Below are 144179 nucleotides of genomic sequence, written 5' to 3'. Positions count from 1 at the left end.
GGCTTTGCCCTCCGGTCTTCTTCACCCATTACCAGTTCCAGAGGCTCCCTGGCAGCAAATCGCTATGGATTTTGTGACTGATTTACCCCGCTCAGCTGGATGTACCACCATCTTAGTCGTAGCAGATCGTTTTTCCAAGATGGCCCACTTTGTTCCCTTACCGGGACTGCCGTCCGCCCCGAAGTTGGCCGAGATCTTCATCCACCAGATCTTCAGGCTACATGGTCTTCCTCAGCGGATTGTGTCGGATCGGGGGGTCCAGTTCACCTCTCGCTTCTGGAGGGCTCTCTGCCGGCTTATGGGTACATCTCTCGACTTCTCCTCTGCATACCATCCTCAGACCAACGGGCAAGTGGAGCGAACTAATCAGGTGTTAACTACCTTCTTACGTCACTTCTCCAACGCCCATCAGGACAATTGGGTCGCGCTCCTACCTTGGGCTGAATTCTCGAACAATAACCATCCCAGCGAATCTACCGCCAAGTCACCGTTCTTTGTGGTAACCGGTCAAAATCCAGGTATTCCGCTACCCTTTTCCACGTCTACGGGAGTGCCCGCAGCTGATTCACTCGCAATGGAATTCTCGCAGATTTGGAGGGAGACCAGGGAAGCGCTCAAGAGTGCCAATAACCGAATCAAGAAACATGCGGACAAAAGACGAAAGGACGTGCCTCCATACCATCCAGGTGACAAAGTCTGGCTTTCAACTCGACATATCCGTCTGAGAGTTCCCTCTTACAAGTTGAGCCCTCGGTACATTGGGCCGTTTGAAGTGATCGGACGCATTAATGAAGTGGCTTATAAGCTGAGGTTGCCTGCTTCGCTCCGGGTTCCCAACGCTTTCCATGTCTCGCTCTTGAAACCCGTAGTCCTGAATCGGTTCCAACCAGTTTCCATCGCCCCTCCTTCACCAGTTGCCTCGGACAACGTCTTTGAGGTCAAAGACATCTTGGCTATGAAAAGAGTCAAGGGAAAGACCCTTTTTCTTATCGATTGGAGGGGTTTTGGCCCCGAGGAAAGGTCCTGGGAGCCTCGAGAGAATATCAATGCTCCCCGGATTCTGAAAAAGTTCTTGGCCAATCTCAGTAGGGGAGGACGTAAGGAGGGGGGTACTGTGACATCGGCGGCTATGCCCGCCGATGTCACAGTACCCCCAGCAGCAGCGCACGCCGCAGCGTCCTCTTACCTGCGCGCCCCCGTCCTGAGTTCTTCCTCACAGCGGCTCCTGGCACCCGCTCCCTGTCGCGCGCACGCCCCCTCCCGCTCTCTCCCTCCAGCGGTGGGCGGCGCTGAGGGGCAGGACAGGGGGACGCCCTTCCGGGTGTTAGGATACTTCAGGCGTCCTCGCTGTGAGGAGGACGCCTGATGACCGTGTAGTCTCCTGCACCCTCTGGCCTCTACAGTCCTCTGTAGTTCCTATTGTCCACGCCCTGTCTCACTGCCTCCCTGCCGTGCCCTGTGTTACAGTCCTTGCAGTTCCTATTGTCCATGCCCTGCCTCTCTGCCGTGCCCAGTGTTACATGCCTCTGTAGTTCCTCTTGTCCATGCTCTCTCCCTGCCTTGCCCTGTTACATGCCCCTGTAGTTCCCCTTGTCCATGCTTTCTCCCTGCCGTGCCCTGTGTTACATGCCTCTGTAGTTCCCCTTGTCCATGCTCTGCCTCCCTGCCGTGCCCTGTGTCTCATTCCTCTGTCCGTCAGTCCTGGGTCCGTATCTAAGCCATCCTTCTCCCTAGTCCTTATTTGTCCGTGGAGCCGTCCCTCTTGGTTCCGGCTGTTGCGCTTCCGTCCCCTGTGGTCCTGCCCCACACAATCCCTGTATAGGGGTCGGTCTTCACCTGGAGTGCTCGGCCCAGGAGCTCCGGATCCGCGATCCAGAGGGTCCACTCTCCGACGTAGCTTTGACCTAAAACGTCACAGAAATATTCTTCAAAACATAGATTAAAAGCCGGCAAATCATCTGCCGCATACAGTATAATCACAGAGTGATAAGTTAGAATAGATGTATATATAGATGTCAGTGACACACACACACACATATGTATTTATATGGCATAGAGAGATCGAATAATAGCCAGTAATTCATGTGCCGGGTTCTGTAAAATCACTGCAGGAGCCGACAGGATAGAAGAGATGGATCACGTACAGTAAAACTGATAGAATAGGTAGATATGTACGTGTCAGTGACAAATACGATTAGTACACTGTGTGCGCGCAAATTACTGTACATGTATTTACTTAATAAAAGATTATTTATCAGAAAAACTGGTTCGTGCGGCTTGCCACTGCGGGGGCTCTGCCGACATTTTGTGAAAGGCCAGAGCCCCCGTAGTTGCATGCGGTGGACTCCGAGAAAATAGCTGCCTGGGGCGGCGGCGCATGCGCAGATGGAGATCTCAGCACCAAGATCTTGGGAGATGAGATCTCTGCGCTGAGATCCGAACACCCCCCTCATCCCAGCCTGCGGCCTGCAGCGACCCTGCTCCACCGTGGCCGGTAAGGTATATTTGCATTTTAAAGACGCACCCCCATTTTCCCCCCAAATTAGGGAGGGGGGGAGTGCGTTTTATAATCCGAAATTCATTATGCAAACTAGGGGGCAGGTCAGCGAGGGATCAGTGACCTGGCAGCAGGCTGCATTATGAATACCTAGTCGGAGCACAAATGCATGAACCCTGCCTTAGGGAGTCTCATTAACTAAAAATAAGGATTAAAAAAGAAGCACACGGCGGGTTTTATCGAACAAGGTATCACTGTAACCAGTATAATGGCGCCGACCTGACACTGTGTGAAGGTTACTGTGCACAATCCTGCCGACAGGTTCCCTTTAAATGTCCATTTATTATACCGTGCCTCTTTTTATTTGTGCATATATTTGTTTCTTCAGATACTCTGCAAATATCCGAGGAAGGGACCTAAGAAGTCTCGAAAGCTGCTGTGTAGCATTTATTTTATAATTGTTTGTAATTAAAAGTTATCATATCTACAAGATTATATTGTTTTTTTCCACTGAGAGCAATTTTTTTTTTAACAGGCTATGGCTAGTTTCACACTAGCATATGGCAGAACTGCGGACTTCCTCCGTAAAGCTCCGCCCACTGCTCCGCCTCCTCCATTCAGCTCCGCCTATGTCGGCATGCGGCCTGCATACCCTATCTTTAGCATCGGATACACAGGCCATGCTTATGTATGCAGATGCCTCCACATGCGTCGTTTTGACGGTGCAGCGACCTGCGCCGAACGCAACGTGTTGGATTTTGTTGCGGTCGCACTTAGATCATACATCAATATCGGCCTACAGTGGAAATGTAAAGTCAGCCATATTAAAATCGCAGGTTTTTGTAATGAAAACAATTTTTATCAAAAAGAATCATTTTAAAACTTTTTCCACCTTTAATGTCAACCATAATCCATTGGGAAATAAACTGAAATCAGTTTGAGAGGGAAAGAAAAAAAGCAAAACTAAAATATTGTGGCTGCATAAGTGTGACCCAAAACTTGGGGTCGTGTTTGTGTCCAGAATCAGCCAATCACATCTACCCTCATGTTACATGGTAATCAGGCGGCCGCCGTCATTTACAGGGATTCTGAGTAACTCTTTATCGTCACCGTTTTAGTAGGATTTTCCTGATATATTCTCATTTAATTTTTGTAGCCAGGCCTGGACTGATAATCTGGTGAGCCGGGCAGATTCCCGGTGGGCCGGCGGCTCTGAACTACAACATGGGCCGCCAGCCCTTTAAAACTTCTGACTAGGCCCTGTGTGCGCTCGCGCTCGGTTGGTGCATGCGCTGATAAGGGTCACAGCAGCCCACATCAGTGTGTGAGCGCGACCGCGGCCTTCGTCAGTGCAGGCAAGCAGGAGAGTGCGCTCACACAGGGCCCAGGTCAGAAATTTGAAAAGGCCGCCTGGGCGCGCACAGGACGCCTATCTGCTCTCCTCCAGGGGCATCGCTAACATGACAGCTCCGGAGCTCTTGTCCTCCTGTGCAGCTCTGAGGGAGGGAGCCAGCGCAGCAATCAAGATGAAACGTCAGCATAGGTGGCTGCTCCCAGGGAGAGATAAGACGAGGCTGTGTGTATGTGTGAGGCTGTGTGTATGTGTGACACGGCTGTGTGTGTGACGAGGCTGTGTGTATGTGTGACACGGCTGTGTGTGTGACGAGGCTGTGTGTATGTGTGAGGCTGTGTGTATGTGTGACACGGCTGTGTGTGTGACGAGGCTGTGTGTATGTGTGACACGGCTGTGTGTATGTGTGACACGGCTGTGTGTATGTGTGAGGCTGTGTGTATGTGTGACACGGCTGTGTGTATGTGTGACACGGCTGTGTGTATGTGTGACGAGGCTGTATGTATGTGTGACGAGGCTGTGTGTATGTGTGACATGGCTGTATGTGTGACGAGGCTGTGTGTATGTGTGACACGGCTGTGTGTATGTGTGAGGCTGTGTGTATGTGTGACACGGCTGTGTGTATGTGTGACACGGCTGTGTGTATGTGTGACGAGGCTGTATGTATGTGTGACGAGGCTGTATGTATGTGTGACGAGGCTGTGTGTATGTGTGACACGGCTGTGTGTATGTGTGAGGCTGTGTGTATGTGTGACGAGGCTGTGTGTATGTGTGACACGGCTGTATGTGTGACGAGGCTGTGTATGTGTGACACGGCTGTGTGTATGTGTGACGAGGCTGTATGTATGTGTGACGAGGCTGTGTGTATGTGTGACACGGCTGTATGTGTGACGAGGCTGTATGTATGTGTGACACAGCTATGTGTATGTGTGAGGAGGCTGTATGTATGTGTGACGAGGCTGTGTGTATGTGTGACACGGCTGTATGTGTGACGAGGCTGTGTGTATGTGTGACACGGCTATGTGTATGTGTGACGAGGCTGTATGTATGTGTGACACGGCTGTGTGTATGTGTGACGAGGCTGTGTGTATGTGTGACACGGCTGTATGTGTGACGAGGCTGTGTGTATGTGTGACACGGCTGTATGTGTGACGAGGCTGTGTGTATGTGTGACAGGGCTGTGTATATGTGTGACGAGGCTGTGTGTATGTGTGACACGGCTGTGTGTATGTGTGACGAGGCTGTATGTATGTGTGACGAGGCTGTGTGTATGTGTGACACGGCTGTATGTGTGACGAGGCTGTGTATGTGTGACACGGCTGTGTGTATGTGTGACGAGGCTGTATGTATGTGTGACGAGGCTGTGTGTATGTGTGACACGGCTGTATGTGTGACGAGGCTGTATGTATGTGTGACACAGCTATGTGTATGTGTGACGAGGCTGTATGTATGTGTGACACGGCTGTGTGTATGTGTGACGAGGCTGTGTGTATGTGTGACACGGCTGTATGTGTGACGAGGCTGTGTGTATGTGTGACACGGCTGTATGTGTGACGAGGCTGTGTGTATGTGTGACGAGGCTGTGTGTATGTGTGACACGGCTGTATGTGTGACGAGGCTGTGTGTATGTGTGACACGGCTGTATGTGTGACGAGGCTGTGTGTATGTGTGAGGCTGTGTGTATGTGTGACACGGCTGTATGTGTGACGAGGCTGTGTGTATGTGTGACACGGCTGTATGTGTGACGAGGCTGTGTATATGTGTGAGGCTGTGTGTATGTGTGACGAGGCTGTATGTATGTGTGACACAGCTATGTGTATGTGTGACGAGGCTGTATGTATGTGTGACACAGCTATGTGTATGTGTGACGAGGCTGTGTGTATGTGTGACGAGGCTGTATGTATGTGTGACGAGGCTGTGTGTATGTGTGACACGGCTGTATGTGTGACGAGGCTGTGTATATGTGTGAGGCTGTGTGTATGTGTGATGAGGCTGTATGTATGTGTGACACAGCTATGTGTATGTGTGACGAGGCTGTGTGTATGTGTGACACAGCTATGTGTATGTGTGACGAGGCTGTGTGTATGTGTGACGAGGCTGTGTGTATGTGTGACGAGGCTGTGTGTATGTGTGACACAGCTATGTGTATGTGTGACGAGGCTGTGTGTATGTGTGACACGGCTGTGTGTATGTATGGGTGAGGCTGTGTGTATGTGTGACAGGGCTGTGTATATGTGTGACGAGGCTGTGTGTATGTGTGACGAGGCTGTGTGTATGTGTGATGAGGCTGTGTGTATTTATGTGTGACGAGGCTGTGTGTATGTGTGACAGGGCTGTGTATATGTGTGACGAGGCTGTGTATGTGTGACACGGCTGTGTGTATGTGTGAGGCTGTGTGTAATGTAAAATGTCTGCAAGATCTGTATGTTAAAGTAAAGTATGATGCTTCTAGAACCTTCTGGAAATGTCCCATTGATACACACTGAGGAGACGAGCCTGTCATGTAGCTGCAACCCCCCCTCCTTATCAGCTCTGTGCTTGCTGGTAACATGAAACCGTCCAATTCCTCTCGCAGCCATCCCCCCTGCAAGGGAAAGCATTGCTTTGTTCTGAAACCATGAAGCTTGAATACAGGTATAGGAAATATTAAAAGAAGCCTAGCGCGCACTTCGCTTGTGACAGAGATATGAAACTCAACATTTCTGCAAAGGGCACAAAGCCAGCTTTCTAAACCCCTAAATTTCACGATTCTCGGACTTCCAGAAATTGAGATATGGATTGCTCCCAAATGGAGTGTCCTATCTAGTGCATTCTTGATGTTTTCTTGTTGGGTTTGTTACACTGGGAAACATGATACACTGGGAAACATGATACCCTTGGTGAGTTCATACGAGCTTCCCTCATTAAGATATGGTTATCATAACCTTTTTAGTTATAACAGAGAGAAGGGGGGTTGGACCTCACCAGACCGCCCATTTCGTAAGGTCACAGACCCTAGGCTATAGGTATTCCCTACCAAATTCCAGTCAGTCCAGCTGGAGTCCTCTTGCCAGAGAGACGTGCTGATGAGTGGGGACGTTTGGTTAAGTGCCCCTCCCCCAGCCACATGGTCTGCCTAATACCAACTATGCACATGTGTTACTTTCTGTTCTTTCATCCACTTTGTTTTATATTTGTATTGGTACATATGTAATGTCTCAACTTTATAGCAACTTTTATCTATGTACTCACTGCCCGCATTCTTTTGGGAATAAATGATAAAATCTATTAGCTCTGTCTCCATGCTCTAAGAAACGAACTATGCACCTTTTTTAGATAATCGCTACTAATTTCAGGGCTGTGTGTATGTGTGACACGGCTATGTGTATGTGTGACGAGGCTGGGTGTATGTGTGACGAGGCTGGGTGTGACAGGGCTGTGTGTATGTGTGACAGGGCTGTGTGTATGTGTGACAGGGCTGTGTGTATGTGTGACAGGGCTGTGTGTATGTGTGACGAGGCTGTGTGTATGTGTGACGAGGCTGTGTGTATGTGTGACACGGCTGTATGTGTGACGAGGCTGTGTGTATGTGTGACACGGCTGTGTGTATGTGTGACACGGCTGTGTGTATGTGTGACACGGCTGTGTGTAGGTGTGAGGTTGTGTGTGACAGCTGTGTGTATGTATGCATGAGGCTGTGTGTATGTGTGACAAGGCTGTGTGTATGTGTGACAAGGCTGTATGTGTGACGAGGCTGTGTGTATGTGTGACGAGGCTGTGTGTATGTGTGACGAGGCTGTATGTATGTGTGACACGGCTGTGTGTATGTGTGACATGGCTGTGTGTAGGTGTGAGGTTGTGTGTGACAGCTGTGTGTATGTATGCATGAGGCTGTGTGTGTGACGAGGCGGTGTGTATGTGTGACACGGCTATGTGTATGTGTGACGAGGCTGGGTGTATGTGTGACGAGGCTGGGTGTATGTGTGACAGGGCTGTGTATGTGTGACAGGGCTGTGTGTATGTGTGACAGGGCTGTGTGTATGTGTGACAGGGCTGTGTGTATGTGTGACGAGGCTGTGTGTATGTGTGACATGGCTGTATGTGTGACGAGGCTGTGTGTATGTGTGACATGGCTGTGTGTATGTGTGACACGGCTGTGTGTATGTGTGACACGGCTGTGTGTAGGTGTGAGGTTGTGTGTGACAGCTGTGTGTATGTATGCATGAGGCTGTGTGTATGTGTGACAAGGCTGTGTGTATGTGTGACAAGGCTGTGTGTATGTGTGACGAGGCTGTGTGTATGTGTGACGAGGCTGTGTGTATGTGTGACGAGGCTGTGTGTATGTGTGACGAGGCTGTGTGTATGTGTGACGAGGCTGTGTGTGTGTGACACGGCTGTGTGTATGTGTGACATGGCTGTGTGTAGGTGTGAGGTTGTGTGTGACAGCTGTGTGTATGTATGCATGAGGCTGTGTGTATGTGTGACGAGGCGGTGTGTATGTGTGACACGGCTGTGTGACACGGCTGTGTGTATGTGTGACGAGGCTGTATGTGTGACGAGGCTTTGTGTATGTGTGACACGGCTGTATGTGTGACACGGCTGTGTGTATGTATGTGTGAGGCTGTGTGTGTGTGTGACACGGCTGTGTGTATGTATGTGTGAGGCTGTGTGTGTGTGACACGGCTGTGTGTATGTGTGAGGCTGTATGTGTGACACGGCTGTATGTGTGAGGCTGTGTGTATGTGTGACAGGACTGTGTGTATGTGTGACGAGGCTGTGTGTATGTGTGACACAGCTGTGTGAGGCTGTGTATGTGTGACACGGCTGTGTGTATGTGTGACGAGGCTGTGTGTATGTGTGAGGCTGTGTGTATGTGTGACGAGACTGTGTATGTGTGACACAGCTGTGTGTATGTGAGGCTGTGTGTATGTGTGACGAGACTGTGTATGTGTGACACAGCTGTGTGTCTGTGTGAGGCTGTGTATGTGTGACGAGGCGGTGTGTATGTGTGACACGGCTGTGTGTGTATGTGTGAGGCTATGTGTGACGAGGCTTTGTGTGACGAGGCTGTGTGTATGTGTGACACGGCTGTGTATATGTGTGACACGGCTGTGTGTATGTATGTGTGACGAGGCTCTGTGTATGTGTGACACGGCTGTGTATGTGTGAGGCTGTGTGTATGTATGTGTGAGGCTGTGTGTATGTGTGACACGGCTGTGTGTATGTGTGACGAGGCTGTGTGTATGTATGGGTGAGGCTGTGTGTATGTGTGAGGCTGTATGTATGTGACACTGCTGTGTGTGTGATGAGGCTGTGTGTATGTGTGAGGCTTTGTCTATGTGTGACGAGGCTGTGTATGTATGTGTGAGGCTGTGTGTATGTGTGACGAGGCTGTGTATGTCTGAGCCTTTGTATGTGTGAAGTTATGTGTGACACAGCTGTGTGTATGTATGCATGAGGCTGTGTGTATGTGTGACAAGGCTGTGTGTATGTGTGACAAGGCTGTGTGTCTGTGTGACAAGGCTGTGTGTCTGTGTGAGGCTGTGTGTATGTGTGACGAGGCTGTATGTGTGACACGGCTGTGTGTGTGTGACACGGCTGTGTGTATGTGTGACATGGCTGTGTGTAGGTGTGAGGTTGTGTGTGACAGCTGTGTGTATGTATGCATGAGGCTGTATGTGTGACGAGGCGGTGTGTATGTGTGACACGGCTGTATGTGTGACACGGCTGTGTGTATGTGTGACACGGCTGTATGTGTGACGAGGCTTTGTGTATGTGTGACACGGCTGTATGTGTGACACGGCTGTGTGTATGTATGTGTGAGGCTGTGTGTGTGTGACACGGCTGTGTATGTATGTGTGAGGCTGTGTGTGTGTGACACGGCTGTGTGTATGTGTGAGGCTGTATGTGTGACACGGCTGTATGTATGTGTGAGGCTGTGTGTATGTGTGACAGGACTGTGTGTATGTGTGACGAGGCTGTGTGTATGTGTGACACAGCTGTGTGTCTGTGTGAGGCTGTGTATGTGTGACGAGGCGGTGTGTGTGTGTGACACGGATGTGTGACAAGGCTGTGTGTATGTGTGAGGCTGTGTGTATGTGTGACGAGGCTGTGTATGTGTGACGAGGCTGTGTGTATGTGTGACACAGCTGTGTGTATGTGTGACACAGCTGTGTGAGGCTGTGTATGTGTGACGAGGCGGTGTGTATGTGTGACACAGCTGTGTGTATGTGTGAGGCTATGTGTGACACGGCTGTGTGTATGTGTGACGAGGCTTTGTGTGACGAGGCTGTGTGTATGTGTGACACGGCTGTGTATATGTGTGACACGGCTGTGTGTATGTATGTGTGACGAGGCTCTGTGTATGTGTGACACGGCTGTGTATGTGTGAGGCTGTGTGTATGTATGTGTGAGGCTGTATGTGTGAGGCTGTATGTGTGACACTGCTGTGTGTGTGACGAGGCTGTGTGTATGTGTGAGGCTGTGTCTATGTGTGACGAGGCTGTGTGTATGTATGTGTGAGGCTGTGTGTATGTGTGATGAGGCTGTGTGTATGTATGTGTGAGGCTGTGTGTATGTGTGAGGCTTTGTATGTGTGAAGTTATGTGTGACACAGCTGTGTGTATGTATGCATGAGGCTGTGTGCATGTGTGAGGCTGTGTGTGTGACGAGGCTGTTTCTGTGTGAGGCGGTGTGTATGTGTGACACGGCTGTGTGCATGTGTGACACGCCTGTGTGTGTGTGACACGGCTGTATGTGTGAGGCTGTGTGTATGTGTGAGACTGTGTGTTTGTGTGACACGGCTGTGTGTATGTATGACACGGCTATGTGTATGTGTGACGAGGCTGTGTGTGTGTGAGACGAGGCTTTGTGTATGTGAGACGAGGCTTTGTGTATGTGACACGGCTGTGTGTATGTGTGACACGGCTGTGTGTATGTGTGACGAGGCTGTGTATGTGAGGCTGTGTGTATGTGTGACACGGCTTTGTGTATGTGTGAGGCTGTGTGTATGTGTGACACGGCTATGTATGTGTGACGAGGCTGTGTGTATGTATGTGTGAGGCTGTGTGCATGTGTGACACGGCTGGCTGTATGTGTGACGAGGCTGTGTGTATGTATGTGTGAGGCTGTATGTGTGACACGGCTGGCTTTATGTGTGACGAGGCTGTGTGTAGGTGTGAGGCTATGTGTGACACAGCTGTGTGTATGTATGAGGCTGTGTGCATGTGTGAGGCTGTATGTGTATCGAGGCTGTGTGTGACGAGGCGGTGTGTATGTGTGACACGGCTGTGTGTATATGTGTGGCTATGTGTATGTGTGACACGGCTGTGTGTATGTGAGGCTGTATGTGTGACGAGTAACTCTTTATCGTCACCGTTTTAGTAGGATTTTCCTGATATATTCTCATTTAATTTTTGTAGCCAGGCCTGGACTGATAATCTGGTGAGCCGGGCAGATTCCCGGTGGGCCGGCGGCTCTGAACTACAACATGGGCCGCCAGCCCTTTAAAACTTCTGACTAGGCCCTGTGTGCGCTCGCGCTCGGTTGGTGCATGCGCTGATAAGGGTCACAGCAGCCCACATCAGTGTGTGAGCGCGACCGCGGCCTTCGTCAGTGCAGGCAAGCAGGAGAGTGCGCTCACACAGGGCCCAGGTCAGAAATTTGAAAAGGCCGCCTGGGCGCGCACAGGACGCCTCTCTGCTCTCCTCCAGGGGCATCGCTAACATGACAGCTCCGGAGCTCTTGTCCTCCTGTGCAGCTCTGAGGGAGAGAGCCAGCGCAGCAATCAAGATGAAACGTCAGCATTGGTGGCTGCTCCCAGGGAGAGATAAGACGAGGCTGTGTGTATGTGTGAGGCTGTGTGTATGTGTGACGAGGCTGTGTGTATGTGTGACACGGCTGTGTGTGTGACGAGGCTGTGTGTATGTGTGAGGCTGTGTGTATGTGTGACACGGCTGTGTGTATGTGTGAGGCTGTGTGTATGTGTGACACGGCTGTGTGTATGTGTGACACGGCTGTGTGTATGTGTGACGAGGCTGTATGTATGTGTGACGAGGCTGTGTGTATGTGTGACATGGCTGTATGTGTGACGAGGCTGTGTGTATGTGTGACACGGCTTGTGACGAACAGCCCACCGCCGTTCGTCCACTTACGGGCGACACTAACGGGAGTCCCGCTGCCACCAAAACGCGACGGACAGCGGACCCTGTGTCACCACTATGTCACAGTCCCACCACTGACACGGGTGTATCAGCGGACGGAGGGGCGTGACACAATGCCGGCACACGGCTATCACAGGCGCAGTGGGGCTTATCTTAGTTATCCCAACACTGGCACCATGTGACCAAAAATATCCAGCAAGCTAATCTCGCTCTACAATTTGCCACAGGGGGAGTTTAATTTGGATGCCCCACCACTGCTATCAATCTTCCAAGTACTGCGGGGATTTATGTATATCCCACTTTCTCAGTTCCACTTTGGAACTCGCAGCTCTCCGGCGCCCCCCTTACCCTCAGGTCAGTCAGGGAACTGCACCTAGGATAATTAGTCGCCGGACGGGCTGCCTGTTGTGAACCGGCAATTAGGCTTCTGCAGTAAGGGAATTATCAATGCTGTGGCTGAAGCCCCTTACTCAGCAATATAAGACCCTTCTAGACTGCCAGCAAGCCGTAATAGCCGTACACAACGCGCTGCCACCAGTCACGGTTACTTAATTCACAGTGTTAAATTAAGAGGGTCCGTGGCAAACCCCTTGAATTAGTAGCGATTATCTATCAAAGGCGTATAGTTCGATTCTTAGAGCATGGAGACAGATCTAAATAATTTCATTTATTTTCCGAAAGAGGACAGTGATTACAGATAAAAGTTGCTATAAAATTGAGACATAAAATATGTACAGTACAGGTATAAAATAAAAGTGGAGAAAACAAAGAGATTACACTCACAGTTCCATATTGTTCCTTAGGCAGACCATGCGGCTAAGGTGGGTGGAGGCGGAGCTGCACTTCTCCGCTCATTGGGGTCCTTCTAGCACGACGACTTGAGCTGTTCTGAGCTGGTTTGCCCAGGAAATGCCTTATAGACTTTCCTATGTGACATCACAGAGAGGTGCATTCTGGGTTGATCCCACCTCTCTTATCCAAGTTATGTTTTGGCTACAAAACTTAGATTAGCTATAACTTTATGGGAGAAGCTGGTATGGACTCATCAGTGGTATCATGTTTCCCAGCGTAATGAGCCCATCAAGAAAACATCAAACATCTATGCGATATGACCGTCCATTTGGGCGCAAATCCTATCTCATGTTCTGGACAGGGTAGAACTTCGAAACATACGCGGTCTCGAAGCTGGGACCGCTCAGGTTACAAAAATATGATTTTCATATCTCTAGGGTATTTGGTTCTTATGGTATAGTCTCTCATAGTTTTATTCGTTTCAAACAAAGAAGTTTTTCCCGCTCTGAAGAGGAGAGAAGGCAAATGGTGTGAGGAAGATGGTCTAGCTAATTAACATTCCTGCTCTTCCAGAGGAAGTGGCAGGGTTGATAAAACCTGGGGGGAAGGAATTCCTACTACTGAGAGTTTACAATGTCCTAGGATGGAGGATTTGTTAGCACATTGCAACAGAAAACATATCTTGCAGACATGGTACATCACACCTCCCCCCTTAAGAGGGCGCTAAGGAGGCATTACCTCTCGGTAATCGGCCATGCGCACCTCAGCGGGTTCGCCCCGGCGGGACAACCCATCGGCATTGCCGTTTTCACTGCCCTTCCTGTGTTTTACAGTAAAATCGTACTGTTGAAGGGCAAGGCTCCAGCGGAGCAATCTTCCATTGGTTCCCGACACGGTGTGCAACCAGCTCAGTGGGTTGTGGTCGGTTACCACCGTGAAGGCGCGCCCATACAGGTAGGGCTGCAAACGCTGCAGTGCCCACACCATGGCCAGACACTCCTTCTCGATGGTCGAGTATGCCACTTCCCTCGGCAAAAGTTTCCGGCTCAGGTACAACACGGGGTGCTCTTGGTCCCCCGAGTCGACCTGGCTAAGCACAGCACCGAGGCCAAACTCGCTGGCGTCGGTCTGTACCAGAAACGGGCGACTGCTGTCGACTGCTCTCAACACTGGAGAGTTGCACAGGGCTGCTTTCAAAGCTTGGAAAGCCGCCTCACAGTCATCTGTCCAGTTGACTGTTTGGGGTAGCCTCTGCTTGGTGAGGTCAGTCAAGGGTTTGGCAAGGGCGCTATAGTCCTGTACGAACCGCCTATAGTACCCTGCAGTGCCCAAGAAGGACTTCACCTGTTTCTTGGTCCTGGGGGTGGGCCAGGACACGATTGCGTCCACTTTTTCTGGCTCCGGACTCATGGAACCCCCGCCTACCCGGTGCCCCAGGTAGTGGACCTCGCGCATGCCTATCTGGCACTTCCCCGGCTTGATGGTCAGGCCTGCCTGGTGAAGACGCTTGAGCACCTCCTGGAGGTGCTGAAGGTGTTCCTCCCAGGTGGAACTGAAGACGGCAATATCGTCTAAGTACGCCACTGCGTACTCCTCCAGTCCCCGAAGCAGGTGGTTGACCATCCGCTGGAAAGTGGCAGGGGCATTCTTCATGCCGAAGGGCATGACCGTGGACTCGTACAGTCCAAAGGGGGTGATAAAGGCGGATTTCTCCTGCGCCTCAGGGCTCAGGGGAATCTGCCAGTATCCCCGACTCAAATCCATGATGGATATGTAGTTGGCGTTTGTCAACCGCTCGAGCAGATCCTCGATGCGCGGCATCGGGTGGGCATCAGAGGTTGTGATGGCGTTGAGCCCCCTGTAGTCCACGCAGAACCGGGTGGTTCGATCCTTTTTAGGCACGAGGACTACAGGTGAAGCCCACGCACCTTTTGACCGTCGAATCACTCCCAGCCTTAACATCTCATCGACCTCTTGGCGCATGACTTGTTGCACCGTTTCAGAGATCCGATAAGGTGTTCGCCGTAATGGGGCATGATTCCCGGTGTCCACCTCATGAACCGCTAACTCCGTCCTCCCAGGACGGTTGGTGAACACGGGCCGGAAGAGTTCCAGGGTGGCCATCAACTGCAACCGCTGGGACACGGTGAGCGAACCACTTATCTCCATGTCCTCAATGGACCCATTGGCCTTGGCCTGGGCCAGCATGTCCAGGAGGGAATCTTCCTCCCCATCCTCTGGCAGATTGCAGACCGGTAGGATGCAAGCTTCACGTTCGTAGTGCGACTTCAGCATGTTGACGTGAAAGGCCTTGCGCCTACCCCGAGCATGGTCAAGCGTGACCACGTAGGTGACCGGGTTGAGCTGTTGGTGGACGACGTACGGGCCTTCCCAGGCTGCCTGAAGCTTATCCGTTGGTACCGGGACCAACACCCACACCTTTTGACCCACCTGGTAGGTCCGCTCCCGGGCGTTCTGGTCGTACCAGCGCTTCTGGTCAGCCTGAGCCTGCGTCATGTTGTCATGCACCAACTGCGTCAAGGTCTGCATCTTGTCACGGAAGCGCATGACATAATCCACGATGGACACTTCTGTGGGGTTTGGCTCATCTTCCCAGGATTCTCTTATCAACCCAAGGGGTCCCCGGACTCGCTTGCCATACAGGAGCTCGAAGGGGGAGAACCCGGTCGAAGCCTGCGGAACTTCTCTGTAAGCGAACAGCAGGTGTGGGAGGTACCGCTCCCAGTCGCGCCCTTGGGTCTCAACCAGTATGCGGAGCATCTGTTTGAGGGTACCGTTGAAACGTTCACACAAACCGTTAGTCTGTGGGTGATACGGACTCGATACCAGCTGCGTCACCTGCATTTTCTCACAGAGAGCCTCCATTAGGCGAGACATGAATTGGGGCCCTTGATCGGTAAGCATCTCCCTGGGAAATCCTACTCTCGAAAAGATGGTCACCAGTGCGTCAGCCACCTTATCTGCCCTGGTTGAAGACAGAGCTACTGCCTCTGGGTACCGGGTAGCGTAGTCTACCACGGTGAGAATGTATCGCTTTCCGGAGCTGCTGGGGACGGACAGCGGTCCTACAATGTCCACCGCGATTCTCTGGAAAGGCTCCTCTATCACCGGCAAAGGAATAAGGGGAGCCTTAAGAGCAGGCCCCGCCTTACCCACTTTTTGACAGGTGGCACAGGAGCGGCAGTAGTGTGTTACATCTGTCCCCATCTTGGGCCAATAGAAGTGTTGAGACAGCCGTGCCTTTGTTTTGCTGATCCCCAAGTGTCCAGCGAGTGGAATCTCATGGGCAATCCGCAACAACTCAGTTCTGAACTGATAGGGGACGACCAGCTGTCTTTCCCTCAACCACTCCTTTTTAGGATCTCCGGGTACTGTCTCCCGGTACAACCTTCCTCGTTCCCAGAACACCCTCTCCTTATCAGACTTGGAGGTGGGCGTCTCGGCGAGACCTCTCAATTTCTCCAGGCTGGCATCTGAGTGCAGAGCAGCCTGGAACTCCATGCTGGAGGCTGCCAGAAGTGACGTCAGGGTCCCCTCTTTACTGGGACCCTCTGGAACCGGCTCTGGGTTCACCTCTGGTTCAGTCTCTCCTGTAGCAGCAGAGGGTCCAGAAGACAGTGCGTTACCTGCGATCTGGGCACTCTGACTGCGTGTGACAGCTGCTATGTATGCTGTCTCCCTGGGGATTTCTGCAGACCCACCAGCTGGTGCTGCCCTGGGCTCTACCTCCCCATCCACCCCCAACACTTCAGGAGCAGTGCTACTTATGGGCCAGTTACCTTCCTCGGTGGCACTGGTCAGCTGCATGGCATTACCTTCCTCATGGTCCCCATGCACCTCCCCATTTCCTTGAGCACCGTTGCTTACTCCTGCCAGGGGTTCCTCAGCCGTCTCACTCCGCAGAGTGACGGGGCTGAGCACTTCGGTACCTGTGGACACATCTACCGCTTCAAAGAAAGGGTTAACGGGTTCAGTCGGCACAGATACATCAACATCATCATCATCCTTCCTAGGAGAAGAATGGTTATCAGTTTGCTTTGGTACATTCACATCAGCATCAGCATCGTACCTGGGGAAAGAATGGTTGTTAGTTGCATCATTACTCATCAAGGCATTAGCAGGTAACACATTCAGTTTCCCATCATCAACATCATCAGGGTTAACGTTACCCTTATTATCAGTTTGGGGAAGGGTGTCAGGGACATAGTATGCAACCATCCTCCCCAAGTCAGTCCCCAATAAAACATCAGTGGGCAAATTTTCAGACACTCCCACCTCCCTCAACCCGCTCCCGGCACCCCAGTCAAGAAAAACTCGTGCCACTGGCAAGGGACAACGGGTGCCTCCAATCCCGGTGACAGTCAGGGTTTTCCCCTCAACAAACTCTTCAGGGGCCGCCAGTCCAGGACGGATGAGGGTTCGTTCAGCCCCGGTGTCCTTGAGGCCTGTAGCAAGACGGGCCCCCACCTGAACAGGTTGAACGTTGTCGTCAGCCCTCCCAACCACACCTCCCACCAAAAGAACAGAGGCATTGGGCCCGGGGGCCTTGGCTGGGGGGTTCTTCGGCCTGTTCGGACAGGTGTAAAAGAAGTGACCAGGCCGCTGGCAGTGGTGACACAGGCGACTGTCAGTAGCCGGCCTGTTGTTGGCAACAGGGACAGGGCCTCCGGAGGGACGGCTAGCTGGGGCATTGGGGTTGGTTGCTGGCTTACCCCCTTTCCAGCTGGTGGCGACTGGCCTCCGCGTCTCGGGCTTCCGGTTGGCCTCGTGGTTGTCGGCGATCTGCGCCGCTTTGTCCGCGTTCGTTGGTTCGCGGTCCAGGATGAACTGTCGGACCTCAGCTGGGCAGAGATGCAGGAACTGGTCTTTGATCATCAGGTCCCGTAGCTGCTCAAAGGTTTCAACGGACAGTCCATGGATCCACTGGTCAAAGTGGGTCCTGAGTCCTTGCACCACATCACTGTAGCTATCGTGTGGGCCACGTTGGAGGTGTCGGAACTTCTTTCGGTATACCTCAGGTGTCAGCCGGTATTTGGCGATCAGCGCCTGCTTTATGGCGTCATAGTCATCATCGGCTTCTGGCGGAAGAGAAGCAAATGCCTCCAGGGCTTTGCCTTTTAGCCCTGGGGTCAAGTACCTTGCCCATTGGTCTCTAGGCAGCTGGTACTGTCTGCAGGCTTTCTCAAAGGCTCGCAGAAATGTGTCCAAGTCCCCGTCCTTTTCCATCACGGGAAAATGCTCTGGCCGGGGTTTAGGAGTCTGGACGCTGCTGGGCTCACGGCTTCGGGCTGTGAGGGCATTCCCACCCCGCTGGAGTACCTCCAGTTCATGGGCCCTCTGCGCCTGGCGCTCGGCTCTCTCAGCCTCAGCTTGGCGCTCAGCTCTCTCCGCCTGGCGCTCGGCTCGCTGCTCTGCTCTCTCTCGAGCTTGCTGGATCAGCCTCACCCGCCCATCACTGTCTTCGGCGGGGAGTTCGTCCAAGGCCATTTGCAGATAGGGGTCCACCCCGTTCTGGTTGAATGTGGGGCCAGCGCTCAGGAGTGGAGCCTCTGCTGCAGCCCCATTGCAACTTGGGCCAACTTCTGCGCTCGCTGGATTCTGGTCGTTGTCCAGCTGCACTAGAGCCGCGATCATTTGAGCTCTGTTTTTGTTCGTGGCGTCAAGGCCTTGGTACGTGCATAACGCAGCAAGAACTTCCTTTGTCTGCCGGGTGTACCAAGGTTCTCCTTTTGCCGCCATGGTTGCCAAATAAAAGATAGAAAAAGAAAAACGAAGAAACGGGAGGGGGATACTTGCAAGTACACACTAATGTCTCAGGACTAGTAACCACTGAGTCTGTTCTCCAAAACCTATGATGCAGGATTCCCGCAGGAACCGTGCAGGTTTTTAGTGAGAGGAATGATTGCTCAAACCAAATCACTAATGCTCTAGGATTATCCCACCGCGCTGCCACCAATATGTGACGAACAGCCCACCGCCGTTCGTCCACTTACGGGCGACACTAACGGGAGTCCCGCTGCCACCAAAACGCGACGGACAGCGGACCCTGTGTCACCACTATGTCACAGTCCCACCACTGACACGGGTGTATCAGCGGACGGAGGGGCGTGACACAATGCCGGCACACGGCTATCACAGGCGCAGTGGGGCTTATCTTAGTTATCCCAACACTGGCACCATGTGACCAAAAATATCCAGCAAGCTAATCTCGCTCTACAATTTGCCGCAGGGGGAGTTTAATTTGGATGCCCCACCACTGCTATCAATCTTCCAAGTACTGCGGGGATTTATGTATATCCCACTTTCTCAGTTCCACTTTGGAACTCGCAGCTCTCCGGCGCCCCCCTTACCCTCAGGTCAGTCAGGGAACTGCACCTAGGATAATTAGTCGCCGGACGGGCTGCCTGTTGTGAACCGGCAATTAGGCTTCTGCAGTAAGGGAATTATCAATGCTGTGGCTGAAGCCCCTTACTCAGCAATATAAGACCCTTCTAGACTGCCAGCAAGCCGTAATAGCCGTACACAACGCGCTGCCACCAGTCACGGTTACTTAATTCACAGTGTTAAATTAAGAGGGTCCGTGGCAAACCCCTTGAATTAGTAGCGATTATCTATCAAAGGCGTATAGTTCGATTCTTAGAGCATGGAGACAGATCTAAATAATTTCATTTATTTTCCGAAAGAGGACAGTGATTACAGATAAAAGTTGCTATAAAATTGAGACATAAAATATGTACAGTACAGGTATAAAATAAAAGTGGAGAAAACAAAGAGATTACACTCACAGTTCCATATTGTTCCTTAGGCAGACCATGCGGCTAAGGTGGGTGGAGGCGGAGCTGCACTTCTCCGCTCATTGGGGTCCTTCTAGCACGACGACTTGAGCTGTTCTGAGCTGGTTTGCCCAGGAAATGCCTTATAGACTTTCCTATGTGACATCACAGAGAGGTGCATTCTGGGTTGATCCCACCTCTCTTATCCAAGTTATGTTTTGGCTACAAAACTTAGATTAGCTATAACTTTATGGGAGAAGCTGGTATGGACTCATCAGTGGTATCATGTTTCCCAGCGTAATGAGCCCATCAAGAAAACATCAAACATCTATGCGATATGACCGTCCATTTGGGCGCAAATCCTATCTCATGTTCTGGACAGGGTAGAACTTCGAAACATACGCGGTCTCGAAGCTGGGACCGCTCAGGTTACAAAAATATGATTTTCATATCTCTAGGGTATTTGGTTCTTATGGTATAGTCTCTCATAGTTTTATTCGTTTCAAACAAAGAAGTTTTTCCCGCTCTGAAGAGGAGAGAAGGCAAATGGTGTGAGGAAGATGGTCTAGCTAATTAACATTCCTGCTCTTCCAGAGGAAGTGGCAGGGTTGATAAAACCTGGGGGGAAGGAATTCCTACTACTGAGAGTTTACAATGTCCTAGGATGGAGGATTTGTTAGCACATTGCAACAGAAAACATATCTTGCAGACATGGTACATCACACGGCTGTGTGTATGTGTGAGGCTGTGTGTATGTGTGACACGGCTGTGTGTATGTGTGACACGGCTGTGTGTATGTGTGACGAGGCTGTATGTATGTGTGACGAGGCTGTGTGTATGTGTGACACGGCTGTGTGTATGTGTGAGGCTGTGTGTATGTGTGACGAGGCTGTGTGTATGTGTGACACGGCTGTATGTGTGACGAGGCTGTGTATGTGTGACACGGCTGTGTGTATGTGTGACGAGGCTGTATGTATGTGTGACGAGGCTGTGTGTATGTGTGACACGGCTGTATGTGTGACGAGGCTGTATGTATGTGTGACACAGCTATGTGTATGTGTGACGAGGCTGTATGTATGTGTGACGAGGCTGTGTGTATGTGTGACACGGCTGTATGTGTGACGAGGCTGTGTGTATGTGTGACACGGCTATGTGTATGTGTGACGAGGCTGTATGTATGTGTGACACGGCTGTGTGTATGTGTGACGAGGCTGTGTGTATGTGTGACACGGCTGTATGTGTGACGAGGCTGTGTGTATGTGTGACACGGCTGTATGTGTGACGAGGCTGTGTGTATGTGTGACAGGGCTGTGTATATGTGTGACGAGGCTGTGTGTATGTGTGACACGGCTGTGTGTATGTGTGACGAGGCTGTATGTATGTGTGACGAGGCTGTGTGTATGTGTGACACGGCTGTATGTGTGACGAGGCTGTGTATGTGTGACACGGCTGTGTGTATGTGTGACGAGGCTGTATGTATGTGTGACGAGGCTGTGTGTATGTGTGACACGGCTGTATGTGTGACGAGGCTGTATGTATGTGTGACACAGCTATGTGTATGTGTGACGAGGCTGTATGTATGTGTGACACGGCTGTGTGTATGTGTGACGAGGCTGTGTGTATGTGTGACACGGCTGTATGTGTGACGAGGCTGTGTGTATGTGTGACACGGCTGTATGTGTGACGAGGCTGTGTGTATGTGTGACACGGCTGTATGTGTGACGAGGCTGTGTGTATGAATCATAGAATCATAGAATCGTAGAGTTGGAAGGGACCTCCTGGGCCATCTGGTCCAACCCCCTGCTCAAAGCAGGATTCGCTAAATCATCCCAGTCAGATGTCTGTCCAGCCTCTGTTTGAAGACTTCCATTGAAGGAGAACTCACCACTTCTCGTGGCAGCCTGTTCCACTCATTGATCACTCTAACTGTCAAAAAGTTTTTTCTAATATCTAATCTGTGTCTCTTCCCATTCAGTTTCATCCCATTGCTTCTAGTCTTTCCTTGTGCAAATGAGAATAAAGTTGATCCTTCTACAATGTGACAGCCCTTTAGATATTTGTAGACAGCTATTAAGTCTCCTCTCAGTCTTCTCTTTTGCAAACTAAACATTCCCAAATCCTGCAACCTTTCCTCATAAGACAGGGTTTGCAGACCGGTCACCATTCTGGTCGCTCTTTTCTGAACTTGCTCCAGTTTGTTGATGTCTTTTTTAAAATGTGGTGCCCAAAACTGGACACAATATTCCAGATGAGGTCTGACCAAAGAGGAGTAGAGGGAAATAATGACTTCACGTGATCTAGACTGTATGCTTCTGTTAATACATCCTAGAATTGCATTTGCCTTTTTTGCTGCTGCATCACACTGTTGACTCATATTCAGTCTGTGATCTATTAGTATACCCAAGTCTTTTTCACATGTGCTGTCACTTAGCCCTATTCCTCCCATTCTATATATGCTTTTTTCATTTTTATTGCCCAGATGTAGTACTTTGCATTTCTCCCTGTTAAAAACCATTCTGTTAGTTGCTGCCCACTTCTCCAGTTTATTTAAATCTTTTTGAATCCTCTCTCTCTCTTCTCTAGTATTAGCTATCCCTCCTAGCTTTGTGTCATCAGCAAATTTAATCAGTTTACCCTCAATTCCTTCATCTAAATCGTTGATAAAGATGTTGAACAATACAGGGCCCAGGACAGAGCCCTGTGGTACCCCACTTGAGACATTCTTCCAACTGGATGTGCAGCCATTTACGACCACTCTTTGGGTCCGATCACTAAGCCAGTTATGAATCCACCTAACAGTTGCCTTGTCCATTCCATACTTAGTCATTTTTTTTTTTTTTTTTTTTTGAGGCTGTGTGTATGTGTGACACGGCTGTATGTGTGACGAGGCTGTGTGTATGTGTGACACGGCTGTATGTGTGACGAGGCTGTGTATATGTGTGAGGCTGTGTGTATGTGTGACGAGGCTGTATGTATGTGACACAGCTATGTGTATGTGTGACGAGGCTGTATGTATGTGTGACACAGCTATGTGTATGTGTGACGAGGCTGTGTGTATGTGTGACGAGGCTGTATGTATGTGTGACGAGGCTGTGTGTATGTGTGACACGGCTGTATGTGTGACGAGGCTGTGTATATGTGTGAGGCTGTGTGTATGTGTGACGAGGCTGTATGTATGTGTGACACAGCTATGTGTATGTGTGACGAGGCTGTGTGTATGTGTGACACAGCTATGTGTATGTGTGACGAGGCTGTGTGTATGTGTGACGAGGCTGTGTGTATGTGTGACGAGGCTGTGTGTATGTGTGACACAGCTATGTGTATGTGTGACGAGGCTGTGTGTATGTGTGACACGGCTGTGTGTATGTATGGGTGAGGCTGTGTGTATGTGTGACAGGGCTGTGTATATGTGTGACGAGGCTGTGTGTATGTGTGACGAGGCTGTGTGTATGTGTGATGAGGCTGTGTGTATTTATGTGTGACGAGGCTGTGTGTATGTGTGACAGGGCTGTGTATATGTGTGACGAGGCTGTGTATGTGTGACACGGCTGTGTGTATGTGTGAGGCTGTGTGTAATGTAAAATGTCTGCAAGATCTGTATGTTAAAGTAAAGTATGATGCTTCTAGAACCTTCTGGAAATGTCCCATTGATACACACTGAGGAGACGAGCCTGTCATGTAGCTGCAACCCCCCCTCCTTATCAGCTCTGTGCTTGCTGGTAACATGAAACCGTCCAATTCCTCTCGCAGCCATCCCCCCTGCAAGGGAAAGCATTGCTTTGTTCTGAAACCATGAAGCTTGAATACAGGTATAGGAAATATTAAAAGAAGCCTAGCGCGCACTTCGCTTGTGACAGAGATATGAAACTCAACATTTCTGCAAAGGGCACAAAGCCAGCTTTCTAAACCCCTAAATTTCACGATTCTCGGACTTCCAGAAATTGAGATATGGATTGCTCCCAAATGGAGTGTCCTATCTAGTGCATTCTTGATGTTTTCTTGTTGGGTTTGTTACACTGGGAAACATGATACACTGGGAAACATGATACCCTTGGTGAGTTCATACGAGCTTCCCTCATTAAGATATGGTTATCATAACCTTTTTAGTTATAACAGAGAGAAGGGGGGTTGGACCTCACCAGACCGCCCATTTCGTAAGGTCACAGACCCTAGGCTATAGGTATTCCCTACCAAATTCCAGTCAGTCCAGCTGGAGTCCTCTTGCCAGAGAGACGTGCTGATGAGTGGGGACGTTTGGTTAAGCGCCCCTCCCCCAGCCACATGGTCTGCCTAATACCAACTATGCACATGTGTTACTTTCTGTTCTTTCATCCACTTTGTTTTATATTTGTATTGGTACATATGTAATGTCTCAACTTTATAGCAACTGTTATCTATGTACTCACTGCCCGCATTCTTTTGGGAATAAATGATAAAATCTATTAGCTCTGTCTCCATGCTCTAAGAAACGAACTATGCACCTTTTTTAGATAATCGCTACTAATTTCAGGGCTGTGTGTATGTGTGACACGGCTATGTGTATGTGTGACGAGGCTGGGTGTATGTGTGACGAGGCTGGGTGTGACAGGGCTGTGTGTATGTGTGACAGGGCTGTGTGTATGTGTGACAGGGCTGTGTGTATGTGTGACGAGGCTGTGTGTATGTGTGACGAGGCTGTGTGTATGTGTGACACGGCTGTATGTGTGACGAGGCTGTGTGTATGTGTGACACGGCTGTGTGTATGTGTGACACGGCTGTGTGTATGTGTGACACGGCTGTGTGTAGGTGTGAGGTTGTGTGTGACAGCTGTGTGTATGTATGCATGAGGCTGTGTGTATGTGTGACAAGGCTGTGTGTATGTGTGACAAGGCTGTATGTGTGACGAGGCTGTGTGTATGTGTGACGAGGCTGTGTGTATGTGTGACGAGGCTGTGTGTATGTGTGACACGGCTGTGTGTATGTGTGACATGGCTGTGTGTAGGTGTGAGGTTGTGTGACAGCTGTGTGTATGTATGCATGAGGCTGTGTGTGTGACGAGGCGGTGTGTATGTGTGACACGGCTATGTGTATGTGTGACGAGGCTGGGTGTATGTGTGACGAGGCTGGGTGTATGTGTGACAGGGCTGTGTGTATGTGTGACAGGGCTGTGTGTATGTGTGACAGGGCTGTGTGTATGTGTGACAGGGCTGTGTGTATGTGTGACAGGGCTGTGTGTATGTGTGACGAGGCTGTGTGTATGTGTGACATGGCTGTATGTGACGAGGCTGTGTGTATGTGTGACACGGCTGTGTGTAGGTGTGAGGTTGTGTGTGACAGCTGTGTGTATGTATGCATGAGGCTGTGTGTATGTGTGACAAGGCTGTGTGTATGGGTGACAAGGCTGTGTGTATGTGTGACGAGGCTGTGTGTATGTGTGACGAGGCTGTGTGTGTGTGACACGGCTGTGTGTATGTGTGACATGGCTGTGTGTAGGTGTGAGGTTGTGTGTGACAGCTGTGTGTATGTATGCATGAGGCTGTGTGTATGTGTGACGAGGCGGTGTGTATGTGTGACACGGCTGTGTGTATGTGTGACGAGGCTGTATGTGTGACGAGGCTTTGTGTATGTGTGACACGGCTGTATGTATGTGTGAGGCTGTGTGTGTGTGTGACACGGCTGTATGTATGTGTGAGGCTGTGTGTGTGTAACACGGCTGTGTGTATGTGTGAGGCTGTATGTGTGACACGGCTGTATGTGTGAGGCTGTGTGTATGTGTGACAGGACTGTGTGTATGTGTGACGAGGCTGTGTGTATGTGTGACACAGCTGTGTGAGGCTGTGTATGTGTGACACGGCTGTGTGTATGTGTGACGAGGCTGTGTGTATGTGTGACACGGCTGTGTGTATGTGTGACGAGACTGTGTATGTGTGACACAGCTGTGTGTATGTGAGGCTGTGTGTATGTGTGACGAGACTGTGTATGTGTGACACAGCTGTGTGTCTGTGTGAGGCTGTGTATGTGTGACGAGGCGGTGTGTATGTGTGACACGGCTGTGTGTGTATGTGTGAGGCTATGTGTGACGAGGCTTTGTGTGACGAGGCTGTGTGTATGTGTGACACGGCTGTGTGTATGTATGTGTGACGAGGCTCTGTGTATGTGTGACACGGCTGTGTATGTGTGAGGCTGTGTGTATGTATGTGTGAGGCTGTGTGTATGTGTGACACGGCTGTGTGTATGTGTGACGAGGCTGTGTGTATGTATGGGTGAGGCTGTGTGTATGTGTGAGGCTGTATGTATGTGACACTGCTGTGTGTGTGATGAGGCTGTGTGTATGTGTGAGGCTGTGTCTATGTGTGACGAGGCTGTGTATGTATGTGTGAGGCTGTGTGTATGTGTGACGAGGCTGTGTATGTCTGAGCCTTTGTATGTGTGAAGTTATGTGACACAGCTGTGTGTATGTATGCATGAGGCTGTGTGTATGTGTGACAAGGCTGTGTGTATGTGTGACAAGGCTGTGTGTCTGTGTGACAAGGCTGTGTGTCTGTGTGACAAGGCTGTGTGTATGTGTGACGAGGCTGTATGTGTGACACGGCTGTGTGTGTGTGACACGGCTGTGTGTATGTGTGAGGCTGTATGTGTGACACGGCTGTATGTATGTGTGACAGGACTGTGTGTATGTGTGACGAGGCTGTGTGTATGTGTGACACAGCTGTGTGTCTGTGTGAGGCTGTGTATGTGTGACGAGGCGGTGTGTGTGTGTGACACGGATGTGTGACAAGGCTGTATGTGTGAGGCTGTGTGTATGTGTGACGAGGCTGTGTATGTGTGACGAGGCTGTGTGTATGTGTGACACAGCTGTGTGTATGTGTGACACAGCTGTATGAGGCTGTGTATGTGTGACGAGGCGGTGTGTATGTGTGACACGGCTGTGTGTATGTGTGAGGCTATGTGTGACACGGCTGTGTGTATGTGTGACGAGGCTTTGTGTGACGAGGCTGTGTGTATGTGTGACACGGCTGTGTATATGTGTGACACGGCTGTGTGTATGTATGTGTGACGAGGCTCTGTGTATGTGTGACACGGCTGTGTATGTGTGAGGCTGTGTGTATGTATGTGTGAGGCTGTATGTGTGAGGCTGTATGTGTGACACTGCTGTGTGTGTGACGAGGCTGTGTGTATGTGTGAGGCTGTGTCTATGTGTGACGAGGCTGTGTGTATGTATGTGTGAGGCTGTGTGTATGTGTGACGAGGCTGTGTGTATGTATGTGTGAGGCTGTGTGTATGTGTGAGGCTTTGTATGTGTGAAGTTATGTGTGACAGCTGTGTGTATGTATGCATGAGGCTGTGTGCATGTGTGAGGCTGTGTGTGTGTGACGAGGCTGTTTCTGTGTGAGGCGGTGTGTATGTGTGACACGGCTGTGTGCATGTGTGACACGCCTGTGTGTGACACGGCTGTATGTGTGACGAGGCTTTGTGTTTGTGTGACACGGCTGTGTGTATGTATGACACGGCTATGTGTATGTGTGACGAGGCTGTGTGTGTGTGAGACGAGGCTTTGTGTATGTGAGACAAGGCTTTGTGTATGTGACACGGCTGTGTGTATGTGTGACACGGCTGTGTGTATGTGTGACGAGGCTGTGTATGTGAGGCTGTGTGTATGTGTGACACGGCTTTGTGTATGTGTGAGGCTGTGTGTATGTGTGACACGGCTATGTATGTGTGACGAGGCTGTGTGTATGTATGTGTGAGGCTGTGTGTATGTATGTGTGAGGCTGTGTGCATGTGTGACACGGCTGGCTGTATGTGTGACGAGGCTGTGTGTATGTATGTGTGAGGCTGTATGTGTGACACGGCTGGCTTTATGTGTGACGAGGCTGTGTGTAGGTGTGAGGCTATGTGTGACACAGCTGTGTGTATGTATGAGGCTGTGTGCATGTGTGAGGCTGTATGTGTATCGAGGCTGTGTGTGACGAGGCGGTGTGTATGTGTGACACGGCTGTGTGTATATGTGTGGCTATGTGTATGTGTGACACGGCTGTGTGTATGTGAGGCTGTATGTGTGACGAGGCTTTGTGTATGTGTGACACGGCTGTGTGAGGCTGTGTGTGTGACACGGCTGTGTGTATGTGTGACACGTGTGTGAGCTGTGCGTGTGTGACCTGTACGCGTGTGATACGTGTGAGCGTGAGCTACTTGTGTGTGAGCTATGTGTGTGTGAGCCGTGTGATACATGCATATGTGGATGTGAGCTGTGTGATACGTGTGTGAGATAAATGTGAGCTGTGTGATACGTGTGTGATATGTGTGTGTGAGCTGTGTGATACATGAGCTGTGTGTTACTTGTCTGAGTTACTTGTGTGTGAGCTGTGATACATGCATGTGAGCTGTGTGTGTGAGCTGTGCGATACATGCGTGTGTGAGCCTGAGCTACTTGTGCGTGTGAGCTGTGTGATACATGCATGTGTGTGAGCTGCTTGTGTGTGAGCTGTGTGTGAGCGTGAGCTGTGTGATACATGCTTGTGTGTGCATGAGCTGTGTGTGAGCTACATGTGTGTGAGGTGTGTGTGCGTGAGCTGTGTGATACGTGTGTGTGTGGGCTACTTGTGTGTGTGAGTTGTGTGATACATGTATGTGAGCTGTGTGATACGTGTGTGTGAGCTATGTGATATATACGTGAGTTGTGTGTGTGTGAGCTACTTGTGTGAGCTGTGTGATACGTGTGTGAGCTGTGTGATACGTGTGTGAGCTGTGTGATACATGCGTGTGTGAGCATGAGCTGTGTGTGAGCTACTTGTGTGTGTGATACATGCGTGAGAGCTGTGATACATGTGTGTGTGAGATAAGTGTGAGCTGTGTGTGTGAGCTACTTGTGTGCGTGTAAGCGTGAGCTGTGATACATGCGTGTGTGAGCTACTTGTGTGTGTGAGCATGAGCTGTGTGTGTGAGCTGTGTGTGCGTGAGCTGTGTGATACATGCATGTGTGATGCGTGAGCTGTGTGTGAGCTACTTGTGTGTGTGAGCTGTGATACGTGTGTGATATGTGTGAGTGTGAGCTGTGATAGTGTGTGTGATACGTGTGAGCGTGAGCTGTGTGATACGTGTGTGTGTGTGAGCTAAAGCAAAAGTTGGCACAACCTGCCAGTGTTCTACAAGTTGGGTGAGGACATTCATTGTATGTGGGCTGGTGATTTTTTTTTGGGCCAGGGCTGCTTTTTGGTCTCAGTCCGGCCCTGTTTACAGCAAAAGCAAAACAGCTGACAACACAGCAAAGGGATCTCGCTTTTAATTAAAAGTTATCAGTCATGGAGCATTGTGTATACGTTCATCAAGACGTGGCTTAAATTTGACACAACAGTGACATTAACTAGAACGGGACGTCCCTCAAAAATTGCTTAAAATAAAAAATAAAATTGCTCCAGGAGGCTGCCAAGAGGCAGACAGCAACAATAACCCCTTCACAAATTATGACATAAAGGTACGTCATAGGTGGTGTCCCCGCACTCCATGCGGGCTCCGGCGCTGAGCTCGCGTGTTTTCAGGCACATGACAGCTGATCTGAAATCGCCATCCAGCTGCGGCTGTTAACATGTTACATGCCGCTGTCACTCGGCCGCGGCATTTAACATGGCCGTGCCAGAAGCACGTCATAAGACCTGCCCATCGGTGCCCCTGTCGCATGTTTGCAGGGCGCCAATGGGTTGGCATAACTCAAAGTCCGCAGGAGACCCCTGTGGTTGTCATTGCCAATCTGGTATGAGCACAGCCCAGTCATCATAGCAGATGAGCTTATGTGTTAGGCTGGAGTCACACACAACGTATAAAATTAGGTCTGTTTTTTACGGCCGAGAATCGCATCAATGTTTCATGAACAGTGATCCGTATGTAATCCGTTTTTGATGCAAGGATGCGATTTCCTCGCATCAAAATATCCATGTGACATCCGTACGGCAAGATTTTCTCGCCGGCTTGCAAAATGGACATATAATGGATCCATGGCCTCAAATATTTGTGAAAACATATATATATATATATATATATATACACACACACACAGTACAGACCAAAACTTTGGACACACCTTCTCATTCAAAGCGTTTTCTTTATTTTCATGACTATGAAAATTGTAGATTCACTCTGAAGGCATCAAAACTAAGAATTACCACATGTGGAATTATATAATTAACAAAAAAGTGTGAAACAACTGAAAATATGTCTTATATTCTAGGTTCTTCAAAGTAGCCACCTTTTGCTTTGATTACTGCTTTGCACACTCTTGGCATTCTCTTGATGAGCTTCAAGAGGTAGTCACCGGAAATGGTTTTCACTTCACAGGTGTGCCCTGTCAGGTTTAATAAGTGGGATTTCTTGACTTATAAATGGGGTTGGGACCATCAGTTGTGTTGTGCAGAAGTCTGGTGGATGCACAGCTGATAGTCCTACTGAATAGACTGTTAGAATTTGTATTATGGCAAGAAAAAAGCAGCTAAGAAAAACGAGGGGCCATCATTACTTTAAGAAATGAAGGTCAGTCAGTCCGAAAAATTGAGAAAACTTTGAAAGTGTCCCCAAGTGCAGTGGCAAAAACCATTAAGCGCTACAAAGAAACTGGCTCACATGGGGACCGCCCCAGGAAAGGAAGACCAAGAGTCACCTCTGCTGCGAAGGATAAGTTCATCCGAGTCACCAGCCTCAGAAATCGCAGGTTAACAGAAGCTCAGATTAGAGACCAGGTCAATGCCACACAGAGTTCTAGCAGCAGACACATCTCTACACCTGTTAAGAGGAGATTTTGTGCAGCAGGCCTTCATGGTAAAATAGCTGCTAGGAAACCACTGCTAAGGACAGGCCACAAGCAGAAGAGACTTGTTTGGGCTAAAGAACACAAGGAATGGACATTAGACCAGTGGAAATCTGTGCTTTGGTCTGAGGAGTCCAAATTTGAGATGTTTGGTTCCAACCACCGTGTCTTTGTGCGACGCATAAAAGGTGAACGGATGGACTCTACATGCCTGGTTCCCACCGTGAAGCATGGAGGAGGTGTGATGGTGTGCGGGTGCTTTGCTGGTGACAATGTTGGGGATTTATTCAAAATTGAAGGCATACTGAGCCAGCATGGCTACCACAGCATCTTGCAGCAGCATGCTATTCCATCCGGTTTGCGTTTAGTTGGACCATCATTTATTTTTCAACAGGACAATGACCCCAAACACACCTCCAGGCTGTGTAAGGGCTATCTGACCAAGAAGGAGAGTGATGAGGTGCTACACCAGATGACCTGGCCTCCACAGTCACCAGACCTGAACCCAATCGAGATGGTTTGGGTGAGCTGGACCACAGAGTGAAGGCAAAAGGGCCCACAAGTGCCAAGCATCTCTGGGAACTTCTTCAAGACTGTTGGAAGACCATATCCAGTGACTACCTCTTGAAGCTCATCGAGAATGCCAAGAGTGTGCAGAGCAGTAATCAAAGCAAAAGGTGGCTACTTTGAAGAACCTACAATATAAGACATATTTTCAGTTATTTCACACTTTTTTGCTAATTATATAATTCCGCATGTGTTAATTCATAGTTTTGATGCCTTCAGAGTGAATCTACAATTTTCATAGTCATGAAAATAAAGAAAACTCTTTGAATGAGGTGTGTCCAAACTTTTGGTCTGTACTGTATATATATCAGTGAGACATATATATTTATATTTCATAGAGACACAGATAGCAGAATGTGAAAAATCAATTATCGGCATCTGTAAAATCATTACAGAACCCGACAGGATATGAGACATGGGATACATACAGTAAACCATTGCATATCCGATAGATTTATATATGTCCCTCACTAATAATGTTAGTAGTGTGTTTGTGTAAAATTTTGGAGCTGTAGGTGTTAAAGGATTAATTCACGGAAAAAACTGGCATGGGCTCCCGCCCAATTTTCTCTGCCTGAGAGGGCAAGCCAGTGACTGACGGCAGATAATAATAGCCTAGAGAGAGACCATTGTTTTTGGGACCCCCCTGGCTAAAAAATCTGCCCCCAGCCACCCCAGAAAAGGCGCTGTAAAATGCACCAATTCTGGCACTTACCCACTCTCTTCCCATTGCCCTGTAGCGGATGGCATATGGGGTAATAAGGGGTTAATGTCACCTTGCTATTGTAAGGGAACATTAAGCGTGGTTAATAATGGAGAGGTGTCAATAAGACACCTATTCATTAGTAATCCACTAATCAGAAAGGGGTTAAAAAAAACACACATTAAGAAAAAAGACTTAATGAAATAAATAAACACAAAGTGCAGTCCAGTACCACAACACAATCCATCTGAAGGGCTTAAATAGTTTACAACCGGTAGTATATACACACATAAATAGTGTGTATATACACTGCTCAAAAAAATAAAGGGGACACTTAAACAACAGAATATAACTCCAAGTAAATCAAACTTCTGTGAAATCACACTGTCCACTTAGGAAGTAACACTGATTGACAATCAATTTCACATGCTGTTGTGCAAATGGAATAGACAACAGATGGAAATTATTGGCAATTATCAAGACACCCTCAATAAAGGAGTGGCTCTGCAGGTGGGGACCACAGACCACATCTCAGTACCAATGCTTTCTGGCTGATGTTTTGGTCACTTTTGAATGTTGGTTGTGCTTTCACACTCGTGGTAGCATGAGACGGACTCTACAACCCACACAAGTGGCTCAGGTAGTGCAGCTCATCAAGGATGGCACATCAATGCGAGCTGTGGCAAGAAGGTTTGCTGTGTCTGTGAGCGTAGTGTCTAGAGGATGGAGGCACTACCAGAAGACAGGCCAGCAGCTAAACCTGGGACATTAGTCAAAGTGGAGGAAATCCTGAACAGTTCCAAGTATCGGTCAATTTTGCAACAAAATCTTCAGACCTCAGCTAAAAATGAAGATGAAGTTCAGCTTTCAGCACTGTGAACCTAAGTGACCTCCAAATCAAGCCAGAGAACAGACCTGAACCCAAGTGACAATCTGTAGGTGACCTGTACACAGAAGATGCCCTTGCATTCCAGCAGATTTGGATCTTTCATCAAGCCTCCTTTACACTTTTTGGGATATCTGTAAGAATGATTAACACATTTTCCACATAGGTTCCACAAAGATGGCTTCTACCTTGAATGAATTGTCAGATGTCTAATAAGGACTGATTTTTGGGTAAAGCGTTTTCCACACTCTGAACAAGAAAACGGCTTCTCCCCTGTGTGATTTTTTTGATGTTTAACAAGATAGGATATGTGGTTAAAACATTTTTCACATTGTGGACACGGAAATTTTTTTTCTGTGTGCGTTCTTTGATGTGTATTTAAAACTGACTTTTGGTTAAAACACTTTCCACAAAGACTACATGAGAATGGCTTCTCCCCCGTGTGAATTATTTGATGCCTAACAAGAACTGATTTTTGCGTAAAGCATTTGCCACATTCTGAACAAGGAAATGGCTTCTCCCCTGTGTGAGTCTTTTGATGTTTAAAAAGATTTGACTGAATCTTAAAACATTTCCCACAGTCTGGACATGAAAATGTTTTTCTTTCATGAGTTTTTTGATGTTCAATAAGAAGTGACCTTTCGTTAAAACGCTCCGCACACACGGTACATGAAAACGTCCTCTCCCCTGGGTGAATTTTTTGATGTCTAACAAGATCTGATCTATGGTTAAAACATTTCTCACATTCAGAACATGAGAATGGCTTCTCCCCTGTGTGAGTTCGTAAATGTATAACAAGTCTGGATTTCCAAGTAAAACATTTTCCACACTCTGGACATGAATATGACTTCTCTCCTGTGTGAATTGCTTCATGCTGAACACCTCTGAACTGACTTTTATTTTGCTGGGGTGAATCAGGAGATTGAAGCTGTTTAAAGGGATTAGATGGCAGCTCTTGGATGTGAAGGGCTGAAGGCACATCTGTGATAAAGCCACATTCTTCATTTGTATGATGTATCGTACCATGATCATCTGGTTTAAAACCTGAAGATAGTTGTCCCTCTGAGGTTCGAGAACAGTAATCTGCCAAAAAATAAAATAAAAACAAAATTTTAAGCTTTTATTCTTAGAGTTTATATATAATACAAAATAACAGTTAACAGATCACGTGCTCAAGATTAATTTAGAAACTCATATTATAAAACCACATTGATACTCAGGATGCTGCCAAAGATAATACGATAAGACAAGACCTTCTGACATTTGCAATTGTGCATCATTAAAGGGATATTCTCAAGTTTGGAAGTTATCCCCTATCCACAGAATAGGGAATAACTTCCTGGCAGCTTGAAGTCTGACTCCTGGGACCCCCACTCATCCCAATAACCGGGGCTACGATGAGCACAGTGTGAATGGACTGTAAATCGATTATGAGTACTGACGCTTCATTCATTTTTAATGGGACCACTGGAGATAGCTGACTGCACCGTTTTGCTGCTCTTCGGCACTTCCGTAAGAATTAATGTAGAGGCAGTGTGCATGATCGACCACTGCTACTGTATATTAACATGGGGGAGTCCCAGCGATCGGGAAGTTATCTCTTATCCCAAGGGTACGGAATAACTTCCAAACTTAAGATGACAGGAGGTGAATAAATTTTATTTATTTTAAGGATGTGGGAGAACATAGGGATTAAGACGTGGTTGTCCAAGTAGTGGACAACCCTATTAAGACCCAGTAACTTCCAAATAAACTTGATGAGAGGGTGCAACGTAGAACATGACTAACCCAAATTGAAAAAAGATCCAATCTTGACCTTGTATCAAAAACCCCAATTGTATCAAGATGCACAATCTTCTTTACGATGAGTGCACACAGTGCGGATTCATCTGCGGATTTTTACGCGCGGATTTGCAGGTAAAGTGACCTGCGGTTTACCTGCAGATTTGCCTGTGGTTTTCCCCTGCGGTTTGACACCTGGACAATGGAACAGGTGTCAAACCGCTACAGAATCAGCAGAAAGAACTGACATGCTGCAGATTTCAAACCGCACCAAATCCGCACAGAAAAATCTTCAGCATGTGCACTGCGGTTTTGAAATCTCATTGATTTGCATTGTACTGTACAATGCCTGCAGATCCGCAGCAACATCCGCAACAACATCCGCAACGTGTGCACATACCCTAAGCCAGCTTTATGTCTGTGATAGTCAACACACACCACTCACCTGGGCGGTTATCTGTAGGGGTCTCTTCTTTACACCGCTGATCGCCCCTCGCATTAGGGGTCTCCTCTTTACACTGTTGATCGCCCATCACATTAGGGGTCTCCTCTTTACACCGCTGATCGCTTCTCACATTAGGGGTCTCCTCTTCACACCGCTGATCGCCCATCACATTAGGGGTCTCCTCTTCACACCGCTGATCGCCTCTCACATTTCTCTCTGGACCATTAATATTCTTCAGATCTTTATCTGGATCAAAAAACTGCAAAACAAATATTGTAAAAGTCCCCGATGATCAGAGAAATCCCCGGGAATAATGGTAAGAAGATTCGGACATGTGATGTCTGTGGTCAGCTGTGATCCTGCCGTCTCCACCGCTCTCAATACACAAGTACCGGGTGAGTCATAAAGGACGGACGTTTTTAAATTAATCATAAAATCGTTAAATATAAAGGACGGATGTATTTGAAGTGGCTATAACTCACCACCAGGTGGAGGTAGAGATGTGCGGGAGGCGGGGTTATGTTTGTGAGGTGAAAGCATTGTTTTTATTTTAGTTTCAGTTTAAGCTATGGTGCCGTGGACGATAGAACATCGCGTTTTTGCGTACGACAGTTTTGTCAAGAATAATGAGTGTATCACAGCCGTTCAGCGTGAGTTTCGGCGTCATTTCAATATTCACAGAAATCAAGCTGTTCCCGCTCGTAACAAACACTATCCTACGTTGGGTTGAAGCACTCCGTACACGAGGTACACTAATGAACAAACGACCACCCGGGGCTCCACGAACGGCACGTACCCCTGAAAATGTGGAACGCGTCAGGCAAGCCATGCTGCGCAGTCCGAGTCGATCTGCTCGGAAACATTCTTTAGAACTTGCCCTCAGTAATCGTACAGTAAGGCGTATTTTGCATTTAGACCTGCATTTCCACCCCTATAAATTGGCCATTGTGCAACAGTTGGAGCGCGGGGATTACGCAGCGCGACTGAAGTTCGCACATGAGATGGAAGCAATTATTGAGCAAAACGACAACCTTATTTTATTCATGAGTGATGAAGCTCATTTCCATGTCAATGGCATGGTTAATCAGCAGAACTGCCGTTATTGGGCCTATGAAAATCCGAAAGAATTACATGAACGACCGCTGCACAGCCCTAAGGTAACGGTGTGGTGCGCTATGGGCAAATATGGCGTGATCGGTCCGTACTTTTTCGAAGGCGATAATGGCAATACTGTTACCGTGAACTCACAACGTTATATCGCCATGATAAATAACTTCTTTGTTCCTGAGTTACGACGGCAACATATCCCCATCTCTAGTGTGTGGTTTCAACAAGATGGGGCAACGGCCCACACAGCCGGAGCAACAATGAACGTTCTTCGCCCTCTCTTCCCTGGTCGCATCATTTCCAGGTTTGGCGATATTAATTGGCCTCCTAGGTCCCCAGACCTGTCCATGTGCGATTATTACTTATGGGGTCACCTGAAATCACGTGTATACAAGCTTAAGCCTCGATCATTACAAGAACTGAAGGAAGCTATTCGAGTGGAAGTTGCCCAATTCGACAGAGTTGTGTTGGAACGTGTTGATGCCAACTTCCAAGAACGCCTTTGGAAATGCATCACTGATAATGGCCACCACATGGCAGATGTTGTTTTCCACACTTGAATTTGTCAAATGCTATTAGTATACGTAACCAAATCTGTGAATACATTTATATTTAATGAATATTTAACGATTTTATGATTAGTTTAAAAACGTCCGTCCTTTATGACTCACCCGGTATAAAACATATAATACTGGAGGAGAAAACAAGACTTAACACAAGGACGTCACAGTCGTCTACACATCATAGGGAGATCTCCATCTACCTGATGGTCCTGTGGAGGAGGAGGAGGAGGAGCGGGACATCTCTCTGGGGTTGTCCTCATACTGGAGAGAACTGAGGAGACACAGACAGGACTGACATCATTATTACATACAGAGAATTATAGGCCGTGTGTATTTAGTCCTGTCTATTACCTGGTGATGTGCAGGGCCGGTGCTCCTCCATCATCACCTCCTGGTACCGATCCTTGTGTCCTTCTAGATACTCCCACTCCTCCATGGAGAAATAGACTGTGACATCCTGACACCTTACAGGAACCTGACACACACAATGATATCGTCATCACGCAGAATCCTCCAGTGCCGTCCTGTATAATGTCCCAGCATTCCCATCAGCGTCACCTCTCCAGTCAGCAGCTCAATCATCTTGTTGGCGAGTTCTAGGATCTTCTGGTCATTGATGTCCTCATGTATCTGGTGGTGAGGTGGAGGCCCCGGGATTGGGCTCAGGGTTCCTCCCCGTCCTTCAGACATAGGGGCCTGACAGCGATCACTAGAGGTCTTCACTATTGTGTAATCCTGAGTGTGGAGACATTAATAATATCACTACAGACATCTCCAGAGTCCATCACCTCTCCGGTCATATCCCCTGTTATTCCCATAGATAATGAGGTCATGTGATGACATCAGAACCTCTCACCCCTCCGGTCATATCCCCTGTTATTCCCATAGATAATGGATGACATCAGAGCCTCTCACCTCTCCGGTCATATCCCCTGTTATTCCCATAGATAATGAGGTGATGTGATGACATCAGAGCCTCTCACCTCTCCGGTCACATCCCCTGTTATTCCCATAGATAATGAGGTCATGTGATGACATCAGAGCCTCTCACCTCTCCGCTCATATCCCGTTATTCCCATAGATAATGAGGTCATGTGATGACATCAGAGCCTCTCACCTCTCCGCTCATATCCCCTGTTATTCCCATAGATAATGAGGTCATGTGATGACATCAGAGCCTCTCACCTCTCCGGTCATATCCCCTGTTATTCCCATAGATAATGAGGTCATGTGATGACATCAGAGCCTCTCACCTCTCCGGTCATATCCCGTTATTCCCATAGATAATGAGGTCATGTGATGACATCAGAACCTCTCACCTCTCCGGTCATATCCCCTGTTATTCCCATAGATAATGAGGTCATGTGATAACATCAGAGCCTCTCACCTCTCCGGTCATATCCCCTGTTATTCCCATAGATAATGAGGTCATGTGATGACATCAGAGCCTCTCACCTCTCCGGTCATATCCCCTGTTATTCCCATAGATAATGAGGTCATGTGATGACATCAGAGCCTCTCACCTCTCCGGTCATATCCCCTGTTATTCCCATAGATAATGAGGTCATGTGATGACATCAGAGCCTCTCACCTCTCCGGTAAGATGGAAGATTATATCCAGGGTGAGGTTTATTATCCTCTCGGCCATTTTGCCTCTGTCCTTACTCATCCTCGATGGGTGAATCAGGAAAAATCTCCTATTTAGAAAAGAATAACAAAAGATCATTTATTAAATGTTGTTAAAAAAATATCAAAACGAGATAAACAATGAGATAATATATGGACATATTTTAGAGGATGTAAAGTGAAGATGTTTTGTTATCTGCTTGGATGCATGAGGTTAATAACTTGTCAGGCTGCTCCTCCATGATGGCAGTTAAAGCAGTGTCACATCTTCATGTCACTACAGCCAATCAGTTGAGGGATTTACAGAGGATTTTCTTTACTTTAACCCCTTGCTGACATCATGCGTAATAATACCTCCCGGTGCCCTGGGCCTATTTGACCGAGAACGGATTATTACGTCTGCACGATCGCCTGCGCGCACACGGGGGGTGTGAAGGCAACACCACCAGGTGTCAGCTGATTCTGACAGCTGACACCCGGCACCAAGTACCACAAGCGGTCACAGACCGCTCTCGGCAATTTAACCCTCGAAATGCTGCGATCGAATATGATTACAGCATTCCGGGTTCCGGCAGAGGGCTGACAGCCCCTCTGCCTTTGGATCGGAGACCCTGCGGCATGTCGCGGGGTCCCAATTGTTGCCATGGTGACCTGATGTCCAGGCCACTAGACCTAGCAAACTTGCTGATCATGCCCAGTGCATGATGAGCAAGTTTGTCTTGTTAGTGCAGAGCTGACTGTTTCTACAGCATGGGGATGTAGCTGCATCCCCATGCTATACAAGCAATCAGCCTGCAAAAAAATGATGTCCCATAGTGGGACAAAGTAAAAAAAAAATTGTAAATAATTGTACAAATTTTTTTTTTTTTTTTTTAAAAATCAAAAGATATTGTACCTACAAATAAATATTTGAATGAATAAAATATAAACAATAAATGTACACACATTTGCTTCCCAAAGATCGCAGTAAGGCTTGGTGCACATCTACATTGCGCTCTGTGCTGAGCACTTACACCGGGGTTTCCGGGTAAATCTCTGAAATATGTGATTCAGACGGAACCTCTGGCGAAAATTCCCTATAATGAGGCAGATGAAGGGGCTATGGACACCCTAAGACCTGTGATCCGGTGGTGTCCATCTTTTTAGGATTGCATAAAGGTGCCGTCGGCCACAGTTTTGTGCACTTCTGAAAAGAAGGACACTGCTGAACAGAGGCCAGACAGTGTCCAGAGTAACTCTGCTGCCTCATTATAGTGAATTGGTCCCTCAGGGGGGGTTTCATCTGAATCACGTCACTTAGATGGAAACCGCAAAGTCAGTGCTCAGGATAGAGTGCCGGATAAATGTGATCCCAAACATCATGTAAAATGTTCCCAATAAAAGCTTCCACTCAATTCACATAAAATGTAAGTGCCCACTCAGGCCTGTCATCTGTTAATGGAAATATAGGGGGCTTGCACGTTACTGGTAGCACAAAGGCTCTGGAAAAGTGAAATGGCTCCTCGCCCGCCAAAAGAACTTCAGCAAATTATGCTCTCCCAAATCCAAATGCCCCCTCCCTTCTGAGCTCCAGTGTGCCTAAACCATATACAGCGGCCACATTTGGCATTTCTGAAGCGATGAGAGACCCCCTAAATTAGAGGTGCATACCTCCAGAAGTACGGGCTGGGCATAACGTAGTGGTCACTACAACGTACTGGTCACTACAACGTACTGGTCACTACAACGTACTGGTCACTACAACGTACTGGTCACTGCAGCGGCAGTTTGAAATTTTTACTTCACATTCATTGCTGCCTGTTTCTGGAAGATACCCATGGAGTCAAAATCGTCACTACACCAGTAGATAAATTCTCAAAGGGGTATAATTTCCAAAACGGGGTCACTTGAGGGGGAATGCTGCTCTTCTAGCACTTAGGAGCTCTGTATATGGAGTCCTCAAACTGTTCTAGGAAAATCTGCGCTGCAGGAGGCAAATAGCGCTCTGTGCCTCCCGAGTCTCTCCGTATGGCAAAGAAGTACTGTACAGCCACATATGGGATGTTGCCACATTCTGTAGAAATTGTGGGACAAATCTTGGTGGCATTTTTACCCACTTCTTCTGTGACAATGTAAAATCTGGGGCTAAAACTAAATTTGATGGTAAAAATGTAGTCTATTCTGTGACCCACCTGTGGTGTCAATATGATCGCTGCACCCCTAGATGAATGCATTGAGAGTAGTTTGTAAATTGTGGTCACTTATGGGGGTTACGCTGTTCTGGCACCTCATGGGCTCTCCCAGTGGGTCATGGCACCTGCAAACCATAAGGGTATGTTTTCACGGTAAGTATTTGCTGCGGATTGGACATAGCGTCCAGATGTTACCGCATAGTGGTGGGGATTTTATGAAATCCCATTTCCACTATGCGTTCAAAGACGCAGGTGGCAGACCCGTGTATACGCACATGTGGCGCATCTTTCTAGACTGCAGCGTGTCTATTTAATTTGTGGAGACGCTCAGTCTACGCAACATAAATAGCACCCCTCTATGTATAGGGTGTGGTGATTCCGCTGCCGGTACGGAACGTGGAGACATACCCTACCAGTAAAATCTGGCGCTCCTTGCCTTCTGAGCTTTGCACTGTGCCTGAAAAATATTTCCCGATTACATGTAGGGTATTGGTGCACTCAGGAAAAAATGGACCTCAGTTGTAAAAAAAGAAAAATCCCACTAGCCCTTAGAAAAATTAAAAACATGGGGCTAAAACAACATTTAGGTGAGGAAAATGTAATTATTAGTTTCACAGTTCAACGTTATAAACCTCTGTGAAGCACCTGGAGGTTCAAGGGGCTTACCATTAACCTAAATAATTTCTTGAGGGGTCTAGTTTACAAAATGGGGTCACGTGGGTTTTTATTTCACTGATTAGGCACATCAGGGGCTCTGCAAATGGGACATGACGTCCGCTAAGGATTCCAGGAAATTTTACATTCAAAAAGCCAAACGGTGCTCCTTCCCTTCCGAGCGCTGCCGTGCGCCCAAACAGTAGTTTTCACCCTAATGTGGGGTATCTGCGTACTCAGGAGAAATTGCACAACAAATTATATAGTACAATTTCTTCTGTTACCCTTATGGAAATGCAATATTTTGTGCTGAAAACATATTTGTTGTCAAAATTTGATTTTTTTTTTTTTTTTAATTTTTATGGTCAACGCTATAAACTTCTGTGAAACATCTAAGGGTTAAGTGTGCTCACCACACATCTAGATAAGTTCCTTGCGGGTCTAGTTTAAAAAATGTCACTTGTTGGGGGTTTTCACTGTTCAGACACATCAGGGGCTCTCCAAACGCGACATGGCGTCTGCCAATTGTTCCAGCAAATTCTGCATTCAAAAAGTCAAACGGCGCTCCTTCTCTTCCGATCTCTGTCGTGCGCCCAAATAGTGGTTTACCCCCCACATATGGGGTATCGGCGTACTCATGAGAAATTACTCATCAAATTTTGGGGTCCATTTTCTCCTGTTACCCTAAAAAAAAAAAAAAAATTGGATCTGAAGTAAAATTTTTTGGTGAAAGAAAGTTAATTTGTTTTCAAAAATTTCCTGTGAAGCATCTGAAGGGTTAATAAACTTCTTGATTGTGGTTTTGAGCACCTTGAGGGGTGCAGTTTTTAGAATGGTGTCACTTTTGGGTATTTTCTATCATATAGACCCCTCAAAGTGGCTTCAAATGTGATGTGGTCCCTAAAAATAAAATGGTGTTGTAAAAATGAGAAATCGCTGGTCAACTTTTAACCCTTATATCTTCCTAACAAAAAAAAATTTTGGTTCCCAAATTGTGCTGATGTAAAGTAAACATGTGGGAAATGTTACTTATCACGTTTTTTGTGTGCCGTATCTCTGCGATTTAAGGGCATAAAAATTCAAACCACCGTCGGGGGCAAAGGGGTTAATAATCAATCATCTCACAGATAGATTCAAACAAAACAAAAGAAAAAACCCCAATCAGATAATAATAAAGAGGGAGAGAGGAAGCGGGAGAGCGGCGCTGTGACGGCCGGTAACACGTCTGACGCAGAGTCACCCAGCAAAGGGCTCACCGCCCAAGGGACCGGAGCTGCGTCCTGCCTGCTGATTACTGGGAGTCACTGCTGCAGCGGCACGTACGCGCTCCCCCATACACAGTGCAGGGTGACCAGCTAGGGCTACCCCTGTAGTTCGGGGTGAGGAGACAGGAACACACACATACCTCCCCCTGCAGAGCGGCCCCGCCGTGTGCGGACAGGACCTGCGTGACGTCACAGTCATGTGATCAGTCACATGGGAGCAGTCACATGATCGGGGGCGGAGCTCCAGGTGTCTCAGTGTCTGCAGGACTCTGCTGTGCTGGATGATGTATAGTATTATAGAGGAGGATGGAGCGGAGCTGTGTGTGTAATGTGTGCGGAGCGGAGCCGCGTGTGTAATGTGTGCGGAGCAGAGCTGTGTGTGTAATGTGTGCGGAGCGGAGCCGCGTGTGTAATGTGTGCGGAGCGGAGCCGCGTGTGTAATGTGTGCGGAGCGGAGCCGCGTGTGTAATGTGTGCGGAGCGGAGCCGCGTGTGTAATGTGCGCGGAGCGGAGCCGCGTGTGTAATGTGTGCGGAGCCGCGTGTGTAATGTGTGCGGAGCGGAGCCGCGTGTGTAATGTGCGCGGAGCGGAGCCGCGTGTGTAATGTGTGCGGAGCGGAGCCGCGTGTGTAATGTGTGCGGAGCCGCGTGTGTAATGTGTGCGGAGCGGAGCCGCGTGTGTAATGTGCGCGGAGCGGAGCCGCGTGTGTAATGTGTGCGGAGCGGAGCCGCGTGTGTAATGTGTGCGGAGCGGAGCCTCGTGTGTAATGTGTGCAGAGCGGAGCCTCGTGTGTAATGTGTGCAGAGCGGAGCCGCGTGTGTAATGTGTGCAGAGCGGAGCCGCGTGTGTAATGTGTGCGGAGCGGAGCCGCGTGTGTAATGTGCGCGGAGCGGAGCCGCGTGGGTAATGTGTGCGGAGCGGAGCCGCGTGTGTAATGTGTGCGGAGCGGAGCCGCGTGTGTAATGTGTGCGGAGCGGAGCCGCGTGTGTAATGTGTGCGGAGCGGAGCCGCGTGTGTAATGTGTGCGGAGCGGAGCCGCGTGTGTAATGTGTGCGGAGCGGAGCCGCGTGTGTAATGTGCGCGGAGCGGAGCCGCGTGTGTAATGTGCGCGGAGCGGAGCCGGGTGTGTAATGTGCGCGGAGCGGAGCCGCGTGTGTAATGTGTGCGGAGCGGAGCCGCGTGTGTAATGTGTGCGGAGCGGAGCCGCGTGTGTAATGTGTGCGGAGCGGAGCCGCGTGTGTAATGTGCGCGGAGCGGAGCCGCGTGTGTAATGTGCGCGGAGCGGAGCCGCGTGTGTAATGTGCGCGGAGCGGAGCCGCGTGTGTAATGTGCGCGGAGCGGAGCCGCGTGTGTAATGTGTGCGGAGCGGAGCCGCGTGTGTAATGTGTGCGGAGCGGAGCCGCGTGTGTAATGTGTGCGGAGCGGAGCCGCGTGTGTAATGTGCGCGGAGCGGAGCCGCGTGTGTAATGTGTGCGGAGCGGAGCCTCGTGTGTAATGTGCGCGGAGCGGAGCCGCGTGTGTAATGTGCGCGGAGCGGAGCCTCGTGTGTAATGTGTGCGGAGCGGAGCCGCGTGTGTAATGTGCGCGGAGCGGAGCCGCGTGTGTAATGTGTGCGGAGCGGAGCCGCGTGTGTAATGTGCGCGGAGCAGAGCCGCGTGTGTAATGTGCGCGGAGCGGAGCCGCGTGTGTAATGTGCGCGGAGCGGAGCCGCGTGTGTAATGTGCGCGGAGCGGAGCCGCGTGTGTAATGTGTGCGGAGCGGAGCCGCGTGTGTAATGTGTGCGGAGCGGAGCCGCGTGTGTAATGTGTGCGGAGCGGAGCCGCGTGTGTAATGTGCGCGGAGCGGAGCCGCGTGTGTAATGTGTGCGGAGCGGAGCCTCGTGTGTAATGTGCGCGGAGCGGAGCCGCGTGTGTAATGTGCGCGGAGCGGAGCCTCGTGTGTAATGTGTGCGGAGCGGAGCCGCGTGTGTAATGTGCGCGGAGCGGAGCCGGGTGTGTAATGTGTGCGGAGCGGAGCCGCGTGTGTAATATGTGCGGAGCGGAGCCGGGTGTGTAATGTGCGCGGAGCGGAGCCGGGTGTGTAATGTGCGCGGAGCGGAGCCTCGTGTGTAATGTGCGCGGAGCGGAGCCGCGTGTGTAATGTGCGCGGAGCGGAGCCGGGTGTGTAATGTGTGCGGAGCGGAGCCGCGTGTGTAATGTGTGCGGAGCGGAGCCGCGTGTGTAATGTGTGCGGAGCGGAGCCGCGTGTGTAATGTGCGCGGAGCGGAGCCGCGTGTGTAATGTGCGCGGAGCGGAGCCGCGTGTGTAATGTGCGCGGAGCGGAGCCTCGTGTGTAATGTGTGCGGAGCGGAGCCGCGTGTGTAATGTGTGCGGAGCGGAGCCTCGTGTGTAATGTGTGCGGAGCGGAGCCGCGTGTGTAATGTGTGCGGAGCGGAGCCGCGGGTGTAATGTGTGCGGAGCGGAGCCGCGGGTGTAATGTGTGCGGAGCCGCGTGTGTAATGTGTGCGGAGCGGAGCCGCGTGTGTAATGTGTGCGGAGCGGAGCCGCGTGTGTAATGTGCGCGGAGCGGAGCCGCGTGTGTAATGTGTGCGGAGCGGAGCCGCGTGTGTAATGTGCGCGGAGCGGAGCCGCGTGTGTGATGTGTGCGGAGCGGAGCCGCGTGTGTAATGTGTGCGGAGCGGAGCCGCGTGTGTAATGTGTGCGGAGCGGAGCCGCGTGTGTAATGTGTGCGGAGCGGAGCCGCGTGTGTAATGTGTGCGGAGCGGAGCCGCGTGTGTAATGTGTGCGGAGCGGAGCCGCGTGTGTAATGTGTGCGGAGCGGAGCCGCGTGTGTAATGTGTGCGGAGCGGAGCCGCGTGTGTAATGTGTGCGGAGCGGAGCCGCGGGTGTAATGTGTGCGGAGCCGCGTGTGTGTAATGTGTGCGTAATGTGTGCGGAGCGGAGCCGCGTATGTAATGTGTGCGGAGCGGAGCCGCGTGTGTAATGTGCGCGGAGCGGAGCCGCGTGTGTAATGTGCGCGGAGCGGAGCCGCGTGTGTAATGTGTGCGGAGCGGAGCCGCGTGTGTAATGTGTGCGGAGCGGAGCCGCGGGTGTAATGTGTGCGGAGCCGCGTGTGTAATGTGTGCGGAGCGGAGCCGCGTGTGTAATGTGTGCGGAGCGGAGCCGCGTGTGTAATGTGCGCGGAGCGGAGCCGCGTGTGTAATGTGTGCGGAGCGGAGCCGCGTGTGTAATGTGCGCGGAGCGGAGCCTCGTGTGTAATGTGTGCGGAGCCGCGTGTGTAATGTGTGTGTAATGTGTGTGGAGCGGAGCCTCGTGTGTAATGTGTGCGGAGCCGCGTGTGTAATGTGTGTGTAATGTGTGTGGAGCGGAGCCGCGTGTGTAATGTGCGCGGAGCGGAGCCGCGTGTGTAATGTGTGCGGAGCGGAGCCGCGTGTGTAATGTGCGCGAAGCGGAGCCGCGTGTGTGATGTTCGCGGACCGGAGCCGCGTGTGTAATGTGCGCGGAGCAGAGCCGCGTGTGTAATGTGCGCGGAGCGGAGCCGCGTGCGTAATGTGTGCGGAGCGGAGCCGCGTGTGTAATGTGCGTAGAGCGGAGCCGCGTGTGTAATGTGCGCGGAGCCGTGTGTGTAATGTGTGCGGAGCGGAGCCGCGTGTGTAATGTGCGGAGCGGAGCCGCGTGTGTAATGTGTGCGGAGCCGCGTGTGTAGTTTGCGTGGAGCGGAGCCGCGCGTCTAATGTGCGTTGAGCAGAGCCGCGTGTGTAATGTGTGTGAAGTGGAGCCGCGCGTGTAATGTGCCCTGAGCGGAGCCGCGTGTGTAATGTGTGCGGAGCGGAGCCACGTGTGTAATGTGCGCGGAGCTGAGCCGCGTGTGTAATGTGCGCGGAGCGGAGCTGCGTGTGTAATGTGTGCGGAGCGGAGCCACGTGTGTAATGGGCGTGTTGCAGAGCTGTGTGTGTAATGGGCGTGTTGCAGAGCTGTGTGTGTAATGGGCGTGTTGCAGAGCTGTGTGTGTAATGGGCGTGTTGCAGAGCTGTGTGTAATGGGCGTGTTGCAGAGCTGTGTGCGTAATGGGCGTGTTGCAGAGCTGTGTGCATAATGGGCGTGTTGCAGAGCTGTGTGCGTAATGGGCGTGTTGCAGAGTTGTGTGCGTAATGGGCGTGTTGCAGAGCTGTGTGCGTAATGGGCGTGTTGCAGAGCTGTGTGCGTAATGGGCGTGTTGCAGAGCTGTGTGTAATGGGCGTGTTGCAGAGCTGTGTGTGTAATGGGCGTGTTGCAGAGCTGTGTGTGTAATGGGCGTGTTGTGAGCTGTGTGTGTAATGGGTGTGTTGCAGAGCTGTGTGTGTAGTGGGTGTGTTGCAGAGCTGTGTGTGTAATGGGCGTGTTGCAGAGCTGTGTGTGTAATGGGCGTGTTGAAGAGCTGTGTGTGTAATGGGCGTGTTGCAGAGCTGTGTGTGTAATGGGCGTGTTGCAGAGTTGTGTGTGTAATGGGCGTGTTGCAGAGCTGTGTGTGTAATGGGCGTGTTGCAGAGCTGTGTGTGTAATGGGTGTGTTGCAGAGCTGTGTGTTTAATGGGCGTGTTGCAGAGTTGTGTGTGTAATGGGTGTGTGCAGAGCTGTGTGTGTAATGGGTGTGTTGCAGAGCTGTGTGTGTAATGGGTGTGTTGCAGAGCTGTGTGTGTAATGGGCGTGTTGCAGAGCTGTGTGTGTAATGGGCGTGTTGCAGAGCTGTGTGTGTAATGGGCGTGTTGCAGAGCTGTGTGTGTAATGGGTGTGTTGCAGAGCTGTGTGTAATGGGTGTGTTGCAGAGCTGTGTGTGTAATGGGCGTGTTGCAGAGCTGTGTGTGTAATGGGTGTGTTGCAGAGCTGTGTGTGTAATGGGTGTGTTGCAGAGCTGTGTGTGTAATGGGTGTGTTGCAGAGCTGTGTGTAATGGGTGTGTTGCAGAGCTGTGTGTGTAATGGGCGTGTTGCAGAGCTGTGTGTAATGGGTGTGTTGCAGAGCTGTGTGTGTAATGGGTGTGTTGCAGAGCTGTGTGTGTAATGGGTGTGTTGCAGAGCTGTGTGTAATGGGTGTGTTGCAGAGCTGTGTGTGTAATGGGTGTGTTGCAGAGCTGTGTGTAATGGGTGTGTTGCAGAGCTGTGTGTGTAATGGGCGTGTTGCAGAGCTGTGTGTGTAATGGGTGTGTTGCAGAGCTGTGTGTGTAATGGGTGTGTTGCAGAGCTGTGTGTGTAATGGGTGTGTTGCAGAGCTGTGTGTGTAATGGGCGTGTTGCAGAGCTGTGTGTGTAATGGGCGTGTTGCAGAGCTGTGTGTGTAATGGGTGTGTTGCAGAGCTGTGTGTAATGGGTGTGTTGCAGAGCTGTGTGTGTAATGGGCGTGTTGCAGAGCTGTGTGTGTAATGGGTGTGTTGCAGAGCTGTGTGTGTAATGGGCGTGTTGTGAGCTGTGTGTGTAATGGGTGTGTGTGTAATGGGTGTGTTGCAGAGCTGTGTGTGTAATGGGTGTGTTGCAGAGCTGTGTGTGTAATGGGCGTGTTGCAGAGCTGTGTGTGTAATGGGCGTGTTGCAGAGCTGTGTGTGTAATGGGCGTGTTGCAGAGCTGTGTGTGTAATGGGTGTGTTGCAGAGCTGTGTGTGTAATGGGCGTGTTGCAGAGCTGTGTGTGTAATGGGCGTGTTGCAGAGCTGTGTGTGTAATGGGTGTGTTGCAGAGCTGTGTGTGTAATGGGTGTGTTGCAGAGCTGTGTGTGTAATGGGCGTGTTGCAGAGCTGTGTGTGTAATGGGTGTGTTGCAGAGCTGTGTGTAATGGGTGTGTTGCAGAGCTGTGTGTGTAATGGGCGTGTTGCAGAGCTGTGTGTGTAATGGGTGTGTTGCAGAGCTGTGTGTGTAATGGGTGTGTTGCAGAGCTGTGTGTGTAATGGGTGTGTTGCAGAGCTGTGTGTAATGGGTGTGTTGCAGAGCTGTGTGTGTAATGGGCGTGTTGCAGAGCTGTGTGTAATGGGTGTGTTGCAGAGCTGTGTGTGTAATGGGTGTGTTGCAGAGCTGTGTGTGTAATGGGTGTGTTGCAGAGCTGTGTGTAATGGGTGTGTTGCAGAGCTGTGTGTGTAATGGGTGTGTTGCAGAGCTGTGTGTAATGGGTGTGTTGCAGAGCTGTGTGTGTAATGGGCGTGTTGCAGAGCTGTGTGTGTAATGGGTGTGTTGCAGAGCTGTGTGTGTAATGGGTGTGTTGCAGAGCTGTGTGTGTAATGGGCGTGTTGCAGAGCTGTGTGTGTAATGGGCGTGTTGCAGAGCTGTGTGTGTAATGGGCGTGTTGCAGAGCTGTGTGTGTAATGGGCGTGTTGCAGAGCTGTGTGTGTAATGGGTGTGTTGCAGAGCTGTGTGTAATGGGTGTGTTGCAGAGCTGTGTGTGTAATGGGCGTGTTGCAGAGCTGTGTGTGTAATGGGTGTGTTGCAGAGCTGTGTGTGTAATGGGCGTGTTGTGAGCTGTGTGTGTAATGGGTGTGTTGCAGAGCTGTGTGTGTAATGGGCGTGTTGTGAGCTGTGTGTGTAATGGGTGTGTTGCAGAGCTGTGTGTGTAATGGGCGTGTTGTGAGCTGTGTGTGTAATGGGTGTGTTGCAGAGCTGTGTGTGTAATGGGTGTGTTGCAGAGCTGTGTGTGTAAGGTACATGAAGCAGAGCTGTGTGTGTAATGGGCGTGTTGCAGAGCTGTGTGTGTAAGGGGAAGCAGAGATATCCCTCGAGTTCTTGTGGAAGGTCACATTAGTGGAGAAAGGGGGCGTGGCTTGGACTCTTGCGATGTGAGGACGCCGGAGTCTAGAGCTCCCTACAAGTTTCCCTTCTGAAGCTACTTTGAAGTGAAAAAATGAGTATGTTCACTGACTTTTTCTACATGGGCTTATTGCTGCTCTTCTTGTGATGATTTTGAGACCAAAATCGCAATTTTTGGACCTGGCACACAGAAATTTTACCTCAGAGAAGCCGGCAGGGTTTGAAGCGCTGCTGCGGCCTGCCAGGCCCTGACCTGAATGACATGGAGCGCTAATACCCGGTGCAGCGCTACATTATTGTGGTAATCTCTGCCTCATCGGTAACAAGAGAAATAATAATTATTCTTATATCGCTGCTGCTGCGGTGGGACTGCGGAGAGGGCGTCCGACATTGCCCACTCAGGCTTAGTTTGGGCAACGCTGCCTTCCCCCCTTGTGTCTGCTGTTGGCGTGCTTGTCCTTTTGTGTTGCTGCGTCAAGAAATGTAGTTACCGAGAGAAGAAGAAGAAGCCGAGGACAAGACGGCGGTCAGGGTTGGACTGGCCCACCGGAGAATCCTCCGGTGGGCCCTCACTTCTCCTTCAGGAGATTGCATAGTGCAAACCTTGCTGCTGCAATTGGGGTCTTGAGTGGGCAAGAAAGGTGGGCCTTCAGAATCAAATCCTCTGGTGGGCCCCATGTTCTTCAGTCTGACACTGACGGTGGTTATCACCCGGGACTGACATGGATGGTACCGACATCTCACTTGCGGAGACAAAAGCCACAGTTGCTAAATATCGACCGGCAATTACAGAAAACCAAGATATAGCAGAGCTGAGCATCGGGATTTAAAGTAATAGAGGAGACGAGAAGCATTTCTGGGGTTAATAACGAAAGATTGTGAGTGAAGTTTATATAGAACTGATAATTTTATTTTGAAGATAGATATTTGGTTGTATTTCTTTTTGGTTTAAATTTACTTCTCTACATTTTTTTATCTTGTTTATTACCTCATCTCAGTATACTAAGATGGAAAGAGGGGGAACGACATTAATAACTCCTGTTCCCACTGCCGGCAAATCGGCTGATTCAAACAGTGGCAAAAATAACAATCAGAGAGGCAGTGGTAGGGTTGGCGGATCGCACTAAATATAAATTATGATAGCGTGCTATCGCAGCCCGGGGCCCACCGTGCAGAGATGATATGCTGCTGCTAACGGACAATGGTGGAGCCGTGCGTCGAGCATTTACCAAGAATCACACTGTGTGTGTAACTCCACACAGTGTCAACTGAACGCCAGATACCCGTCTCTGATAACGTCTGCAGCTGGAGAATCCTGGCGACATTTGCCATGCTTAAAAGCCGCCATACGCTGGGAAGCATGGTTGTGTTTTTGCTGATGTCTAAAGCTGTACATGGAACATAGAACTTGCCCGGGGGTGCCTGGGCCTTCAGACACAGACTCATAAAAGCTGACCCATTTTTGTATGCTCCCTGTTGCCCATTCAATCTAGGGGGAATGTATCCCTAAAAGTATCTCATCCATACCCCCAGGGATAACCTCAAAGGAGATTATCTCCTGATGCTTCGGAGACACAGTGAGAGTAAGGGATTACAGTCTGATGGGAAATTGGGGTTGGCAAAACAGCCACATTAGCTACCTGAAAAGACATCAGCTTAGGTAGCATCACTACTGGGATAGCCTGCCGTTGGGCGAAGCTAGCGGACATGAAAGTCCCTCAGCCAAGGAGTCTATGCAAGCCTGCGCTGTGAGAGAGGTCCACCCAAACGTCAGAGAAACCTCAAAAGCCAACTTGGGTGACACCTCAACAGGTACTAGTGAACCTCTCTCCAAAGCCACTTGAGTCTGTGACTCTTCCTGACGTTTGATACATTTATTGGCAAAATGACCGACTTGCCCGCAGGCAAAACAAGTCCGTTGCGGACTTGCCGAGCGGGAGATTGGCTGCGCTCGAGAGACGTCCATGGGCTCTACAGGGTCGTTAACCTAAGTTGGGAGACACATGGGATTGGCAAAGTTCGGAGCCAACAGAACCCTAGGTTTAGTATGAGCTCACTTCAAACCACGATCAACATGCCGCAGATCTATGCGGGTGGCCACTGATATTAATTCCTCCAGGGTAGTTGGAATCTCCATAGTGGCCAAAGCATCGCTAACCTGATCTGCTAATCCCCTCCAGAAGATGGGTATTAGGACCTTATCAGGCCACTCCAATTCTGTAGCCAGGGTACGAAACTGAATGGCAAACTGGCTAACCAAGGACAAACTCTGAGCTAAAGCCAGGAGTTGGAGTGCTGTATCATGGGTTAATTGTGGCTCCAAAAAATCTCAGGGCACCCAGAAAATGAGAGGCGCTAAGGATCAGGTGATCATCTCGTTTCCATAATGGCATAGCCCACTCCAACGCCCTGCCTGACAAAAAGGAAATTATAAATCCCACCTTGGTACGCTCTGTTGGGAATCATGAAGCCAGTAACGCCAGGTGGATTGAGCACTGATTCACAAGCCCTCTAAAAGCTTTGTTGTTTCCGGAAAATTTTTCGGGCAGCGAAAAATGCGGCACAGAGGAAACAGGAGCCGCAGCAGTAACCCTAGTAGTGGCTTTGGCGGCTGCTTGTGCTACCATAGCGGCGAGGTCCACAGCTGAAGTAGCCCGCTCAAGAGTGGTCAATCTGCTCGTAAGCTGCTAGACGTACAGCTGAAGACGCTGATCGTCCGCAGGGTCTGCGGACCCCTGCGGACCCCTATTGCTAGCCAGACCCTGCGCTAGTATACTGTTAGGGTTGATGGATCGCTTTAAATGTAAATTATGATAGAGTGCTATCGCAACCCGAAAAAATAAGACCTCACATGACTCGGTGGGTCAAAATATGGAAAAATTATAGCTCTCAATATGTTGTGATGCAAAAACTTTTTTTTACAATAAAAAAGCGTCTTTTAGCGTGCTACAGCTGTCAAACATAAAAACCGCCATAAATAGTAAATCAAACCCCCCGTTATCACCCCCTTAGTTAGGGGAAAATAATAAAATTTTAAAAAAATATGGACTTAGGCTCCAGAGTACGACTCTGCACGTGTATACCAAGTCACCATAGTCTTAGCTGGAGAGGCAGCGGCAACTACACATGCAGCATGAGCCTGGGCCAGGAGTTGGGTCTGAAGTCTGTGCTGAGCAGTTGTAGGGTCGGTGGGCCGGGCTGGGGGGGTGGTCCCTCGATATACCGCTCAGTGACGTACAGACACAAGATAAAGGCAAGTTTCGGGTGCAACAGGTCCAAGTTTATTTTCCACCGTCCGACTGACGGCCCTCACAGCACACCGCAATATCTTTCTCACGGCCCTCCGTGTCCAGGGCCGCTTCACACACCGTACTTTACACCAGGGTCGTATTTATACGCACCGCCCCTTTTCCACTCTGTGACGATCCTGTCAGCTCAGTTACTGTGGCCGCCTTATGCCCGTACACCATCAGCACTTTACTGGTCAGTTTCGTCGTTCCAAATACGGTGTCCTACACCCAGTGCTACGTCTATACTGCGGTTCTTCCTGTCAGGACCACCCCCCTGATGTACTCTCTCCTCAGTCCCCCTGGTTTGGTTTTCCTCACAGTGCACAAACTGTCGTAGTCCTCCTGTCACTGGAGCTCCCCCTGGGGACTGGAACTTTCTGGAACCCTCCTGTCAAATTTATATCATTCGCGGTTCCCTGTAACTCCGCCCCCCATGACCAACGGTTTCCTAAGCCCTAAGCTGATGTCAAATCCTTTGCTCACACTCCTCCCTGCCCTCTAATGGTCAACCCAAGGTACTGCATGTCCACTACACTTTCTCAGCTGTTTCCCCACTGTAGTAACTGACACCTATCTAAACTGTGCAAACCTTTCCTTCTCTATTCTGACAAGTCCGTCAGGTACCTTCCACTATCTGGTACGCCATGATCGAGGCCTCACACCTACCAAATCATTGCCGGCGTCCATCTTTCTCCTTCAGGGGTGTCCGTGATGTCGGGGACCTGACCTAGGACGGCTGTCTTTCTCACGTCTTCCATCTCTTTTAGCTTTATTTCAGTTACATGTCATGGTCGGCGTCTCGGTTTCCCAGACCTTCTCCACACATAGACCCCTTTCGGATCTCACACTTCCCTTTGGTCACACAGACCTTTCCTTACCCGGACCTGTTGCATTTTTCTTGTGCATATTATACAACAAAACATCTTTATAATATCACAAGTACCCCATTTTTTATATTTTTTTTCATTTTCCTTTGCTTTTAAACCAACATATAACAATAAAACATCACATGTTCTCCTCCCCCCTTCCTTGTACATGGACACTCTCTTCTTGACATCCCTGCTTTGCCAGGCTTAATACCAAAAAGAAAAACCCAAACTTCTATATTAAATGTTTTGTTTTTTTACTCGGATGCAAACAGTACTTGTGATTTGTTCAACGGTGCAACGAAATTTCAAAAGTTCAAACCACTTCCTAGTGGCCGGCAGCAAGGGGCCCCAGAGCCGTGGAGCTCCCAGGATGCAGGGAGTGTCCGCAATAGTCCTCTTTACGGGGGCTCATGTTCTTCTGGCTCAGCAATCACAGCTACCGCGTAGTAGCCGCGGGGACAGTACTCTTTTGTAGTACGACACCAAGTCCCCCTCTTGTAGAGTCTGGCCGTGACGAATGGAAACCACATTTACGTAAACTTTCTGGCCAGTCTCATCCCGAATAAAGCCGTATCCTTGAGCGATGTTGGTATACACCAGCCGTCCCTTGGATCTCTTAGCCGCCATTTCATCCTCCCCCCCTGCGTGGAGCTGGTTCCATATCTCCCACTCCTGGGCCGCCTTCCTTATAACCTCTGCGACCCAAACAAAGGGTACACTACAGGCTCGGGAGTCCGGTGGGCGGGGCTTCACCGAAGAGAACGGGGCAGAGGCGGTCAATGATGTCAGTGGCTCAGCAGCCGCTGGGGCCGGGTGGCGGATGGGAGCGGCCATGTTCTTAGGAGATTGGACCACAGGGCCTGTCACACAGGCCGCAGTCGATTCCAGTGCCGGCATAGCGGCCGCAGGGTAGGCCGCACCTGCAATTTCATCCGGAGCCGGGGCATCGGCCACCTTTGAAGAAGCGGTCGCTAGCGGCAGAGGGGATGCAACAGTGTCTTCTTCGGTCAGGTTCCGCACCGTGGCGCCACCGGGTGGAGTGGTTCGGGACCAGGAGCGGAGGCCCTGCTCAGTTCTGCGCATATAGTAGGGCCCTCCTTGGCCGGGCTTTCGGGGGCACAGGATGCCGCACGCTGCGGCCGAATGGTAAGGGCCACTTGCGGAGCCACTGTCGGGGCCGGGGGAACTCTCACCTTCCCCAGTGCAGTGGCCTCCGTCTCCTCATCACGCGGCTCCTCCCGCAGTCTCCGCTCTTCATCCCGCCTTCCGGCGGGGCTAGCCTCCAGGCTCGGGCTCCGCAGGGAGGCTCTCCGCTGGTAACTTAGGTGGCCGCTGCCGGTGGTTCCGCACAGGCTCCGCTCCTTCGCTCAACATCCAGCTGCCTGCCCGTGGCCCTGAGGGGAACATTTCCTGGCATGGCTCGACCTCCCGGCGCCACCGCCACTCTAGGTGCCCGATGCCCCGACATCCACAGCATCTCATATCGTCCGATGGGCAGCACTCGAATGGCGCCAGACAGCCGCAGCCAAACTTTTTCCCTGTGCCACTACCTCTGCTGGGTGGGGCGATGGCAGACCTTTCCACCCACTTGTCAGGGTCCAGTACATGGGAGCGCCGGCGTCCTGGTACATATTGCTGGCACCAGTGGTACGTAGGAGGGTGCCCCAGTCCATTGGAAACAACAGCAAACACCTGGAACTCTCTGCGCTGAAGCAGCACCACCATCTTGCACCAGTCCTGGTACCTCCCCGGATCTTCTGCTGGCGACGCAGATACGCCACAGCGTTCCCAATTTGTAATCCACAGGTGGGTAATTTGTATTCCACAGGTGTTTGTAATCCAAGCAGTGTAGTCCAAGTCTTTCTCCATCCTTTAGGGCAGGCCTGCCGCAGAAGATGACGTATTAGCGGCGGCGATCCTGCCGACTACGCCAAGTGTAGGGTCGGTGGACCGGGCTGGGGGGGTGGTCCCTCGATATACCACGCAGTGACGTACAGACACAAGATAAAGGCAAGTTTCGGGTGCAACAGGTCCAAGTTTATTTTCCACCGTCCGACTGACGGCCCTCACAGCACACCGCAATATCTTTCTCACGGCCCTCCGTGTCCAGGGCCGCTTCACACACCGTACTTTACACCAGGGTCGTATTTATACGCACCGCCCCTTTTCCACTCTGTGACGATCCTGTCAGCTCAGTTACTGTGGCCGCCTTAGGCCCGTACACCATCAGCACTTTACTGGTCAGTTTCGTCGTTCCAAATACGGTGTCCTACACCCAGTGCTACGTCTATACTGCGGTTCTTCCTGTCAGGACCACCCCCCAGATGTACTCTCTCCTCAGTCCCCCTGGTTTGGTTTTCCTCACAGCGCACAGACTGTCGTAGTCCTGTCACTTGAGCTCCCTCTGGGGACTGGAACTTTCTGGAACCCTCCTGTCAAATTTATATCATGCCCGGTTCCCTGTAACTCCGCCCCCCATGACCAACGGTTTCCTAAGCCCTAAGCTGATGTCAAGTCCTTTGCTCACACTCCTCCCTGCCCTCTGAGGGTCAACCCAAGGTACTGCATGTCCACTACACTTTCTCAGCTGTTACCCCACTGTAGTAACTGACACCTGTCTAAACTGTGCAAACCTTCCTTTTTCTATTCTGACAAGTCCATCCGTCCGTCAGGTCACCTTCCCTACACAGTCATCCCAGCAGCCGAGCCTGAATGGGAGACCACTGCACCAGACAAGGCCTGGGATCCATCCCGTGCAGTGGGAGAATCCCGGCCTCTAACAGACAGACACTCATTGTATCATTCTCAATCAAAATCACCTGAGGACTTTTCTAGTCTAATAAGTCCCAAATAATCTAGATCCCCTAACCCTAACAACAATCCTTTTTTACTTCATACTATAGCGCCATGAAAGAGGGTCTTTCTAAAAAAAAAAAAAAAAATCTCCTTTCTAAGCCCTCCATTAAGACACTCTCAATAGTAGACTGAAAAATGTGAAAAATTGGAGCGGGTGTGGCTTGGAAGCACACTGAGATGGATGTGCTTCCCTGAGCTCTGCAGAGTTAGGACCTGGAAACTACTTTTAATGTCTCTTATTTAAACTATTATGGACTTTTTTTACTGGAATAAATTCCTGGATTACTCTGGACTCATCTGGTCCTATCTGGGTCTCTTTTGGACTTATCCTGACGTATACGTATGGTGATCTGCAATACAGGGGCACCTCAAGGTACAGTTCTTGCCCCTTTTCTCTTCACACTGTACACTGCGGATTTTAAGTGCAACTCATCTAGCTGCTACTTGCAGAAGTATTCTGATGACTCTGCAATAGTAGGCCTCATCACAGGAGGAGATGAAAGAGAGTACAGAGATACTAACCAAGCTTTTGTGGAGTTGTGTCAGAGGAACCACCTTAGGATTAATTCCGGGAAGACCAAGGAATTGGTGGTGGACTTTCGCAAGGGAAAAAATCCACCAGTAGTGGTGAACATTCAGGGAAATGACATTGAGATAGTCGACACCTATAAGTACCTTGGTGTGATCCTCAATAATAAGCTTGACTGGGCCTATCACTTGGATGCAGTGTACAGGAAGGGCCACAGTAGGCTTTATCTGCTCAGAAGGCTGAGAGCCTTCGGAGTTAGAGGGGCACTCCTTGCATCCTTCTTCAACTCTGTTGTGGCATCAGTCATCTTCTTTGGTGTGGCGTGCTGGGGTAGTGGCATATCAACCAGGGACAGGAATAGGCTGGACAGACTGATTAGAAGGGCCAGCTCTGTCCTGGGAGGCCCCCTTGATCCAGTTCAGGAAGTAGGCGACAGGAGGATACTGGCCAAGGTGAGCTACATGGTGCAGAATGATTCCCATCCCATGCATGAGACCGTGACAGAGATGTGCAGTACTGTCAGTGACCGGCTACTTCATCCTAAATGTGAGAGGGAGTGCTATCGAAAGTCCTTCCTTCCTGCTGCAGTTAGGCTGTATAACCAGCACTGTCCAAAACGGAGAAGACCCAAGCAGTGAACTGATAGATCCAAAGTTGTGATAGTCCGGTTATATCTTTTTTTTTCGTATATGTACCTACCTACTGTCAATGTAATGCCTTTATGCATCTGTATCTGTACTTGTTCCTGACTTGCTGCTGTAATGCTCTGAATTTCCCCATGGTGGGACGATTAAAGGATTATCTTATACTGATGGAAGAGAAGAAATTGCTGAATCATCGCCATCAGGAAAAAAACAGACAGGCCTAAATGCATCTGCACTAAAACCTTACATATATTTATATGTTTTTATGCACTTTATATATTTTTGCAGGGTGCAGTTGGGCCCAAATGGTTCTGTAAAACTGTGGCCTCTGTTCACACGGGATGCAATATAGTTGGCATTGGGCAGCCCCCCTATATGGTGTTACTAATAGGCTGTGAACCAGAAGCCCTGCATTCCCTGTGTGAACACTGCCACATACGGATTATTTTTTTCTGCACTGGTGTACCACACAGCCAATCCCTGATTGTAGGCTGGCTGTCTCATTTGGAGTTGTCCCTTTGCAGTTGCCATTTTACTTGGGTCCGCTGCACCCTGTTTTAATGCAGATGCATTTAGGCCTGTCTGTTTTTTTCCTGATCTTTGTGGAGGATTTTTTCCTCTTTCTGTGGTTCTCATCATCGCCATCAGGACTGAGGCCTCTCCTACTACAGCTGTTAGGTTTCTATGGCACCACGAAAGTCTAACACTACCCCAGGAAACCTTTCCACCTCATCCAGGACCCATTTTTATTTATGGGACAATATCCTTCATCCCATTGACAGCTATTCAACTGCTGTTAGGAAGATAGAAGACCGCTCCTCATATTTCTGTCTACGACACCCTGTTCCTATTGCGCAAAAGAAAAGTCCTGCTTAGCCTCAGAGAATTCCCCCAAGACATCCAAGGACCCTTTGGATCAAGACCTCCTAACCAAATAACAGATTCCCAAAAGCTGTCGAGGAAGATCCCTTGCATCCCTCCCTCTGCGTTCGTCCCGGATCCACAGGACCTTCATGCAAGACTCACCTGCATCGGGGATCCAGAGGTGTCGTCCCTGATCTTTCCTCCCCCTTTGGGTATTCCACAGGCTGTCAGGAGGTAGGAAACCTTCAAAGTCAGTCCTGCACTGCCATTATTGACAGTATGACCCCGCATCCTCAGCGTCGCTCATCACGCGACCGCCCCAGTCTTCAGAATGAAGCGCGTGGCTATTCTGCGTGACATGCATCTACAATGTCTTCGTACGAAACAGAGGATCCTGGTGAGGAAATAGGAAGCCGCTCGACGTCTGGAGCATGCAAAGAAAGTTCAAAGTCTGTGGGAATTGGTGGAGGACATCGTTCAAGTGCACAGAAATCTGGTGAGAAAGGATATTGGGAGACTTGGAAGAGTCATGCAGGAAATCATAGATAAGTCCGGTGTGGCGAGAGTGAGAATTTTGGCTGGTGATGAAGCCCAGGTAGGTGAAGAAGATGGTCAATACCAAGAGAAGGAAGAAGCCAATGGTGTCTTAGGAAAAGGATCAAAATTTATTTTTAAATAATTCATAATATATAAATATTAGTACAAAAAAGCTAGTTGGAGTGCAGAGAAGGAGACTAGCCCCAAATGCCGCAGTGCCTCTCAGATGTGGAAAAGATCTAACACATGGTTACTATCAGTGGGGTGAGTCAGAATGAGTCAAGACCAGACAGTGTTAGACACAGGAGGATCACAATGAGAGTAGCGCTAAACGCACCCAGCGTTCAAAATAATCAAGCGCTCAATGGACCATACAACCAGACTTTCAGGCTTAACAGAGAGAGAAACCTCTCAAATATAAGGAAAACCCAGAACATGATAGCTAATAGTTAGGTGAGCCAAAGTAGATTAAACCGGACAGTAATGAATACAGGAGAGTCACAATGAAAGTAGCGCTAAACGCACCCAGCGTTAAATGAGGTCAAGCGCTCAATGGACCATAAAGCAAAACTGTCAGGCTTACCAGAGAGGAACAGCAGGCACAAGAGGGAGTGTGTGGAGCTCCCCGACGTGCGTTTCGCGGTCACACAGGGCCGCTTTCTCAAGGGGAAGTGACACAAAGTCCAGACAGGACCTTCAAGTAACCCCATGATCTAGGTCACATGATTGTATGTGACCAATGGCGGTGAACCAAGCGGCACATGCGCGGTGTGCCGAAGACGTCCTGCATGTATCAGAGGCGTCACGTGCATGGCATCCACCGCAGGGATTAACCCTGTGTGTGGCGCATACAGCGTGGAGACGCCCCGACACAGACAGAGCCCCAACGGAAACACCGCCATGATCTTTTCCACATCTGAGAGGCACTGCGGCATTTGGGGCTAGTCTCCTTCTCTGCACTCCAACTGGCTTTTTTGTACTAATATTTATATATTATGAACTATTTAAAAATAAATTTTGATACTTTTCCTAAAGACACCATTGGCTTCTTCCTTCTCTTGGTATTGATCATTCCTTAGCTGGTGCTTTTCCTCTCTTGGATTTTTTGCTGTGAATCAGCTGTCCAAGCGATGTATTGGGAATTCCGTGTTCTGATAAGTTTTTCTGTGTTTTTCACAGTTTTTCCCGTTTTAAAAATGGATTTTTGCACCCATGACGGCACGTGGTGCATACAGATTAATAATGCCATTCAGGATGATGCAGATGAGGGTGTTGGTGGGTCTAATAAAGATCTGCAGGAGATTATTGTACGCTTCAAGGATTTACTACGTAAGAGGACGCGTATTTGGTGGAATCACGAATTCCTGGAAAAATACCTGCAGAAAGACCTCATTCCCAGAGGGCTTCGGATACAGGTTTTTCCTTCCTTCTCTGTATTAGATGAGGAATTTAAAAATAACTGGGAAGGTTTGGCAAATACCTGCTCCAGGGGGTTCATGTCCCTCCTTAAGCAGATGAATCAGGAATCCTTGACATCTATTGAAACCGAAATTGATAATTTACAAATGATATTAAGAAGGGACATGACTAGTGATTCCCTAAAGAAATTTAATGATGATATTGACATTGAGATGCAGAAATGGGTGACGGATGTACAGACTACTAAAACAAAAAAATTCAAAAGAGACATTCAAGACAAACAAATGGGCAAAGTGTATAGATGGCGGAATTTATCTGGTCGCTCCCGCCCTCGATTTAGAAATGAGTCACACTCGCGTTCAAGGTCTACTTCTACGCGATCTAACAGATCCAATTTTGAGGAGGATAATATACCTATGAAATCACATGCTGTGGGTTCCATGGCTGCGGAGTCCTCCAATAAAAGGATAATGACAAGACAACTTACTAAAACCAAGAACTCTGGTACTACTACATCTCAGTCCAATTCCCAAGGGGGACTCCAGGTAGTCAACCTCTCCTCTCATACACTCACTGCCCATCAGTTGGAAGCTTTGGCGAAGGGTCTGACCTTTGTACCTACTAATCATTTTAATTATTTCACAGCCCTGAAGGACCTCCCATCTTTTCTTGCGCAAATTGGTTTTAAAAAAACTCCATGGTAGGAAACAGACAATTGAACCCATGACTGAGGTTGAGAGACAGGCACTCCATGATTTGGAGGACTTCTTGGAGGAACAGAATGCACTGCAGGTAAGTAAATTCCCTTCTCATGTTTTTCCCAGATCTACTAGGTTCCCCCCCTTGTCTTTGAGTTCCAATGTAGAAATCTTCGCAAAGTTAGTCAGTGATGACTTTAAGAAACTTTCCACCAGGCGCAAATATGATAATCTTACACACAAACAGCGCCAAGCCATTGGAGAATTGCAAACATGGAAAGACGTAGTAATTAAACCAGCTGACAAGGGGGGGAACATAGTGATCTGGCCTATTTTAAAATATGAGGAGGTTTTTCGACAGTTAAAAGACTCTAACACCTATTCAAAGCTGTCTTTCAACCCTATGTCTTCCTTTTTGTGCGAGCTACAGATAATCCTGATGAGGGCTGTGGATAATAATATTATTACTAAGAAGGTCTTTGATGGCCTTATGGTCAGGTCCCCCAGAGCTCCAACATTTTGTTACCAAAAATCCACAAGGACGCCCTTGACCCACCGGGGCGTCCGATTGTGTCGGGTATAGGAGGTATTTGTGATCTTATATGTCAATTTATTGACTATTATCTCAAACCTCTGGTAGAGACCTTACCCTCCTATATCCGTGACACGATGGACGTCCTGTCACGGGTCGATGGTGTCCTTGTGGACGGCCATGTTCTTTTGGTTACAGCTGATGTCGAGAGTTTATATATTTGCATCGATCATTCCCAGGGTCTGGAGGCGGTTCGTCTCTTCTTGGGGGCCTCCAACCTGGACGGCCCTTTATGTGACCTGATCATTGAGCTGGTGCATTATATCCTCACCCACAACTTTTTTGTCTTCAAGGATGTTTTCTACTTGCAGAAGCGTGGCACAGCCAAGGGTGCGGCCAGTGCGCCCTCGTACGCTAATCTCTTCCTGGGCGCCTGGGAGAGATTCATTTTCGGCGACGGGGGCCTACGGGCCGCCTCCCATGTTCTGTGCTGGTATCGCTATATTGATGACATATTGTTGTTGTGGGATGGGGGGGCCGCACCAGCTTAATGATTTCATGAGGACGCTCAATGAAAACAATTTTAATATACGACTCACGTATACTTTCAACAATTCTACGGTTGATTTCTTGGACGTCCGTCTGGAGGTCGACTCTGACCGGCGCATCCAAACGGATGTTTTCAGGAAACCAACGTCAGTTAATTCATTGTTACACGCGTCCTCAGCACATGATCTGGCCACTATTAGGGCTGTCCCGGTCGGACAGTTCCTAAGGATGAGACGAATCTGCTCCACAGACACTAGATTTGAGGCACAGGCCTCGGACCTTAAGAACCGATTTCACGCACGCGGCTATAGCCGCAGATGTGTGAAAACTGGGTACGACCGAGCAAGAAAAACTTCTCGTAATCACCTCCTGAATCCTACAAAAAGAAGTACTAGGGTGGATTGTGAAGGCCCCATAAGGTTCATTTCCACCTTTAACCACGAGTGGGAAAATATGCGCACCATCCTTAAAAAACACTGGCCCATCCTGGAATCTGACCTGACCCTGGGGTCTGCTTTAGGCACCTTTCCCAGTATGACATCTAGGAGATCAAAAAATCTTGGGGACCTCCTAGTAAAAAGCCATTGCATTCCGGCTCCTAATACCTATCTGGGTATGTATACCCCACAGGTCGGTTCTTTTCCATGTGGTCACTGCCTGGCTTGCGCCAATGTCCTGCGCTGCTCTACATTCTCTTCTACGGATGGCTCCAGAGACTTTTCCATCAGACAACGTATTTCTTGTGGGACTCCTAATGTTATATATTATGCCACCTGTCTGTGCCCCAAGATCTACGTTGGTCTCACTACTAGGGAGCTCCGGGTTAGAGTTCGGGAGCATGTGCAGGATATTGACGCGTCTAGGACAGTGACTGATTTAAGAGAATTAAAAGCGATCCCTCGGCACTTTAGGGCTTATCACAATTGTGATGCCAAATTATTGAGTGTTAGGGGGATTGACTCTCTCCACCTCAGGATTAGAGGTGGAGATAATAAAAAACTTCTCGCCCAAAAGGAAGCCAGGTGGATTGTGCTGCTTGACACAGTTGTACCTAATGGTTTGAATGAATCCCTAAGTTTTGCCCCATTTTTTTAAAAACCATCTTTCATCAATCCTTGTGGCGTCCTTTATATCCCACCTGCTTATCCCACCCACACCAGTCTATCCCCGATCCGGAGGGTGTGCGTGTGTTTTTATTTTTTATTTTTCATGTTGTTAATTTGTTTTTATTTCATTGTTTTTTACCAGTGATTTTCTCGATGTTCCTTAATTTCCACTCATCTAGCCTCGGCAGGACTTTGAAATAACTATTGGAATAAAGAGGATTTTGGATTTCTTCATATGGAGAATACAGACAACTTGTATCTACATATATTTTTTGTGGAATTATTGTTGCATTTGTATTTCATTATTTGTGATTTTTTGATTTAATTGTATTATATATGTATTGCTGTTACTCATGCGTCTGATGTTGCAATTTATGTGAGTTTATTCACTTTTTCTTCCTTCCTTCTTTTTCATTTCCTCTTCTTTTTCCTTTATATACAATTTTCTAGCACATGTCCCTATTACATAACAGTGACTGTGCGCATGGCGGTGTTTCCGTTGGGGCTCTGTCTGTGTCGGGGCGTCTCCACGCTGTATGCGCCACACACAGGATTAATCCCTGCGGTGGATGCCATGCACGTGACGCCTCTGATACATGCAGGACGTCTTCGGCACACTGCACATGCGCCGCTTGGTTCACCGCCATTGGTCACATACAATCATGTGCCCTAGATCATGGGGTTACTTGAAGGTCCTGTCTGGACTTTGTGTCACTTCCCCTTGAGAAAGCGGCCCTGTGTGACCGCGAAACGCGCGTCGGGGAGCTCCACACACTCCCTCTTGTGCCTGCTGTTCCTCTCTGGTAAGCCTGACAGTTTTGCTTTATGGTCCATTGAGCGCTTGACCTCATTTAACGCTGGGTGCGTTTAGCGCTACTTTCATTGTGACTCTCCTGTATTCATTACTGTCCGGTTTAATCTACTTTGGCTCACCTAACTATTAGCTATCATGTTCTGGGTTTTCCTTATATTTGAGAGGTTTCTCTCTCTGTTAAGCCTGACATTCTGGTTGTATGGTCCATTGAGCGCTTGATTATTTTGAACGCTGGGTGCGTTTAGCGCTACTCTCATTGTGATCCTCCTGTATCTAACACTGTCTGGTCTTGACTCATTCTGACTCACCCCACTGATAGTAACCATGTGTTAGATCTTTTCCACATCTGAGAGGCACTGCGGCATTTGGGGCTAGTCTCCTTCTCTGCACTCCAACTGGCTTTTTTGTACTAATATTTATATATTATGAACTATTTAAAAATAAATTTTGATACTTTTCCTAAAGACACCATTGGCTTCTTCCTTCTCTTGGTATTGATCATTCCTTAGCTGGTGCTTTTCCTCTCTTGGATTTTTTGCTATGAATCAGCTGTCCAAGCGATGTATTGGGAATTCCGTGTTCTAATAGGTGAAGAAGATGGAATGGTCCCATTCTTTGTTGTCGGATCAATGGAGAGCCTTGAGAATATCCTAATGCACCTGGAATATCGCAAGGTGTACCTAAGAGAGGTAGAGCAGCTAAGACTTGAGACTGCAAATTAATAAACAGCTTCAGAAAATGCGAAGAAGATGGTGGCCACTTTCAACCCGAGGTATGGAGAGACGAAGGGGTTCTCAGAATGGTAGAGTTGGAAGGGACCTCCTTGGTCATCTGGTCCAACTCCCTGCTCAGAGCAGGATTCACTAAATCATCCCAGTCAGATGTCTGTCCAGTCTCTGATTGAAGACTTCTATTAAAGGAGATCTCACCGCCTCTCGTGGCAGCCTGTTCCACTCATTGATCACCCTGTCAAAAAGTTTTTTTCTAACATCTAATCTGTGTCTCCTCCCATTCAGTTTCATCCTATTGCTTCTAGTCTTTCCATGTGCAAATGAGAATAAAGATGAACCTTCTACAATGTGACAGCCCTTGAGATATTTGTAGACAGATATTAAGTCTCCTCTCAGTCTTCTCTTTTGCAGCTAAACATTCCCCAAATCCTGCAACTGTTCCTCATAGGACATGATTTGCAGACCGGTCACCATTCTGGTCGCTCTTGTCTGTACTTGCTCCAGTTAGTTGATGTCTTTTTTAAAATCAGGAACAAGAAGGGGTATTTCCAGCATGTCCATCCAGTTAGTCAAAATGTTCAAATAAAAGAATTTTATTCTAAGGGCACCGTGGTGCACCAGAAACGCATCAAGCTTTCAATTTTATACTTGGCTTTTAAAATGTTCAAATAAAAAGAATTTTATTCTAACTGGATGGACGTGATGGAAATACCCCTTCCTTTTCCTCACTTTGGCTGAAATCACCAGCAGGCACGGCACCCACCAGCTATCAATTGCAACTGCTCGTAGTATATGTCTCAGTGTGTCAAGCTCCAACTGTTCCCTTCCCCCCTCTCGCTGTCACGCGGCGGCTGCCGCGCACTCCTTCCCTTACCTCCCCCCGGCCGCAGCTCACCCGCTCGCCGGTGGCCTCCTCGCCTCGGCGCCGGCTGCTGCGGGCTACGGCGCGGTCTCTCCCGGCCATTCTTCCTCGGCCAGTGACCGCCTCCGTCCGGTCCTCTGGATTGCGTCGGGTGCGCGCCCCCACTCCTCCTCCTCGGCGGGCGCGCGTCCACACTATGGCCGGGCACGCGCGCTCCTCCTCCTGAGGACGCGCGCCTCCTCCAACTGGAGGTCACGACCCGGAAGGCCTCCCACTTCCCTATATCAGGCCGCCTCCTCCTGCTGGCGATGCCTGACTATCACTGCGCCTTGCTAGTGACTCTGGCCCGCTCTCCATGTGCGCCCCGGCGTCCTGTCCGTCCGTTACTCATTCCTCCTTTGTTCTCTCTCCTAGGCTCGGGGTCTCCAAGCCGTGCCCGTCACTCCTGTGTCTCCAAGCCGTGCCCGTCACTTCTGTGCCTCCAAGCCGTGCCCGTCACTCCTGTGTCTCCAAGCCGTGCCCGTCACTCCTGTGTCTCCAAGCCGTGCCCGTCACTTCTGTGCCTCCAAGCCGTGCCCGTCACTTCTGTGCCTCCAAGCCGTGCCCGTCACTCCTGTGTCTCCAAGCCGTGCCCGTCACTCCTGTGTCTCCAAGCCGTGCCCGTCACTTCTGTGCCGCCAAGCCGTGCCCGTCTGTCCTGTGTCTCCAATCCGGATCTACCTGTCTGTCCGCTGATACATTCCCTGGGTACCAGCTGCCGTGGTGATAGTTACCCGCGGGCTTGCCCCAAACACTCCCTGTATAGGGGGTGGTCCACCTGGTCAGCTCGCCCTTGGGAGGTTCGTTGCCACGGTCTAGTGGGTCCACCCCAGGAGTACCTTACACTCGCCTACAGATACCTTTTTTAAAATGTGGTGCCAAAAACTGGACACAGTATTCCAGATGACGTCTGACCAAAGAGGAGTAGAGGGCAATAATGACTTCACGTGATCTAGACTGTATGCTTCTGTTAATACATCCTAGAATTGTATTTGCCTTTTTTGCTGCTGCATCACACTGTTGACTCATGTTCAGTCTGTGATCTATTAGTATATCCAAGTATTTTTAACATGTGCTGTTGCTTAGCCCTTTTCCTCCCATTCTGTATATTGTGGTGTAATGACCACTGTGTCCACTAAGGGGCGCTGTGTGGATGTCCCAAGAGAGAGGATGAGTGGCAGAATACTGAGTGGCCGTTGTGTATTTCAAAGTGGGTGGCTTTGAGATGAAGGCTTGGTTATGTGCTGATCTGCAGAGCTGATCTTTTGTGCCTATGTGTTAGGGAGAAGCCTTCAGGCAGCTGAAGAGATGGGCGGGTTCTAGCTGCCTACAAATCCACCCAGGGGTGTGTCTGATAACACCTATAGTAAAAGGCTATGTGAGTATGTGAAGGACCTGTGTTGAGGTCATAGCCATGTGACCCGGTGGGCGTGGCTACGGACCATATATGGTGGCCAGGGTAGGTCACAGGGGTGAATGCTGGGACCTGATTGGTCCAGTTTGGAAGGTCCCATGAGGAGAAGGATCTCCTCACTAACAGCCTGTGGAGCGGCTGTGTGTGAGCATTGGCGATGTGTGCCTGAGAGCTCCCTGGAGGGAACTAACGTATGCAATGGTGAAGCCGCATAAGGAACCCTGACGGGTGAGATAATGATGAGGCTGAATAGCCTATATAATGGGCGCTATGCTGTTTATATTGCTGTGGTTTATGATGACAAATAAACCTCATGGACTATGTTTGGCTTATGAAAACCTGAGCTGGATCTGATTGTGTGGCTGCCAAGCGAGTGTCCCCCAACCTTGAATGACAGTGCTACCTCACAATATGCTTTTTTCATTTTTATTGCCCATATGTAGTACTTTGCATTTTTCCCGGTTAAAAGCCATTCTGTTAGTTGCTGCCCACTGCTCCAGTTTATTTATATCTTTTTGAATCCTCTCTCTCTCTTCTCTAGTATTAGCTATCCCTCCTAGCTTTGTATCATTAGCAAATTTAATCAGTTTACCCTCAATTCCTTAATCTAAATCATTGATAAAGATGTTGAACAATACAGGGCCCAGGACAGAGCCCTGTGGTACCCCACTTGAGACATTCTTCCAACTGGATGTGCAGCCATTTACGACCACTCTTTGGGTCCGATCACTAAGCCAGTTATGAATCCACCTAACAGTTGCCTTGTCCATTCCATACTTAGTCATTTTTTCAATAAGGATTGTGTGAGATACTTTGTCAAATGCTTTGCTAAAGTCAAGATATACTATATCTACAGCATTTCCCTGATCCACCCAATCAGTGATTCTGTCATAGAAGGAAATTAAGTTAGTCTGACATGACTTTTTAGTTACAAACCCATGCTGACTCGATTTAATCACTTCATTCTTATCCAGGTACTGACATACATGTTGTTTAATAATTTGTTCAAAGATCTTTCCTGGTATAGAAGTCAGACTCACCAGCCTTCAAAGGGTGGAAATGCTCAATCTGAAGATAAATGGAATGACTGCTCTTGGGGGAAAGTGCCAGAGAGACAACCAAATGTGGCCTGAAGAAAGAGGTAGTGATTCTTATGCTAGCTCAGTGCTGAGTGGCCTAGGCGGGAGACCCGGTAGCGGTCGTGGGGACAAAGAGTCAGATCAGATGGAAGGTTTGGGTCCCAGGGAATCGCAACACCCTACTGAACGCCGAGTATGGGGGTGGTCCGACAAAGAGGCAACCCTATCAGAGAAGGTGATGGAGTCGGAAGGTGTAACGGGGTCTACCCAAGCTGGGGTACCTCTTTCAGTACCACCCCGTGTTTTCGGAGGTCCGCTCTGCGTTGGCTGGAGTCTGAATGAATGACGCTGGCTGGAATTCCTTGGTTACATGGGCGCATATAAAAGATCACTGCTTCTCCACGTATTTCCAGTCTGACAACACTTTACTCACAGGACACAGAATATATCACACAGATACAGAGGGCAGGCCAATAGAAAAGCGGCAGGCCATACATGCCGATGTTTACTGTAGGAATTACAAAGGTGGGGGGAGGGCGGACAAAAGGAGAATATCGTGTCCCCTCTGCCCAGGGGCGCAGCCTGTGGGCTGATGCATTAGGGACATGCATCTCACATAGAACCTATTATACATACATATAACTGCACAACATATTCTGGGTGCTGAGTGGTTCTGTAACACGTAACACGGCTCCCCTTTTCAGCGACGCGATCGGCATACACAGTCTGATCCTCAACAAATCGGTTTGGGGATGACCGAAGTTTATGGGGTTGGTACAAGTTCTGTTTGTCAACTTAGTCCATCGGTGTTACCATTTTGTTTGCCGGGTCTGTGGTGGATGGTGAAGTCCAGAGGTTGTAGGGCTAAACTCCACCGCAGCAATCTGGCGTTGTCTCCGGAGACCCGATTAAGCCAGACTAGGGGATTATGGTCCGTTAGGAGGGAAAACTGTCGTCCATACAAATATGGTTGCAACTTCTTGAGTGCCCATACTACCGCCAGGCACTCCTTCTCGATGGCCGCTTAGCTTACTTCACGGGGCAGTAGTTTCCAACTCAGGTAAGCTACCAGGTGTTCTTGGCCGGCCAGCCCGACTTGGCTCAGTACTGCCCCCAATCCAAACACAGAAGCGTCTGTGTGAGCAAGGAAACATTTAGTTGGATCGGGTGTGGCCAATACAGGGGTATTGGTGAGGGCGTCCTTTAGTTGGCGGAAGGCTTCCTCACACTCTGAGGTCCAGGTTACCTGGCAGGGTTGGTTCTTACGGGTCAAATCAGTGAGGTGCTTAGCTATGCTGCTGTAATTGGGAACGAATTTCCTGTAATACCCCGCTGTCCCAAGAAACGCCATGACCTGGGTTTTAGTGCGTGGGATGGGCCATTTGGCTATGGCCTCAATCTTGGCTGGTTCTGGTTGCTGTTTCCCACTTCCCACCCAATGCCCTAAATACTGAACCTCTGCTTTGCCCACGTGACACCTGTTTGGGTTCAGGGTGATTCCGGCCTGGTGGATCCTGTCCAATACTGTCTATAGGTCATTTAGATGTTCTTCCCATGTCGCAGTGTAGATGGCGATGTCGTCCAGGTAGGCACAATCATAGTTCTGGAGACCATCCAGAAGCCGGTCAACCAGCCTTTGGAAGGTCGCCGGGGCATTTTTCATCCCGAATGGCATAACTCGAAACTGTAATAAGCCGAACGGGGTGACAAATGCCAACTTGGGAATAGCATCAGGACTAAGGGGAATCTGCCAGTAGCCTTTGCATAGATCGATGGTGGTCAAATACTTTGCCCCCGCCAGCCAGTCTAACAACTCATCCACACGCGGCATGGGGTATGCATCCGTCACTGTTTTCTCATTGAGCTTACGATAGTCTAAACAAAACCGTGTAGTCCCATCCTTCTTGGGCACTGTTACAGAACCACTCAGCACCCAGAATATGTTGTGCAGTTATATGTATATATAATAGGTTCCATGTGAGATGCATGTCCCTAATGTATCAACAGTGTCCGTCCTCCCCCTACCTTTGTAATTCCCACAGTAAACATACGCAGGCTCCGGCCACCCGCTGCTTTTGTAATGCATGTCTGGCCTGACACTTGTCTATTGGCCGGCCCTCTGTATCTGTGTGATATATTCTGTGTCCTGTGAGTAAAGTGTTGTCAGACTGGAAATACGTGGAGAAGCAGTGATCTTTTATATGCGCCCATGTAACCAAGGAATTCCAGCCAGCGTCCTTCATTCAGACTCCAGCCAACGCAGAGCGGACCTCCGGAAACACGGGGTGGTACTGAAAGAGGCACCCGAGATTGGAAGACCCTGTTACACTGGTGGCAGCGGTGGGATTTGATACCCCTTCTACAGGAGGAAAGGAATGAATGGAAAATAATTACCAGAAGTTAAAGAGGACTACATTAAAAGACCTGGTGGAAGCCCGAGGGTTGATCGCCAGCAACAAAACAAAAGCGGATTTGATAGCAGCCATCATGGAACACGACAGTGCAGCGCCCCCCAATGTGAATGTGGAGGAGACCGAATTCCAGAGGGAGGTAAAGAACAGACTGGCGTTCTATGGTCCAAACCCTGCAGTAGAGATCATACGAGAGGTGATGGCTGATGTGCGTACTGATCTGAAGGAAAAGATGGCCGAGCGGACCAGGATAGAGCTAGCCAAGATGGAGATGGCAGAGCGGACCAAAGTGGAGCTGGCCAAGATGCAGATGGCAGAGCGGAGAGAGGAGAGTCAGCGAGCAGGGGGAGCTCTGGCCTTCGACCAGGTACCTTCAACCGTAAGCCACAAAAAGATCCAGTACAATGCCTTCCGACAGTTGGGGGAGGAAGAGGAAGACATTGATGGCTTTCTGCAGGACTTTGAGAGGCAGTGTGCTCTTCATCAAGTAAAACCGGAGGAACGGGTTCAGATTCTGGCCAGCAAGCTGACAGGCCGGGCAGCGGACGCCTATCGCACGGTACCTGATGAGGACTGTATGGACTATGAGCGGATCAAAGAAGTGATCTTGGCCCGGTATGCGCTGACACCAGAGGCATACCGCCAAAAGTTCCACGGACTTATAAAACGCGTAACCGATACCCACGCTGAATGGGCCTGTAAATTACGGCGGTCACTGCTACAGTGGGTACAAGGGAGCCAAGCAACCACTAAGTAGGACGAACTCCAGCTCTTCCTGTTAGAACGATTCTTTAATGGACTAAACCCCGAGACACAGGAATGGCTTCGGGACAGGCGGCCAACGACTCTTGAGGAAGCCGCTCGTCTGGCCGATGAACATCATGATGCCAGGAGGCCGCAGTTGTCCGGATCAAAGGTGGTCACTAGGTGCCCGCCCATGAACCTGGAGGGACCCAAACCACCGAAGATTGTAGGGGGACCAGCTAGAAACCCGGCCTACAACAGTCCCCCTGGGGTGCGATGCCACACCTGTCGTCAGCTGGGCCACCTGCAAAGACAATGCCCCAACCGGACTCTGCATACCCAGTGGCCAGAGGCGGGAACAGCTACCTTCAGCCGGGCTGCTGTACACTGCTATCAAGGTGAAGCTGACCCGGCATTGGGGGCTACGATTAACCAAGGGGTGGAAGAGATGGAGGAAGTGCTGCATGAAGTAGACCCCGTGCAGCCAGCCCGGGCAGATAATCGACAACAGCATCGACAAGTCGTGTGGGTTAATGGGAAACGTATGCAGGGACTAAGAGATTCAGGGGCAACTTTGACCCTTGTGAAGCCTCATCTCGTCCGGGACCAAGAGAAGACGGACCGGACAGTGGCAGTCCTTGTAGCAGGGGGGAGCCATACATCGACTACCCACTGCCAGGATTCACCTGAACTGGGGAGTCAGGGATGGCCTTGTTGAGGTCGGCTTGATGGAGGATTTTCCTGCAGACGTCTTGCTGGGAAATGACTTGGGGCCCATGTTGTCTGCATTCTCGGCTGAGACATATCCTGTGACCACCCGGAGACAAGCTCGAGCTGCGGAGGCGGAATCACACTCAGAGGCCCAGGTAAGACATCCCAGCCCTACACGTATTCCCATAGCCAGACACATTTCTTGGGCCACCCCAGATGAATTTAAGAGGGAGTTACTTGAGGATCCTTCATTAGAGGGATATCGTGGGAAGGCACAGGAGGGGAGAGGGGTATTGGAAGGGGAACAGTTTGTATGGAAGCAGGGACTCTTCTACTGGATCACAGAGCAGCACCACACAGGGACGAGCCCCACTATAAAACAACAGCTGGTAGTTCCCAAGAAGTATAGGCAGGAGTTACTGCGAATCTCTCATGATATACCCTTGGCCGGGCACTTCGGCGTCAGTCGCTCCAGGCATCGTCCGACACAAAACTTCTTTTGGCCGGGTTTAACCTATGATGTTCATCAGTACTGCCAGACCTGTGACAGTTGTCAGTGCATTGGCAAGAGGGGGGATCGATGCAAGGCCAGATTACGCCCCTCCCCATTGTGGAGGAACCATTTAGCCAAGTAGCGGTCGATCTGATAGGGCCGTTAGCCAAACCCAGTCCGTCCGGGAAAAAGTATATATTGACAGTGGTAGATTATGCCACACGGTATCCAGAGGCGGTTGCGTTACCTATCATACTGGCAGAGACGGTGGCGGCCACCCTGCTCCAGGTTTTCTCACGGGTTGGATTTCCCCGGGAGATTATCTCGGACCAGGGTACCCAGTTTACAGCAGAGGTGACCAACCAACTGTGGAAGCTGTGCGGCATAAAGTCCATTAGAAGCGCCCCATACCACCCGCAAACCAATGGGTTGTGTGAACGCTTTAACGGGACATTAAAACAGCTCTTTGGGACTTTTACCAGGATCTACAGGGACTGGGAGAAATTCTTGCCACACCTCCTGTTTGCCTATCGGGAGGTGCCCCAAGAATCCACGGGGTTCTCCCCGTTCGAGCTGGCATATGGGAGACGGGTAAGGGGACTCCTAGACTTAGTGCTGGAATACTGGGAAGGGGAGGGCCTCATAGAAGGGGTACCTATTGTACCCTATGTGCTGGAATTCCGAGACCGCCTACAGGAGCTGACCCAGGTTGTACGTGAGAACCTGCAGGCGACACCGCGGCGCCAGCACTTATGGTACGATCGGAGGGCCAGAGAGCGCACTTTGGAAATAGGACAGAAGGTCCTGGTGTTAGAGCCTACTAAGCAGAATAAGTTTCAAGCTGCATGGCAGGGGCCATACCAGGTAGTGGGGAAAATAGCCGACACAACCTATAATGTCGCCGATTGTAACGACCCCAGGGTTATCCGCATGTTCCACGTGATTATGCTGAAGCCCTACCGGGAGCGCCCTGAAGAGGTAGTGGCCATCTGTGCACCTGAAGCAGAGGATTTAGCCGGAATTCCCTTGCCGGATTTCTTAGGGGAAAGGTCTCAGTCTAAAACATGGGACCAGGTACACTTGGGCGAAGACCTAGGCCCCCGGGAGACACAGCAGGCGGAGGCGTTGTTGAGGCTGCGACAGAGGATGTTTTCAGAGAGACCGGGGTACACTCGCCTGGCACAACACAAGGTTGAGACCCAGGATCAGACCCCCCCTGAGACAAAACCCCTTCCGCATCCCTGAGTCTGTACAAGAGGGGATGCGACAAGAGATACAAGAGATGCTGCGTTTAGGGGTCATTGAAGAGTCAGATAGTCCCTGGGCATCCCCCGTAGTGTTAGTGCCCAAGAAGATGGGACTACACGGTTTTGTGTAGACTATCGTAAGCTCAATGAGAAAACAGTGACGGATGCATATCCCATGCCGCGTGTGGATGAGTTGTTAGACCGGCTGCCGGGGTCAAAGTATTTGACCACCATCGATCTATGCAAAGGCTACTGGCAGATTCCCCTTAGTCCTGACGCTATTCCCGAGTCGGCATTTGTCACCCCGTTCGGCTTATTCCAGTTTCGAGTTATGCCATTCGGGATGAAGAATGCCCCGGCGACCTTCCAATGGCTGGCTGACCGGCTTCTGGATGGTCTCCAGGACTATGCTTGTGCCTACCTGGACGACATCGCCATCTACACTGCGACATGGGAAGAGCATCTAAATCACCTAGAGACAGTATTGGACAGGATCCACCAGGCCGGAATCACCCTGAACCCAAACAGGTGTCACGTGGGCAAAGCAGAGGTTCAGTATTTAGGGCATTGGGTGGGAAGTGGGAAACAGCAACCAGAACCAGCCAAGATTGAGGCCATAGCCAAATGGCCCATCCCACGCACTAAAACCCAGGTCATGGCGTTTCTAGGGACAGCGGGGTATTACAGGAAATTTGTTCCCAATTACAGCAGCGTAGCCAAGCCCCTCACTGATCTGACCCATAAGAACCAACCCCGCCAGGTAACCTGGACCTCAGAGTGTGAGGAAGCCTTCCGCCAACTAAAGGACGCCCTCACCAATACCCCTGTATTGGCCGCACCCGATCCAACTAAATTTTTCCTTGTTCACACAGACGCTTCTATGTTTGGATTGGGGGCAGTACTGAGCCAAGTCGGGCCGGACGGCCAAGAACACCCGGTAGCTTACCTGAGTCGGAAACTACTGCCCCGTGAAGTAAGCTATGCGACCATCGAGAAGGAGTGCCTGGCGGTAGTATGGCCACTCAAGAAGTTGCAACCATATTTGTATGGACGACAGTTTTCCCTCCTAACGGACCATAATCCCCTAGTCTGGCTTAATCGGGTCTCCGGAGACAACGCCAGATTGCTGCGGTGGAATTTAGCCCTACAACCTCTGGACTTCACCATCCACTACAGACCCAGCAAACAAAACGGTAACGCCGATGGACTAAGTCGACAAACGGAACTTGTACCAGCCCCATAAACTTCGGTCATCCCCAAACCGATCCGTTGAGGATCAGACTGTGTATGCCTATCGTGTCGCTGAAAAGGGGGAGCCGTGTTACAGAACCACTCAGCACCCAGAATATGTTGTGCAGTTATATGTATATATAATAGGTTCCATGTGAGATGCATGTCCCTAATGTGTCAGCAGTGTCTGCCCTCCCCCTACCTTTGTAATTCCCACAGTAAACATACGCAGCCTCTGGCCACCTGCTGCTTTTGTAATGCATGTCTGGCCTGACACTTGTCTATTGGCCGGCCCTCTGTATCTGTGTGATATATTCTGTGTCCTGTGAGTAAAGTGTTGTCAGACTGGAAATACATGGAGAAGCAGTGATCTTTTATATACGCCAATGCACTCAGAGGAATTCCAGCCAGCGTCCTTCATTCAGACACCAGCCAACACAGAGCGGACCTCCGAAAACACGGGGTGGTACTGAAAGGGGTACCCGAGATTGGAAGACCCCATTACAGGCACTAACACTACGGGGGATGCCCAGGGACTATCTGACTCTTCAATGACCCCTAAACGCAACATCTCTTGTATCTCTTGTTGCATCCCCTCTCATACAGACTCAGGGACGCGGAAGGGGTTTTGTTGCAGGGGGGTCTGATCCTGGGTCTCAACCTTGTGTTGTGCCAGGCGAGTGTACCCCGGTCTCTCTGAAAACATCTTCTGTCGCAGCCTCAACAACGCCTCCGCCTGCTGTGTCTCCCGGAGGCCTAGGTCTTCACCCAAGTGTACCTGGTCCCATGTTTTAGACTGAGTCCTTTCCCCTAAGACATCCGGCAATGGAAGTCCGGCTAAATCCTCTGCTTCAGATGCACAGATGGCCACTAACTCTTCAGGGTGCTCCCGGTAGGGCTTCAGCATATTCACGTGGAACATGCGGATAACCCTGGGGTTGTCACAATCGGCGACATTATAGGTTGTGTCGGCTATTTTCCCCACTACCTGGTAGGGCCCCTGCCATGCAGCTTGAAACTTATTCTGCTTAGTGGGCTCTAACACCAGGACCTTCTGTCCTATTTCCAAAGTGCGCTCTCTGGCCCTCCGATCGTACCATGCGCGCTGGCGCCGCTGTGTCACCTGCAGGTTCTCACATATAACCTGTGTCAGCTCCTGTAGGCGGTCCCGGAATTCCAGCACATAGGGTACAATAGGTACCCCTTCTATGAGGCCCTCCCCTTCCCAGTGTTCCAGCACTAAGTCTAGGGGTCCCCTTACCCGTCTCCCATATACCAGCTCGAACGGGGAGAACCCCATGGATTCTTGGGGCACCTCCCGATAGGCAAACAGGAGGTGTGGCAAGAATTTCTCCCAGTCCCTGTAGGTCCTGGTAAAAGTCCCAAAGAGCTGTTTTAATGTCCCGTTAAAGCGTTCACACAACCCATTGGTTTGCGGGTGGTATGGGGCGCTTCTAATGGACTTTACGCCGCACAGCTTCCACAGTTGGTTGGTCACCTCTGCTGTAAACTGGGTACCCTGGTCCGAGATATTCTCCCAGGGAAATCCAACCCGTGAGAAAACCTGGAGCAGGGCGGCCGCCACCGTCTCTGCCAGTATGTTAGGTAACGCAACCGCCTCTGGATACCGTGTGGCATAATCTACCATTGTCAATATATACTTTTTCCCGGACAGACTGGGTTTGGCTAACGGCTCTATCAGATCGACCGCTACTCGGCTAAATGGTTCCTCCACAATGTGGAGGGGGCGTAATTTCGCCTTGCATCGATCCCCCCTCTTGCCAATGCGCTGACAACTGTCACAGGTCTGGCAGTACTGACGAACATCATAGGTTACCCCCGGCCAAGAGAAGTTTTGTGTCAGACAATGCCTGGTGCGACTGACGCCGAAGTGCCCGGCCAAGGGTATATCATGAGAGATTCGCAGTAACTCCTGCCTATACTTCTTGGGAACTACCAGCTGTTGTTTTATAGTGGGGCTCGTCCCTGTGTGGTGCTGCTCTGTGATCCGGCAGAGGAGTCCCTGCTTGCATACAAACTGTTCCCCTTCCAGTACTCCTCTCCCCTCCTGTGCCTTCCCACGATATCCCTCTAATGAAGGATCCTCAAGTAACTCCCTCTTAAATTCATCTGGGGTGGCCCAAGAAATGTGTCTGGCTATGGGAATACGTGCAGGGCTGGGATGTCTTACCTGGGCCTCCTCTGAGTGTGATTTCACCTCCGCAGATCGAGCTTGTCTCCGGGTGGTCACAGGATAGGTCTGAGCCAGAGGGGCCACCGAGAATGCAGACAACATGGGCCCCAAGTCATTTCCCAGCAAGACGTCTGCAGGCAAATCCTCCATCAAGTCGACCTCAACAAGGCCATCCCCGACTCCCCAGTTCAGGTGAATCCTGGCAGTAGGTAGTCGATGTATAGCTCCCCCTGCTACATGGACTGCCACTGTTCGGTCCGTCTTCTCTTGGTCCCAGACGAGATGAGGCTTCACAAGAGTCAAAGTTGCCCCGGAATCTCTTAGTCCCTGCATACATTTCCTATTAACCCACACGACCTGTCTTTGCTGTTGTCAATTATCTGCCCGGGCTGGCTGCACGGGGTCTACTTCATGCAGCACTTCCTCCATCTCTTCCACCCCTTGGTTAATCGTAGCCCCCAATGCCGGGTCCGCTTCGCCTTGGTAGCAGTGTTCAGCAGCCCGGCTGAAGGTAGCTGTTCTCGCCTTTGGCCACTGGGTATGCTGAGTCCGGTTGGGGCATTGTCTTTTCAGGTGGCCCAGCTGACGACAGGTGTGGCATCGCGCCCCAGGGGGACTGTGGTAGGCTGTGTTTCTAGCTGGTCCCCCTACAATCTTCGGTGGTTTGGGGCCCTCCAGGTCCATGGGCGGGCCCCTAGTGACCACCTTTGATCCAGACAACTGCGGCCTCCTGGCATCATGATGTTCATCGGCCAGACAAGCGGCTTCCTCAAGAGTCGTTGGCCGCCTGTCCCGAAGCCATTCCTGTGTCTCGGGGTTTAGTCCATTAAAGAATCGTTCTAACAGGAAGAGATGGAGGACGTCCTCCTTAGTGGTTGCTTGGCTCCCTTGTACCCACTTTAGCAGTGACCGCCGTAATTTACAGGCCCATTCATCGTGGGTATCGGTTACGCGTTTTATAAGTCTGCGGAACTTTTGGCGGTAGGCCTCTGGTGTCAGCGCATACCGGGCCAAGATCACTTCTTTGATCCGCTCATAGTCCATACAGTCCTCATCAGGTACCGTGCGATAGGCACCGCTGCCCGGCCTGTCAGCTTGCTGGCCAGAATCTGAACCCGTTCCTCCGGCTTCACTTGATGTAGGGCACACTGCCTCTCAAAGTCCTGCAGAAAGCCATCAATGTCTTCCTCTTCCTCCCCCAACTGTCAGAAGGCATTATACTGGATCTTTTTGTGGCTTACTGTTGAAGGTACCTGGTCGAAGGCCAGAGCTCCACCTGCTCGCTGACTCTCCTCTCTCTGCTCTGCCATCTCCATCTTGGCCAGCTCCACTTTGGTCCGCTCTGCCATCTCCATCTTGGCTAGCTCTATCCTGGTCCGCTCGGCCATCTTTTCCTTCAGATCAGTACGCACATCAGCCATCACCTCTCGTATGATCTCTATTGCAGGGTTTAGGCCATAGAACGCTAGTCTGTTCTTTACCTCCCTCTGGAATTCGGTCTCCTCCACATTCACTTGGGGGGTGCTGCACTGTCGTGTTCCATGATGGCTGCTATCAAATCCGCTTTTGTTTTGTTGCTGGCGATCAACCCTTGGGCTTCCACCAGATCTTTTAATGTAGTCCTCTTTAACTTCTGGTAGTTATTTTCCATTCATTCCTTTCCTCCTGTAGAAGGGGTATCAAATTCCGCTGTCTGCCACCAGTGTAACGGGGTCTACCCAAGCTGGGGTGCCTCTTTCAGTACCACCCCGTGTTTTCGGAGGTCCGCTCTGCGTTGGCTGGAGTCTGAATGAATGACGCTGGCTGGAATTCCTTGGTTACATGGGCGCATATAAAAGATCACTGCTTCTCCATGTATTTCCAGTCTGACAACACTTTACTCACAGGACACAGAATGTATCACACAGATACAGAGGGCAGGCCAATAGAAAAGCGACAGGCCAGTCATGCATTACAAAAGCCGCAGGTGGCCGGAGCCTGCCGATGTTTACTGTGGGAATTACAAAGGTGGGGGGAGGGCGGACAAAAGGAGAATATCGTGTCCCCTCTGCCCAGGGGCACAGCCTGTGGGCTGATGCATTAGGGACATGCATCTCACATAGAACCTATTATACATACATATAACTGCACAACATATTCTGGGTGCTAAGTGGTTCTGTGAAATGTAAGAGATGGCGACTGGTTCCAAAAGGGTTTAGTGACAGGGCCAAATGTTGACAGATGGTTTGACCCTCAAAGATGACCGAGAAGGGTCTCTGGTCGGATAACGAAGTTTTGCTCAGCAGATCTACTGCTGAGGGTTTTGCTATACATTGGGAAGGCTTCCAGGTGACTTGGAGAGATGGGTGGGTCCAGTCACCTGCATACCCCACCTAAGGGGGTGTGTCTGAACACCCAAGATGTAGCCTGTGTGTGTGTGGACGGCAGTGCTGGCTAGTCTGAGCCAGAATAAGGAGGCCTGTGATATACCTCCAGAGAGGACGCCTCTGAGGATAAGAGGTATCTGGGAACATGTGCGGCCATCACGGACAGTTAATGGACACTAATCTGTGAGGCTCAGCGAGGACCGTGGGTTCTATGAAGCCGAAAGGTGGCCGGACAGTGCGCGGGGTGCTATATGTTACCAAGTACCTGAGATTCGGTTTATGCTGTGTATTAATAAACCGAATGGACTTGTTTTTTTTCCCCTGAGTGTCCCAGCATATTCCTCGAAGACCAGCTAAGTGAGTACTCCCCGTCCACAGATAGCGGAGACGTGTTACAGGGGGTATAGTCTTCCCTAATTTACAACCTTCTTATGAAGCAAATCTTACCCTACAGAGTGGAAAGTGGCTTATACCCAACATGAAACACAATTGGGTTGCTTTGGAAGAAGACCAAAATAATCAAAAGCCATTAATATCCCTAATTTTACTACATTTATTGGTTGTCTACCTTACACTACCTTCCCATCCATTAATAAACCCCACAATTATACAATGGAAAAAATTAAATAAATTTAACATTTCATAATCTATTCCCTTTCCGACCAGAAAAAGTGCCATTACATATTTTCTTTCCCATTTTTCCTAATTTTCCATAAGTAAATGGACTAAGCTAGGCATCAAAGACTGTTCATGTCGACTTACAGGTCCCAATAAAGATATTATAGCAAATTTTGAAACATTAAAATTTGCTTTCGATTTGCCAGATGAGGAACTCTACAACCTCCTAGATCTTAGAAAATGTTTTAGAAGCAAAATATCTCTCCCCTTAGTTTTACCTAAGGCTATTAATACACATTCAAGAAATCCCCATTTGGTTTCAGTGTGGAATATGAAAGATATATATATGCTTTTTAACCCCTTTCCTACATTAGACGTATTATTCCATCCACGTGACCTGGGACCTAAGTCCCAAGGATGAAATAGTACGTCCAGCGCGATCAGCGGCGCTCACGGTGGGAACACCACTGATCGCGGCTAGGTGTCAGCTGATTATCACAGCCGACACCCGACATTGTGTCAGGGGCGGTCATGGACCGCCCCCGGCACATGAACCCCTGGCACACTGCGATCGCAGTGTACCGGGGGCATAGGAGAGAAGCACGCAGGGAGGAGGCTCCCTCCGTGCTTCCCTGCGACCTCCGAAGCAGCGCGATATGTTGCACCGCTCCGAGGGTCTCCTCTCTGCAGGCCCCCGGATTCAATATGGCCGCGGGGGCCTTTGGGGGTCTGCAGAGAGGCGGCTTCCACGGTGCCTGCTGAGAGCAGGCACGGAGGAAACCTGTGCAGCACCTGTCAGATCGCTGATCTGACACAGCGCTGTGTGAAGTGTCAGATCAGTGATCTGACAGCTTATAGTGATGTCCCCCTGGGACAATGTAATAAAGTTAAAAGGGTAAAAATAATTTATAAAAAATCCCCAAATAAATAAAAAAAATTCCCCAATAAATTATTTTTTGTAAATAAAAAAATATATAAAAATGCAAATATTTAGTATCGCCGCTTCCGTAACGACCCACCCTATAAAACTGTCCCACTAGTTAACCCCTTTAGTTTACCCCTTCAAAAAAAAAAGCAAAAAACAATGCTTAATCATCATAGTGAAGCACTTGGGAGTTCAAAGTGCTCACCACACATCTAGATTAGGGGGTCTAGTTTCCAAAATGGGGTCATTTGTGGGGGGTTTCAAAAGTTTAGGCACATCAGGGGCTCTCTAAAGGCAACATGACACCCGCAGACCATTCCATCAAAATCTGCATTCCAAAACGTCACTACTTCCCTTCCGAGCCCCGACGTGTGCCCATACAGTAGTTTTCTCCCACATATGGGGTACCTGCGTACTCAGGACAAATTGGACAACATTTGGGGTCCAATTTCTCCTGTTACCCTTGGTAAAATAAAAAAATTGGGGACTAAAAGATCATGTTTGTGGAAAAAATGATTTTTTTTATTTTCACGCCTGGGCATTATAAACTTCTGTGAAGCACTTGGGGGTTCAAAGTGCTCACCACACATCTAGATAAGTTCCTTAGGGGGTCTAGTTTCCAAAATGGGATCATTTGTGGGGGTTTCCACTGTTTTGGCACATCAGGGACTTTCCAAACGCGACATGGCGTCTGATCTCAATTTCAGCCAAAAAAGTCAATTGGCGCTGCTTCCCTTCCGAGCTCTGCCATGTGCCCAGTGTATCAGGACAAATTGCACAATAACTTTTAGGGTCCTGATACCCTTGGGAAAATAAAAATTGGGGGTGAAAAAAATCATTTATGTTGGAAAAAATATGATTTTTTAATTGTACGGCTGTATGTTATAAACTTCTGTGAAGCCCTTGGGGGTTCAAAGTTCTCACCACACATCTAGATAAGTTCCTTGGGGGGTCTAGTTTCCAAAGTGGGGTCACTTGTGGGGGGTTTCCACTGTTTAGGCACATCAAGGGCTCTCCAAACGTGACATGGCGTCCGATCTGAATTCCAGCCAATTTTGCGTTGAAAAAGTCAAACGGCGCTCCTTCCCTTCTGAGCTCTGCCATGCGCCGAAACAGTGGTTCCCCCCACATATCAGGTATCAGCGTACTCAGGACAAATTGCACAATAAATTTTGCAATCCAATTTCTCCTGTTACCCTTGGTAAAATAACAAAAATTGGACCTGAAGTAATTTTTTTGTGAAAAAAAGTTAAATGTTCATTTTTTTTAAACATTCAAAAAATTCCTGTGAAGCACCTGAAGGGTTAATGAACTTCTTGAATGTGGTTTTGAGCACCTTAAGGGGTGCAGTTTTTAGAATGGTGTCACTTTTGTCACTTTTGGGTATTTTCTATCATATAGGCCCCTCAAAGTGGCTTCAAATGTGATGTGGTCCCTAAAAATAAAATAGTGTTGTAAAAATGAGAAATCGCTGGTCAAATTTTAACCCTTATAACTTCCTAACAAAAAAAAATGTTGGTTCCCAAACTGTGCTGATGTAAAGTAAGCATGTGGGAAATGTTACTTATTAAGTTTTTTGTGTGCTGTATCTCTGTGATTTAAGGGCATAAGAATTCAAATTTGGAAGATTGCAAATTTTTCAAAATTTTCACCAAATTTCCGTTTTTTTCACAAATAAACGCAATTTATATGAATGAAGTTTTACCACTAACATGAAGTACAATATGTCACGAGAAAACAGTGTCAGAATCACCGGGATCCACGGAAGCGTTCCAGAGTTATTATCTCCTAAAGAGACAGTGGTCAGAATTGTAAAAATTGGCCCGGTCATGAACGTGCAAACCACCCTTGGGAGTAAAGGGGTTAATTCAGACACGGAATTTGTCACATAATCAAATGGGAATGAGATGTAAATAAAAAATGTTCTAATAAAACTTGGCAATAAACCTTTAAAGTGATGTAGAAAAACATTATCAACTTCAGTATTCAGGAAAATTATTTTAAAATTTTGGCAAGATGGCATCTTACCCCTGTTTGGATAAACTCCGCTTTCCCGTCATGTTGGAGAGGATGTGGATTTAAAGGTAATATAATGTACATTTTTTGGTCGTGTCCAAAAACAAAACCCTTTTGGTAGGAGGTTTGTGATCTTATTTTTAAAATAGGGAAATACAAATTAATTATTTCCCTATGTTAAGGAGCTGAAACTCCTAAACCCTTCATCCAATTTTAATGTGGATACCCTCAAATGAAAGCTGAAAGTCTGAAACTCAACTGCATCTGAACTGTTTTGTTTCAAATTCATTGTGGTAATGTCTAGAACCAAAATTAGAAAAATGTTGTCTCTGTCCAAATATATATGGACCTAACTGTATGTCTCCTCAACTCCCTAGACACTGACTTGCTTCCTAAAGATATTAATCTCCTTTCATATTTTCTCAGTTGCCAAAATGCTTATAGGTGCCAGGTGAAATCTGATACCATTCTCAGTCTCAATATGCTAATGGACAGATTAGATCCCATAACACCTTGAAATTAGTTCTTGCCTTGAACAACTCCCTTCCAAAGTATAAAGGCCCTTTTACATTTAGCGATGCACCAGCGATCCAACCAGCGATCCGACCCGGTCAGGATCGCTGGTGCATCGCTAAATGATCGCTAGTGAGCTTTCATACAGAAAGATCTCACAGCGATGCAGCAGCGACGCAGCGCACGATACTTACCATTCACACACAGCGATCCTGCGTCCTCCCGCCCGCGTCCAGCGTCGCTCGTCGTCACAGCAGGAAGTCTCAGCAGGAAGCGCCCGACGAGAAATGGAGCCGGACATTCTCGCGCGATCAGCGATGGACAGCGGGGGAGCCGGTCGCTGGTAAGTATCACACATAGCGATATCGCTAGCAACATCGCTATAACGTCACAAAACCGGTGACGTTTTAGCGATATTGCTAGCGATATCGCTTAGTGTAAAACCCCCTTAACTCTAAATGGGCGTTACGGAATTCAGTTTTATCTCCACATGCAGAGTCCTTTACAACTGATTGATATGGATCTATAGACAGTGGATATGTCAAGTAGAAGTCTTTTCTCAGTGGACTATTGTTTTTTTTTCTGTTCCCCCTTCTTTCCCTTGTTTTACCCCTAATTTCCCCTTTGTCCTAGCGTTGCCAAGTTCACCTCCCCCCCCCTTTTTTTCTTTCTTCATTATCCTGTCTAAATTTGTATTATTATTCTTCTTATAGTTTCTATGGTATTTTTCGCCATACTCCAGTAATATTATATATGTTAAATTTCAACTCATTGTCACATATAACCAGTTCCCCTACTTTGATATTGTAAAATTTCCCCAAATAAAAATTATTGAAACAAAAACAATGAAAGGGAAAAAAAAGGCGTGTACGTTAGATTTTTGAAATCTCATTCACTTTGCTAGTACTAATCTAAGAAGCAGTGGGTTTGCCACAGATAAAAATGGAGCTAAAACACTGTATAAATGCCACATGTGGACATACCCTTATAATGCCCCCACAACATACAGAATAATACCACACAGTGAATTCCCCACACAAGCACAGTATGATGACTCCAGAGTGATCACAGCACAAATTATGTCCCTACAGCCCTTAATATATAGTATAATATCCTCACAGCCCCCCTATATACAGTATGATGTCCCCAAACACCTCAATATATAGTAAAATAGAGGTCCCAGGGCCCAATGGAGGATTCTCTGGTTCTCCAATCGGACTCTGAGGCCCATTTTGCACATTTGTGTGAAGTTTCTTACTGTATACCCTCTAGTATCTAAACAGTGTGACAATTTAATTTTCAGAGTAAATCTCGTCCCAATAAATTACATGACACAGGATTACTGAGAATAAATGCTGCCTGTGTGCTGACGGAGCTTATCTTTACAGGCAGCTTTCTGTTACTTTGGCCCTTAGTTCACTGGCCAACCTAATGAATATATATAGTCTTATTAGTGATCTCATCCAGGATTCTAGAATATTTAATTAGCATATGTAGAATTTTAACTCCTTTGAAAGAGATAAAATCACATCTGTACCTTTTGTACATAACTCTCTTAGGTTTTTATTCCACCAAGGTATATTTCAAAAATATTATTATTATTATGCATTTATATAGCCCCATTTATTCCATGGTGCTTTACATGTGAAAAGGGGAAATATAGACAAGTATAATAAACATGTGTAATATCTGTAATTATAGTGGCTGCGTATTGTGCAGTGGCCAGTCTATCTCTCCATTTTACATAATCTCCCCAAGTTAAAGTGTTAAATATAATATAGACTTCATTTCAATACCTTAGGAATTATCTGACCATGGTTTTCCTAGCCCCTACTGAAACCATACATTTTAAAATTCTGGCACCGCCATGGGTTCTCTACACATGCCCAAACCAAAATTGCACAATACGAACAGTCAGGTTGGTATAAACAATTTCCAGGAAATAAAAGATTATTTTTATGCTCAAAAGATAACATACTGTTGTCATGATGGCCATTTGTCCTTCAGTTACAGACTAGAAGTCTTTCCACTAAATCACTGCATTTCATAATATTTTGCACAGTTGCACAGAGAAATGTGCAGCCTACATACAGTGTATAGCAGTTAAGAACATAATTTTTAATTAAGCAATGCAATATTGGCAAATTTATAGATGACAAGAGTTCTCTACTTTCACTCCTACAAAAAAAGTGAAAATTAACTAATGTACATTCTTTTCTTTACATTTTTTATTGTGATAACTCATCTGTGTTTGCCTTGTACAGGGATGACAGCCCTGCCAACAATAAGCTTTGTAAAGTGTGCAGGCTCGAAGTGATGGAGTAATGCTGACAACTAGAATAATAGCTGCCAACCTTTAAAAAGCATGAAATGCTGGACCACAAGTACTCTAAATTAACAAGACCCAGGAAATCAAACAGGCTGACAAGAAACTGTTTATTGAAAGACTGAAAATATATCAACTTCCATTTATTGAAGGTGTTGGGGAGTCCAGCGGAATCTGTCTCTAACAACAGCCAGAGGTCGGCACGTTAGACCAATATTATTAAAAGAGAACATGTTGTTTAAAATGGTCATGACCAACTGCAGAACAATATTCAAAACATTCTATAAAAGGGATTGGTCACAACTTTATACTTTTCATGTGAACTAACTGCAATAGGTAAGCTCTTTTGAAAATATTTTGCTTTTGGAGTGGAGGAGGTCTGCACAATAAAAGAAAAAAAAATGCTTTCTCAAATCCGTCTGTACCCTGATCTACTGTTCTGATCACATGATCTCGGCCTGAGAATCTCCTGACTTGTGATGTTGCATCATGGGAACTGGCATCTGGGCGTGGCTTAATGTGGTGGGCGTGGCTCCATTCAGAAGAGCTCTCACAGATCCTTTGCATGCAGCTCTGGATACAACTCTCATATCTGTATGTATGCAGCTGGGTGTATTATATATATATATATACACTGTGGGGATGTGGCTCGCTTAGGTGCAGCGGGAGACAAATGTGAGACAGGTTCTTCCACAGTGCTTGCAGTTTATTCACGGCATAAACGCACAAGGCAACGTAACAGCAAACAAATAGCCTTTTAGCTCAGGCAAAATAACACAATGTCCGTAGTTGTAGACTCAGTGCAGGAGTCTCAGCACACATGGGAGGCTTAGTCCTCCCCACACACAACTCCTTGGTTCAGGAGCAGGCCACATTATAAGGCTGTAGCCACACCCACGTTCCCAGCAGCTGACTGGTCACCTGACTGTGACCTCACCACAGGTCCTTCAAACAAAAACAATAACAATATCTGTTATGCTTTACTTCTGCCTTACATTATAGAGACAAGCCATTTATGAGACACATATCTCCCATCGATTACACAACCCTTAGCCCTGCCACATACCTCCCCCCTCTGCCTAAAGCCGTGGGGCTTGGCACTTTCACCTACCAGGCAAGGGATTCTGGAGAGGGCATCGGCATTCCCATGTAGCTTCCCGGCCCTATGCTCTACATGGAAGCTGAAGTCTTGTAGGGCTAAGAACCAGCGGGTGACCCTAGCATTCTTGCCCTTGGTTTCCCTCATCCACCTGAGTGGGGCATGGTCGGATTTTAACCTAAACTTCCGTCCCACCAGGTAGTACCGTAATGTGTCCACTTCCCATTTTATGGCCAAACACTCCTTCTCTACAACTGAGTAATTTCTCTCACAAGAAGTCAACTTCCTACTCAAGTAGAGAACAGGATGCTCCTCCCCACGTATCTCTTGGGAAAGGACAGCTCCTACCCCGACATCTGAGGCATCTGTCTGGAGGACAAATTCACGTTTAAAGTCTGGGGCCACCAAAACGGGTTGCTTACAAAGCGCTCCCTTCATTTCTTGGAAGGCTGACTCTGCTTCTTCGGACCAGCTGACCATCACTGACTTTGTCCCTTTAAGCAGATCAGTTAGAGGTGCAGCCATTGTGGCGAAGTTTGGGATAAACCTCCTGTAATATCCCACAATCCCCAGGAAGGCTTTAACTTGCTTCTTTGACAGAGGTCTCGGCCATGTTTGAATTGCCTCCACTTTATTGATTTGGGGTTTGATCTCGCCACGCCCCACTACATATCCGAGGTACTTGGCTTCTTCTCTCCCCAAGGCACACTTCTTCGGGTTTATTGTAAACCCTGCCTCTCTTAGAGCGTCAAACACTGCTTGGACCTTTTCCAGGTGAGTCTCCCAGTCCGGGGTAAAGATGACGATATCATCCAGGTATGCAGCAGCGTATAGCTTATGAGGTGCAAGGATTCTATCCATCGCCCTCTGGAAGGTTGCTGGAGCTCCCTGTAGGCCAAACGGCATCCGGACATACTGGAAGCACCCGTCTGGTGTGGAGAATGCCGTCTTCTCCTTGGCTTCCTGTGCCATGGGGATCTGCCAATATCCCTTGGTCAGATCCAAAGTGGTTATGTACCTGGCAGGTCCAAGTCTCTCGATGAGCTCATCAACGCGTGGCATGGGATAAGCGTCGAACTTGGAGACCTCATTCAGCTTCCGGTAATCGTTGCAGAACCTCCATTCACCATCGGGTTTTGGGACCAGGACAATCGGGCTCGACCAGCCGCTCTTGGATTCCTCAATGACCCCGAGCTTCAACATACGCTGCACCTCCTTGGAGATTACCTCTCGCCGGGCCTCAGGAATACGATATGGTTTCACGTTCACCCGCACATGTGGCTCGGTCAGAATTTCGTGCTCCACCACCTTCGTGCACCCCGGCAACTCTGAGAACAGGTCCCGGTTTTTCTGGAGTAACTCCCGGCACTGCTGCTTCTGGGCCTTCGATAGAGTCTCCGCTATGGTAACGGCTCCAACCTCCCCTTCTAGGTTGCCCAGCAAGCACGGAGTTACCGCTGGCTCTCTATCTTGCCACGGCTTGATAAGGTTAACATGGTAAACCTGGTATGGCTTCCGTCTTCCGGGTTGGTGGATCTTGTAGTTTACGTCTCCCAGTTTCTCCACCACCTCATATGGCCCTTGCCACTTGGCCAAGAACTTACTTTCCACCGTCGGGATTAGCACGAGAACTCGGTCTCCCGGATTGAACTGCCTCACTCTGGCTGACCGGTTGTAGACCCTGGCCTGAGCCTCTTGTGCCTGGCGGAGATGTTCTTTAACAATGGGCATCACCTTTGCAACCCTCTGCTGCATCAGTGCCACATGCTCAATGACGCTTCTGTGGGGCGTGACTTCGGCTTCCCAGGTTTCCTTGGCTATATCTAGGAGACCTCGCGGATGCCGGCCGTACAGAAGCTCGAAGGGGGAGAACCCCGTGGAGGCCTGGGGAACTTCACGGATAGAAAACAGTAAATACGGTAAGAGACAATCCCAGTCTCTACCATCTTCCTCTATGACTTTTCTCAGCATGCTCTTCAGGGTCTTGTTAAACCTCTCAACAAGGCCATCTGACTGTGGATGGTACACTGAAGTCCTCAGCTGGGAAATTTGCAAGACTCTGCACAATTCTCTCATCACCTTGCTCATAAAAGGTGTCCCCTGGTCGGTCAGGATCTCCTTCGGCAAACCCGTCCGGGAAAACACATGGACCAGCTCACGGGCTATACTCTTCGCAGAGGAGTTTCTCAGGGGAATGGCCTCAGGATAGCGTGTGGCATAGTCCAGGATGACTAATATATACTGATGGCCCCGAGCTGATTTAACTAAGGGACCGACCAAGTCCATGGCAATTCTCTCAAATGGCACCTCAATAATGGGCAGTGGCACAAGAGGGTTCCGAAAATGAGATGTGGGGGCAGTTAACTGACATGTCGGGCAGGACCTGCAATAGTTTACTATTTCCCGGTGACACCCAGGCCAATAGAACCTCTGTACAATCCGTTCCTGGGTTTTTTCCACCCCCAGGTGTCCCCCCAAGATGTGTGAATGGGCCATGTCCAACACTTTTCGTCTATAGGGGCCTGGTACTATTAACTGCTCTGCCACCTCCTCCCTTATTTTCGTGACCCGGTACAACAATTCCCCACTCAACATAAAATGGGGAAACCTTGTGTCTGCTCCCGGCTCTTGTGCAACCCCATTAATGACGGTGACATTGTTAAAGGCTTCCCTTAGTGTGGGGTCCCTATGTTGGGCAGTCCCAAAATTCTCCCCGGCCACCCCTAACTCCGGGATGTCAGGTACAGGGGACCCTTCCTCTTCATCCCCAACAAGGACACATAAAGGGAACTCGTCTGCCTCTGGTGGTGGCGATACCTCAGTGGGGTGGATTGGTTCCCTGCTCTTGCTAGCACACTCAGAACCCATCCCCCACAGATCCCAAAACAGACAGAAATCCCGGCCAATAATTATGGGATGCAACAAGTCTCGAACAACGCCAACTTCATGCGACTCGGTGCCATGCGCCGTTTCAATCTTCACCCTAGCCATAGGGTAGTCCTTTGCATCGCCATGTATGCACCGAACACCAATCTTTTTACCCGGGAGTATGTTTAGAGGAAAACTGGCCCTCACAAGTGTCACCAAGCTCCCGGAGTCCAGAAGCGCCATTACTGCTCGACCGTTCACCTTCACGGGACACGCTTGTGGCCCCTTGTTAGGTAGTGAGTTCACACTGCAAGCTGGATATGCGTAGTATGAACTACGGCGTCCCATGCTGCAGTCCATCTGCTCGGTGGTCTGGGGACAACGGGCCGCTATATATCCTGGCCCATGACACTTCCAGCAAATAACACCCGAGGGGACCTTGGGCACCGCCTCCCCCGCCCCTTTTGACCTTGGACGCACCACCCCTTTTTGTGACTCCGCCCCCTGCTGGGACCCCCAATATGGAATGGGCTGCTTCCCCAAGGAACCTTCCATCCCCTGGTATCTCTCGACCAGCCCAACCAGTTCATCAGCATTTTGGGGATCACCCTGGGCAACCCAAGTCTGTAGAGGTCTCGGCAGAGAATGCACAAACCGATCCATCACAACTCGCTCTACCATCTGTGCCGGGGAAGCCGACTCTGGCTGCAGCCATTTCTGGACCAGGTGCAACAGGTCAAACATTTGGGAGCGCGGGGGTTTGTCCCGGTGATAGGCCCAACGATGCACTCTCTGTGCCCTGGTAGTCATTGTTACCCCCAAGCGGGCGAGAATTTCCGCTTTTAATTTGGGATACTCTCTGGCATCTTGTACCGTCAGGTCAAAGTACGCCTTCTGGGGCTCCCCCGTTAGGTAAGGGGCCAGTACCTCCGCCCACCGCTCTGGCTGAAGTTTTTCCCTCTCAGCCACCCTCTCAAACACCGTCAGGAAGGCCTCCACATCATCCTCAGGGGTCATTTTTTGTAATGCGCGTCTTACCGCCTTCTCGACGTCGGTGGCATCAGCCCGACCTGGGGTTGGGGCGCTCGTCCTGCCCTCCTGGATGGCGATTGCCAGAAGCTGCATCTGCTGCCGTTGTTCCTGCTGGCTTTGCTGGAACTGCTGCCGCTGCTCCTGCTGGCTTTGCTGGATCTGCTGTAACAGCAGCTTGTTGGTTTCCTGCTGCAGTGCCTGGGACTGGACCAGGTGTTTCATGAGGTCCTCCATGATTCCAGGCAATGCTTGTTGCCCCGCTGCAAACTTCACCCAGGACATGCAGCAACTGTCTCAAGTCTCTGCTGGGACCGCTGCCCGCACGTGTACCACCAATTGTGTGGATGTGGCTCGCTTAGGTGCAGCGGGAGACAAATGTGAGACAGGTTCTTCCACAGTGCTTGCAGTTTATTCACGGCATAAACGCACAAGGCAACGTAACAGCAAACAAATAGCCTTTTAGCTCAGGCAAAATAACACAATGTCCGTAGTTGTAGACTCAGTGCAGGAGTCTCAGCACACATGGGAGGCTTAGTCCTCCCCATACACAACTCCTTGGTTCAGGAGCAGGCCACATTATAAGGCTGTAGCCACACCCACGTTCCCAGCAGCTGACTGGTCACCTGACTGTGACCTCACCACAGGTCCTTCAAACAAAAACAATAACAATATCTGTTATGCTTTACTTCTGCCTTACATTATAGAGACAAGCCATTTATGAGACACATATCTCCCATCGATTACACGACCCTTAGCCCTGCCACAACACATATACACACACTCTGCTTTCTACCCTGTGTAATCTATTAAAACCCTTTTGTATTCCCTCTATGTTACAAATACATTGATAACTTTCTACCTGTCCATCCATTACTCAGAGGAGTAGGGGATATCTGTTGCCAGAGCTGCTGTTCTGGTGCTTTGTGCTCTTCTTCTATTCCCTGTAACATTGGTCTATACAGGAGATCGTGCCGATGTGTCTGATGCCAGTGGGGAAGTGAGAAAGGTTTAGGAAGAGGTAGGCTGGGTTCACACTGCGCTAGGGGGCAATGCGCTGACGGATCCGTTACATAGCGGCACTAACGCTATGTAACGGGTCCGTTAACGCCGCCATTGCCCGCAATGATACTAACGCATGCGTTAGATAGTATACGTTAATTCATGACGCACCCTCGAACGCTGCTTGCAGCGTTTTTGGGTGCGTTGGCAGTAACGCACAGCGAACGGACCCGCTCGCTGTGCATAGAACTGTATGGGTTAACACTTGGTAGCGCATGGGACCTTAGCGCTACCTAGCGTTAACGCATACCGTTAGTGCTAGGTCACTAAAGATGTAAAAAATGACATCAGCGTTAGCGCATCCGTTTAACGGATACGTTAAACGGATGCCCTAACGCAATGTGAACCTATCCTTACAGGGGCTGGGCCAAGCACAAAGGATGTTAAGAAATGTAGTCAGAAGGGAGCAGAGGAATCTTGAAAAGGAAGCAGAGCTGTGACAGCAGAGCTGATGCCAAAGAACAGGAAACCGAAGCAAAAAGGCATAAAACAGCATTAAACAGTTTTAGGGGCTCTTTAGGAGCATTATACTTTGGCATTTCTGGAAAAACAGTAATGGAGTCAAGGACATGGACAACCTCCTTAATGTGTGAGATAGGGAGACCGGGCCTATTCCAAACTTTTTTATCCTGATGACTGTATTTCTCTGCACACATGAAAAATCCCATATAAGAGCTCCTTTACAACCCAATAATGTTATCAACAGCTGAGCGCATGTTATTAGCTCTTAATCCCATGGATCCCTTATTTCCAAAACATGCGGGAACAGTGAAGTGTTAGAAGCACAAAACCGATTCTTTACCTATGCTGATGAGTCACAATCATACATCACTGTCCCCATCTTGGGCTCACAATCTACACTCACTATTAGTATTTTTTTCGGCCTGTGTGTTGAAACCCACGCAAACAAGGGGAGAACATTCAAACTTCTTGCAGATGTTATCCATCATGGTATTTGACTGAAACAATTAAAAAGTTCTACTTTCCTGTGACTGCCATGATGTCTAAAAGAGATTTGACAGGTGGACAGTAGTGATGGGCGAGCACTAAAATGCTCAGGTGCTCGGGTCGAGCAAATTGGAATACTCGGGTACTCGGACAGAACAACGACCCCAATGTAAGTCTATAGGAGACCCGAGCATTTTTACCGCGATCCCCCGGGGGTCCTTTCAAGGTCTAAAAATGTTAGAAAATGATCGAAACACTGCTCAAATGACACGGGAACATCATGGCAACTGCCCCTGGAAGCATTCCTGACTCCTAGGTCACAGCTCTAAACAATGTTGTCAGTTTCACTCCCTTTTTACAGGTGCAACAAAAAACCTACAAAAATGAAACCAAAATGGATTTTGCTGGGAAAAATGTTAAGTTACATCCTTTCCACGTTAATTACTTTTATCTAAGCCAAAACAAAAATGTTCCTCCACCGCTTGGGCTATGTTCACACACAGCGTTTTTGAAGCGTTTTGCAACCTTAGCATTGCTTTCAACCAATACAAATGCAATCACTGGGAAATATCATTGTAACATTTACCAACCCTAGCTGGCCATGTGGTGTGTGACACATAAGCAGACACATCTTGTTTCATTTATGAAGGAGGGACTCTTAAAGTCACAGAGCCTATTTATAGAGGGGCATCAGGCGGCATTAATCTTCTTAAAGGGCCATTATTAAACTGTGGGTCTCCTATGCTGTTATAGCCTATGCAGTGAGTGGTTGGGCTGCCAAGAATTACGACGCACTCCAATACCCCTTTCACGAGAGGTACAGGAGGGCTTCCTGAAAAAATGTTGCATTGAATGCAAGGCCTGCCCCGCCCCAAAGTTACGTGCACACCAATAAGCTTTTCAAGCCACGCACTGGATGGCCACAGGAAAATCCACTTCACATTATTCATTTCATACTTCCATACTGTTTTCTTATTCATTGACAGCAAGGCCTGCCCTGCTACCAAGTCATGCACCCCAATAACACCAATCCCCCTTTGGAAGAAAGATGGAGGGCCTCATAAAAAAAAAACGTCCCATTACAAAGGAGCGGGTCTCCTAGACTTGTAGTGCCCACACACTAAGTATATGGGCTGGCAAACATTTCCCCTGTGGGGTAATAATAATAATAATAATAATAATAATCTTTATTTTTATATAGCGCTAACATATTCCGCAGCGCTTTACAGTTTTGCACACATTTTCATCACTGTCCCCGGTGGGGCTCACAATCTATATTCCCTATCAGTATGTCTTTGGAGTGTGGGAGGAAACCGGAGTGCCCGGAGGAAACCCACGCAAACACGGGGAGAACATACAAACTCCTTGCAGATGTTGTCCTTGGTGGGATTCGAACCCAGGACTCCAGCGCTGCAAGGCTGCAGCGCTAACCACTGAGCCACCGTGCTGCCCATACACCTCAGGGGTACACCTCAACCTTTTATTCAACAAGTATTTTACGCCCAGCATAACCACCCACCCTTGTTAATAATTCGACACTGGCTGTAGCAGCATGGAACACGTTAACCATGGTGATCTAGTGGCAGTGGATGATGAGACATGGAAGAAGGCCTCATTAAAAAATAGGCCCAATGTAAAGGAGCGGGTCTCCTAGACTTGTAATGCCCATACACTAAGTGGGCTGGCTAACAGTTCCCCTTGGGGGGGTACATATTTTTTGAAATTTGGTGACGGGCATCATAACACCCTTTCAAAAAAATAGAGTGGCTGGAGCATGACGGAATACGTTCACCCTGGTGTTCGAGTGGTGGTGGACGGTGAGGATGAGGAGGAGGACACCAGATAGCAAAATCAGGAAGCATATACCCATGTGTGGGTGTGAAGAGGAGCATGGGAATACACCTCCCAAAAAGACACTACATCGGAGGTTATGTTTCCCTGTCATCATTTGGTGGTGTCGAGAAGTCTGGCCCAATCCAGCCCTTGTTCATTTTTATAAGAGTCGGCCTGTCTGCATTTTCCGTTGAAAGGCGAATGCGATTATATGTGATAATTCCACAAGCGGAACTAAAAACCCGCTCTGACAAAACGCTAGCGGCAGGGCAGGCCAGGACCTCCAAGGCGTAGAAAGCCAGTTCATGCCACGTGTCCAGCTTGGATACCCAATAATTAAAATGCAATGAGGAATCACGGAGGACGTTGGTACGGTTAGTAAGGTACACCCTCAGCATCTTAGAAAACATTGCATTCCTTGTGAGATTACACCTCGCCTCAGGGCCAGGGTGATGGGAGGGTCTGATAAAACTGTCCCAGAACTTTGCCAGTGTTCCCCTGCTTCTGCTGGATTGGAATTGCAATGAATACAAAAAAACACGAATAAAAACACCAATGCCACAATAGTAATAAGTAAGTAACAGGTTTACTCCCGTAGCAATAATTGGAGACAACTAAAAATAGGAGCAAAAGAACCTCTATTGAATAATATCAAATATATTTTATTAATTCAATCATAAAATTATGTAAAAATTACATCATATGCACAGAAAATAGATATAGAAGGACACAGACAATAAAAATCTGAGGCAACAGAGTTATATATATATATATATGGACCAGGTAAAAGACCAAAAGTTATATCCAAGCCATTGAGACAATTATTATAATATATATATACACAGTATATAAATATATATATATATATACAGTGGGGCAAAAAAGTATTTAGTCAGTCAGCAATAGTGCAAGTTCCACCACTTAAAAAGATGAGAGGCGTCTGTAATTTACATCATAGGTAGACCTCAACTATGGGAGACAAACTGAGAAAAAAAAATCCAGAAAATCACATTGTCTGTTTTTTTTTTCATTTTATTTGCATATTATGGTGGAAAATAAGTATTTGGTCAGAAACAAAATTTAATCTCAATACTTTGTGATATATCCTTTGTTGGCAATGACAGAGGTCAAACGTTTTCTGTAAGTCTTCACAAGGTTGCCACACACTGTTGTTGGTATGTTGGCCCATTCCTCCATGCAGATCTCCTCTAGAGCAGTGATGTTTTTGGCTTTTCGCTTGGCAACACGGACTTTCAACTCCCTCCAAAGGTTTTCTATAGGGTTGAGATCTGGAGACTGACTAGGCCACTCCAGGACCTTGAAATGCTTCTTACGAAGCCACTCCTTCGTTGCCCTGGCGGTGTGCTTTGGATCATTGTCATGCTGAAAGACCCAGCCACGTTTCATCTTCAATGCCCTTGCTGATGGAAGGAGGTTTGCACTCAAAATCTCACGATACATGGCCCCATTCATTCTTTCATGTACCCGGATCAGTCGTCCTGGCCCCTTTGCAGAGAAACAGCCCCAAAGCATGATGTTTCCACCACCATGCTTTACAGTAGGTATGGTGTTTGATGGATGCAACTCAGTATTCTTTTTCCTCCAAACACGACAAGTTGTGTTTCTACCAAACAGTTTCAGTTTGGTTTCATCAGACCATAGGACATTCTCCCAAAACTCCTCTGGATCATCCAAATGCTCTCTAGCAAACTTCAGACGGGCCCGGACATGTACAGGCTTAAGCAGTGGGACACGTCTGGGACTGCAGGATCTAAGTCCATGGTGGCGTAGTGTGTTACTTATGGTAGGCCTTGTTACATTGGTCCCAGCTCTCTGCAGTTCATTCACTAGGTCCCCCCGCGTGGTTCTGGGATTTTTGCTCACCGTTCTTGTGATCATTCTGACCCCACGGGGTGGGATTTTGCGTGGAGCACCAGATCGAGGGAGATTATCAGTGGTCTTGTATGTCTTCCATTTTCTAATGTCTTCCATTTTGATTTCTTCACTCCAAGCTGGTTGGCTATTGCAGATTCAGTCTTCCCAGCCTGGTGCAGGGCTACAATTTTGTTTCTGGTGTCCTTTGACAGCTCTTTGGTCTTCACCATAGTGGAGTTTGGAGTCAGACTGTTAGAGGGTGTGCACAGGTGTCTTTTTATACTGATAACAAGTTTAAACAGGTGCCATTACTACAGGTAATGAGTGGAGGAAAGAGGAGACTCTTAAAGAAGAAGTTACAGGTCTGTGAGAGCCAGAAATCTTGATTGCTTGTTTCTGACCAAATACTTATTTTCCACCATAATATGCAAATAAAATGAAAAAAAAACAGACAATGTGATTTTCTGGATTTTTTTTTCTCAGTTTGTCTCCCATAGTTGAGGTCTACATATGATGTAAATTACAGACGCCTCTCATCTTTTTAAGTGGTGGAACTTGCACTATTGCTGACTGACTAAATACTTTTTTGCCCCACTGTATCTATATATATATCTACTACTTGTAGCAACCAGTGCACTATCATATACAGTATATAATACCCTGCACGTTGTCCAGCTAGCAGGAGACAAAAAAAACATAAAGCGTCAGTAGATTAAAGCCAGGATATAAAGAGAAGAGATAGAAAGGTCATACCACAATAGGTCCCCTGAGGGAGCCCACGCGAAACGCGCATTGAGGCTGCGGTATCTGATGGCACAGTGTACCTATTGTGGTATGACCTTTCTATCTCTTTCTACCTCAGAGCCGCCACCAGGATCCTGCCATTGTCACATACAACCATGCCTGGCTGGAGATTTAGCGGTGTCAGCCACACATCTTCCTGCTCTTTCAGAGCAGTCAACAAATCTTCAGCATTGTGCAGTTTGTCACCTAAACAAATTAGCTTCAGCACAGCCTGTTGCCACTTGGCTTTAGCAGTGCTTCCAGCTTGTGACTGATGTGCTCATTTTGGAGATGGAGGCTGAAGAGGAGGAGGTGCTGTACACAGTGGGTGCAACCCTGATTAACGTAGTGCCCGCAATCCTTGGTGTCAGGAGGACGTATTCCATCCCAAGGTCTGACTGGGTCCCGGCTTCCACTATGTTAACCCAGTGTGCCGTCAACGAGATGTACCGTCCCTGGCCACAAGCACTTGTCCACGTGTCCATGGTTAGGTGTACTTTCACATAAACTGCATTGTTGAGGGCACGGGTAATGTTGTGGGACACGTGCTTGTGTAATGCCGGGACGGCACAGCGGGAGAAATAGTGGCGGCTGGGGACCAAGTACCTTGGGACGGCCGCCGCCATCAGGTTGCAGAAAGCTTCCGTCTCCACGACCCTAAAAGGGAGCAAGCAGACGAGAAATATGAGAATTGAGTACTGTGGCCTGTGGGGCATTGGCTGAGTATTTCCGCTTACGTTCCAATGACTGGGGGAATGGACAACTGAAGGCTGCGCTGGGACAAGGACGTGCTTGATGATGGTGCTATTTGACTGTGGGCAACGGCAGGAGCAGGGAAGGAGGCATCTTCGCTTGCACCATGGACAGGGGATTGGCTTGCACGCACAACAGTGGAAGAAGCAGTGGTGCCACCCGCAGACACTGTTCCTGGAGCCTGAGCCCACAAAGTCTTGTGCTTTGCTGCTATGTGCCTGATCATGCTGGCTGTGGTAAGGCTGGTAGTTTTGCTACCCCTGCTGATGCTGGCATGACAGGTGTTGCAAATGGCCTGTTTGGGGTTATTGGCAGAGTCTTTAAAAAATAACCAGACTCGGGAAGACCTAACAGTTGGAATGGCAACTTCCGTCATGTTGGTGTTACAGGGATCGGTTGCACGCCTTCTGTCTGCAGCCACCAGACTGCTTCTTCCTGCCTATCATCCACCACCTCATCTTCCACTTCTGCACCCTGGTCCTCCTCCTGACTTTCCGGCAATTGTGTCTCATCGTCATCCACCTCTTGTGACTGTGGCTGCTCAAATATTTGTGCATCGCTACATGGAATATCATCTTGCCCCGCTTCAAGTGGAGCAGGCGGGAGGCACGAATCTACAAATGGAAAACTGAACAGCTCTTTGGAGTGTCCGAGTGTGGGATCAGTTGTCTCAGGGCACTCAGCATAGTGGGACAAAGGAGGATCAGGGTGAGAAATATGGGGTCCAGATTCATGGCTTCTCTGACTTGACCGTGTGGAAGACAGGGTGCTTGTGGTGGTGAATAAGTAACTGGAAGTATTATCCGCTATCCGAACAACAACCATTTCACACTGCTCGGGCTTCAATAGTGCTGTCTTGCCATGGTCCCCTTGGACTTCGTACACTAAGGTCCAGCAAGAAGATGTGGGTGTTTTTGGTGGTCCAATTTCAGCTTGCCCACGGCCTCGGCCTGCACCATCACGTCCACTTCCCCGTCCCTTGCCACGCGCCTTGCCCATTGTTAAAGAACTAGAATATTATACACGTTCACTACAAATGGCTGAATTGGGAGCGAACTTGTATGTGATACGTGTGCGGGAAAACCACATTTTTACCTAGCTGGACTGTAGGTAAAAATGTTTTTGGCTTATCAAATTTGTGTAAATAAGTACGGTCACTAGTGGATATGACTTTTTAGGGTCAGTTCTTTGATGTACGATCAGAAGGAACTTTTGCTTAAAACACTTTCCACTTAGAGTACATGAAAATGAATTCTACCCTGTGTGAGATTTTAAATGTTCAGTAAGATTTGATTTCCGAATAAAACATTTCCCACATTCTGAACAAGAAAATGGCTTCTCCCCTGTGTGAGATTTTAGATGTTCCGTAAGATGTGTTTTCCGAATAAAACATTTCCCACATTCTGAACAAGAAAATGGCTTCTCCCCTGTGTGAGATTTTAGATGTTCAGTAAGATGTGTTTTCCGAATAAAACATTTCCCACATTCTGAACAAGAAAATGGCTTCTCCCCTGTGTGAGATTTTAGATGTTCAGTAAGATGTGTTTTCCGAATAAAACATTTCTCACATTCTGAACAAGAAAATGGCTTCTCCCCTGTGTGAGATTTTAGATGTTCAGTAAGCTGTGATTTCCAAATAAAACATTTCTCACATTCTGAACAAGAAAATGGCTTCTCCCCTGTGTGAGATTTTAGATGTTCAGTAAGATTTGATTTCCGAAAAAAACATTTCCCACATTCTGAACAAGAAAATGGCTTCTCCCCTGTGTGAGATTTTAGATGATCAGTAAGCTGTGATTTCCAAATAAAACATTTCTCACATTCTGAACATGAAAATGGCTTCTCCCCGGTGTGAACTTTTAGATGGTTAAGAAGATTTGATTTGCTGGTAAAGCATTTTCCACAATCTGGGCAAGAAAATGGTTTTCCTGTGTGAATTCTCTGATGTACAATTAGAGCTGACTTTTGGTTATAACACTTCCCACATATGGTACATGAAAATGGCTTCTCCCCTGTATGAATTATTTGATGTCGAAGAAGATCTGATTTCAGGGTAAAACATTTTTCACATTCCGAACATGAAAATGGCTTCACTCCTGTGTGAGTTCTTTGATGTTTAAAAAGAATTGATTTGTAGATAAAATGTTTTCCACATTCTGGACATGAAAATGGTTTTCCGCTGTGAGTTCTCTCATGTACAATTAGAGCTGAATTTTGTGTAAAACATTTTCCACATATGGTACAAGAAAATGGCTTCTCCTCTGTGTGAGTTCTTACATGGTTATCAAGATATGATTTCCGGGTAAAACATTTCTTACATTCTGGACATGAAAATGACTTCTCCCTTTTGTCAGCACTTTGGTGTTGAACATCCTTCGTTTGGCTTTCATTTTGTTCAATATTCTGGGGTGAATCAGCAAACAGGACTTGTTTAAAAGCATCAGAAGACAGATCTTGGATGTGAAGGGCTGAGGGTATATCTGGGACAACAGGATGGTCTTCATATGTATTCTGTATATCAGAATCATCTGTCAAAAGAATAAAACAAATTTTGTAAATTTTAAACCATGTAAAATTAAAACCTGTTTTTCACTGGTAAATTTGGGCCCACGACTGCAGGATTGGTTGCACTGCCCAGATAACGATGGTCTTATTACCAAAACAACTCTCCTACAATACCGATGTGAAATCATATAAACAATTAGTTAATTAAACAAAAAAAACCCACAAAAATTGAGCTTAAAATTGGTGTACATGCAGCATATAAAAGTATGTCCACTTTAGCCATAAAACATTGAAAAAACCTACAAGAAGCAAAATAAACAAAATCCCTGCTATATCGAAATAAGTAAAATGCAAAAGTGCGTTTAAATAACACAGGGTACTTAGTAATATGATTTTTGATAAAAAATAGCTTGAAAGCCATCTCACCGTCGCCAAGATGACTCTGATCAAGAAGGTCCTACACTGTTTATTATTAAAATCTTACAATGTGTCAAAGTTGGCCTCAGTGTGTGAATAAGGGCAGACAAAAGGACCAGGTCCCGACCTAAGGACAACAGCCTAGGGAAGCTTTTAAAAGTGATTTACAGCTCAAGAGGGTGATGCCACACCCCGACTTGCACAGAATGCAAAAATACAAAGAAAAAAACACACAAAAAATGAGCTTAGTTAAAGTTGGTATACATGCAGCATATAAACGCATGTTGACTTTGGCCATAAAACATTGAAAATGTCAATGTTTTATGGCCAAAGTCAACATGCGTTTATATGCTGCATGTATACCAACTTTAACTAAGCTCAATTTGTGTGTGTTTTTTCTTTGTATTTTTGTATTTTGCAATAGTGGTAGGAAATAGCATAGGATAGGTTAGGAGATAGATGGCACAGGGTTTAATTTACTGGGAGGGGCAACACAGGGCAGGGACTTGTAGTTTGGTTACTTCCTGGTTGGGTTGAGGAGCCCGGGCAGCCTGCCCACAGGCAGGAAGTTTGAGCAGTGATAAAGCAGAGGATAGCCGTGGGGATAAAGCTGTTGTAGCAGTAAGGGGCCCCAGGCAGAAAACAGTGCAGAAGGGCACCAGCTCGAAAGGACCATCCCCAATCTAGATCCTGGGTCTATGACCAGGGTGGGAGCCGCAGTGGAAGCGTTCCTGGCACCTCTTCCCATTGGAGCTGGACAAGGGGCTGATAAGGAGTTGGTGACGGGAAAGAACAGGAGGGACATGGACTGTTGAAAAGATATGGCTGGGATAGTCGGGCAGAGGAAGCTGCTAGTAAGATCAGGGCCTGTCCGGAAGACAGGGAAAGAAAGGAACATGACTCTGTATGTGATGTGTGCCGCCAAAGTGAAGACTATTTTACTGTTCAGTAAAGTTACACTGTTGAGCAAGAACACGGAATACCAAGTGATTTATGGGACTTATGTATCAGAGGCTGAAGTAACAGAGATCAAGGAAACTCCAGCAGCTGAATTGAGTACAGTACTGTATGCAGAGCTGAAAGGACTTGTTGTTTCACCTGTGAGGCGCCAGGGTGTGGGAACCCTTGCTGACAACTTTATCTTCCAAAAGGTAAGGGAGAAAACAAGGGGAACTGCTACCTTGGATCTAATCCTTATAAACAGGGAGGAAATGGTTGAGGAGGTAAAAGTGGCTGGGACCCTAGGAGGTAGCGACCATGCTATTTTAGAATTTTGGATTACTAGAGGTGGAAGACCTGTGAAGACTCAGACGTCAAGGTTAGATTTCAGAAAGGCAGATTTTAAGGGATTCAGAAAGAGAATTGGAGGGATCCAATGGCTGGATATCCTTAAAGACAAAAATGTCCAGGAAGGATGGGAAATCTTGAAAAATGAAATTCTCAAAGCACAGTTGTTAACAATTCCGAAAAGAGGGAAGAATAGGAAGCATTTAAGGAAACCAGGATGGATGAACACAGAACTTAAGCACATGCTAAAAAGGAAGAAAAAAATGTTTATAAAATGGAAAGAGGGAGGCATATCTAAAGAAGAATATAATGCTGTCTGCAGAACCTGCAGGGCACAAATCAGATTAGCTAAAGCTGATGATGAACTGAGGCTTGCAAGAGATGTCAAAAGCAATAATAAAGGATTTTGGGGATATGTCAAAAGTAAAAGAAAAGTCAAAGATGCTATAGGATTTTTACAGGATGAAAATGATGAAATGGTAAGACAGGATGTTGAGAAGGCTGAACTTTTAAATTCCTATTTTGCATCTGTTTTCTCTCAGAAAGGAAATGCAACATCAACTGTTATTCACTGTCCTATTAAGGGAATAGAAGAATCCAGGATATATATAAACAGAAAGATAGTGAGGAAACACTTAGCTAACCTAAATGAATTCAAGTCTCCAGGTCCAGATGAATTACACCCCAGAGTACTGAAGGAGATAGCAGAAGAAATTTTTGAACCCCTCTCCATAATCTTTGAAAATTCTTGGAGAACAGGAGAAGTGCCAGAAGACTGGAGAAGAGCAAATGTTGTTCCTATCTTCAAAAAGGGGAAGAAGGTGGACCCAGGCAACTATAGGCCGGTGAGTCTGACTTCTATACCAGGAAAGATCTTTGAACAAATTATTAAACAACATGTATGTCAATACCTCGATAAGAATGAAGTGATTAAACAGAGTCAGCATGGGTTTGTAACTAATAAGTCATGTCAGACTAACTTAATTTCCTTCTATGACGGTATCACTGATTGGGTGGATCAAGGAAATGCTGTAGATATAGTATATCTTGACTTCAGCAAAGCATTTGACAAAGTCTCTCATACAATCCTTATTGAAAAAATGACTAAGTATGGAATGGACAAGGCAACTGTTAGGTGGATTCATAACTGGCTTAGTGATCGGACCCAAAGAGTGGTCGTAAATGGCTGCACATCCAGTTGGAAGAATGTCTCAAGTGGGGTACCACAGGGCTCTGTCCTGGGCCCTGTATTGTTCAACATCTTTATCAACGATTTAGATGAAGGAATTGAGGGTAAACTGATTAAATTTGCTGATGACACAAAGCTAGGAGGGATAGCTAATACTAGAGAAGAGAGAGAGAGGATTCAAAAAGATTTAAATAAACTGGAGAAGTGGGCAGCAACTAACAGAATGGTTTTTAACAGGGAGAAATGCAAAGTACTACATCTGGGCAATAAAAATGAAAAAAGCATATATAGAATGGGAGGAATAGGGCTAAGTGACAGCACATGTGAAAAAGACTTGGGTATACTAATAGATCACAGACTGAATATGAGTCAACAGTGTGATGCAGCAGCAAAAAAGGCAAATGCAATTCTAGGATGTATTAACAGAAGCATACAGTCTAGATCACGTGAAGTCATTATTTCCCTCTACTCCTCTTTGGTCAGACCTCATCTGGAATAGTGTGTCCAGTTTTGGGCACCACATTTTAAAAAAGACATCAACAAACTGGAGCAAGTTCAGAAAAGAGCGACCAGAATGGTGACCGGTCTGCAAACCCTGTCTTATGAGGAAAGGTTGCAGGATTTGGGAATGTTTAGTTTGCAAAAGAGAAGACTGAGAGGAGACTTAATAGCTGTCTACAAATATCTAAAGGGCTGTCACATTGTAGAAGGATCAACTTTATTCTCATTTGCACAAGGAAAGACTAGAAGCAATGGGATGAAACTGAATGGGAAGAGACACAGATTAGATATTAGAAAAAACTTTTTGACAGTTAGAGTGATCAATGAGTGGAACAGGCTGCCACGAGAAGTGGTGAGTTCTCCTTCAATGGAAGTCTTCAAACAGAGGCTGGACAGACATCTGACTGGGATGATTTAGCGAATCCTGCTTTGAGCAGGGGGTTGGACCGATGGCCCAGGAGGTCCCTTCCAACTCTACGATTCTATGAGTCTATGATTCTATGATTCTAACAGAGCAGCCAGTTGCCACGACTACCGCACTGGCCGCCTTACAGTGGTGTGCTTACCCGAATTTAGTGGTTATGGTGGATTAAACTTCTGTTTCTAACAACGTGATTAAAATGGCTACAAAGGAGTGTTTAACCCCTTAACCCCAAAGGGTGGTTTGCACATTAATGACAGAGACAATTTTTACAATTCTGACTACTGTCCCTTTATGAGGTAATAACTCTGGAACGCTTCCATGGATCCCGGTGATTCTGACAATGTTTTCTCGTGACATATTGTACTTCATGTTAGTGGTAAAATTTCTTTGCCATAACTTGCGCTTATTTGTGAAAAAAACGGAAATTTGGCGAAAATTTTAAAAATTTCGTAATTTTCCAACTTTGAATTTTCATGCCGTTAAATCACAGAGATACGGCACACAAAATACTTAATAAGTAACATTTCCCACATGTCTACTTTACATCAGCCCAATTTTGGAACCAAATTTTTTTTTTTTGTTAGGAAGTTATAAGGGTTAAAAGTTGACCAGCGATTTCTCCTTTTTACAACACCATTATTTTTAGGGACCATCTCACATTTGAAGTCACTTTGAGGGATCTATATGGCAGAAAATACCCCAAAGTGACACCATTCTAAAAACTGTACCCCTCAAGGTGCTCAAAATCACATTCAAGAAGTTTATTAACCCTTCAGGTGCTTCACAGGAATTTATTGAATGTTTTAAAAAAAAATGAACATTTAACCTTTTTTCACAAAAAAATTACTTCAGGTCCAATTTATTTTATTTTACCAAGGGTAACAGGAGAAATTGGACCCAAAAAGTTATTGTGCAATTTCTCCTGAGTAGGCTGATACCTGATATGTGGGGGGAACCACTGTTTTGGCGCATGGCAGAGCACAGAATGAAGACTTTTGACTTTTTCAATGCAAAATTGGCTGGAATTGAGATCGGACACCATGTCACGTTTGGAGAGCCCCTGATGTGCCTAAACAGTGGAAACCCCCCCAAGTAACCCCATTTTGGAAACTAGACCCCCAAGGAACTTATATAGATGTGTGGTGAGAACTTTGAACCCCCAAGTGCTTCACAGAAGTTAATAACGTACAGACATAAAATTAAAAAAAAATCATATTTTTTTGACAAAAATAATCTATTCATCCCCAATTTTTATTTTCCCAAGGGAAACAGGACCCTAAAAGTTATTGTGCAATTTGTCCTGAGTACGCTGATACCCCATATGTGGGGGTAAATTACTGTTTGGGCGCATGGCAGAGCTCGGAAGGGAAGGAGGGCCGTTTGACTTTTTCAACGCAGAATTGGCTGGACGCCATGTCGCATTTGGAGAGCCCTTGATGGGCCTAAACAGTGGAAACCCCCCACAAATGACACCATTTTGGAAACTAGACGCCCCCAAGGAACTTATCTAAATGTGTGGTGAGCACTTTGAACCCCCAAGTGCTTCACAGAGGTTTATAATGCCCGGGCGTGAAAAATACAAAAATCATATTTGTTCCACAAACATGATCTTTTAGTCCCCAATTTTTTTATTTTCCAAGGCTAACAGGAGAAATTGGACCCCAAAAGTTGTTGTCCAATTTGTTTTAAGTACGCTGATACCCCATATGTGGGAGAAAACTACTGTATGGGCACATGTAGGGGCTTGGAAGGGAAGTAGTGACGTTTTAGATTGCAGACTTTGATGGAATGGTCTGCCGGCGTTGTCGCGTTTCGAGAGCCCCTGATATGCCTAAACAGTGGAAACCCCCTGTTAGGAGTCAGATTTCTGCCCTTACTATGCAGGAATCTAGACCCTCACATCCTGCAGTCTCCTGCTCATTTGCTACTACAGAAGAGACTGCGAGTAGATTGCTTTGCAGCAACTCTCTCCGGAGGCTAAGTCCTTCTATCCGTCTTCTGAGCATGCTCATGGGACGATCTCCCATTGGAGTTCGGGTGTCAGGTGCTCAGGTCCTGCTCCTAATTCCATTGGTCCAGCTCAGAGTTCTGGAGACTTCCGTTTGCTATAAAAAACGCGCATGGCTGTTCCGCCATGCGCTAGTATAGTCATACTTGCTGCTGTGTGTATGTTGATGGATGCATGTTCTGGTGAATGACTCATTTGAAACCCCATTCCTTTGATATTACGATTGTGTGAGGGATTGAGTTTAGCCAGTATCAGCGCCAGCGCGCTATTGCTCCACAGGCACACCTGCTAGCATCCAATCGCGCCTGCGTTATAGCGGTGTTTATCTGCGGCACTGTCCTCGCCGCGCTGCAGTAGCAGCTTTATTGCGCGTTCGCGGTTGCAACGCCATATACACGAATTAATACGGTAGGTCTAGACGGATGCAGTACCGTCATCTAGGGCTGCTCCTGTGACCAATTACCGCGTGAGTATCGCTGAGTTCCTGTGCCTCTAACAGGCTCAGCGTTATTTGGTTTTTCCTTTTTGTGCTTGCAGCTCTGTGAGTTCAACAGAGATTGCTTGGTGCTCCTGGGTGACCTCTAACCCTGTGCACACTACCGCCTGATTGCTCTGCCACCATCTAGCAGCAGTTTTTAAAAGCTACTGCACGGTGGACCCCGAGTGGCGAACGCACTTTATTTATATTTTTTATTTAGTGCATTCCGCCACTCATAACACCCCCACAAGTGACCCCATTTTGGAAGTTAGACTCCCCAAGGAACTTATCTAGATGTGTGGTGAGCACTTTGAACCCCCAAGTGCTTCACAGAAGTTTATAACGTAGAGCCATAAAAATAAAAAAAATAATTTTTTTCCACTAAAATGGTATTTTTGCCCCCAATTTTTTATTTTCTCAAGGGTAACAGGAGAAATTGGACCCCAAAAGTTGTTGAGCAATTTGTCCTGAGTAGACTGATACCCCATATGTGGGGGTAAACCACTGTTTGGGCGCATGGCAGAGCTTGGAAGGGAAGGAGCACTGTTTGACTTTTTCATCGCAAAATTGGCTAGAATTGAGATCAGACGCCATGCCGCGTGTGGAGAGCCCCTGATGTGCCTAAACAGTGGAAACCCCCAATTCTAACTCCAACCCTAACCCCAACACACCCCGAACCCTAATCTCAACCCTAACCACAAACCTAACTCTAATCCCAATCCTAAGTTTATCCCCAACCCTAACACTAACTTTAGCCCAATCTTAACTCTAACTTTAGCCCCTACCCTAACTTTATTAATTTCCCAAACTAAGGGGGTGATAACGGGGGGTTTGATTTACTATTTATGGCGGTTTTTATACTTGGCAGCTGTCGCACGCTAAAAGACACTTTTTATTGTAAAAATAGTTTTTGCATCACCACATTTTGAGAGCTATAATTTTTCCATATTTTAGCCCAGAGTCATGTGAGGTCTTATTTTTAACGGGACGAGTTGATGTTTTTATTGGTACCAGTTTCGGGCACGTGACATTTTTTATTGCTTTTTATTCTGATTTTTGGGAGGCAGAATGCACATAAACCAGCAATTCATGAATTTCTTTTGGGGGGGGGGCGTTTACACTGTTCCGCGTGTGGTAAAATTGATAAAGCGGTTTTATTCTTCGGGTCAGTACGGTTACAGCGATACCTCATTTATGTCGTTGTTTTATGTTTTGGCGCTTTTATACAATAAAAACAATTTTATATAAAAAATAATTATTTTTGCATCACTTTATTCTGCGAGCTATAACTTTTTTATTTTTTTTGCTGATGATGCTGTGTGGCAGCTCGTTTTGTGCGGGACAAGATGACGTTTTCAGCGGTACCATGGATATTTATATGCGTCTTTTTGATCGCGTGTTATTGCACTTTTTGTTCGGAGGTATGATGATATAGCATTGTGTTTTGCTTTTTTTTTTGAAGGGGTTAACTAAAGGGGTTAACTAGTGGGACAGTTTTATAGGACGGGTCGTTACGGACGCGGCGATACTAAATATGTGTACTTTTATTTTTTTTTATTTACATGAAGAAATTAATTGTGGAATATTTTTTTCTTTATTTAGGAATTTTTTTTAAATTATTTTTGCACGTTAATTTTTTTTTTTTTACATTGTCCCAGGGTGGGACATCACTAGGCAAAGTCAGATAGCTGATGACACTTTGCACTGCACTGTGTTAGATCAGTGATCTGACAGGCAGTGTAGGAGGCTTCTCAGCGCCTGCTCTCAGCAGGCACCGAGAAGCCACCTCACTGCAGGACCCAGAAGGACCCCGCGGCCACCTTGGATCCGGGGCCTGCAGGGAGGAGGCCCTCGGAACAACGCGATCTTATCACGTTGTTCTGGGGGTCTCAGGGAAGCACGCAGGGAGCCTTTGTTATATATGCTGCTTTGATTGATTTTTTTGTAACAATGATGTTTTCTAATTGTGTACTCTATTCAAGTGGGTTGGTTGCTTTGCTTGAAATCAAACATTCTGATCCTGGGAAGGGGGCGGTTACCTTTGGCTGGACACGGGTAAAGGTGCCTTCCCCCTCCCCTTTGTGTCAGTAGGACCCGTAGAAGCGCAGCCGCGCGAAACAGCCGTCGTCCTTTTACATTTTATACATACAATAAAGGTGGATTTTGTGAACGGTGAGTGTCATCCTTATTTTTCTTTGCTTGGATTCTGAAATTGACTGTTTCAGGGATAGAGCACCCGTTTTCAGGGTAAAAAAAAAAAGCGTTTAGGCTATGTGCACACGTAGCGTTTTAAAACGCTCACTAAAAACCGGACTCCTTCCCAGAAATCGCGCGTTTTTTTCCCGCGCGATTTCACCGCGATTATGATCGCGATTTTGCTGCGATTTTCGCATGCGATATTCAAGCACTTTCCAAGTGATTTGAAGCATCGCTTGGAAAGTGATTGACAGGTTGGTCACACTCGTCAAACATAGTGTTTGACAAGTGTGACCAGGTTTTTACTATTGAGGCTGCCTATGCGGCCTCAATAGTAAAAGATAGGATGTTAAAATGCTAAAAAAAAAATAAAAAATCGGTGTATATTTACCTTCCGGCGTCCCGCGCTGCATTCCCGGGCCTCAGCGTTCCCAGTAATGCCTTGCGAGACCTGTGATGACGTAGTCTCGCGTTACTATAGCGATCTCGCGAGACCGCTAGAGTCACGCGAGACTACGTCATTACAGGGCCTTGCCGCAAGGCATTACTGGGAACGCTTAGGCCGGGAATGCATCGCGGGACGCTGGAAGGTAAATATACCCCGATTTTTTATTTTTTATTCTTTTTTTTACAGGGGTTTGGTACCCAGGGCCTGGAGGACAGTCTCCTCTCCTCCACACCGTGGGTACCAACCACACATGAGACGCTTAACTTCCCGCATGGTGGGCATAGCCACATGCGGGAAGTAAGCGATTCTCATGCATTCCTATGGGTGCGGAATCGCGGCAATTCTTTACGATTCCGCACAAAAGAATGAGCATGCTGCGATTTTTTCCGCGATGCGATTCCGCCGCGGGAAAAAACGCAGCATTAGCACAGCATGTGCGGAATGCCATAGGAATGCATGGGGGGCGTTCTGTGCACGATTTGTAAACGTTTTCGCGCCGAAGATCGCGGCAAAAACGCTTAAAAATCGCTACGTGTGCACACAGTCTTAGTGTGTTTTATCGCGAGGAATTAATTGGTCACATAACGGTGCTTTGCTTCTTTTTTTTTTATCCATTTGGACTGTTTTACTGGGTACGTTGCAATTCATATCTGCCTAACCCGCATTCACACAGCGGTGATAAATCACCTGCTTAGTCTCCTTGCAATGGAGCCTGACGCGTTGCCCCTTTCCCATGGACTATCGGCAGGTCTTAGTTTTTAGAGTGTGAGCAGCATGACAGTATACACTCTTTGAGCACCAAAACCTTGGAGCATAAATTATCTTCTATTGCTGAAAGAGAAGTCAACCTTTTTTGGACCAATAATTCCATTTGTGTCAGTAGGACCCGTGGAAGCGCAGCCGCGCGAAACGGCCGTCATCCTCTTACCATGCACATTATTCCCCTGCCGAAGATTTTATACATGCAATAAAGGTGGATTTTATGAACGGTGAGTGCCACCCTTATTTTTCTTTGCTTTGAACGTGGATGGAATAGTACGACATATGGCAGAAAGGGGTTAAATTCACCCGACAACTTTTTCTATATTTGCAGTTGTTTTGTAGTGAAGAAACCACGAAGGAACATGACGGACTTGGTTAGAAAGGTGTATTATGCGAACTTTGGTGTAAAACTAGGTGATCAGAACAAGTTGTGGGCTCCACATATAGTGCATTCTGTTCCTGTAGAAGAACCTATGACAGATGTATAAAGGGAAGAAAGAGAGCTTTCGTATTGGTGTACCTATGATCTGGAGGGAGAAGCAAAATCGTATAGATGACTGCTAGCTTTGTATGAGCAACGTGGAGGGATTCTACCTTAGAAATAAGAGGGAAATGATATACCCGGCTGGACCTACCGTCAGTGATTCACCCTGTGCCTCACAGTCCAGGAATACCTGCCCCTTCACCTCCAGGGAATCTTGAAAATCCACCTGATTCAGAAGACTCAGAATATGAAGAGCAGGATTCTGACAAAGACTTTCACGCCAGTCCCAATGAGCCAAAGCTTTTTTTACAGCTCAAATTAAATGATTTAGTCAGGGATTTGGACCTTCCTAAACATTCTGCAGAACCTTTAGGCTCTACGATAAAGGAAAAGAACCTGATACCTGTTTTTACGGTACAGAAGCAGAGAAAAGGAATTCCTTCCATACCTTTCTCAAGATGGTGCTCTAGTGTATTGCAGTGATGTTCCAGGGCTGATAGAAAAATTTACCATTGAGTACAGTCATGGCCAAAAGTTTAGAGAATGACACAAATATTATATTTTCACATGATCTGCTGCCCTCTGGTTTTTATGTGTGTTTGTCAGATGTTTTTATCACATACAGAAATATAATTGCAACAATATTATGAGTAACAAAAGGTTATATTGACAGAATGAGTTAATGCAGCAAGTCAATATTTGCAGTGTTGACCCTTCTTCTTCAGGTCCTCAGCAATTCTCCCTGGCATGCTCTCAATCAACTTCTGGATCAAATCCTGACTGATAGCAGTCCATTCTTGCAAAATCAATGCTTTTATTTTGTCTGAATTTGAAGGTTTTTGTTTGTCCACCCGTCTCTTGATGATTGACCACAAGTTCTCCATGGGATTAAGATCTGGGGAGTTTCCAGGCCATGGTCCCAAAATCTCTATGTTTTGTTCCCTGAGCCATTTAGTTATCACCTTTGCTTTATGGCAAGGTGCTCCATCATGTTGAAAAAGGCATTGTTGGTCGCCAAACTGCTCTTGGACGGTTGGGAGAAGTTGCTCTCGGAGGACATTCTGGTACCATTCTTTATTCATGGCTGTGTTTTTAGGCAAGACTGAGAGAGAGCCCATTCCCTTGGCTGAGAAGCAACCCCACACATCAATGGTTTCAGGATGCTTGACAGTTGGCATGAGACAAGACTGGTGGTAGCGCTCACCTGGTCTTCTCCGAATAAGCCGTTTTCCAGATGTCCCAAACAATCGAAAAGGGGATTCATCAGAGAAAATGACTTTACCCCAGTCCTCAGCAGTCCACTCCCTGTACCTCTTGCAGAATATCAGTCTGTCCATGATGTTTTTTCTGGAGAGAAGTGGCTTCTTTGCTGCCCTCCTTGAGACCAGGCCTTGCTCCAAGAGTCTCCGCCTCACAGTGCATGCAGATGCACTCACACCTGCCTGCTGTCATTCCTGAGCAAGCTCTGCACTGCTGGTAGCCTGATCCCGCAGCTGAAACACTTTTAAGAGACGTTCCTGGCGCTTGCTGGTCTTTCTTGGGCGCCCTGGGAGCCTTTTTGGCAACAAGGGAACCTATCTCCTTGAAGTTCTTGATGATGCGATAGATTGTTGACTGAGGTGCAATCTTTCTAGCTGCGATACTATTCCCTGTTAGGCCATTTTCATGTAGTGCAATGATGACTGCACGTGTTTCTTTAGAGATAACCATGGTTAACAGAAGAGAAACAATGATGCCAAGCACCAGCCTCCTTTTAAAGTGTCCAGTGGTGTCATTCTTACTTAATGATGACAGATTGATCTCCAGCCCTGTCCTCATCAACACCCACACCTGTGTTAATGGAGCAATCACTGAAACAATGTTAGCTGGTCCTTTTAAGGCAGGGCTGCAATGATGTTGAAATGTGCTTTGGGGGATAAAGTTAATTTTCTAGGCAAATATTGACTTTGCAAGTAATTGCTGTTAAGCTGATCACTCTTTATAACATTCTGGAGTATATGCAAATTGCCATTAGAAAAAATGAAGCAGTAGACTTTGTAAAAATTAATATTTGTGTCATTCTCAAAACTTTTGGCCATGACTGTACAATGTGAGCGAGAGGAGACTCTTTATTGATTCATCCTCAAAATCTAAAGCTGTGCTGCTGCACAATGGCAGCAAGTATGCTTCAGTGCCTGTAGGGCTTTTCTGTACACTTTACGAAAAGCTATAATAATTTAGACTTTATTGTCAAGAAACTTAACTACAAGGATAAAGGATGGTTAATATAAGGTGATCTGGAAGTTTTCGCTTTGTTATTTGGGCAGCAAAGAGGACACATGAAGTACTTATGATGTAACGCCGGTGTGTTTGTACTTTGCTTTCCTGGCGTTACTCTGCATGTCTGCATTAACCCTTTGCTCCTCTCCTCCTAACCTGCAGGGATACTGTTCTCTGTTACCGTTATGGATGCTGCTCAGTTCCCTGTTCCGCTGCGTAGCCGTACATGTGTGCGTGGCTCCGCTGCTTTGCAAGACCACCCGCTGGTTCAGTCCCTGGCTGCCGCTGTGGAAAGCTATCCGTGGGTTAATAGGTCCTCTGCATTGTATATGGCTTACCATATGTGTTCAGGCTTGCAGCTCTCCCCAGGTGTCCTTTGCAATTATTATTATTATTTATTCCATGGCGCTTTACATGTGAGGAGGGGTATACACAATACATACAAGTACAGTAATCTTAAACAATACAAGTCACGACTGGTACAGGATGAGAGAGGACCCTGCCCGCGAGGGCTCACAATCTACAACTGGGTGGGTGAGGATACAGTAGGGGAGGGTAGAGCTGGTCGTGCAGCGGTTTGGTGGATCGGTGGTTACTGCAAGTTGTAGGCTTGTCGGAAGAGGTAGGTCTTCAAGTTCTTTTTGAAGGTTTCCATGGTAGGCGAGAGTCTGATATGTTGTGGTAGAGCGTTCCAGAGTAGAGGGGATGCGCGGGTGAAATATTGTATGCGATTGTGGGAAGAGGAGATAAGAGGGGAGTACCGAAGGAGATCTTGTGAGGATCGGAGGTTTCATGCAGGCAAGTATCGGGAGACGATGTCACAGATGTATGGAGGACTCAGGTTGTGGATTGTGCAATGCTGATCTCTGTCTGGCTTTGCTTAGGATGCGCGCGGCCACACCTCCTCTGTTTTTATGAGGAATGGGTGTGTGCTACAATTGCTGCTCCAGCCTATCGCTGTGAGGAAGCTGCTATATAAAAGTTCCCTACCCAGAGGGGCGTTGCCAGAGCTTCGCATTGAGTTCCTGAACCTAGCCATGTGAGTATGTGTGTTCAGCTCCTGCTCTGATTGTGCTCAGTTCTGGGGGAGCTGTTGCTCTTTGTCCCTGTGTGAACTGTGTCTTGCCGCCTGCAGGAGGCAGAATATCCTGGCCCTCATTCCTGTCCGCCCTCCCAGGAGGCAGAATATCATGGCCCTTGTCCCTGTCCGCCCTCCCAGGAGGCAGAATATCCTGGTCTCTGTGTTTATGTTTGGAGTCTTGCCTTGCACCTGTTTCCTGCTGTGTCTTGTTTCCTGGATTTGTTCCTGCACCAACCCTGTCTGAATTGTGTCTTGTTTCTCCGCCTGCTCTGGGAGCAGTAATACCCAGATCGCCCTTCCTGGAGGCTGCATTATCCAGGCCCGTCTATGTGGTGTCTTGTTCCCTGAATCCTGGACTTGCTCCTTTACCTGACCCTGTCTGAACTGTGTCCTCTGTGTGATGTTCCTGAGGTCCTTCTGTGTCTTGAACCCTGTGCCCAGTGACTGTGACTCTTTGCTACCTGACTTGCTGTGATTTAACCTGGGTTCATCTTGGAAGTAGGAGTCTGGTGTGTCCGCTGAGATTCTGCTATTCTGTGCTCAGCTGGGGATTCGGTGCAATTCCCTGCCGGTTCCAATCCATCTTGGCGGGGTTTGCTCCAGACCGCTTGGGTTCCTTTCTAGGTCGCTGCCTGATGTCCGGAGCCTGTCGATCGCTGCCAGATGTCCGGAGTCCGATGCCAGTGTGCTGACGCTCTATCTGAGATCCGAGTCCTGATGTCCTGCCTGGAGTCCTGATATCCCGATGTCTTGCCTGTTGTCCTGATGTCCAGTCTGTGCTCCTGATGTCCAGCCTGTGTCCCGATTTTCCGCCAATTCCCTGAGGTCCACCCAGTGATGACGTCCTTCTGGGATCAGTGTCTGATGTTCTCCTGCTGAGCCAGTACTACGCCTGAGGCCTGAGAGAGAGGCCGTCCTAGTATGCCCGTGCCAGAGGATCCTGGACTGCATCAACCCGTGATGACTCCTGCCATCATCTGACATCTGTCCTGGGTATGTGTCTGATGTTCTCCTGCTGAGCCAGTGCTATGCCTGAGAGAGAGGCCGTCCTGATATGTACCATGTCTTGTTCAAGTAAACTTTATGTCTATACCTGAAGTGCGGTGTCATGTCGTTCTACTTCCTCGTCCACATGCTCAGCTGCCACTGTCCCCGGTCGCTACCCTTCCCTGGTCCGGGTAGGCCCGGGTCCCCCCTGTGGCCCAGTGGGTCCACATTCCGTCCCCACCTGGGACGCTCGCCCCATGTTGGCGTGGTCGGTCGACATGGAGGCGCCGGCTCGACCGCGATAGCCGGGAGAGGACTCATCAGTGAGGGGGAAAAAAGTTGGTCAACAAGAACATTTTTGCAACCTGGACTCAAGAACATAGTTGTGAAAAGTTTAGTTGATCCCACTACAGTTCTGCCACCACTTCACATTAGGCTTGGAACGATAAAGTAGTTTGTAAAGGGAGAGACTTTTAACTACCCATGTACCAAGTTCGAGGGACTGTCCAGAGCAAAACTGAAGGAAGGCATTTTTGTGGGTCAGGATATTCGGAAACTCATGAAGAACCACAATATTCTAAACCAAAATGAAAGCTGTTGCGAAAAAGGTTTGGGAATCGAAAAAAGGAGTTGTGAAGAAATTTCTAGGTAGCAACAAAAAATCCAAAAGGAAGAACATGATGAAACATTTCAAGGCCTTGGAATGTCTGATGAATTTGAAGTAGTCTCATTTAGACTTCTTTCCTGAAAACCATGGTGGTGTTAGCAAAAAGCAAGGAGAAAGATTTCACCAGGATATCAAGGAAATGGAACGACGATACCAAGCTAGATGGAACGTGAACGTGATGGGGGACTACTGCTGGATGCTTCACAGAGAAGATCCACAGGCCTTCTATAAGAGAAGCGGTACCAAGAGAAGCTTTGAAGATAAAAGGAAAAGACGTAAGTTTCCAACAAAGTTGAAAATGAATGTTCAATATTGTGTAAATTTTGGGCTACCATGAAGATTTATTTTGTTCATGTTTGTACGTAATTTCACAGGCGCTTTGTGCAAAATCCATACATGATGGTTAAAAATAGAAGTGTTTTTTTTTTTTTTTAAATCAGAGCAAAGAAAACATAAGAATCAGTCTTTGGATGTGAAAATATAAATAAACTCAAATTTTGCATACTGTGTATTTAGTTTGTTTCTTTGAAGGGTGAAAGATGAAGGGGTTAATATACTGCTGAAAAAAACTATTATTGACTTAAAGGAATCTAAGACCTCTCTTCTTATTCTGTGGTCACTACTCACCTGGGTGGGTGTCTGTAGGGGTCTCCTGTTTACACCGCTGATCATCCCTCACATTAGGGGTCTCCTCTTTACTCCGCTGATCGCCCCTCACATTTGGGGTCTCCTCTTTACACCGCTGATCACCCCCCACATTAGGGGTCTCCTCTTGACATCGCTGATCGCTCCTCACATTAGGGGTCTCCTCTTGACATCGCTGATCGCTCCTCACATTAGGGGTCTCCTCTTTACAAAGCTGATCACCCCTCACATTAGGGGTCTCCTCTTTACACCGCTGATCGCCCCTCACATTAGGGGTCTCCTCTTGACATCGCTGATCGCTCCTCACATTAGGGGTCTTCTCTTTACACCGCTGATCGCCCCTCACATTTCTCTCTGGACCATTAATATTGTTCAGATCTTTATCTGGATCCAAAAGCTGAAAAACAAACATTGTAAAAGTCCCCGATGATCAGAGAAATCTCCGGGAATAATGGTGAGAAGATCTGGACATGTGATGTCTGTGGTCAGCTGTGATCCTGCCGTCTCCACCGCTCTCATTACACAAGTATAAAACATATAATACTGGAGGAGAAAACAAGACTGACCACAAGTACGTCACAGCCGCCTACACATCATAGGGAGATCTCGACCTACCTGATGGTCCTGTGGAGGAGGAAGAGGAGCGGGACATCTCTCTGGGGTTGTCCTCTTACTGGAGAGAACTGAGGAGACACAGACAGGACTGACATCATTATTACATACAGAGAATTATAGGCAGTGTGTATTTAGTCCTGTTTATTACCTGGAGATGTGCGGGGTCGGTGCTCCTCCATCATCACCTCCTGGTACCGATCCTTGTGTCCTTCTAGATACTCCCACTCCTCCATGGAGAAATAGACGGTGACGTCCTGACACCTTATAGGAACCTGACACACACAATGATACCGTCATCACCCAGAATCCTCCAGTGCTGTCCTGTATAATGTCCCAGCATTCCCAGCAGCGTCACCTCTCCAGTCAGCAGCTCAATCATCTTGTTGGTGAGTTCTAGGATCTTCTGGCCATTGATGTCCTCATGTATCCGGGGGTGAGGTGGAGGCACCGGGATTGGGCTCAGGGTTCCTCCCCGTCCTTCAGACACAGGGGCCTGACAGCGATCACTAGAGGTCTTCACTACTGTGTAATCCTGAGTGTGGAGACATTAATAATATCACTACAGACATCTCCAGAGTCCATCACCTCTCCGGTCATATCCCCGTTATTCCCATAGATAATGAGGTCATGTGATGACATCAGAGCCTCTCACCTCTCCGGTCATATCACCTGTTATTCCCATAGATAATGAGGTCATGTGATGACATCAGAGCCTCTCACCTCTCTGACCATATCCCCTGTTATTCCCATAGATAATGAGGTCATGTGATGACATCAGAGCCTCTCACCTCTCCGGTCATATCACCTGTTATCCCCATAGATAATGAGGTCATGTGATGACATCAGAGCCTCTCACCTCTCCAGTCATATCCCCTGTTATTCCCATAGATAATGAGGTCATGTGATGACATCAGAGCCTCTCACCTCTCTGACCATATCCCCTGTTATTCCCATAGATAATGAGGTCATGTGATGACATCAGAGCCTCTCACCTCTCCGGTCATATCCCGTTATTCCCATAGACAATGAGGTCATGTGATGACATCAGAGCCTCTCACCTCTCCGGTCATATCCCCTGTTATTCCCATAGATAATGAGGTCATGTGATGACATCAAAGCCTCTCACCTCTCCGGTCATATCTCCTGTAATTCCCATAGATAATGAGGTCATGTGATGACATCAGAGCCTCTCACCTCTCCGGTCATATCCCCTGTTATTCCCATAGATAATGAGGTCATGTGATGACATCAGAGCCTCTCACCTCTCCGGTCATATCCCCCGTTATTCCCATAGATAATGAGGTCATGTGATGACATCAGAGCCTCTCACCTCACCGGTCATATCCCCCGTTATTCCCATAGATAATGAGGTCATGTGATGACATCAGAGCCTCTCACCTCTCCGGTCATATCCCCTGTTATTCCCATAGATAATGAGGTCATGTGATGATATCAGAGCCTCTCACCTCTCCGGTCATATCCCCTGTTAATCCCATAGATAATGAGGTCATGTGATGACATCAGAGCCTCTCACCTCTCCGGTCATATCTCCTGTCATTCCCATAGATAATGAGGTCATGTGATGACATCAGAACCTCTCACCTCTCCGGTCATATCCCGTTATTCCCATAGATAATGAGGTCATGTGATGACATCAGAGCCTCTCACCTCTCCGGTCATATCCCCTGTTAATCCCATAGATAATGAGGTCATGTGATGACATCAGAGCCTCTCACCTCTCCGGTCATATCTCCTGTCATTTCCATAGATAATGAGGTCATGTGATGACATCAGAGCCTCTCACCTCTCCGGTCATATCTCCTGTCATTCCCATAGATAATGAGGTCATGTGATGACATCAGAGCCTCTCACCTCTCCGGTCATATCCCCTGTTAATCCCATAGATAATGAGGTCATGTGATGACATCAGAGCCTCTCACCTCTCCGGTCATATCTCCTGTCATTCCCATAGATAATGAGGTCATGTGATGATATCAGAGCCTCTCACCTCTCCGGTCATATCCCCTGTTAATCCCATAATGAGGTCATGTGATGACATCAGAGCCTCTCACCTCTCCGGTCATATCTCCTGTCATTCCCATAGATAATGAGGTCATGTGATGACATCAGAGCCTCTCACCTATCCGGTCATATCCCTGTTATTCCCATAGATAATGAGGTCATGTGATGACATCAGAACCTCTCACCTCTCCGGTCATATCCCGTTATTCCCATAGATAATGAGGTCATGTGATGACATCAGAGCCTCTCACCTCTCCGGTCATATGCCCGGTTATTCCCATAGATAATGAGGTCATGTGATGACATCAGAACCTCTCACCTCTCCGGTCATATCCCGTTATTCCCATAGATAATGAGGTCATGTGATGACATCAGAGCCTCTCACCTCTCCGGTAAGATGGAAGATTATCTCCAGGGTGAGGTTTAATATCTTCTCCGCCATCTTGTCTCTGTCCTTACTCATTTTGAGTCCATAAGAAAACATCTCCTATTAAGAAAAAAATCAAAACTCCTTTATATACCTTAACTTCCAAAACATTTTCACACAAGTCCTAAAACAAGATAGAAATAATATTAGACTGTCATCATCCAGTGGGGGGGGTAAGGAATAAGTATTTGATCCCTTGCTGATTTTGTAAGTTTGCCCACTGACAGAGACATGAACAGTCTATAATTTTAAGGGCAGGTTAATTTTAACATTGAGAGATAGAATATCAAAAATAAAATCCATAAAATCACATTGTATAAATTATATCAATTTGCATTTTGCAGTGAGAAATAAGTATTTGGTCCCCTACCAACCATTAAGAGTTCTGACTCCTCCAGACCAGTTAGACGCTCCTAATCAACTCGTTACCAGCATTACAGACAGCTGTCTTACATAGTCACCTTTATAACCAAAGAAACACTACAGGAAAGAGAAGCGCCAATAGAGTCTTATCTGACGGTTATTTCACATATATCATCAGTCTGCACTCACCTAATCTTTCTTGAAAATAAGGCATATAAACTCCTCGGAATTGACAGCTGCCACAGATCCATAGTTAAAAAAAAAAAAAAAAAAGGAAAATTTGTGGGTATCATCCGCGCTGCTGTATAAATAACGGTCCAGGCAAGTAGAAGATAAAAAATGGTGTTTTATTCTCAACGCGTTTCAAAGTCAAATCGGACTTCTTCCTCAGGAGATTGAGTACCTTGCTTCCTGGGGCTTCCGGAAAATGGCCGTAGGGAGGCAGCGCATGCACAGATGGAGATCTTGGCGGCTATTTTACTGAAGCCAAGTGAAGCTGATCTGTGAACTTGGCTTCAGGAAAACGGCCGCCGCTATGTTAACCTGCGCACACGCGGCCATTTTCCAGAAGCCTCGGGAAGCAGAGAAGTCAATCTGCGCACACGCGGCCTCAGGAAGGTGGCCGCCGCCACTGAGAATCCCGTGATTTACCCGGCTCTGCATGGACACCGGTCCACAGTTCACCTCACCTGAGGAAGGGACCCTGCTCAGGTGCACACCCACCATGCCTCAGCATCGCCACACCTCTGCCGCCACCAGACCACACCACTGCCGCAACCCCCGGTAAGCCTGTGCTCGCACTATAAGACGCACCCCCCCATTTTCCTCATAATTTTTTTGGGGAAAAAGTGCGTCTTGTACTCTGAAAAATACGGTAATTTGTTGTGAACTCATTTTCTGGTCTGCCTCTGGTTTCTGGTGGGGGAGCTGGTTGTGCTGACAGAGGAGTTGTGAGTTCTCTTTCTGGGCTCCCTCTGGTGCTGGCAGCGGGTAGTGAAGCTGATCTAATTAACAGAGACCTGCCACCTGATAATGAGGAAGAAGAGTGGACATCTGGACTCTCAGACTGGATTTAAGACAGCCAACTCCCTATTCCCATGCTGGTGATTTTTTCCTGCCTCCTGAGGTCTTGGTTTCCAGCTCAGTTCCTGTCTTCTCAAGCTAAGTTGTCTTTGCTAATGTTCACATTTGATTTGGTTTTGGCTATTCAGTTCTTGTGTGGTCAGCCAGCCCCAGCTGTATGTGCCAGTTTGCTTTTTGTCCCTTATTAGATTGGCCTCTTTTTGCTCTGTTCTCAGAATATGCAAGAGTGCTGAAATAGTGGGAGAAGTCTAGTGACTTCAGGGTATTTTTTGCAATCAGAAGTGTTGGACATTTTTTGCAGGGTTTTTTGGTGTGATTGCAGACAGTATCTTTCCTTTCTAGTTAGTGTGGGCCCCATCGTTTGCTCAGCCTATTTTCCTACCTGTGTTTGTGTTTTCATCTTGTCTCACTGTCAATACATGTGTGGGGGCTATCTATTCCTTTGGGGTCTGCTCTGGGGCAGTTTTAGATTTTCCCTTTTCTTGCTTTAGGCTTATTTAGTCCTCCGTCTGTGACGAGGCATCTAGAATCATCGTAGGTACGCTCCACGGCTACTGCTAGTTGTGTGGTTAGGATCAGGGGTCTGCAATCCGCGTAGTTACCAACCTCTCTGGTTTTCTGTGACTTGGCTTGGTCTTGTTTTCCTCCACGGTGACCCAATCATAACAGTAATTGTTGACCAGCAATTTCTCAATTTTACAAGAAAATTTGCAAAAACCATTTTTTTAGGGGCCGCATCACATTTGAAGTGACTTTGAGGGGCATATATGACAGAAAGTACCCAAAAGTGACACAATTCTAAAAACTGCACCCCTAAAGGTACTCAAAACCACATTCAAGAATAGTACTGCAGTGCGCAGGCGCCGGGAAAGGTCAGAGAGGTCCGGCGCCTGCGCACTGCAGTACTTTACTCTGCCCTCAACGGGGCAGATAAAGTACGCCTGCGCAGGAGCCACGGCAGAAGTAAGGAGGACGTCATCACTAGAAGATGGGAGGCGCCGGACTGGACCGTCCCCCCGATGAGTATAATCTAACCTGTTTTTCTTCTCTTTCAGGTTACATCAGGGGCTTATCTACAGCATTACAGAATGCTGTAGATAAGCCCCTGATGGCGGTGCCGGCAGCTCATAGGCCAAAACTGAGGCGACAGATTGCCTTTAATGGTCTCTATTTGGGTGTGTGCACACGCTGCAGATTCTGCTGCGGACCCGCAGCAGCGGATTTGCTGCAGTTTCTAATCTGGAGAAAGAATTGACATGTCAATTCTTTCTGCGGATTCCGCTGCGGTTTACCATCTCCTCCATTGTAGAGGTGATAAACCGCAAGGCAAAACCGCAGGCTAATCCGCAGATCTCCTGACCCGCGGATTTACCTGCGGATTTTACTAAATCCGCGCGGATCAATCCGCAGCAGAATCCGCAGCGTATGCACACACCCTTTTACTGCACATTGGCGGTCGTTAAGGGGTAAGGCCTCTTTCACACATCAGGTTTTCAGCTTCAGGCGCGATCCGGCGCTTTTGACTAAAACCGGATCCGTCGAAATGCAATGCCGGATCCGGTTTCCCCCCCATTGACTTGCATTAGAGCCGGATCGAGCCGGATGGCCATGCGTTTCATCCGATTTTCGCCGGATCCGGCAATGTGACGCGATCCGGCGTCTGGAAAAAACGGTGACTGTAACGTTTTTTGTATCCGTCGAAAAAGCCGGACACACCGGATCCGGCGTGTCCGGCTTTTTCATACAATGAAAGCCTATGAGCGCCGCAATGCGCCGGATCCGGTTTCTTTGGTCTGAGCATGCTCAGTAGCTCTGCCCACAGGACATATATAAAAGCAAGACAATGGGACCCTCAGCCACACCCAACATGCCACCCAAGCCAAGAACCAGGAGCAGGAGAAGGCAGCAGACATCTGCAGCAGCAGCACCATCAGCACCACCCCAAATGGAGCAGCATGCTGAACAACGGGAGGGGAGTCCAGCAGCAGATGAGAGACGGTAATTATCAAATCCCCCATTCCTCCAAACTAGGGCTATGGAATATCAAGATATTCATTGGCCCTTTGTTTCTCTTTATTCAACAGCCGCCCAATAGATGCAGCAGCAGCAGCATCAATGGCAGCAGCAGAAACACCACCCACAGCCATGGAGTCTGGCCATGAGGAAGACAGCACATCATCGTCTGGGAGCCCTCCCTCGCATCGTCAGCGTTTGACGGTAAGTTTTTATTTCCAAAATCCATCATCTCTGTAATATATGTGTATTCGTTGCCTTTTATTTCAAAAGGAATCACAAGATGAAGAGGAGCTCCCAGAAGAAGAAGGAAGGGGTGGACAGACACCTGGAGTGGGCTCACAATTGGTAAGTTTTTTGCATCAAACGCAGAAACACAACATCACACTACACACAACACATAGAAAACAATGTTCTGCAGACCACACACAGCAAACAAATGCCTACATCCAAAGACATAACATTTTTTGTTTTCTTCTCTAGTCTTCCCAATCTGGTGCTCGGCCAAGAGGTCCTCGCAGTGCCTCCCAGGGTCGTCGGCGACAGCAACGCGGCGGTCACCAGCGTGTAAGTATAAATATTTTTTTTTTTTTTTTTTTTGCACTTTTTATTTCATTTCTTTTGTGGAGGCTAATTATGTTATTTTTGTCTTTTTCTTTAACAGCCTTCACAGCGTGCTCCCGACTCTGACGGTGAGGATGGAGGGATTGATGTGGACCGCCTCATCGATCTCGTCAGAGAAAGGGAGCCGCTCTGGAATATGGCTGACCGACGCCACGCTGACCTGATCGTTACCCGACGACTCTGGGAGGAAATCTGTTCGCTCCTTGTGGACCGCTGGGAGGACCTCGAAGCTCGGGCCCAGATTAAAGAGCGTAAGTATATACAGTACCGGTTGCTTGATGTAAACCAGTGTTTCCTGAACTCCAGTCCTCGTGGTCCCCACGGATCATGTGTTCAGGATTTCTATTTACTTTGGAAATCCTGAAAACATGACCCCTGGGGACCATGAGGACTGGAGTTTGGGAAACACTGATGTTGTATACTAACCACTTTGTCCTTTCTCGTTTCAGGGGAGAGAATTGTGAAGCGGTGGCGGTCTGTGAGGGATCGTTTCAAGAAGGAGTTCAATAAAGAGATGCGGGCCCCGAGTGGATCTGGAGGACGCAGGAGCAAGTACGCACGAGCCCTGTCGTTCCTCCGGGAGACAATGCTCACCAGAAGGTAAATATTACACACCACATGTGACAAAAAAATGTTTAGATGTAACTTTCTTTTTTTCAGCCAGGGCCATACCATGTCAGTATTTTAATTGTTTTTTTTTCTCTTTATTCCACAGCACGGTGAGCAGCACTCGGGAGCCTGCACGATTGGACCCTTCTGAGGCGATCCCTGAGAAGACCGGCACCGAGGGACACTTCTACCGCCCCGGTACATCTGCACCTTCCCAGCCTTCCCACACATTCGACCCATCTGTCCGATCCACCAGCACAGGAGCATCGTGGCCGCCTACATTACATGAAGCTGCTGGTGAGGAGATCGCTTTCCCTTTACCCCACCCTTCTGCCCCTGCCACCTCTAGTACACCTGCGGGTACTGGGCGGCAGCAGCAGAGGGGTCAGGAAAAGACTTATGCGCCAGAGTTCTTGCATCTGAATGCATCTTTCCAGAACTGTCTAAAAGTCTTGTCAGAGCAAATCTCCGCAGGCTATCAGCAGATCAACTCCAGCATTCTGGAGGTGAAGACACTTCTGCAAACCATGCATTCAGAAGCAAGATCTTCGCCAAACCACACCTTTTTCAGGTCTGTTGTGGAGTGCATGGAAACGCTCTCTCCTGCCCAGCAGATGCATGTAATGCATTCATGCCACGCTGCTCTCCAGCAAGTTACCTCCCAACCTCCTCCTCCCACCACAGTAGTTCCTCCACCTGCACCCCCTCCAGCCACTTTCCATCCTCCCCGTCCTATTACATCTACACCCCCTCCAGCCACTTTCCATCCTCCCCCTCCTATTACATCTACACCCCCTCCAGCCACTTTACATCCTCCCCCTCCTATTACATCTACACCCCCTCCAGCCACTTTCCATCCTCCCCCTCCTATTACATACCATCCACCTCCCCAGCACCATCCACCTCCCCAGCACCATCCACCTCCCCAGCACCATCCACCTCCCCAGCACCAGCAACCTCCCCAGTACCAGCAACCTCCCCAGTACCAGCAACCTCCCCAGTACCTGCAAACTCCCCAGTACCAGCAACCTCCCCAGTACCAGACATCTCCCCACTTCCAGCAACCTGCCCCGTACCAGACATCTCCCTACTTCCAGCAACCTGCCCCGTACCAAACTCCTTCCCCATACAACTTGCCATCAACATCATCTGCTCCTACAGTCCCTGCCCAACCCTCCACTCCACCACCCACCACCTCTTCTGCTTCCCACATGTCCACCCATTCTGTAGTTTTTTCCACACCTTCACCTCTAACTGTTCCTTCCCCACCACGATCCCAGTCCTCTCTCCACACACCCAGTGTCGAAGTGTCCCGCAGCCCCTCCAGCAGTATTTCCACCCCACACTACACAGATTTATAATGTGTGTATTTAAATAAAAATGACCAGTTTTATGGTTTCAAAGCTTTATTAAACAAGTTTATTAAAATTTTAAAAAAGTTTACTAAAAAAAACATTTTTCAATAAAAGTTAAATTATTTTACACTGGTTGTCTCATTTCTTTCTGCGGCGAAAAAGGTTAAATACAGGGTATTTAAAAGGTGAAATGGTATTCAAAACTAGGTATATAACTGTGGGTAAATTTTAGCTTTTTGCCACAGTTGTGTTCCTGGTTGTGTTTGAAGCAAAGTATTTCACCTAAAAAGTTGTGTTTATTGTTGGTGATTTCATAACAATGTACACAACTTTTGTTAAAAGGTGAAATACTTTGCATAAAACACAACCAGGTACACACCTGTGGCCTAAAGCTAAAAATAGAGACCATGACAAGATAGCCAACTTTGGTTGGCAAAGGTATATACTGTTGGTACAGAAGGTACACAAGTTTGGTTGGGCACAAATCTTTCACACTCTGTCATCCTGCCAGTGTACTCTGCCTTGAGGTGACAAAGTATAGTGCAAAATTGTCCCTCATTACTGAAACCGTCACAGAACTTCTAGTGGTAATGTCATGGTAATCTTGCAAGGTGGTTTCTTCAGAGGTGTCCTCAATGGAAATTGGTTCCTTGCAGATAACAAAATTGTGGAGTACCACGCAAGCTTTGATCACCTCGTCCACAGTTTCTGTGTTGAGGTTGATCGCAGTCAATAGGACCCGCCATTTGGCTGTCAGAATACCAAAGGTACATTCAACCATTCTTCTTGCTCTTGTGAGACGGTAATTAAAAATGCGTTTTGGTCTTGTCAATCCTCTGCTAGAGTAAGGTTTCAAAAGGTGTTCTGACAGCTGGAAGGCTTCATCCCCTACACAGACAAATGGCATAGGTGGACCAGATGTTTGCGGCAGCGGTCTAGGTGGTGGGAACTTGAAGGTGTTTCCATACAGTTTACGCCCCATGGCAGACAGTTTGAAAACTTGAGAGTCATTGGAGCGGCCATAGGCCCCAATATCAACCGCAATAAATTTGTATTCCGCGTCAGCGATGGCCATGAGGACAATTGAAAAATATTTCTTGTAATTGAAATATTCCGATCCCGATCCAGCTGGCTTTACAATGCGGATATGTTTCCCGTCCACAGCGCCCAAGCAGTTGGGAAACTGACATATCTGTTGAAACTTGTCAGCAATTTCAATCCACCTCTCTGTTGTGGGCTCTGGTAAAAACTCTTCAGCTAAGGAGTCCCACAGTGCACGGCATGTGTGCTTCACTATTCCAGATATGGTGGAAATCCCGAGTCTGTACTGGAAATGCAGTGACGAAAGGGATTCTCCAGTTGCAAGAAATCTGTGGGGAATTAAAAAACAATAAATTAGTTTTAAATCACAGCATTACATACCAAAACTCAGCTATAACACTTGGAGATACAAACTACCACCAACAAGATTGCAGTGAAAGTGTGCTCTGATGCGATCACATCCAATAAATGTGGCTTACCTTAAAGTCACCATCAGACGCTCTGTGGGTGAAACAGAGAAGCGGCAATAGGTGTCCGCTTTTCTTATGAGGTGTGCAATGCGCTCCACCAAGTAATCAAAATTCTCCATTTTCATCCGAACATATCCAAAAAATTTATCCGGGTTTCGTCGAAGGTCCATGCAGAGTGTAGAATAGACCCCACGCGTCATTCTCTTGGCTGTGATGGGGTGGATCCACAAACGTCGTCTACGATGCCTGATGCGCTGCTGTCTCGCTCTCTCCTTCTCCAGAACAATCACCCTCAAACGATTCGCCTCCGCTATAAAATCCGCCAAATTCTTCAAAATATTTCCAATGACAACATCCATCTTCGCCAGTAACTTGCTCTTCTCTCCAACCTGCACTTTCTCCTCTACAACCTGTCAAAGAAGGGCTGTAGGAACATGCTATATATAGTTTTCCAGTAGCCAATCCCGTTCGGAAGGCCACAAGGGTCAATTTTAAAAACCGGATCCGGCGTAATCCGTCGAAAAACGGATAGAAAAACGGATGAACCGGATGAGACGGATCCGGTTTTGTCTGTCAAGAAAAAGACGGATCCGGCAGAAAACCGGATCCGTCACATCCGGTTTTACTACAGTTCAATAAGGAATAAATTCTTGGACTTTAAGTGCGCTGCCAGACGGATTCAATAACCACACAAGGTTAAAAAAGTTAACCCTTTAATCCCTACGCGTTTCGAAGCATAACGCTTCTTCTTCAGGGGTTGAGATGTATCAACCCCTGAAGAAGAAGCGTTATGCTTCGAAACGCGTAGGGATTAAAGGGTTAACTTTTTTAACCTTGTGTGGTTATTGAATCCGTCTGGCAGCGCACTTAAAGTCCAAGAATTTATTCCTTATTGAACTGTGGTACGGTTCCGCTGTGGACCGTTGGACGTGCAGCAGGCTGACTTACTATACAAGCTTTATTTTATCTTTGAGAAGGTGAGTTTAATACATTCAGTAATTGAACATTTTACCCGGATAAGACCCTATTGCGCTTTTGTTTCAACCTTCTAGTGAAAATAATCCGGTTTTACTAAACATTTGCTGGATCCGGCGTTGCGGCACGACGCCGGATCGCGCCTGACGCCGAAAACCTGAAGTGTGAAAGTAGCCTTAATCAGCACTTGAAGTTTTCTTCTAATGAGATTTCGGTGCACAGGGCAGGGACTGTGAGTAGAGTCGACTCCTTCTGGCCAGGCACCTCCGCCTGTCTTTGCTGTTTCAATGATAGAGCAGAGAGTTTTCGGTGACTTGTCACCGGCCTTCTGTGTGGGTGGTGTGTGCAGAGTTTCATTCACGACTGGTCGTCAATAAAATGGCACCGGAGGTGACATATGTGCAGAATGAGATCTCATCTCAATGAAGGAGTCATTGTGCATCAAAAATTTCATTAGAAAGAAAATGTCAAATTCTGACTAAAATGAGGAACACTTCATCAAAAGGTATCAATTTAACCAGTACATCACCATTAAGCCTATGTCTTTATGTGCAGTTCAGCTAATCGTCTGCAATATCTTCAGCCATTACAGGGACCTTTGCCTAATGCTGTGTGTGTTACTTCCTTCCTTATAATATATACTGTAGATGTTACAGAACCACTCAGCACCCAGAATATGTTGTGCAGTTATATGTATATATAATAGGTTCCATGTGAGATGCATGTCCCTAATGTATCAGCAGTGTCCGCCCTCCCCCCACCTTTGTAATTCCCACAGTAAACATCCGCAGGCTCCGGCCACCTGCGGCTTTTGTAATGCATGTCTGGCCTGACGCTTGTCTATTGGCCGGCCCTCTGTATCTGTGTGATATATTCTGTGTCCTGTGAGTAAAGTGTTGTCAGACTGGAAATACATGGAGAAGCAGTGATCTTTTATATGCGCCCATGCACTCAGAGGAATTCCAGCCAGCGTCATTCATTCAGACTCCAGCCAACGCAGAGCGGACCTCCGAAAACACGGGGTGGTACTGAAAGAGGTACCCCAACTTGGTAGACCCCGTTACACTGGTGGCAGCCAGCGGGATTTGATACCCCTTCTACAGGAGGAAAGGAATGAATGGAAAATAACTACCAGAAGTTAAAGAGGACTGCATTAAAAGATCTGGTGGAAGCCCGAGGGTTGATCGCCAGCAACAAAACAAACGCGGATTTGATAGCAGCCATCATGGAACACGACAGTGCAGCGCCCCCCAATGTGAATGTGAAGGAGACCGAATTCCAGAGGGAGATAAAGAGCAGACTGGCGTTCTATGGCCTAAACCCTGCAGTAGAGATCATACGAGAGGTGATGGCTGATGTGCGTACTGATCTGAAGGAAAAGATGGCCGAGCGGACCAGGATAGAGCTAGCCAAGATGGAGATGGCTGAGCGGACCAAAGTGGAGCTGGCCAAGATGGAGATGGCAGAGCGGAGAGAGGAGAGTCAGCGAGCAGGGGGAGCTCTGGCCTTCGACCAGGTACCTTCAACAGTAAGCCACAAAAAGATCCAGTACAATGCCTTCCGACAGTTGGGGGAGGCAGAGGAAGACATTGATGGCTTTCTGCAGGACTTTGAGCGGCAGTGTGCTCTTCATCAAGAAAAGCCGGAGGAACGGGTTCAGATTCTGGCCAGCAAGCTGACAGGCCAGGCAGCGGATGCCTATCGCACGGTACCTGATGAGGACTGTATGGACTATGAGCGGATCAAAGAAGTGATCTTGGCCCGGTATGCGTTGACACCAGAGGCCTACCGCCAAAAGTTCCGCGGACTTATAAAACGCATAACCGATACCCACGCTGAATGGGCCTGTAAATTACGGCGGTCACTGCTACAGTGGGTACAAGGGAGCCAAGCAACCACTAAGGAGGACGTCCTCCAGCTCTTCCTGTTAGAACGATTCTTTAATGGACTAAACCCCGAGACACAGGAATGGCTTTGGGACAGGCGGCCAACGACTCTTGAGGAAGCCATTCATCTGGCCGATGAACATCATGATGCCAGGAGGCCGCAGTTGTCCTGATCAAAGGTGGTCACTAGGGGACCGCCCATGGACCTGGAGGGCCCCAAACCACCGAAGATTGTAGGGAGACCAGCTAGAAACCCGGCCTACCACAGTCCCCCTGGGGCGCAATGCCACACACATCGTCAGCTGGGCCACCTGCAAAGACAATGTATCAACCGGACTCAGCATACCCAGCGGCCAAAGGCGGGAACAGCTACCTTCAGCCGGGCTGCTGTACACTGCTACCATGGCGAAGCTGACCCGGCATTGGGGGCTACGATTAACCAAGGGGTGGAAGAGATGGAGGAAGTGCTGCATGAAGTAGACCCCGTGCAGGCAGCCCTGGCAGATAATCGACAACTGCATCGACAGGTCGTGTGGGTTAATGGGAAACATATGCAGGGACTAAGAGATTCCGGGGCAACTTTGACCCTTGTGAAGCCTCATCTCGTCCGGGACCAAGAGAAGACGGACCGGACAGTGGCCGTCCGTGTAGCAGGGGGAGCCATACATCGACTGCCCACTGTCAGGATTCACCTGAACTGGGGAGTCGGGGATGGCCTTGTTGAGGTCGGCTTGATGGAGGATTTGCCTGCAGACATCTTGCTGGGAAATGACTTTGGGCCCATGTTGTCTGCATTCTCGGTGGCCCCTCTGGCTGAGACATATCCTGTAAACACCCGGAGACAAGCTCGAGCTGCGGAGGCGGAATCACACTCAGAGGCCCAGGTAAGACGTTCCAGCCCTACACGTATTCCCATAGCCAGACACATTTCTTGGGCCACCCCAGATGAATTTAAGAGGGAGTTACTTGAGGACCCTTCATTAGAGGGATATCGTGGGAAGGCACAGGAGGGGAGAGGGGTACTGGAAGGGGAACAGTTTGTATGGAAGCAGGGACTCCTCTACCGGATCACAGAGCAGCACCACACATGGACGAGCTCCACTGTAAAACGACAGCTGATAGTTCCCAAGAAGTATAGGCAGGAGTTACTGCGAATCTCTCATGATATACCCTTGGCCGGGCACTTCGGCGTCAGTCGCACCAGGCATCGTCTGACACAAAGCTTCTTTTGGCCGGGGGTAACCTATGATGTTCGTCAGTACTGCCAGACCTGTGACAGTTGTCAGCGCATTGGCAAGAAGGGGGATCGATGCAAGGCCAAATTACGCCCCCTCCCCATTGTGGAAGAACCATTTAGCCGAGTAGCGGTCGATCTGATAGGGCCGATAGCCAAACCCAGTCCGTCCGGGAAAAAGTATATATTGACAGTGGTAGATTATGCCACACGGTATCCAGAGGCGGTTGCGTTACCTAACATACTGGCAGAGACGGTGGCGGCCGTCCTGCTCCAGGTTTTCTCACGGGTTGGATTTCCCCGGGAGATTATCTCGGACCAGGGTACCCAGTTTACAGCAGAGGTGACCAACCAACTGTGGAAGCTGTGCGGCGTAAAGTCCATTAGAAGCGCCCCATACCACCCGCAAACCAATGGGTTGTGTGAACGCTTTAACGGGACATTAAAACAGCTCATTGGGACTTTTACCAGGACCTACAGGGACTGGGAGAAATTCTTGCCTCACCTCCTGTTTGCCTATTGGGAGGTGCCCCAAGAATTCACGGGGTTCTCCCCCGTTCGAGCTGGTATACGGGAGACGGGTAATGGGACCCCTAGACTTAGTGCTGGAACACTGGGAAGGGGAGGGCCTCATAGAAGGGGTACCTATTGTATCCTATGTGCTGGAATTCCGGGACCGCCTACAGGAGCTGACCCAGGTTGTACGTGAGAACCTGCAGGCGACCCAGCGGTGCCAGCGCGTATGGTACGATCGGAGGGCCAGAGAGCGCACCTTGGAAATAGAACAGAAGGTCCTGGTGTTAGAGCCCACTAAGCAGAACAAGTTCCAAGCTGCATGGCAGGGGCCCTACCAGGTAGTATGGAAAATAGCCGACACAACCTATAATGTCGCCGATTGTGACGACCCCAGGGTTATCCGCATGTTCCACGTGAATATGCTGAAGCCCTACTGGGAGCGCCCTGAAGAGGTAGTGGCCATCTGTGCACCTGAGGCAGAGGATTTAACCGGACTTCCCTTGCCGGATGTCTTAGGGGAAAGGACTCAGTCTAAAACATTGGACCAGGTACACTTGGGTGAAGACCTAGGCCCACGGGAGAGACAGCAGGCGGAGGCGTTGTTGAGGCTGTGACAGAGGATGTTTTCAGAGAGACCGGGGTACACTCGCCTGGCACAACACAAGGTTGAGACCCAGGATCAGACCCCCCTGCGTCAAAACCCCTTCCGCGTCCCTGAGTCTGTACGAGAGGGGATGCGACAAGAGATACAAGAGATGTTGCGTTTAGGGGTCATTGAAGAGTCAGATAGTCCCTGGGCATCCCCCATAGTGTTAGTGCCCAAGAAGGATGGGACTACACGGTTTTGTGTAGACTATCGTAAGCTCAATGAGAAAACAGTGACGGAAGCATATCCCATGCCGCGTGTGGATGAGTTGTTAGACCGGCTGGCGGGGGCAAAGTATTTGACCACCATCGATCTATGCAAAGGCTACTGGCAGCTTACCCTTAGTCCTGACGCTATTCCCAAGTCAGCATTTGTCACCCCGTTCGGCTTATTCCAGTTTCAAGTTATGCCATTCGGGATGAAGAATGCCCCGGCGACCTTCCAAAGGCTGGCTGACCAGCTTCTGGATGGTCTCCAGGACTATGCTTGTGCCTACCTGGACGACATCGCCATCTACAGTGCGACATGGGAAGAGCATCTAAATCACCTAGAGACAGTATTGGACAGGATCCACCAGGCCGGAATCACCCTGAACCCAAACAACTGTCTCGTGGGCAAAGCAGAGGTTCAGTATTTAGGGCATTGGGTGGGAAGTGGGAAACAGCGACCAGAACCAGCCAAGATTGAGGCCATAGCCAAATGGCCCATCCCACGCACTAAAACCCAGGTCATGGCATTTCTAGGGACAGCGGGGTATTACAGGAAATTCGTTCCCAATTACAGCAGCATAGCCAAGCCCCTCACTGATTTGACCCGTAAGAACCAACCCCGCCAGGTAACCTGGACCTCAGAGCAGGGCTGTGGAGTCGGTAAGCCAAACCTGCGACTCCGACTCCTCAATTTCCCTTACACCGACTCTGACTCCCACATATATTGCTTATATTTAAGTGAAAAATTTATTGTAGTACAATGTGAACATCAGACATTTAATCATTTCTATGATCCAATAATCAAGATATTTAGATAGAACATAATATCTATTTATTGGAATACAACTTTAGAACACAAAAAACTGTAATAAATTGTAAATATGTAATACACTGTATACATGTACATGTATACGGTACAGACCAAAAGTTTGGACACACCTTCTCATTCAAAGAGTTTTCTTTATTTTCATGACTATGAAAATTGTAGATTCATTCTGAAGGCATCAAAACAATGAATTAACACATGTGGAATTATATAATTAAAGTGTGAAACAACTGAAAATATGTCTTATATTCTAGATTCTTCAAAGTAGCCACCTTTTGCTTTGATTACTGCTTTGCACACTCTTGGCAGAGCAATGCCTGTCCTGGGCGTCCTTTTGGGCAGCTATGAGGAGTACCTGACTGGTGCTAAAAAAAAGGAGTGTCAGTCTGTGTGCTATCCGGCTTTCATTCTTTTTGGTACAGATATGATATGGATAGACAGATATGGATAAATGGATATATAGATATAGCAGATTTCTAATCTACTTTTGATATTGAAAACATTATCTATGAGCTCAAAAACCTTTCAGGTGATGCGGTATTTTAAAAAGCTGATCTGCTTTTGCAACTGAAAAACGTATCCTCAAAAAACGCAGGAAAAACGCTGTGTGTGAATGTAGCCTTAGATCAGGAATAGAACAGTCATTTATAGGACATTTCATAACTTTCCCAAATTCCTATGAAAAAATATTCAGCATATTCTGCATTGAACTACTGTACCCAATTTATTATATATTTTAGGAGTTGGAGTCGGTCCATTTTATACCAACTCCACCAAAATGAGAACCGACTCCGAGTCCACGACTCCGACTCCACAGCCCTGCCTCAGAGTGTGAGGAAGCCTTCCGCCAACTAAAGGACGCCCTCACCAATACCCCTGTATTGGCCGCACCCGATCCAACTAAACGTTTCCTGGTTCACACAGACGCTTCTATGTTAGGATTGGGGGCAGTACGGAGCCAAGTTGGGCCGGACGGCCAAGAACACCCAGTAGCTTACCTGAGTCGGAAACTACTGCCTCGTGAAGTAAGCTATGCGGCCATCGAGCCTGGCGGTAGTATGGGCACTCAAAAAGTTGCAACCATATTTGTATGGATGACAGTTTTCCCTCCTAACGGACCATAATCCCCTAGTCTGGCTTAATCGGATCTCCAGAGACAACGCCAGATTGCTGCGGTGGAGTTTAGCCCTACAACCTCTGGACTTCACCATCCACTACAGACCCGCCAAACAAAACGGTAACGCCGATGGACTAAGTCGACAAACGGAACTTTTACCAACCCCATAAACTTTGGTCATCCCCAATCCGATCCGTTGAGGATCAGACTGTGTATGCCGATCGCGTTGCTGAAAAGGGGGAGCCGTGTTACAGAACCACTCAGCACCCAGAATATGTTGTGCAGTTATATGTATATATAATAGTTTCCATGTGAGATGCATGTCCCTAATGTATCAGCAGTGTCCGCCCTCCCCCCACCTTTGTAATTCCCACAGTAAACCTCCGCAGGCTCCAGCCACCTGCGGCTTTTGTAATGCATGTCTGGCCTGACGCTTGTCTATTGGCCGGCCCTCTGTATCTGTGTGATATGTATCCTGTGAGTCAAGTGTTGTCAGACTGGAAATACATGGAGAAGCAGTGATCTTTTATATGTGCCCATGCACTCAGAGGATTTCCAGCCAGCATCCTTCATTCAGACTCCAGCCAACGCAGAGCGGACCTCCGAAAACACGGGGTGGTACTGAAAGAGGTACCCCAGCTTGGTAGACCCCGTTACAGTAGATATTATGGTTACAATGTTTGTTGCACTTTGCTGCCATCTACTAGTCATTGTTATTATATGCTTTCATGTTCTGAATCTGTAATTCCCACAATGCCTCTCTGCAACTCCTCCTATCTTGTTCCTCACATCCTTTTTGCTGGTCAGTGCCATTTTTTGCAGCCCGTGCACCAGGACTGAAGAAAGGATTCTCCTGTTACCTCTAGCCTCCATATTTTACCTTATCTTCCCTGATATCTTACCTCATTTCATCAAGTTACTGTGAATAAAATATATTAAAGCTCATCACTGCATCATCCTTCCCAGATCAACCACATGCAGCTGGTCAAGCATAGGAGGGAACGATAGCGAGTAACACTATCTGCCATTACTTGTACAGAGATCCGTGCTCACATCCCTCAGACACATCCCACATACGTGTATCCTCCACACAGCACAGACAGTAGCCAATCTGTGACTGGGAGGCGGCGGTTGTCTGAGGTGTTCACTATCCCAGGTAATTGCAATGCCTACTTAACTGAGCAGCTTCTCCCAGACCACTGCCAGACGTACATTCATCTTGTGAGGTTTGTGCTCTCCTGTTTGCTTGATTTGTTGCCTGACCTTGGACTTTGTTGTTCTGACCATCCGCCTGTTTAACCCCTTCAGCTCTGATCCGTTAACCTCCCGGTACTCTGACCTCAGAACGTTACCTGACTACGCTTTTGTCTCTTCCTTCCGTTTATGATGTACCCTCCTGACTTCTGACCTTGGACTCCTTGACCATTCCGACTCATGGCTTGGCCGTGAGAAGTGACTAGCGTCACATTACGTCTGGCCGCTACGTTTTTCTTTTTCGCCAGTATAGATCCTGTTCACACGTTTTGTGACCAGGTGGCGAATTTGATGCAGATGACTCAGGATCTGGCAAAGGATTGCCAGAGTCTGGATTATTCACAATATCAGTTGCAGGGTCAGATAAATAACTTGATGAAGACCTCCCATAGCCTGCCACTGCTGGCAGTGGCTGTGACGTCAGTACCCTCTGATGTACAGCTGGTCTCTCCCAAACCTGCTATATGCCTCCCAGGGGGGTTGCACAGCTGAGGACTACTGTACTGAGTTCCGGCAGTGGTCCACAGAAGTTCTATGGAACAATGCTGCTCTCAGGTGCCAGTTCCAAAGAGGCCTTTCGGAGACACTCAAGGATGCTCTGGTCCTCAATGACGCACCTTGTTCTCTGATGGAGGCAGAGAGAAATTATGATGTGGGTAATCAGGAGTTACTTGCTGTCAAATTGGCCTTTGAGGAATGGAGGCATTTTTTTGGAGGGGGCGATTCATCCAGTTACGGTGATCAGGGACCACAAGAATTTAGCTTACATTGAATCAGCTAAAAGATTAACTCCTAGACAGGCCAGGTGGTCCATGTTTATGTCTCAATTTAATTTTTCTATTACATTCAGGCCTGGGTCTAAGAATGTGAAAGTTGATGCTTTATCTCGTAGTCTAGATTCCATTTCTCCTCCAGAACCCCCATCCTTCATTATTTCTCAGGGTATTGTGGTGTCTATGGTAACCTCGGAATTTCGAAGGGGTGATTTGTAAAGTCCATTTCCCCGGAGTTCCAAATTATTTGTGCCTGTGTACCTAAGATTGCGGTTGTTACAGGAATTTCATGATTCCATTTTAAGTGGTCATCCTGGGGTTACTGCCACAAGGAAAGCCATTGCTAGACTTTTTTGGTGGCTGTCCATGCATAATGATATTAAATATTTTGCATTTGTTTGTGAAGACTGTGCGCACGCACCAAATTCAGTCCTAGCCAGCCGGCTGGGGAACTGGCTCCATTGCCTATTCCAGAAAGACCATGGACTCAATTGTCCATGGATTTCATTACAGATTTGCTTCTGTGTGATGGGAAGACTGCTATTTGGGTGGTAGTTGATCGATTCAGCAAACAAGCTCATTTTGTTCCAGGGTGGATTGATTTAAATCACGCCGATTTAAATCATGATTTAAATCACGATTTAAATCAAAAGATTTTTTTCTATTTAAATCGGATCGATTTAAATCATGATTTTTATCATGATTTAAATCACTGATTTAAATCAAAAGGTTTTTTTTTAATATAAATCACGATTAAAATGAGAAGTGAGAGCAGTGTGCATGTGCGCCCATAGTTACACGGATGAAACTAGGGGCAACGATCTAACGCCAGGGTGAGGGGGGGGACCCCAAAGTAAGTAAAAATCTTTTTTGTTTTACTATATGGCAATAGGTAGGTGTTTAAAAGCAGCATGTCTTAATTGTATAAACTATTAATAGCCTCCACATTTTGTTCATACTGCCCCTTTAATTCCACACTTCTAGCTTGGTTTCAGTTTTGGTTTAGTTTCTTTTTCCCTGCATTCAGTTGACATGCCCAAACTTGTTGGATAGTCAGCAGTACTTGGCTCAGGCTGTAGTAACATCAGCAGTGCTTGGCTCAGGCTGTAGTAACAATCAAACTTCATAAGTGATCTGTGTGAGCCATGGCAGCAGGTCGTAAGAGAGACCCTATTTGGGTTCATTTTGTTGAGATGCCAGCAGCAGATCTTGGAAAGAAAGGTGCAAGAGCAAAGTGCAAATACTGTCAAAAGGATATCCAAGGACTTGTTTGCCGTTTGAAATCACATTATGAAAACTGCAACCAGAAGGGAAATGAAGATGTTGATAGTGATACAACTAATGTCAATGAACCCCCACAGCTTCTTATGCACCAGGAGCCTAGTACTAGTGGTAAGTCTGGCAATTAATTTACAACCTATTTTTTTAACAGACATTTTACTGGGATGGTTAAAGTCTATGAAAAGAAAAATGATTTAAATCAAAAAAATCTGATTTAAATCAAAAAAATCTGATTTTTTTGATTTTTTTAAAAAAATCAAGATTTTTATCCACCCTGTTTTGTTCCTTTGTCACGATTACCTAATGCTGAGACACTCTCCAGGATGTTTGTTTCTCACATTGTTAGATTACCTGGGAACCCTCTGACATTATGTCTGATAGGGGAGTACAATTTGTCTCTAAATTTTGGAGAGCTTTTTGCAGTAAACTTGGGATTCACTTGTCATTTTCATCTACTTATCACCCTGAAACCAAAGGTCAGACTGCGAGGACAAAGCAACCTTTGGAAAAAATTTTAAGGTGCTTTGTGGCAGCGCGACAGGAGGACAGATCTTCGTTTTTACCTCTAGCTAAGTTTGCTTTTAACAGTCGAGTAAATCAATCCACCCGGACCTCACCATTCTTCTGTAATTATGGTTTTCATCACCATTTTGGTGAATTTTCCAGGATCAGTTCTGAATGTCCTGGGGTGGAGGTCGACGTACAGAGACGTGGGGATGTCTGGAGGGAGTTTCAGAAGAATATTGGGACTGCTCCGATTCGCCAAAAAACAAAAGGCCGATAGAAGACGTTTGGTGGGTCCAGTTTTTAAGACTGAGGATAAGGTTTGGTTGTCGTCTAGGAACATTAAACTTAAAGTACTGTCAGCGAATTTAGGTCCAAAGTTTATTGGTCCATATGAGATCCTAGAGGTGGTCAATCCTGTGGCATTTAGATTAAAGCTTTCTCCATCCCTTTGCATCCCTAACGTATTTCATAAATCCCTATTAAAGGAGTATGTCCTGCATTTTCTCCCCCATCCCCGCCTCCTCAGCTTTCAGTAGACTGTGGCCTGGAGTATGAGTTTCAGAGGATTGTGGTATTCTCAGAGGGTCCGTAATCCACTTGAGGAGATACGACCAGAGGAGAGATCCTGGGTCCCTGCTCGAGATGTGAAGGCCGATCGGTTAGTCAGGGACTTCCATCTAAAATTTCCTGGGAAGCCTGGGGGTCCGATGGCCCCTCTAGAAGAGGGGGTACTGTCACGGTTCCACCCCTCAGGGTGTCTGGGATGCAGTTACTGACAGATGGCCGTCCAATCCGGTACAGGGGCGTGCTGAAGCTGTCAGTACTTTGATGGACAGCAGAAGCCATCCAGTCTGGTATAGGGGCGTGCTGAACTGAGAGTGTGTTGATTGACAGATCGACTAGCCAATCTGTGACTGGGAGGCGTCGGTTGTCTCAGGTGTTAACTATCCAGGGTAATTGCAATGCCTACTTAACTGAAAAGCTTCTCCCAGACGTACATTCATCTTGTGATGTTTGTGCTCGACTGATTTGTTGCCTGAATTTGGACTTCGTTCTGCGTAGCCACCTGTTTAACCCTTTGAGCTCTGATCCGGTAACCTCCAGTTACTCTGACCTTGGAAAGTTACCTGACTACGCTTTTGTCTCTTCCTTCTGTTTATGACGTACCCTCTTGGCTTCTGACCTTGGACTCCTTGACCATTCCGACTCACTAGCGTCACACCCAAATACTTCATTATTCCTGATCTGTATTTGCAAAACCTCGGCCATGTCCTGTACCCTATACACTACGGGAAAGAGACACCTGAGCCTCCAAAGCTATGGTGCCATCATGCAAAGTGAAGACTCACTCTACACTGTCTGGCACCTCTGCTCTGGGTAACAACTCAAGCCGTCATTGTGTAGTGCGGGGACTGTCACTCTCTCGCCTTCATGTGTAGTGCGGCGTCTGTCACTCTCTCTCTCCTCCATGTGTAGTGCGGGGACTGTCACTCTCTCTCCTCCATGTGTAGTGCGGGTTCTGTCACTCTCCTCCATGTGTAGTGCGGGGTCTGTCGCTCTCTCTCCTCCATGTGTAGTGCGGGGTCTGTCACTCTCTCCTCCATGTGTAGTGCGGGGTCTGTCACTCTCTCTCCTCCATGTGTAGTGCGAGGTCTGTCACTCTCTCTTCTCCCTGTAGTGCGGGGTCTGTCGCTCTCTCTCTCTACCATGTGTAGTGCGGGGTCTGTCACTCTCTCCTCCATGTGTAGTGCGGGGTCTGTCGCTCTCTCTCCTCCATTTGTAGTGCGGGGTCTGTCACTCTCTCTCCTCCATGTGTAGTGCGGGGTCTGTCCCTCTCTCTCCTCCATGTGTAGTGCAGGGTCTGTCGCTCTCTCTCCTCCATGTGTAGTGTGGGGTCTGTCGCTCTCTCTCCCCCATGTGTAGTGCGGGGTCTGTCGCTCTCTCTCCTCCCTGTAGTGCGGGGTCTGTCGCTCTCTCTCTCTACCATGTGTAGTGCGGGGTCTGTCACTCTCTCCTCCATGTGTAGTGCGGGGTCTGTCGCTCTCTCTCCTCCATTTGTAGTGCGGGGTCTGTCACTCTCTCTCCTCCATGTGTAGTGCGGGGTCTGTCCCTCTCTCTCCTCCATGTGTAGTGCAGGGTCTGTCGCTCTCTCTCCCCCATGTGTAGTGCGGGGTCTGTCCCTCTCTCTCCCCCATGTGTAGTGCAGGGTCTGTCGCTCTGTCTCCTCCATGTGTAGTGCGGGGTCTGTCACTCACTCTCCTCCATGTGTAGTGCGGGGTCTGTCCCTCTCTCTCCCCCATGTGTAGTGCGGGGTCTGTCACTCTCTCTCCTCCATGTGTAGTGCGGGGTCTGTCCCTCTCTCTCCCCCATGTGTAGTGCGGGGTCTGTCGCTCTCTCTCCTCCCTGTAGATCGGGGTGAGGAGACACACATACCTCCACCTGCAGAGCTGCCCAACTGTGCTGGAGTAGGGACAGGACCTGTGTGACATCACAGTCACGTGTTCAGTCACATGGGGAGGGTCACATGATCAGGGGCGGAGCTCCAGGTGTCTCAGTGACATTACCCTTCTCCTCCTTGCAGACATCACCTGTGTATTGTGTGATGTCCTGCGCCTTGTGTACATCTTCTGTCATGTGCAGTGTAATGTGATAATGTCAGGTATAATGCATCCTACAGATGTCTAGTGAGGAGCCAGTATACTCGTTGCTCGGGTGTCCTCTGAGTATTTTGGCGTGCTCGCAGATTTAGTTTCTGTTGCCGCAGCTGCATGATTTGCGATGAATACATGTGGGAATTCTCTAACAAACAGGCATTCCTCACATGTACTCAGTCTATCCAGCAGTCGCAAATCATGCAGCTGCGGCAACAGAAACTAAATCTGCGAGCACGCCAAAATACTCAGAGGACACCCGAGCAACGAGTATACTCACTACTGTCTAGTATTATAGAGGAGGATGGAGCGGAGCCGCGTGTGTAATGTGTGCGGAGCGGAGCCGCGTGTGTAATGTGTGCGGAGCGGAGCCGCGTGTGTAATGTGTGCGGAGCGGAGCCGCGTGTGTAATGTGCGGAGCGGAGCCGCGTGTGTAATGTGTGCGGAGCGGAGCCGCGTGTGTAATGTGTGCGGAGCGGAGCTGCGTGTGTAATGTGTGCGGAGCGGAGCCGCGTGTGTAATGAGCGCGGAGCGGAGCTGCGTGTGTAATGTGTGTGGAGCCGCGTGTGTAATGTGTGCGGAGCGGAGCCTCGTGTGTAATGTGCGCGGAGCGGAGTCTCGTGTGTAATGTGCGCGGAGCGGAGCCTCGTGTGTAATGTGCGCGGAGCGGAGCCGCGTGTGTAATGTGCGCGGAGCGGAGCCGCGTGTGTAATGTGTGCGGAGCGGAGCCGCGTGTGTAATGTGTGCGGAGCGGAGCCGCGTGTGTAATGAGCGCGGAGCGGAGCCGCGTGTGTAATGAGCGCGGAGCGGAGCTGCGTGTGTAATGTGTGTGGAGCCGCGTGTGTAATGTGTGCGGAGCGGAGCCTCGTGTGTAATGTGCGCGGAGCGGAGCCTCGTGTGTAATGTGCGCGGAGCGGAGCCTCGTGTGTAATGTGTGCGGAGCGGAGCCGCGTGTGTAATGAGCGCGGAGCGGAGCCGCGTGTGTAATGAGCGCGGAGCGGAGCTGCGTGTGTAATGTGTGTGGAGCCGCGTGTGTAATGTGTGCGGAGCGGAGCCTCGTGTGTAATGTGCGCGGAGTGGAGCCTCGTGTGTAATGTGTGCGGAGCGGAGCCGCGTGTGTAATGAGCGCGGAGCGGAGCTGCGTGTGTAATGTGTGCGGAGCGGAGCCGCGTGTGTAATGAGCGCGGAGCGGAGCCGCGTGTGTATTGTGTGCGGAGCGGAGCCGCGTGTGTAATGAGCGCGGAGCGGAGCCGCGTGTGTAATGAGCGCGGAGCGGAGCTGCGTGTGTAATGTGTGTGGAGCCGCGTGTGTAATGTGCGCGGAGCGGAGCCTCGTGTGTAATGTGCGCGGAGCGGAGCCTCGTGTGTAATGAGCGCGGAGCGGAGCCGCGTGTGTAATGTGCGCGGAGCGGAGCCGCGTATGTAGTGTTCACTCTCAATGTTACACAGCCCTGGGGGGGTTGCACAGATATCTCCACTGTTACTTATTTGACAGGGAATGCAATTCCACTGCCTCCAATTGTCACAATAATTACCCAATTGAATGACGAATGATGGACAAGGCCGCGTCTGTTTCCACTGCTACACTGGTTATTGGGAAGCTCACAGTGAGCACATGGCATAAATACTTCCGATTCCAACACATGGAATACATACAGCTGCTTCTCACAAAATTAGAATGTTATTAAAAAGCGAATTTATTTCAGTTCTTCAATGCAAAAAGTGACTCTCCTCTATTCTATAGGGTCATTACACACAGAGTGATCTATCTCACGGGTTTATTTCTGTTAATGTTGAGGATTATGGCTTACAGCCAATGAAAACCCAAATGTCATTATCTCAGTAAATTAGAATACTTTATAACACCAGCTTGAAAAATTATTTTAAAATTGGAAATGTTGTCCTACTGAAATGCATGATCAGTAAATGCCCTCAATACTTGGTTGGGCTCCTTTTGCATCAATTACTGCATCAATGCGGCGTGGCATGGAGGCGATCAGCCTGTGGCGCTGCTGAGGGGTTATGGAAGCCCAGGTTGCTTTGATAGCAGTCTTCAGCTCGTCTGCATTGTTGGGTCTGGTGTCTCTCATCTTCCTCTTGACAATACTCCATAGATTCTCTATGGGGTTAAGGTCAGGCGAGTTTGCTGCCAATCAAGCACAGTGATACTGTTGTGTGTAAACCAGGTATTGGTACTGTAAGGGGGTGAAGTACAGGAAGAGCCAGGGGAGGGTTGTCTCCTCTGCTCCGTCCCCGGAACCATTGAGCAACACAGCAGGTTCCGCGGGGGACAGAAAAGGGACTTGGTACAGGAAGGAAGCCGGGCAGAGAACGGGAAAAGTGCTTGCGCTGTCGTCAGAGCAGCCTGGGCAGCGGTCAGGACAAGACGCAGACACAGACCAGGAGAGAGTCACATCTCCTGTTCTGAAGGCAAAGACCGGGGTACCGCTCACAGAGATTGCAGCCCGTGAGTACGTGGAGCCGGAGTATGCAGTGACAGCAAAGGTGTGTCCTGACCCCCGTGCAGAGATGGGGGTCCATGTTTTGACTGTGGTCCGCGCAGAGACCATGGCCCGTGTTGAGACTGAGCCCTCTGTAGAGACAGTGACCCGTACAGAGGCAGTGACCCCCGCGCAAAGCCCTGGTACCCGCAGAGTTAGTGCAGAGCCCCTGATTCTGGCAGAGGGACACAATTGTGTACCGAGCTTTGCTTCTGCGGGAGAGACTGTAGTGTTGGAGCTAAAGACTCAGAGCAGAGGAGACCCTGGCTGGGGGATTACAGAGTTCACAGAGACTATAGACAACAAGTGCCGCTGTTGTTCGGTACCTACGTGGGAGAAGGTTGACCCTACAAGCAAGTCCTCTTCAGACTGTTAAGTTAATTCCAGGAAATACTGTTTAATACTCTTTATTCCATTTGCCTGTTTTATAACTTGTTTTCCACTTGACCAATACTCGCACTGTTCTATTGCCAGTGTTTATCCCTGTAAATAAACCCCCCCCTTTAACTGTTGGTCCGTCTGTTCTGTGGTGACATACCCAGCACCTGCTCATTATTACATTTGGCGTAGTCGGCAGGATGTCACACGGAAGCGCGGAAGCGGTGGACCAAGCAGTTAGAGAAGGCCCCAGGACTAGCATTTCCCTGGGAGCCATGTTGAATAATTTGCTGAAGTTTACTGGAAACAATGTGATAATGTGGAGTTGGACGGAGAGAATCCGGGGGGCTGTTGCAGATGCATCCCCTGGCACCAGCCCTGGAGGCAGAGATTGCATTGATGGCCTTAGAGGGGGAGGCATGAGATTCTGTCATGCATAGGTCTCCCCAGGAAAGAGATACTCTGTACAAGGTGCTGTGCATACTTGAGGAAACACATGGGGACCCCACTGACGTAGGGGAACTCCGCATGCGACTGTTTCACTGAGTGCAAAGACAGGGGGAGACCGTGACCCACTTCATGAGTGCCCTGCAAGAGCTCCATACTGCTATTAGATGGAAGGACAGTGTAGGCGTAGGGTCAGTTGACGTGGTGCTCAGGGATCAGCTGGTGATGGGGCTGCATGACGGAATGATGAAGCAGGCCATG

The 144179-nt window shown here is 48.2% G+C and overlaps 1 protein-coding gene across 1 annotated transcript; it reads right to left on the bottom strand.

The window, feature by feature from the left end:
- Nucleotides 1-31846: 31846 nt before the first annotated feature.
- LOC141060434 (uncharacterized) lies at nt 31847-140435 on the bottom strand. The gene is given in 9 exon segments (XM_073556683.1): nt 31847-33382; nt 59150-59165; nt 98969-100286; nt 116079-116493; nt 116712-116779; nt 116860-116983; nt 117067-117243; nt 119119-119220; nt 140376-140435. Coding segments are annotated over 8 exon segments (2907 nt in total). The 5' UTR covers nt 119218-119220; nt 140376-140435; the 3' UTR covers nt 31847-32692.
- Between the last annotated feature and the right edge of the window lie 3744 nt (nt 140436-144179).

The sequence above is a fragment of the Dendrobates tinctorius genome, unplaced genomic scaffold, assembly GCF_039654945.1.
Source record: "Dendrobates tinctorius isolate UK_male_01 unplaced genomic scaffold, ASM3965494v1 ptg000237l, whole genome shotgun sequence".
NCBI lineage: Eukaryota > Metazoa > Chordata > Amphibia > Anura > Dendrobatidae > Dendrobates > Dendrobates tinctorius.
Note: the sequence above shows the minus strand (reverse complement) of the source record. Positions and strands in the feature narration are given on the sequence as shown.